We start from the raw sequence: 144179 nt of genomic DNA, 5'->3' as shown, positions 1-144179 counted from the left end.
TTTAAAAACTGGGAGAATTTCCGTGGTGTTTTGAATGACAATGCCCCCCACCCCCATTGGCTTCTGTGTTTGAATGCTTGGTCCCTGCTTGTTGGAAGTCTTTGGGAAGCATTAGGAAATGTGACCTTGTTGGAGCCATTGGGCACAGGTGCTGAGGGTTTCAAAAGCACACACCATTCCCATCTGCCTGTCTCATGCTTGTATGTGTCAGTGTGTGAAGCTACTGACTCAGCGTGCCTCCATGTTCCTTGCCACTGATGGCCACGGACCCTAGTCCTCTGGACCTGCCCGCCTCAGACTAAGAGTTTTCTTTTATAAATTGCCTTAGTCTTGTTATTTCATACTGTAGTAGAAAGGTAACTAAGAGAACAATACCGACCAATAGTTACTAAGTGTGGTTTGTGCTTAACGATTCGTTCTAACCTGTAACAAATCATCCATCCCTCCTGGATTTTACATTCTTTCCACTTCCTCTTCCCAGTGGGTCCCTGAGCCCTTGGGGGAGGGGTTTGAGGGAGACACTATGGAGAACTGAGTGTTCCGAAGTCTCTCCCTCTCTACATGTCGTCCACTTGTGGGTCCTGTGTGAGTTCCTATCTACTGAGGAGGAAGCTCTGATGATGGCTAATTGGACCGCTGATCTGAGTGTCAGCCTGGTGTAGCCACTGGGAGCCCCTGGTAGAAAGTCACACATGTTTTAAAACCTGAATGTAAACCGTGTGGTTTGGTTCCGTGTGGGGAATTAATTCATGGTGGCAGGAACTTGAAGCAATGGGTTACATCCATAGTCAAGAGCAGAGAGAAAGAGAGGATGCATGCACGCACACTCATTATTAAGTTCACTTTCTCCACTTTATCACATACCGAGATCCAAAGCTAGGGAATGGTGCTGCCCACGGTGGGCTGAGCTTTTCCTAATTACATAACGCTGTCAAGACAATTCTCTGTGATGTGTCCAGAGGCCAACCTGATTTAGATAGTCTCTCATTGAGAGGTTGAGAGGCTTTTCCCGACTACTTTAAATTGTGTCCACTTGACAATTAAAACTACCACAGTGACCTTTTGTGTCTCTCCTTTCCAGATTTTTCTTCTATTGGATTTAGGAGTTAGATTTTTTTTTTTTTTTAGAATTAGGACATAGGTTCCTTGTCTTCTCTAATTTTTTTTTAAAATGTTACCCCTGTGACCTTGTGTAAAATCTCTGTATCTGTGATTCTCAAGTTTCTATTTTTAGCCAGGTCTTCTTTGTATCAGTGTAGTTAGCGGTATCTTTGATGTCTCTTCTTTGCTACTTCACGGGTATTTCTGAGTTAACACAGCCAACGCTGGGATATTAATCTGCTTGCCCCCAGGTCTGCCGCACAACCTCATGATATTGGCTCCTTCTTCCGGCTGCTTTGCCTTAAGAAACTATCTGTGGTCTTTTACTCTTTCTTTAGGCTAGCCTTCAACTTTAAGTAGTTAACTCTTTTCTCTTACTTTTTGAATAGCATAGCAGGTTTGACTACAGACAGATCTGGAATGTTCTAGGTTCACCTTACCAATCTTAGCATTCCTCCCTTGGTTACATTGTATCCGTGTGGTCTTCTCACAGGGCCTTTAGCATTAGCGCTTCACACAGACCATTACTTTGGCGAGCGTGTCTGTGCATGTCTCATAATTTGCTCCTTTTCAACCTTCAAGCTTTAGCTCAAGTCCTCTGAAATTCCATCCTATACACAAACATTTGGTTATCCTGTATAAAACCATTTTATCACCAGTGTACTCAAACTTTCTATTATAGTCCCTTATTCAATTTAATTAGCAGACTTCTCTTGCTTTGTAATTACATTAAATTCTGCTTTCTGGCATGACTATCTATTGCCTAAAAGATAAACATTGAGCGTATGTAGTATATATATTCATACATGTAGCTGCCTCTGTCCTTGTGGGTGTGCGTGGTCGCCAGAGGTTCATCTAAGGATGTCTTCTCTTTTGCAAACACTCTGTTTTTGAGGCAGCGTCTCCCTAAATCCAGAGCTCCCAGTTTTGGGTAGGTTGTGGTCAGCAAGGCCCTCCCATCTGCTGTCTCTGCTTTCTCAGTGCTGAGGCAGCAGGCATATACTTCTACGCCTGCCTCTTTATGTAGGCGATGGTGACTTTATCTGAGGTTATTATTATAGGAAGTACTTTACCCTTCAGGTCATCAGTCTCTTAGACTGTGAGTATAGATATTACGATTTTATTCATTGTATAATAACAAATTAATGATCTGCACTAGGCATCCTATATTGAATAGATATATATTAATATCTGCAGAGATTCTGGAGATATCTAGAAAATCCATGGGAAGAAAGATATATACATTGGGCAGTATTTGTGCTGGATTTTGCCAAATATTCTTGATGGCCTGGGGCTTCTATTTTTACTAAATCACCATAGAGACCATAGTGGGGCTTTGGAGACGGTACCTCCAGTCTTCTGATATATCTCTGCTAATTCATTACCAGAGAATTGAGTTACACACTGCTCTGTTTACAATGTAGCTGCAGTTTGACAAGGCGAAGTCCATGCTAGCCATCTGGGTCTTAGGTCCTTCCCTGTCTCTGAACAGTGAGACAAAGCACGCCTGTCTTTCTCACCCTGATGAAGACCAGACCTCTTCCCTGGACTGGAGCCGAGTGGTAATGTGCCTCTAAGGACCGCACTGAGTAAACCTTTAGAGCAAGGTGCAGTCAAAACGGATTAAAATCACACCATTTCATAACATGACTTACAGGCAAAGACGTATACCAGGAAGCTATGAGGAGAGAGAGCTGGCCTGTGGCCCCACACGGAGCAGCAGCTGGGATGTGCTCGCTTACCCCTTGAGCTGTTTGTTTAGCAATGCACAGAAACAGATTTCCTGGTTTGTCTGTCATAATAAAGTTTCAGCTTCCTCTTGGTGTCTTAACTCGCTGATAAGTTAGCTGCAGATGTCACAGTTTTCCAGGCAAGGGGCTGAGAGTTAAGACAACATTCCTGTCTCTCTGCAGCTCTTTGAAATGAAAGGTTTAGTGATGTTTTAGGGAGAGGAAAAGTGGGGAGGAAGAGAGGGAAGGGGAGAAGTACATCTCTCGGACACTTTTAGTATGTTAGCATCGTATGGAGTTTCTATTTTCTGTCCCAGGATGCTGGCATTCAGGAGGCTGCCTATTGCTCTTTTGGGATTTAGATGTTTCCTTTTGAATGGGGATGAGGCTTTTAATGGGACTTACAAAAGCGTTCATATGATGACTGTGTTACTTAACAATTTGAGGACTTCAGGCAAACCACTTAACATCTCTGAGCCTCAGCTTCCTTAGGTAGAATAGAATTAACAGCTGCCACTTACCTCATAGGGTTGTTTTAAGAACCAAATAAAATAATAGAAATGAAAATATTTCGTATCCTGTGAAGTTGTTTCTTTCTTTGGTATCCTGTTTGTCTTTGGCGAGGCTCCTTTCTTTCCCCATTTCTATAAAGAAAATGTCAACATTTTCCAAGCACTGTGAGTTCATCATTCCTCCAGGGCCATCCTTGCTCCCAGACAGAACAGGTGTCAGTCTCCATGGTGATATGTGGAGGAAAGTGAAGGAACCCTCCGGTCTTTTAAGTACTTCTCAGTCTACCAACCTTCAATCAGAGTGAGGCTGAGAAGCGGCTGTCTCACCAGAACACTCCTCGCAAGCTTCCTGGGAGCAACAGGAGGACTCTCACTTTCTTCACCTGCTTTCTCCCTGGAGCAGGTCACAGATGCTCCTTTGTGAGGTGTTGGCCTCAAAAGCAGACGAAATGAACCGTCCTCAGTCCTGAAGATACAGGGATGCAGGAGAACCTGAAGAGGCCATGCTACGTTCTCCTCCGTTTCTTAACATTAGGCATTATCTCTCTGTCAAACCAACCATATTTCCCCACAGATGGCCATTTACCCTTTCTCAGATCTAAACACAGAGATAGACAAGTTCTCCTGCTTCTTTGGGTCTTCCTTTCTGAAGCCTGTGTCATTTAGAAACATTAAACACACTTGCAAACCTGAGTTTGTTTATCAGCACTGGTCAGTGATAGAGAAACAGAAGCTTCATTCTCTCCATATTTCCAAGAATGGTATCTGATCTATCCATGAATGGGGATGGCAATGCGCTAATAGACTTTACCATTGTGGTCAAGTGGTGTGGAAGTGTCTTCCACACCACACTCACATGACTTTAAAATAGCAACACAGCTCTTTGCATTGTATGCTATCTTAATATTGTTAAAAGGAAACTTTTTATTGGTTCTCTGTGAATTTCACATCATGCACCCCAATCCCACCCCTCCCCCCGTTCTGCTCTCTACCCTTTCAGCCTCTCCCCACAGCAGATGAAAGAAATCTCACTGTGGAAGCTGTAGTATGTCACGGTGTGTCCCACGGTACACCCTTGTGTCTACACGTCTTTGCTTGCAAATGTTTGTTGCAATGACTCCTTGGTCTGGTTCGAGGCCTCTGGCTTCTGCTACACTGTCAATGCCGGACCCTCACGGGGGCTCCTCTCACACGTCCTGCTGTTGCCCTGTGTCAGGAGATCCTGTAGTTCTGGGTCTGTTAAAGCAGCTCCTTCGTGTGCTCCGACTGTTCGTCGATGGGGTGGGTGTTGAGGTGGATCTGGGCCTGAGAGCTCTGTGAGCTGCCCAGCCTGACAGCCCTCCCGCTCTCACGCCTTCTGGGCTGGCTCACCAGCACACCAGGGCCAGCGCAACCCAGCTACCGCGGGGAGGTGCCATGTCTCCTCGCTCAAGTGCTGCAGCCAGTGAGGGGTGGGGCCAGCTCTCCCACTCTCAAGACCCCGGGGGCCAGCTCTCCTGCCTGCCATCGGTTGTGAGGAATGAGGGAAGGCACGCAGCAGACAGGTTGCTGAGCAAGCTTCGGGTGAGGGGTGGGGCCAGTTCCGAACAGCCCTCAGACATCAACATGAGGGACATCCGCCTGGACTTTGGTGGTAACAGACCCCTGCTGCTGCAGAACCAAGCATCCATATGTGGCCCTGGTGACAACACAGGCCAAGACCTCACCACAGTCCCCGGTGGTTTCAGTACCGACTCACTACCCTGGAGTCTCTGGTTCTACCTCTCTTCATGGTGCTCACAGCCTTCTGTTTCTCTTCCATTCCTTTACCACTTGGTTTTCATTGTGGCGCATGGGGTCTCTGAGTGTCTGGGGTCTTCTTAGGAATGGTCTCAGGAGTGCCCGTGCATTAAAGTACCTGGCATGGTTATCTTGGGTATAGTCTGCCTCCTGGAGTGTGTGAGTAGGACTTGTGGTCATCTTAGGCCTGCACCCTGTTCCTGCCCCATAGTGCGTGGCTGGTGGCTGTCTTAGTCTTGTTCCTTACACGCCCTAGTGGCCCCAGGAAAGGGTAGTCGTCTTGAGCTCACTCCCTCCTGTGAAGGCCATCTTCCAGCATCTTGCCAGAACAGTGAGTAATCTTTTCTTTCAGCCTAGCCGACTTGCAAGCTGTGTGAGTTTTTTGACAGTCCAGCACAGGGACATAACCAGCACATTTTGGATCATGGAGGAACAGTGAAGCCAAAGGCTTCCATTGTTGGGTTATTCTTGTGTCACCTGCAACGTTTACCATATCTGCTGTCTTGGATACAGACTTTCTTTACACTGAAGGCTCTGTTGTCTCAGGAAGAGCTTCATTCAGGGCCCCATTGTGCCTTTGAGCAGACTTCATCACTTCAGCTCTGGCACTGACTGGAACAAGGGCAACAACCGTGCTAAGTTTGAGAACACCAGCTTCTAGTCACCCACGCAGACGGCACCTACAGCAACAACCCTATGATATCTTGGAGGATCAGACATCAATGTTCCTTACAGGATGGATGAGTTTGGTGATAGGACACAGCTGAGACCCTTGTAATTTCACTAGCACCACCACATTTATAAATGACTTTCTACCCCTTAACCCAAAGCACATTAGCACTCGGCCCAGCCTTTCATCACCATTCTAACCAGAAGTTGGTGCAAATGCTATTGTGCAGGGTTGTAGGCAATTTAGTGAGATCTGGGTGCTAGCCCCCTCCTTACTTTCTTCCTATCTCTTCTGGGTGTAGCATGGCTTGGTGGAATCCATTTTGTTTTACTTCACTGTGCAAGCCGGACGAGCACACTCATGAGTCTGCCCATTCGTAGAGATAATGGCTTCACATTTACAACTACAGCACCAGTGACCAGGATAGGTCAGCTGTTACGTGCCTGTCATTGTTGTTGTCGACAATGTTGTCATCATCACCACCACCATCATCACTACCATCATCACCACCACCACCATCACCACCATCACCACCACCACCATCATCATCATCATCACCACCACCACCATCACCACCATCACCACCACCACCATCACCACCATCACCACCACCATCACCACCACCATCACCACCACCACCATCATCATCATCATCACCACCACCACCATCACCACCACCATCATCATCATCACTGTCATCACCACTATCACCATCATCACCATCATCACTACCACCACCATCACCACCATCACCACCATCACCACCACCACCACTATCACCATCATCATCACTATCACCACCACCACCACCATCATCATCATCATCACTATCACCACCATCACCACCACCACCATCACCACTACTACCATCATCACCACCACCACCATCACCACCACCACCATCATCACCACCATCATCACCACCACCACCATCACCACCACCACCATCATCATCACCATTATCACCACCACCACCATCACCACCATCACCACCACCATCACCACCACCATCACCATCATCATCCTCATCATGAATTCTCGTCTTTCAGCATCAGTGACATGGTATTTGCTGGTCTGAGGTTTCCCCAGGGAGATGTCAACAGTGTTACCATGGTCACTGTCAGCTATGTTGGTCTAAAACCTAGGCATACTTGAAGGCTTATGGCAGCCCCTGCTTCAGAATTTTGAATGTTTTGTTTGCACACCACATTTGTAGATCAGATGGCAGCCAGCCGTGGTGGACTTGCCTGAATCTGCTTGTCCAGTGCTGATGGTAGCTGTGTGAATCTTTTCCTGTCCTGCTTTGGTTTCAGTTTGGTGATGGCTTTCATGTTACCTGTGTTCTGAAGGAAACTTGTTTCTAAAAAAAGGGAAATCTTGTGATGGAATTGCAAGTCACTGAAATCTGCAATCTTTCAAGATATTATTAATGAGAAGGCTTAATATCAGCATTTTTGGAGTGGAGTAGGAGAAATATAGTTCTATACAGAGAATGCTGAGGAGCATGCATATGTGTAAAATGTAGGCATGTATATAAAATGTAGGCATATGTGTAAAATGTAGGCATGTATGTAAAATGTAGGCATGCATGTAAAATGTAGGCATGTATGTAAAATGTAGGCATATGTGTAAAATGTAGGCATGTATGTAAAATGTAGGCATGTATGTAAAATGTAGGCATGTATGTGAAATGTAGGTATATATGTAAAATGTAGGCATGCATGTAAAGCTATGTATTACAACTGTGAGATATGATTAAGAAAACACTAGAATAAAATAGACCATTTTCTGCATTTAGGAAAACAGCTGAACACTTGCTATTCCTTATCATCTGTTTTACTGGGTAGTCAGTTGCATAGTAGGTAGAAAATAATTGTAAGGTGATTTTGACATAAGAATTATTGTTTTTAGTATAGAATTTTGTGGTAATCCAAGCACAGGCTGTTTGCTTGTCCTTTTCTTATCACCATGTTTCCTAGCATTCTTCTGTTTTCAGGACCCAACCTTTCTTTTTTGGGGGTTTCCTTCTTCTCTCCTTATTTTGTCTTTCCTGCCCCCTCCTTATTTGGGCCTCCTTCTCCTCTGCCCTCATAATCTTACTGTGAACCTTTCTCACCAAAGCGCCTCTTATTGCTTCGGGGGTCAGATAAATGCAAGCAATAATCTGTGTGAGAGATCAGGGAGGCCTCTGTAGAGGTGAAGGGCTGCTGTCAGTCACAGTCCCTCACAGCCCCTCACAGTCCCTCACAGTCCCTCACAGTCCCTCACAGCCCCCACAGTCCCTCACAGCCCCCACAGTCCCTCACAGCCCCCCACAGTCCCCACAGCCCCCCACAGCCCCCCACAGTCCCTCACAGCCCCCCCACAGCCCCTCACAGCCCCCACAGTCCCTCACAACCCCCACAGCCCCTCACAGCCCTCCATAGTCCCCACAGCCCCTCACAGCCCCCACAGTCCCACAGTCCCTCACAGCCCCCGTAGTCCCTCACAGCCCTTCACAGCCCCACAGCCCCCCATAGTCCCTCACAGCCCCTCACAACCCCTCACAGCCCCACACAACCCCTCACAGCCCCACACAACCCCTCACAGCCCCCACAGTCCCTCACAGCCCCCACAGTCCCTCACAGCCCCCCACAGCCCCTCACAGCCCCCACAGTCCCCCACAGCCCCCACAGTCCCCCACAGCCCCCACAGTCCCTCACAGCCCCATACAACCCCTCACAGCCCCTCACAGCCTCCACAGTCCCAACAGCCCCCACAGCCCCCACAGCCCCCACAGTCCCCCACAGCCCCCACACTCCCAACAGCCCCCACAGCCCCTCACAGCCACTTAGCAGCTGTTTGCAGACTGAAGACCTACACATGAGCGCACTGAAGTGTAGCCTTCCTTCTCTCTGCTTTCTAGAAGGCTGATGTAGAGAACGTTAGCCATCACACCTAAGAAACAAAGGCAAGGGCAAAGACCAGCGGCTGATGACCATGTGTAACCACGTGAAGAAAGCGTACAGCCTTAGACCTTTAGTACACTAATTTAAATGAAGGCATGCACCGAGGGATGACTGAACGCTAGGGACTTGTCAGGGTCACTGTGCTAACTGTGGTTAATTGGGAAGTCAACGATGACGTCACCTAGACAGTCAATGATGACGTCACATAGACCATGATACCTCCTCCGTGCTGCCGAGTTCATTTTGACTCCGGATTTCTCCTTTGTTTGACTTCCGTTGGCCCTTCCTTGGAGGGCCGGCCTTTGCTTTGGGTTTACTGGGAGTTTTCTTTCTTCTGTTTGTGTTATGAGGTGAGCAATTAAGCGTAACCATAGCGCATCTCTGTCCCATTTCTCCACCAGCCGGTGGGCTCTGCACTGCGACTGAAGATCTCAGCTGCCTTGACGGCTTCCTCTCATCGCGACTTTACTGAGGAACCCGCTTAGATAACTTGCTGGTCTCTCTCTTTGAGTTCTGTTGTCTGGGAAGCTTATCTTAGAGTTTTCTGGGTTTAAGGCAGTACTTGTAACCCACACGATTCTCAGGATGCTCTGAAGGTCCCTTATCACAGGAAAATGATCTGATGTTTTGGCTGCAAGCACATTTTCCTTGAGGATTTAGTGGTTCTTTCTTCAGCCTTTGGAGATACCAAGGATTGTGTCTCCCAGGTTGTAGTCACGTCTGGGAATGTCATTGCTGGCATCTAGAATTTTAATAGATAAGCCATGGGGAAATCTATTAGACACCTGGGTACTTCAGAATCCTTTGAAAACCGATCATTCATGTGTGGGATCTCTGGACATGGTCAATTAACTGTCCGGCTTCCTTCCGCTCTCCCGGAGTCCTGCCACCAGCACACTAGAAACTGGAATGTGCTACTGAGAAACTTTAAAACAAATGCTCTTCCTCCAGAGTGGGTTTATTTGTTTAGTCATGGCATAGACATATGTATTTGTAGATGCATTATATTTATTTATGTTTATATAGAATATATGCACAATGTATTAGGAATGTAACATTTATGCAGTATATATTTATGTTACACATACTTATCTATATTTACATGTTTATATTGAGTAATATGTTTATATTGTGTTATAATGAGCAGTATATAAAAACTTTGTGTAATTAGTTTAAAATTAGGGTGCATATTGAAATAAACTATTTCTTAGTGAAAATTAGAGCCAGAGTCTTCAAAGCAGAGAAGATACACTGACTATCCTTATACTCTACTTCAGACTGTCTTTGAAAGGAGGGTTGGGTCAGTTGCCCAAGGTACCATACGGCTAATTTTCTGATACTGAACTTTAATTATGGCTTCAAAAGTTGTGACCAATTCTTAATATATCTTCCAAAATACGAATCACGGAAACTAGTAGGTGAAATGGTGCTTTGCTTACTTCCTAGAACTGGCAAAAGCAAACATTGACCTCCTTTGATTTGTCCAAGTTTTTTTTCACTGTTAAACATCATTCCTTATCCATTGATAGAATTAGATACACTTTTCTGTCTTTGGATGCAAGAAACCATAAACTAAAATAATGAAATGAAATACAATCCAGTACAACCAAATGACCTACATGGTGCCAGCTCTAAGCTATAAGAAATGCAAAGGCATGGGGATTTCCCGGCTAACCACACAGGCTTTCTCATACCGATTTCTGTTGTGTGAGAACTGTCGTAGCTTTCACGATAAACATTTAGGGCTTCCTACCGCCCAAAGATAAAGGACTTTTCCGTGATACAGTTATCAGTGCAAACCTTCAGGAAACACTGCGCTGTCCTGACCAGCAACCAGCGGGAATGGAGCTTAACCATATGGATGAGGCCACAGGGAGCATATTTAAAACATTCTAATTATGGCATTGGTGACTCCATTTTAGTGATGCATCCGCACCCTAACTTAAGTATGGCTTAAAAACAAAAATAATGCCTTCCAGTTTTTTTTTTAAGGCCCCTTTAAGAAAATGTTCTGCAAGTAAAACATTGCAGACTTCAAGGTATGCGATTGCAGTGTTAACGGTCTCCTCACTTTTAAAATTTGTTGGACATGAGAGCGATGCTAATCTGATTAGTAACTGTGATTGGGTAAATCTACTGTAAAAATGGACGGTGTTCTGGTTTTTAACATGATACGGTGGAGTCACTTGAGAACGAAGGCTGTGGAACATGAAAGTCTCTTTGATGGACTATTCTGTGATTAAAACGTATGTTTACACATATTTTTGTTTCTACACACTCATACACACACACACACACATCACACACTGTTTTGTTGTTTCTTTTCATAAATAGCTAAAAGGTTAGTTTCTAGAAAACCAAGAGGAACGGAAGGCCACTGCTTACCGTCATTCCACACGAGCTGTGACCGTGGTTAGGACCGCGCCTGTCTTGTGCCTTTGCCTTCCACTCTGCCCTCTTTCTGTGTCAGCTCACCGTGCACAAGAGGACGAGTATCTGGAAATTACGTTTTATGTGCGATGTATCACGTCACTGGAAGAATTAAGAGAATTTTGAAGGCTTCTTGGTATTGAAAAGCATCTCTCACTGTACTGTTTGACCTTGAGATGCCGCCCCCAGCCTCTGTCACCGGTCCTCCCTGCAAAGTTAGCAGCTTGTCCCTTGGAACCTGCACACACTGCAGTTTGTTTTTGCTGAATGCCAGAAATCTCTGTCAGCTCAAGCAATGTCCAAAGAAATGTCACTGCTGCTTGTGAATGTATTTATTAGGGAAGAAAGCAGTTCTTCTCCAAGCCATTAAAATGTATAAAAGCTCACTAAAGAGGAAGATTTTAACCAAGTAAAATGTCTTAGTTTAAACTTTATTTGGAATTTAAACAGAAATTTCCATTTTTATCCTAGTAGAGAGATTTCAAATTAAGTGAACCTGCTACGAACATTTTTAATAAATCCAGTGAACACCTTATTTATAAATAAAATGACTGCGTTTTTATAATGCCCTTCGCCTAAGAATTTCGTTATTAACAGTGTTGTAAAACATGAGTGTGGACATCACATAAAACACAGGATAACAATCAGATGGCAACAGTCGGACGTAGGGTTTTGTTTCAATTTGGCCACGTTCGTTTTGACTTATTTCCATGGCAAACTTTGAGAGAATCGAGCACATTTGGCCTTTTAGGGGCTTCTGTCTTCAGCGGCGAAGCCCCGGAAGAGTTTGTAGAAAGGTGTCTAACACAGCGCCCAGGCAGACGTGTTAGGATGTAGATTCACGACTTCACTGTGAGCTCATCGATTCCTCCATCCCTTGGTCATAGCGACAACGTGGCGGTCGTGAACACAACGGAGGAAGGCGTTAGTGCGGATGCTGTAGGAGGAAGGCGTTAGTGCGGATGCTGTAGGAGGAAGGCGTTAGTGCGGATGCTGTAGGAGGAAGGCTTTAGTGCGGATGCTGTAGGAGGAAGGCGTTAGTGCGGATGCTGTAGGAGGAAGGCGTTAGTGCGGATGCTGTAGGGGCAGCAGGACCCGGGCTTGTACGGTTTGGGCCCGTGTACGGAATCCATTTGGAGGCCATAAGAAGAGGGAGGAAAATGACGTCACAGCAGCAAAGGGCATCTTTTCCTAAACCTTGCTGTCAACAGAGTCCTTGGTAGTTCTGACGTTAAAGTCTAAGTTCCCAACCTAAAATCTTTACAGGCGGAGAAGCTGCTGTCTCTGTGTTACTGTTTTAGCGATTTTCAGAACCGTCTTTCCAGAAGAACCTAACTGCTTTAGTTAACAGCAGGCTTTGTGATGACTTTTGCCCATGGGGTTAAGTACACTTCTTTCGAACTAATTGTCACATGTGCTGTGCGTCATTTTTTTTTAAATAAAAAAAATTGGCTTTGTTGTCCAATGTGAACTTCTTATTTCCTCTGCCTACTAATGTGTTACCTCCTAAACTACTTAATCTTTCCGTCCCTTGGGTTGTTTATTTGTTTGTTTTGATTTGGGATAAGTAAAAATCATAGGAATCCTGTGTAAGCTAAACAGGAAATGATGTCATAAGGTACTTGACACATTGATCACTGTCCTGGTGTGGTGACATGGACCTTTATCTCAGCTGCTTAGGAACTGAGGCAGGAAAGAGCATTTGAGCTCAGAAGCCTGTCTCTAGTCTGGGCAACATCGGGAGACCCTATCTTAAAACAACCAAACCAAACCAAAAGTGGGCACTAAATAAATGCTAGTTATAACAACTTGTATTCCTTCTTTGGGAATTTCACACAGTCCATCGAGACAGATCTCTTTGATGACTTATGAGAGCCACACACAGCACCTTCCATTGCCGATGGACTTGATTTCTGCATGCTCTGTGGCCATGTGTGCATTACCTTCAGCAACTTGGTCAAACTCTGGTGGGCAACCAAGAGAAATAGCAACAGCCTGCATTGTTTTGGGTGTCTCTGAGGCATCTCTGACCAACAGCTTAGAAGGGGAATGTGACAACCTGTGACTTCTCAAGACCTAGTTAAAGTGCAGGTTATAAAGCCTAATTAAAAGTTTGAGTGTTTTTTGTACCGCTTGATACATATTAACGAATCATTTTGTAGATCGATGTCAAGGTGATACATGATTGGACAGTAGAAAGTGGGGCGGGGACAAGGATTTTTAGTAAGGTGGAAGAGAGGGAGAAAACAGGAGATTCAAGATAGAGGCGGCAGAGGATGGTTGAGATCAAGGTGAACTAGATCGATTTTATCTTGTCTAGGTGGGAGGTTTATATCTTTATTAACTGGTAGTGAATTTATTGTTCCTATGTATTGTGGATTGAGAGTTTAACATATAAATCTGTTTGATAAGTTATTGATTGTTGAGTCATGATTTTACTGGGCTGTGGAGGACAGTGCATGAAATCAATGGCTGAGAGGCAGCTGGAGCGTGCAGATCCAGTGCTAGGGCCCTGGGAATGAGATGTGTGTGTGCAAGACTTGGTCACTAATCACCTCAGGGACTGAGCTCAGCTCCACACTGGAGCACCTCCCGGAGTGAGACCTCCCTCTGAGTCAGACTCCGTGGGACCGGTAATAACAGAACCACTTTTATATTTACCGCAACACCCTTTCCCCAAATGATCTCACCAATTTATGTTTCCAACAACCCTATGAAAGTTTCCATTTTCCTTATATACTAACTCAGATATACAGATTTATAATTTTAAATCTTTATTAAGCAATATAGCTCACAATTACTTTAAGTCCCTTGATGAAAATTCGAGCTATTTTTAAATATATATATTTTTTACTGTAAACGTGCTCATGATCTTTTTCTCTAAGTTGTTTCTGTTTTGCTTTTCAGCTCTTATGAGGTCTTTACTTGCAAAGGAGGTTAGCTTCTATTGTTTGTAGTAACCATTCTTTATTTTAATTTTATATTTTCTGTGAATTACTTACATAATGAGAGCTATTGATCGTTTTCCTTGTGATTCTTTTCAGAATCATTGCAACTGGAGACCTGAAGTCAAATCCAAATTCTTGATGGTTTCCAGCTGAATGAACTACAGGAAGATACACCACACTTGAGATCTGAGTCTCTGTAAATAAAAGGGTCACAGCAATGGCCGCTTTATTCTACTTTCATTTTGGCCAGAGAATTTTCTACGTGATTCCTCGAGGACCTGCAATCCTTACGACTTACAGACAGTCTACTGTTTCTAACTCCTGACTAGTGTGATAGAGATTTGTTTCCTCAACTGGTTCAAGGATTTCGAGCCATATTTTTGTGAGGTTAAGAAGTCACTTATTTAATTTAATTATTCTAATTAAAATTGCCATGAAAGCATCGCAGACATTTCTCTTTGGATAGGAAGTAATAAATCAGGCACACAATCTGACGATGTCCCACATGACAGTTTACAAGACACTCTTAACTTACATTGTGTATTTTATTTTTGTCCAGGTCTCTTACACAGTAAGATGGGCATTGTTATGGTCTTATGTACAAAAACTCAGATCTCAGAAATGGTGTATCTTTTGGTAGTTCATACAACCAGGAAATGGCCAAGAATTTGAATTTGGTAGGCTCCTACTTACAAACGCACTCATTGTTCCTCCTACCCTCGTATCTTCTTGGATTTTGAGAAGTACACACGGTGGGCACATTGTTCTGCCGAGCTGGGGAAGAGCACCACCAGCCTTTCCATTCCCTGCCCCATCTCGATTGCCAGCAACTTTGACAGAACCTAACTTGTTTGAGCTTTATAACTCCACGTTTGCTGTTCCAGACATTTTCTCCAAGAGGCAAGGATATAATATAGCTTGAGCTAACACTTACATGTAAACTGTTTATGTTTGAGCCTCCCTCTTGTATGAAACATCATCTGATTCCTTTCTTTCCCCTTTTATAGTGACCATGCATGTACAGTCCATGTTGTAAACCGTACTTTATAGAGTCTTTCAGTAGACTTTGCATTGCCAAACGAGCCATTCTCCCCCTTTCCCACAGACGGCACCTGTGTCCATATCTCACACGTACTTAGACCAGAATGCATCGCCACAATCTTCTTAAATCGATGTGGGGTTGAGGAAAAATTAACAACAGTGAATCAACTCAGGGTCAAATCTGAGACGAATCTGAGATGTTTCTAGAAGCACCGGCCTGCGTTGTACCACGTGACTTCACTGCAGCCCTGGGTCTGAACATGTAGCATGTGCGTGTTAGCTGTGCAGACAACTGCATGCTGGGAACTTCCGTGCTGACTCTGCAGACAAGAGTTTCTGCTCCTAGGAGGAGAGGTTTAATTATGTAAGCAAAAGTCTTTAAGCATCACCCCACCATGATTCCTCAGCCTGTGTCAAATGACTATATCCTTGAGTTGGACTGATTGGATGCCTGATTTTAAAAATTGCTATTGTACTGTACCATATATTTATGCAAAGAACTGTTCTTACTATTGACAGGTGAAAAATACTGGTCAGTGTTGGAAAACACGAAAGAGGACATTTTGCGTAAACTGGCTTATGTCTCTAATAAATGACACAAATATGTGTCTATACTAAGTGATTATTTGAAAATAAAAGTCCTAGACACAATGGGGTCAGTACACATATAAACTTCCAGCGAATGAGGCAGCAGGCATGGGTCTGTCCCAGTTGGGAATCCTAGAGCTGAAAGGAGAACGGGACACATTTGTCTGTTCCTAAGCCACAAGAGGTCTCCAACTGACAACCACTTGCAAAGGAAAAATTAAGTTTTTTCCAAAGGAGTTTCACAGGGAAACAAATCACTCTTAGGGGGTAGGCCTCGTGACCAGCAGTAGATGGTCAATATAAAATGAGCTCAAGGCATCTTTGGGGTTCCCCTCCCCCACCGTACAGTCCCTTTGCATATTAATCATGGCTTCTGGTTTTATGGTATTCCTGTGTGTGTAAATGCCTCTACATCTATATGTGTTTCTTGATTATATTGTATGAGGGAAAAATCTATTTTTAATAAAAAAGAAAATAAAACCCTTTGTCAGCAAATATTCGGTCTGTAGCTCTATTTTCCACACACACAGACCTAGAATTGCATAAAAATTTCCTGCGGGAAGAGAGCTTACAAATGGAAAAGGTTTAAGGACCCTTCATGACACATTTATAGCTTCCTTTAATTCTGAGGGAATCCGAGGGAGACACTAGGATTATTTTCTCCATCTTGTGGGTGGGGTCAACCTTTGAGAAATCCCCCAACTGGCCCACGGCTGGTGAGTCCCGGACTGAGATGGGAACACACAGCTCCTGCTGCCAGGCCGCCCAGCCTCCCTTAGAGACCGACTGAGGTTCCTTTTCACCTGCTCTGGTCCCCGAAGCAGCTTTTCCCGTACGCACCCGAGCAGCTGTAAATGTAGTTCTTTATTCCTATCCCATAAACCCAATTCCATCCAGGGTCATTCTGCACAGCTTGGCTTACACATAAAAACGAACTTTTAAGAGGTTTACTTTAGCGTGATAGCCGTCTACTTACTGATCTAGGAAGCAGGTATCCTGAGCGCGACTTCCTTTTCCTCTGAACACATTCCCTCCGCTGGGAGCGCGGTCCTGGTGGAGTCAGACCCCAGACTGGATGAGGGCACGCTGGCCTACAGTTCCCAGGGCAGCTGCTCTCCAAATTTCTACAGACCACGGGGGGGGGGGGGGCTGGGAATTGGTAGGATTTAGATGTGCAACTACTTTTTCTGTTTTGGAGGACACTATGGGAAAAATAATAAAGACAGAGCAAGTATGTGGCAGAGATGGATGTGAATGGCAATTGGGGAGGAAGAAAAGATTTGTAGAAAGGATAAAGGAGTTGACATCTGTGGCATGAAGAAAGATGGAGGGAGGAAGACTGCGCGCAGGACTGATTGGGAAAGGGACGTCTACAGAGGAGAGAACGGGCTGAAAGGAAGGTTAATTGGAGCTGGGGGTGTTGGCACCCAGTAAGAGTGACTGCTCACGTCAGATGTACCCACTGGACTGTTACTGTTACTACGCAGTCCCTACTGAGCATTGTTGTGCCCTAGATAGTTAAGGCAAAGCCACCCTCGAAGTAATCTATGGGAAGCTTACCCTCATTTTGAAATCGAGGATTCGAGAAGCCAGTAACTTGTTCTAGGACACAGAACCGACAAGAGGAAATGACGGACCCGCTTTGGGAACCGTCTCCACAGAGGGTAAGACAGGAGGGAACAAACGCTCCAGCCGCGCTCGCCGTCAGGTCCCAGTGTCTGCCTCAGAGCCACACACTGGAGTTTGTTCGCGGGCACCTCTTTTAATTCATTAAAAGAATGAACGAGGGAACAAAATTCAGTCTAAACCCCAGGACTGTGCTATGATCCGTTTGCAATATGAATTTGTATCAGAACGAACCCCTTTCCATAATTTGTTACCTCTTCATTCAAACACTTTTATGTACAATCTTTCCCAAACTCTCACAGACCAAGGACACAGAAGCTTGTTAATTCCCCTCCCCCAAGCTAATAAAGTCATCTCATTCGGAAATGGTGAGAGAAAAGGTCACCTTTATCAATTAGATCTCGTCGTGGTTTCTCCGAGTACAGTTTGTAGTGATTGTCCTCTCAGATTCTTGTGCCATCTGGTGAAAGAAGAGGTGATGTTGTCATAGCAACAACAGGGCAGACTAAGGTCCCTTCCATACTGACTGATCATCTGTTCTCTAGACTGGCGGTTTCTGTCATGTCATCGTTAAATTATGAATTATCATTAAGCAGGGAACATTATCTCCCCCATGCGTTTTAAGTATCAAAAGAAAGAGCAAGAAAGAGTTGTGCAGATATTACTCTTCAGAGGTTTGAGATTCGTAAGATAGTGACAAAAAAAGTGCAAGAAACACAAGAGTTGGTCCTTGTGCTGTATGCTTGGTTTTCCCAGCCCCTGGGAAGCTGAGGCAGGAGGATTGGGCTATAGAGTGAGTCCATGTCTTAAAGTCCAAAAGCAAACAACCAAGTAAAAGTGTAGAAATGTGATGTATCTAAGAAGACAGGGTGACATTCACCTCAGTGGCTTTCAACGTTGGGAATACATTAGGGACAATGAGACTATAACATGATTATATGATTTCCCCTTCCTTTTCCTCTCTCCCAAACCTCTCATAAACCCAACTGCTACTTTTTAATCCAACCCTCCCTCCCTCCCACCCTCCCTCTCTCTCCCTCCCTCCCTCCCTCTCTCTCTCTCTCTCTCTCTCTCTCTCTCTCTCATACACTCTCTCTCTCTCTCTCTCTCTCTCTCTCTCTCTCTCTCTCTCTCTCACACACACACACACACACTGATCAGACTGTACATTAATACTGGTGGGTATACATTTCCAGGAATTGTGTTGCTGTGTTTTTCCCTGGGGAAGACTTTGTCAGTCCTCAGCATCCCTTAGCTGCCTGCACCTCTTTGTGTAGGGTTGCAGCCCCATGTTAGCCTGTCTGTTGGTGGGGTCCTTGTCCACTTACATCACTGAGACTATGGGTGTAGATTCTGACATTCTCACAGCATCACAGAAAACTCCCCATTCTTTCATTTCTTACCATCTTTCTCCTCTTCTGCGAGAACCCTTGAGCCTTAGGTATAGGAATTCAACAGAGAAGTCACTGAGGGGGTCTGGGGAGACGGACCCATCAATAAAATGCTTGTCCTATTAACTGTGACAACCAGATTAGATCTCAGCACTCACACAAAGTCTCGGGGAAATGTTGTGTGTCTGTAAGCAGACTGCTAGGATAGGGATCAGAGTGGATACAGTTGGGTCCCTGGAGTTCGGGTCAGCCAGTTGAGTTAAACAGGAAAGCGATGAATTCAACAAAGCACCCTATCTCAAATGTAAGGAGGAGGGTGATGGAGGAAGATGCCTGACGTCTACATGCATGTATACACACGTGCATGTATACACACGTGCATGTATACACACGTGCATGTATACACACGTGCATGTATACACACGTGCATGTATACACACGTGCATGTATACACACGTGCATGTATACACACGTGCATGTATACACACGTGCATGTATACACACGTGCATGTATACACACGTGCATGTATACACATGTCCATACACTCACAAAGCACAAGCACGGGTGTCGTGGTGTATACATGTATCAGAAGCTCCGGGTCTGGGCCTTGGCACCTATCAGATACTTTAAAATTTCCAACAATTTTCTTATTTTCTTTTCCACACAACATGCTGTGAATGCCTTCCCCGAGCTTCCCCGAGCCTCTTCTCAGTGTGTGTGCTCTCTCCTTTCCCTCTGTGATGCTGGCCACCCAGCCTAGAGCTGCATGTCTGCTGGTGTGGTGCCACCGGCCGAGCTCTGCCCACAGCCCTCAGCGCTTGTTCCTTTCTCTCTGTTGTGAGTGTGTAGACCTCCGTAAGTGATGCTGGCCAGCTGGAGCTAAGAAATTAGTGGCGATTAAGAAGAGACCAGCATCACTGAGGTGAAATCTTCTGGGAACTGTTTCCTGAGAGCACAAAGAGGATGTGTTCCAGAGATAGCCAAGGTTGTACCTCTTGCTGCGGTTGGACTTGGTGATGTGTAAGAGTCACCCAGGTGGTACTGGATTTGAAGGAATGAAGGGGTCATGGAGAGCAGCTGAGGCTCGGCACTGTGAGAGGCCATGGAAGGCCACTGGGAAAGGTGCAGCCTCAGTGGCAATTAGTGCCCCAGGACTGACAGTGGTGTTTTGGAGATGCCAGTACCATGAGATGACCACCAGGAACAGCAGTGGCAGTGGAGAACAGGCAGCTGGAGCCTAGAAGACAAGGTGTGTGCTACAAAGGGCAGAGCTGGAGAAGTGAACCAAGCCCTTAGAGGAGCCCAGAAGTTCGTGAGTGGATCCCAGACATTGGATGGTTAGAATTTGATTTTGCTTTGATTGTGACTGTGCCCTGATATCTTTTTCTCTTGAAGGAAGAAGTGGAGCCCACAGTTTAGAGACTTTGAATTATAAAAAGACTTTGATTTTAAAAAGAGGCTGAATATTTTAAAGGCATTGCAATTTTAAAATGTAAGAATTGGTAAAGACTGTGGGACTCTTAAAGTTATCTAGATCTTGGGGATGAATAAGAAAGTAAGGGTTGAGGCTTAATATTGATTTGTTTGCATGTTAAGTTGACAAGGGGTCAATTGTATTGGCTGGTTTTGTGTCAATGTGACACAAGCTGGAGCTATCACAGAGAAAGGAGCCTCAGTTGAGGAAATGCCTCCATGAGATCCAGCTATAGGGCATTTTCTCAACTAGTGATCAAGGTGGGGATGGCCCCGCCCATTGTGGGTGGGGCCATCCCTGGCCCAGCCTATTGTGGGTGGAGCCATCCCTGGGCTGGTAGACCTGGGTTCTATAAGAAAGCAGGCTGAGCAAGCCAGGGAAAGCAAGCCAGTAAGTAACATCCCTCCATGGCCTCTGCATCAGCTCCTGCTTCCTGACCTGCTTGAGTTCCAGTCCTGACTTCCTCTGGTGATGAACAGCAGTGTGGAAGTGTAAGCTGAATAAACCCTTTCCTCCCCAACTTGCTTCTTGGTCATGATATTTTGTGCAGGAATAGAAACCCTGACTAAGACAGTAAGGAACACAGAGACCCATGCTTAGACTCAGCAGTGTAAAACCGATGACTTCAACAACCTCCTTTCACCATCATAAACAATGGATTTCTATAATACAATCTAAAGTTTAGTATTTACATAACATTAACATTTCAGACAGACAGTATACCCAGACAGACCTGTGGGGATGTATAGATTCCCAGCAGAGTCCTGGGTTCCGAAAGGCACTGACTTCTGCAGTCCCAATATTCGCTTCCATGTATTTTTATTAGACAATATACTTGTGTTTTTCCAAGGAAACACGTGGCATCTCTTTACATTTAAAATTTCGCACATTTAAGGAAATGTGCGTGTGAATTTGCCTGTCGCTGTTGTTAGTTTAATGTGGATGTGGGAAGCGTTGGCTCGCTCACCCCACTGCTGCCAGCTATCCATCGGAGTGGCCACACTAACGGTCACAGTTTACCGCTGAGGGACATCTGATAACCATTTCAACGTGGCTTAATTTATATGAGCTTCGGAAAAGCAGCCTTCCTGCTGGTGTGGTCTCCATGTGAGCCAGTTTCACAGGCTGCTGAGAGCCCATGGCTTCCCTATAACGTTGCTGTAGATCTTCTGACAGATTTTAGTATGAGTCCTTTTTCTGGTATCAGATATATTGCATATTGTTTAATTTCCTAGGGGGTTATTTCATTTAAAAGGTCAATCTTTGTGTCATGTCAAAATGCCCATTTCTTAATTACAGTTTGCTCACCTTGGGTTTTTAACTACTTATAAGAAGAGTATATAAGACTGTTATCAACATTTAAACTATTGATTAAAATTATGTTGACTAGAAGACATGTTACTTAGTGAAGAGGAGTCCTTATCTTTCATAGTATGATTTAAACTTACTGTATATCGGAGAAAAATAGTGGCTTTATCGATTAGAGTTAAGTATGAATAAATAAAGCTTATGTGACAATTGACTTCAGATTCAGGAAAGAGTTTAAAAGTAGCATCTGGACCTTGGATTGTTCACCACCCAGGGTCAAATATAAGATCACCATCCTGGGTCAAATATAAGATCATTTCAATATTTGGTTGAGGACAGAAATTTAAGGCTCTCCCTCACATGAACCACAAGAGGGCGCTGTGGCACAGTGCAGAAGAGGCTCCTAGCTCGAGTTCACAGAGCTGGGTAGTTTTTCAGAAGAGCCTGGAAAATCACCTTACTCCCCAAACAGCATTTATAGAAGAGCTTTTAAATGTGCAAACTACAGGACACACATATAATTCAAATGCAGCTCTTTCCAATGGGCTGTTTGGAACAAGACAACTGGCTAATGATTTAATTCTTTACCCAGAATTGTGGGTCTATAAAATTCAGCATAAAAGCAAAGTTCAGTGTATTTTTAGTTAAAGTCTCACACAAAAATGCACAAGTCATAAAAGAACAGTGCGGAACTGTGGGATGTGCTCATGTAGAGCAGAACCTCCCCCAAGACACGGAATGTTCTGTTACCTTAGACGGCTGTGAAGGCGTTCTCAACTCCCTGGCCTTCTAGAGGTAACTACTATCATGGTTTTCTCTCACGTGAAGTTAAATTTCTCATTTTTGGTGTTCTTGTGTCTGGCTTCTTTTATTTCACATAGTTTTTTTAAAAAAAAGACTGTGTGTATGTATTCGTATGTGTATATTTGTATGTGTGTGTGTATGTGTGTGTGTTGTGTGTGTATGTGTGTGTGTATGTGTGTATGCATTGTGTGTGTGTATGTGTGTGTATGTGTGTGTGCATTGTGTGTGTGTATGTGTGTGTGTGTTGTGTGTGTGTATGTGTGTGCATTGTGTGTGTGTATGTGTGTGTTGTGTGTGTGTATGTGTGTATGTGTGTGTGTTGTGTGTGTGTGGTGTGTGTGTGTGTATGTGTGTGTTGTGTGTGTGTTCTGTGTGTATGTGTGTGTTGTGTGTGTGTATGTGTGTGTGTTGTGTGTGTGAGCACTTGTGAAAGCAGGTGACAGTGCATGGCTGAAGACAGCATTGGATTCCCTAGATCTGGAGCTATAGGCCTATGTGCAGACGGGTGTGGTGCTAGGAACTCAGTTTGGGTCCCCTGAGAAAACAGAGTGCAGTTTTAACGCTGAGCCATGTCTCCAGCCCCAGCAGGTTCTCGTTTAGGTTCTTCAGTGCCGTGCTCCTTCTGATTTGCCAACAGACCACATTTGTGTAGTATGAGTCTGCCATCCTGCAGCTGAATATCTGAGTTGTTTTCAGTTCTTAGTCATTGCAAACAGCACATTTAGTATCTTTGGTATGATGCACATTCGGTTTTATCACATTCCTTACGGTGAGCACGGCAGGAGCCAGGATGTTCCACTGTGCTGTAGGGCCACACAGGGAAGACAGTGAACTTCCAACACTTATTTCCATCCTGACATATTTTATAGACCCCACACTTATAAACTGCTCTCTGATTTTTGCTTCAAAATACTTGGGCTGACTGGGGACAACTGTATTCCTCTCTAGTGGTCAGCGTCACGATGTCACTGTACAATGTAGTGAGGTGAAGAAAGGGGCCACAGGCCAGTAAGCCTCCCCCTGGTAAAGGCTGAGAGAGCGAGAGGGGGTGAGGGAGAGACAGAAACTGGAGAAAGCGGAACCTAGTAGCTTCAGAACTTAGTCATGTCCTGGCTCCATTGGTCTCAGCGTTGTGGTCCAACTTGGGTTTCACTGGCGCCTGTGAACCGAGAAGGAAGCAACTCTTCACAGTCACTGGGTGGGCCAGAGATACGTGGCCCCTTTCTCTGTTTTCTCTGTTTCAGTCAGAGATAATTAGGAGGAGAACACGAAAGGCGAAAACAATTTCCAACCCACAGTGGTGTTAATGAACTATTTTGAGCTTTGTGAGCACACATAGCTCTTCACTTAGATGCACATGGTCTCTTCGTGTTCATGAGAGTCACCTTCACAGTCAGGGATTAACATTCTGAACCCCGAAAATAACTCAGCCTCTTGATGTTATTGTTAGAGGTAAAACAAACAGAACCCCTCCACCCCACAAAAACCCCCCAAAACCAAAAATTGTGTTCTTGTGGAGAGGAGCTAAAGATGCTGAGGGGCCAGCTCTCGGCCTCAGCCTGAGGCCTTAGGACTTTTTAGGAGGCGCTTGTTGAGTTTTTTGTTTTTGGATAGAAGTAATGGGAAGAGATGTGTCCGGTTCTTCCTGCCTGTCCCAGCTAGCAGACTAATTTTACATTCATTATCTGTCATTCTTACAGTTTCCTGGGTAATATCATTGAACCCTATCTATAGATGGTCAAGGCGAGGCTCAGAGAAGGCTGGGAAGACATGGGTTCGTCCTGCACGCTCGTGTGTTCCGCCATGTCCTTTACTTCGGGAGGTGCTCCTGCACGCTATTTTTACGGACAAGACCCACGAGCCGTTACTGAAGCCTTACGATGTGTCAGGCATTCCGTTAAGTGCATTCCTGGCATTGTTAGCCCCGTTCCCCAGCCTTGTAACAATCCTGTTAGATACACACCATCCATTATCCCTACATCATGAGGGAGAAAACGAGGGGCTCAGCCCTGGTAAGGAACTGGTCCAAATTCATGAATCCAGTGCACAAAAGGTAACCAGGACAAAACTGGGGGTCAAAAGTGGTCCCACATTACCTTTGATGTCCGAGGTCAGAGGGCGTCTTTCCGGTGTTCCCTGCCTGCTGCGCTTAGCTCCCCATCCCTGTGGCTTTAGTTATTGCCATTATGTCTTATGCAAAGGAGAGACAACTCATCAAGCTGGCTTTTCTGCGTCATTAAGCAATGCTCCTGACCCCTTGCTGTGATTCTTTAATCTTCCCTTGTAGCTTGAAACTTTTCAGCCCTCTGGTATTTTTGCCTTTTAAGTTTTAGACTTCCTGTTGTTGCTGGCCTGTGGTTTATTATTATTATTATTATTATTATTATTATTATTATTATTATTATTATTATTAATTATTATTAATTATTATAAGGGCCGTTTTCTGATACAAAGATTGCACGCTACTTCTAAGTTATAATTTTTTAAAGTTACATGTACATCTGAGTATGGGTTTCGTCACGTGCCTGCAGTGTCCATGAAGACCAGGAGAGGCCATCGCGTCCCTTGGAGTTAGAACTGAGTCACCCGACGTGGGTGCTGGGAATCGCATGTGGGTCCTCTGCAGGCTCGGTGCACACTTTCAACCTCGGGGCTGTCTGTCTGTACGGAGCCAACGCACTGTGCTCAAAAACACTGGTTTGATGCATGAAATCAAGATGAGAAAAATCTCACCCAGTTTTTAATTGGCATCAATTGCATTACCGGGAAAGGTATACCTTGATGAAAGAAAATGTCCTAAACTCTTTCTCTGTGTCCTGGAGGGCTGGGTTTTGCCAGGACAAGTATACATTATAAACCAAGAATGTTCCCAGTGATTTTCACTGAGGAGGGAAATTAGACTTCCCGAACCTCCGTCTTTGCACATGGAGACTGATATGCTTTCTGAATGCTACATGAAAACCATACTCTCTTCACGAGGCTGCGGCTCCCACAGAAGACTTTATGACTTGGCCCATTTCTGTGTATTTTTTTTTTTTTTTTTTGCCAAACACTAGAGTCACCATACCCTTTATAAAAATGTGTTAATATTGGCGTTAGCACAAAGACGATTTTATCTGCACGATTTTAGTTTGGACACACTTTGAAATTCTTGGGGGGAAAATGTGTTTTTCATCTGTTTTTCCTTTTTTTCCCACCCCCAGGATGCTCTTAAGATGCTTTGCCCAAATTCCTCAGCAAAATTTTCTATCTGCCAGTCTTCCCGGCAGAAGGTGACTGTGAGATTTTTCACAATGAAAAAGAAACCAGAGCCCTTTGAATGATATTATTACGTGCCCAGGGACAAGGGCCGCGCCTTGTCAGAGCCGCCAGCAGATGGCAGCACCCCTGCGTGCAAGCCGAAGGTAAAGCGAAACCCCAGTGAAGTCACAGGCCATTTCTGAGAAAGGGGAGCAGCCCATTTACCATTCCGCTTTTATCTCACCTCTCAGTTCCGGCCTACAGCTCTCCCACGCGGCTGGTGAGCCTGCGTTCAGAGCGTGGAGTTCACCCCTTCAGCCGTAACCCTCATCCTAACCCCAGCCCTCGCTGTCTTCATTTCTGCTGCCTCATGAACTTGCCTAAGTGATGTTTTTGAATGCTGCGTATGGAATGATAAGAACTTATAAATGGAGGCCTGACACATTAGTATTCTATTAAAATAAAAAAAAAGTGGGACTGGAGCGATGACTTGGGAGTTTAGGGTCCTTGTACTCTTGTGCGCATGCGTCCATTCTCTCCCTCCCTCCTTTCTCCCTCCTTCCCTCTGTCTCTTTCTCACACACACACTCCACCACCCACACCAATAAAGAATAAAAACATCCTGAAATACAAATTTGGAGCCCGTGCACACTAAGGAGCTTTTGCTTGTGAAGGTTGGCTGTCTGCTCTGTCCTTACCCCTTCCCTGGGCCCCGTGGGATACCCCTAGAGTAGGGCTGAACTCTTGCTTACAACACCCACTTGCGAAGTATGGTAGATTTCCTGAGACTGGCTAGATATGGAAACTTCCAAGTCCTTTGAGGCCTATTTTAAAATATTTATTTTTCCTTCGGCACGAAAGTCTTCTATGCCTAATTTTCATGGTTGTTTGTGTATTAGAATACTTTTGGCTAGAATAGAAGACTCAACCCAAATGGTCTTAAATAATAAGGAAACTTGTTATTTATTTATTTATTTATTTATTTAATGATAGGTTTGGAAATGGAAGCAATCTTCTGAATTAGTTAATTCAGAGACTAGACCACGACCATGGGCGTAGGTCCATGCGTAGGTTCACTGGGGTCTCTGTCAATTGCTCATCCTTTCTTTTCTGGTTCCCAGGACTGTTCCATGTCAGATCATCAGCATCCGAGAGCAAAGATACTCGGGTCTCTGACATGCCTGAGTAGGCTGTACTTGAACAGACCACCAGGGAGAGGACAGGATCCCACCTGCTTTACTCGAGTGGTCCTTTGGCTCAGGCAGAGAGCCGGGAGAAATTCAGTGTTTGCTGTGGAATCTCTGGGACTCATTTCTATCCCGAGCCTGCCTTTAGGTGGGACCCCATGTTCTGTTAGTCCCTTGGGAGTGTGAGGACAAAGTATCAAAAGAGTTGCTGTTTCTGACTGGACGATGTGTGTGAGTCAAAATTCGGACTCTGAATTCACCGTGCTTTTGGATGAATAGGGTCTCAAACAGTGTGTGATCATGACCACAGTTACATCATTTGACTAATTGTCTGAACCGAGTGAAGCAGGCTTTTGTTTTTTAATAATGTTGAAATTTAAGAGACACTGATTTATTATTACTTGTTACGTATTTTTGAGATAGGGTTTCTGGCTCAGGTTGGCATCAAATTCTCTTTGTAGCTGAGGACGACCCTGACTTGATATTCTTGCCCCCATGTCCTGAGAGCTAGGATTGCTACTGGGCCTGGTTTGTTTTGAGGACCAACCTCAAGCTTTGTACATGGTGGGTGGTGCCCTTCCAACTGACTGGACCCCATCCCCCTTGTTTTTATTTTTTGACACAGGGCCACCCTGACTGGCCTTTAACATGTTATGTAGCAGAGGACGATGCTGACCTCACAATCCTCCTGCCTCTACCTCCCTAATGCTGGACTGCAGGCAGAAGTCATGCACATAAAATAAATATGAAAATATTCACTTAGTGACCGAAGAGAGGTGACTTCACGGCGCGGAGTCACAGTGAGGAAATAGCTCAGCACACGTAGGTTAATCTCAGATATTCCACAGGAGAAATTCGTGTGCATAACTAGTGTAGTTGTTTATGCTACTCTAATAATACTTGTGGACCAACACCTCTGACCTCTGACACATAGACATACATGCACATCTATACGCATCCCCTCCACACATACAATTGTCCTACACCCCTAATCCAGGGGCTCCAACCTTCCTAATGCTGTGACCCTTTAATATAATTCCTCATGTTGTGGTAGCCCCCAACCATCAAATTATTTTATTACTACTTCATAACTGTGGTTTTGCTACTGTTATCAATTGTAGTGTAAGATATCTGGTATGTGACCTCATTAAAGAGTTGTTTGACCCCCCCATGGGGTTGTGATGCACCGGTTGAGGAACCGCTGTTCTAGATCTGAATTTTCATCTCTGAAAAGAAAGAAGTGATCCAGCTCCCACTGAGGACTTCTTTAAAAACAAGTCTTTTTGCTTCGGTGGAGTATCAGCATCAAGGTCCAGGTGTGGAGGGGCACACCTTTAATCCCAGGATTTAGATCACAGAGGCAGGTGGATCACTGTGAGTTCCAGGCCAGCTAGGTCTACATATGAAGTTCCAGGCTACGCAGAGCTACAGATTGGGACTGTTTCTCAACAGGTGAAAATGATCATTCACTTGATTTCCATGTTTTTCTTTTCCTCTTTGATCTATAAATCACAATAGTATTATATTCAACAATTTTTATAACCTACCTACTTGAGATTTTAAAAGAAATTTATTAGACAATGATTTCAAACATTAGACAAGGGTTTCAAGACAGGACAAAAATACCCTTGTGTAGTACTTAGTGGACGCATACTCTGCCCCATTGTCTAGCACAAGGTCCAGGGCTGGTGACACCTTTATGTCCTTTTAAGGTCTTTCAGTCTTTCTTTGGGTTACCAGTCTTTGCAGTTGTGTGGGTGTGTGTGTGTGTGTGTGTCTGTGTGTGTGTGTGTCTGTGTGTCTGTGTGTGTGTGTGTGTATGTGTGTGTGTGTGTGTATGTGGGGGTTGTATATGGATGTGTATGTGTGTGGTCAGAGGTCAGTATGGCTGTTGGTCCACATTCACTGTCCATCTTACTGTTTGTTTTGTTTGAAGCAGAGTCTCGGGCAGGCCAGCAAGACATAGACACTATCTTATCCTTTTTCCACCTCCGAGGTGCTGAGACATGCGCACACACCCAGCCTTCTCATGTGAGTACTGGGGTTTAAATCCATACTCTCAGGCTGTGTGGCATGCACTTTCCAACTGAGCTCTCTTCCCAGCCTAAGCCAAATTTTACCATCCCAGGTCAGCAGCTTTGTGGCAGTGTTTTCTTCAGGATGAGGTAATGTTGTGTGGGTTGAAAAAAATTTCACAGACAGGGTCCTATGTTCTCCTTGCACTTGTTTGAGTGGCGTGTGACGTTGCTTTTCTTCTTACTGGTGGTGTGAACTTGATCACTTTGTTAATGCCACATCCACCTGAACTCCTCGCCATAATGTTACCTCTATTTTGAGATTAAGTGAATATTTAATTAAATAAATTAAAAAAAAAGATTCACTTTATGTGTGATTGTTTTGCCTGCCTGTCTGTATGTATGCGTACCATGCCTGTGCCTGGAGCCCGCGTGGGCCAGAAGAGGGTGTCAGTTCTCTGTAACTGCTGTGATCACTGCCCGTTAAGTGGATACTTTGTGGATACTTTGTGTGAGAACACACTGACACAGTACAAGTACCTGTTCCACATCTGGCTTTCACTCAGTTTCGCATCCATTGATGTCTGTTGCTTGAAATAAGACAGTTTTGAGTTAATTTTCCAGTCCCAGGTTCCTTGGTGTATTGTTTGGGACCACACTGTACAGAAAACTTGTCTCTAGAAACTTACCCAATTATTCATTTAGACCCACACCGACTCATTGGTTATATTCGGTGTGCACCAGGTCATCTGTTACTGTCGTTTTGGGACTCAAAATTTCTAAGATCTGGGCACAGATGTCCTCTCGAAGTGGTTCTTACATTCTTTTAATGTATCTTTACCATGTGTTAAGCCAAAAATGTATTTTAATGTATCTTTACTGGTTAGTAAGCCAAAAATTATTTCAGGCTCATTTTATATTTTCTTTGTCCAGAGCTGGGTGTTGTTCTGTGAGAATTACTCATTCCCTTATTCACTGCATGTAGGAGTGCAAACTGGTTCGGCAGTTATGGAAATCCATGTGGAAGATTCCCAATAAACAAAAGCCAGAACTACCATATAGCCCGGCTGTACCAGGCCTGTGCGTATACTTGAGGAAGCTGATTTCCTACAGGTTTTCTGTGTATCTGTATTGTTGCATTCTTTACAATAGTATATGCATACAGTGTGCATACGTGACTACAATGGTATTTTACTTAGCTGTAAAGGGCACCGACGTGAAATGTGCTGGAGACAGGATGGGGCCGGAGAGTATCACATTAAGTGCAGTAGCATGGACCCAGAACATGGACCCAGAAAAACAAACACAGACAAATGCTGTTGCTTACATGTGGATCCTGACTTCCGATGTTCATATAGATATGTAGTTTGTGGTATGAAATCACATGTCAGTTTCACAGTAGCTTTACATGTGTGAAGCCTTCCATTATAAATACTTCAAAAATGAGCACAACATTCACGGTACTCGCTGGTACAGTTGGCCTTTGGTAGAGTTGTCTGTACACTGTAGTTATTCATTTCCTCATTTCTGCACTGAGTTATAATAGCATTTATCTTGCAGGACAGTTTTAAGGGTTAAATAAACTGATGAATATAGCATTATTAAACAGACTGTAATAACAAACCCCAGGACGCCAGCGGCTGTGATTTTTAATCGTCATTTGTGTTCCAGACCCCTTTCTTTTGTGTATTCATCACGTCTGCTTTTATTATGTCTTCAAAGTTGTCCTAACAAAACTACCATGGTCTGAGTGCTTGACTCACCTCAACTTCATAAGTTCCACAATGTAAAGGCGTTGTAGTGAGGTGGGATCTTGGGATGTAGTAGATCACAAGGTTGGAACTGTAATAGATGAGATTACTGTCTTTATTGAAGGTCACAGAGCTAACTCATCTTTTCTACTCTGAATACACCAAGAGAAACCGGAGGCTCTGACCTGAAGAGACCACACCAGAGGCTGAGCTCCTGCCTTGGGCTGTGGCACTGGCGAAGTGAGTTTTTCTGTTTATGCATCCAATCTATGCTTCCTTCTGTGGGCCACGAATCCCTTCCTGTGTAAACTATTGGTTAAATTTCTCTGCCTCAGTCTCTCCTCTTCTTCTCGAATAAATCATCACTTGACAGTATATAATCTAGCTACCCTACTCCAACATGTGTGTGTGTGTGTGTGTGTGTGTTTATAACACTATATGTTCCTAAAGGTCAGGAGACAACTTTTGGAATTCTGTTGTTGCCTTCCATCTTGTTGAGGAAGCATCTTTTTCACATGTTTGGGTACCAATTGGAGCTCAAGACCAGTTGGCCTTGAAACTTGTGAGTTTTCCTTTTGTCTGTCTCCGTCTCACTGTTGGAAAGCCAGGTTTTCAGAGTCGTCACACCCAGGTTTTACACCAGTTCTGAGCATTGAACTGGGGCAGCCCAGCATGGGCAGCAAGTACTTTTTGCTTCCTGAATCATCTCTGTTTTTACTCCATTCATAAATGTGTTAGCTGAGTTCTGGGGCCATGGGTGGCCTTTGGTAGGTAATAAACTCACAAGGAAGGAAGTAAAACACATGAGGTTGGTGTCTTTACTGGAGGCCGGAGAATAACTCCGTCTTTCTATCCATGAAGTTACCAAAGGAAGCTGCAGACCGTGAGCTCCAAGTACAGAACCTTGCTCCTCACTGGCTTCTGGCCGCCAAAGCACTCCCTTGTTGATGACAAACTCTCCAGATGGATGCAATGAAGTTGTGGCTGTGAGATCATGTGAAAGTGGGCAACAAGGCTGAACTTTATGTATTTTCAACGAGAAATGGAGCTGTGGTACCTTACAGGGGTTTTGGTACAGTTTAAACGAGACAGTTAACACAAGAGTGTAGACATAATCATGATATGAGTATGTATATGTTTATGTACATATACACATACATATGTGTACATATATGTTCTCTGCACACACACATGTATATACATATATATATATATATATATATATATATATATATATATATATATATATATATATATATATATACACACACACATGCATATGTCCCTTCAGTACTAGTGTGTAGAATCTGGTTGCTGATGGCTAGACTTAAATCCTGGCCTCTCCACTTTGAACACCTGGGCAGCTTCCTCAGTCATGGTGGACGTCAGTGTATTCACCTAAGAAATGAGGGCAGCTAAAACTATTTTCACAAGGCATTGCTAAAAGGTAAGCTAATATTTGCAAGGCACACCTGGTTCTTCAAATGCCAATCAGCAATGTCCCCTCACATACAAAGCAAGGTTCCCCATAAACACGACTAAATCGTCTGCCATGGTAAGTGTGTTCCCTTCTATTATACAAAAGGAGCTGCTTTTCCTGGGGTGTGTCTAAATTGTTGGGAAATGGGGATCTGCTGATGTCACCCCCTCTCCACTCACCTATGCAGAGGCTTCACATGTATGAAGAATCCTGCCAACGGAGTGTTCTGACCTACTGTGCGCACAGGTTAAACCCCAGGTCATCTCTGTCTCTTCTTTTAAAAAAGTAATCCCTTCATTTTGAGATTAGGATTTTCCACTTCAGACTTAAAGTCCCTAGCAAAAGCAATGCCTTTTCCCTTATATTTTGGTAGAATACTTAATTTTTGGATAATTATTTGGAGCTTGTTTTAGATAAATTGGGCCAGTAAAGAGTGGGCTTTGAATATAATTATTCTTTAAAACAGATTATAATTAACATCTGTTCAGCTATTTTATAAAACACATTGTGAAGTTTTTAAAAGGCAGCTATTCATTATATTATATATATATATATGTATTATTTATCTAATAAATGCCAGCCAACTGTGCAGTCAGAGGAAGTGTGTGTTTACACAAACACATGGACCCTCCCCCAGACCAAAAGCTATTTCTGTTCTTATGACATATGGAGGCAAGACGGATATTAAGTAAAGGGTTATTTACATATAATAATAATTGTAACAAACATAAAGGCACGGTATTGAGAGAGGGCGCTCAGGGCAGCAGGGTCACGGCCAAGGCAGGCTTTGCAGGGGACAGAGGTTCTGAGCTGAGAACCGAGGGACAAACACAAGGTGCCAAGGAGCCAGGGAGGCAAACAAGGAGACTACTCCAGAGAGACTGTAGTGTGTGTCTTGAAGCAGGAGGATTCAAGAATAGCAATAGCTTGACAGGGAAGTAGGTGGTCGCCGTGCTTTGGTGCCGAAGCGAGGAGTGAGCTAACAGTCGCTGGATTAGGCAGGAGCCCGAGTAAGCAGGGTCTTGTTGACGGTGTTAAGTAATGGAGGTCCACCAAAATGAGATTCCTCAGGTGTTGGAAGAATCTTAGGATGTGGGATCTGATGAAAGGAGAAAGCAGGGGGTGGTGGTGGCGGCGGGGGATGAAGGGGACGAAAGAAATAGATGTCCTCTGATGGTTACTGTAGGTTTATGTTAAGGCGATACATGATTGGACAGAGAGGTAGGCGGGGTAAGGTCTAGGAGCGGAAGAGGAGGCAGGAGGCGGAGATTGGGGGAGAGAGGATTCTGGGAGGAACGAAGATGGAGGCAGATGTGTATGTTTCTCTTGGCGCATGTCTTTATAAATAAGGTTGTTATGAATGTTTTATAAGGGATAGAACTGTACAAGATCATTTGACTTATAAAGGTCGGTAAATTATATTATAGCAATTGGATCAGAGTAGTTTGGTGTGTTCTTTGATGTGACTACTTAATTGAGTTCAAAGGGTGTAGTGACGGAGCACATAAAGCCCGCCACAGAGTTGGAATGTGTGTGTCTAAGGCTTGGCAACAACATGCCAAGGGGAAGTGAGTAAAAGTAACACACCAGAGCGGTTTTATCCACCCGGGACAGAAGCAGCAGGGCCGGTGGAATGAACCACATCTGAGTTCATAGAGGTGGTGTAGAGCGACAAGTTAAGAGATTCCCACAGTGCCAGATGGCCCCACGCAGGAGCTGGCAAAACGTGGGATAAAGGTTAAGCCTTCCAGTGAATATTTACTGCAACAGGTTACTAGACTTGTGATGTCATTACCCTCCATACAAGCACCGCAACTCACCATAGGTATACTTTTTGCAGGATAATACAGAATTTGCCCTAAGTATCTGTTTCCAGTACGCTAAGCGTTATTAACTCTTAGCAGGCACTGATTTAAATCTGTGTAGTTGATAATCTCCGAATCTGCCCGAGTCTCCGTGGCTGCATGCGTATCTATAGGAGGAGTACAGCTAAACCTTAGTTAGAATGCCAAAGCAAAAGTACAGAGAGATTCGGGCCAGGAAATGTATGATGCTGTCATCAGATGATGATACATATTGATGAAAATGGCTCTCGATCTACATTGATTTTATAGGACCAATGGGAATTAGAAAAGATCATGGAGGGGCTGAAGGGAAGTCAGGGGGTTTGAAAAGAAACAAAGTATCCCTGTCTCTGTCTAGGATGAAACACAGCCAACAACCATCACCTCCAAATTTATAGAACACTGCCCTGCATTGAATCTAGAATTAAGTAAGGAGCTGGGCAGAGAAACAGGATGGCTAGGGTGTAGTCACTTTTCTGCATATAACGGCCTTCCACATATATAAATGTATCCACTAGCGTTTCTTTATTTACAGTAAGATATTTTACTCATATTCATCCAAGCACACAACGAACTTCAACCAAACTCACTCCTCTCTTTCCCTCACATGGTTTTAAATTTTATTTACGTGTGATGTGTTGGTGTGTGTGCCTGTGCATGTTTGTGTATGTGCATGCTAAGGCGTGTGTGTGGAGATCAGAGGACACTCTGGTGCCAGTCCTTACCTTTCTTGTAGTTTGAGGCAGACTGTCTTCTTTTGTTTTCAACTGTGTCTGCCAGGCTAGCTGGCCTTTCAGCTTTGGGGGTTCTCCTGGCCCTGCCTCCTACCTCCTCATAGAAATGCAGATGGCTGCCTCTCCAGCTGAGGTCCTAGTGTGCTATTGCATCTGCCTCTCACATAGACTGTGGCCATTCAAAGTCACCTCCTCCTGTTTGCACAGGTCACACTCCTGCCCACTGACCACCTCTCCAGCTCCCTGAGGAACTGAATTTCTCATCTGCCAAAGAACTGTTTGTATAGCTCCCTTGGGCCTACAGACCACACAATTTTCATGTGTTAATACTTACATGTTGACTTCAAATATTTGTATGTGTGCAGTGCATGTACATGTTTATGTCTCTCTGTGTGTGTTAGTGTGTGTAGGCCTGTTCTAAGTGTGTTCTTCAATGTCTGTTACCCTTACTTGTTAAGGCAGGGTCTCTTGGTAGACCTAGAGCTGGCCAGTGAGATCTAGGAATCTTCCTATCTTTGCAACCCCTCTCCACACACAGCTACACCTGGCCTTTGCAGGCGTGCTGGAGAGGTAAATTCATATTCTAGTGCTCATAAATCAGGCACTGCACTGACTCAGTCAGGTCCCAGCCCTGGCTTTGTTTTCCATTTTCAAAGCATTTACTCATCCATCCGTCCATCCATCCTTCTGTCCATCCGTCTATCCGTGCGTTCGTTTGTTCATTCATTCATTCATTATTTAGTACGTATGTGTGTGTGTGTACCACTGACTATCTATAGTCAGAGGACAACTTGGGGGAAATAATCAGGGGACAACTTGGGGAGTTGGTTCTCTCCTTCAACCTTGTGGGTTCAGGGGTTGAACTCAAGTCACCAGACTTGGCAGCAAGCACTTTTACCTGCTGAGTAGTCTTGCTAACTCTAGCTTTGTGTTTTAATGTACTAATAGAAGAAAATTTGCTCACAAACATTTATTGGGCATTATACATCAGTAATAAAGTATTAGAGTTTATGAGTTTTAAATCTGAACCTCCCCGCCCCTTGAATCCTGTAACATGGAAAATTCAGAAAACAGTTCAGCGATTTCAGTTCAATGTTAATATCTTGGAGAGATATCTGGGAGCAGGAATATCCTGTCTCACAGGGCTATAGTGGCGCAGGCTCCGCTCTCCTGTCTTTTTCCCTCTCCCCCAAGTGCCCAGAATAATTGATTATCTATGTTTGATCCTTCTAGCATCGAAGCATGAAAGGCCGGGTGCTCGGGACGAAGATAATGAAATTTCACATTCTGCTCTGCCCACCCTTTTCTTTCCAGCTAACCCAGGTTAATAAAACTTTACTCCCAAAGCCTTTGAAATTTCATCACGGCTTTCCTGAAAAACGTGAAAATTGACCTAGGAGCTCTTGACCTCTAACTTGGCGGCTACTGAAAGTCTAGTCTCATAATTCATGACCCAGTGACAGCTCGGCCTATAAACGGGGTCTCCAAGCCCACTGGCCTTTTCAGGTTCCCTCTCCTTGAAATCCCAGCCACTGGGAAGCCCGTTGCGTCTCTGCTTGGGACTGCGGTCACTGTGTTTATGGAACCTCTGGCTGTCTCTAGGATAATCCCTAGAGAATTTGAATTAACCTCCAGTCCCTAGATCTAGCATTACCCAGGGCCTATGATCTCTCCACCCCCTTTTCCAGATCTCAAAACCTCAGCCCCATTCCCAAGCATTGCTGGAAAACCGCTACCATCCAGCAGAGCTCTTTCTCCAGGCAAGAAGAAGATCTGCAAATAATTCTGACAAGAAACCGAGGAGTCCTGACATCTTGTTTTGAGTTTTAGTATTTTTTTTTTTAAAGCGAGGCAGCTGCTGTATATCTCAGAGCCTCATATTCTGTCAGTTTTTGAAACTGATGACCAGCACGAGGGGGCGAGAGCTGCGCTTTTGTTTAGTAGAGTTTGCTTAAGAGAGTCTTTTCCCTGAGGAAGGATTTGTCTTTCTGACTGACAGGTGCAGGAATCTCTCATTTATATTGATCAAAGGTCCTTTTTTGGTGGGGGGCTTTCCCCCTTTCTCTTATAAAAATAAAACAGAACAGAACAAAGGAAGGGAGGGAGGGCTGTCAGAAGTTTGGGAAAGTGAGAATCAACATTAATGTTCTATACCAGCCAGGACCTCCTTATCTGAATAACGCTTACCCTCTCAAAAATGTATTTTTATGTTAAGAACTAACTCTTCCTTCATATTATTACATATTATATACATTTGGGCCCCTCTGTTTTTCTCCTGTTTCTATCATCACTGCAGGTTAAGAGGAAAGAGAAAGGTATAATGGCGAATGCTTGTGATTTCAGCCCTCAGGAGGCTAAGACAAGATGACATGAGTTTAGGACTATCTTGGGGTACAAAGTGGGAGTGTCTGTCTGTCTCTCTCTCTCTCTCTCTCTCTCTCTCTCTCTCTCTGTGTGTGTGTATGTGTGTGTGTGTGTGTGTGTGTGTGTGTTCCAACCCCACAGTGGTGCAGTGCCACCATCTCAGAGGTTGTTCTTTTCACTCCTACATTCATCCCTCATGTGAGCAGGAGTCACGGGCCCAGCCGGCAGTGTAAGCACAACTCCGTTATCTTTCCTTCATTTCTGCAGTGACACGGCTACTAATTCTTGCTGGGACCACAAAATTTCTTCAGTTTAAATAAAACCCATTCCTGGCAGAGAGGGCCAAGATCTGAGTTCACTCCAATGGTGTTTGCCAGCAGGAAAAAGTTCCTGAGCCCAGCAGCAGAAAGCAGAGCTGTTAAAAACAAACTTCTAGGTGCTGGAAGGATGGCTCTGCAGTCAATAGCACTTGATGTTCTTCAGAGAGTCATGGTTCAATTTCCAGCAGTGACCTACAGTTCCTGACCATCTGTAACTCCATGTACTGGCTGGTTTTGTGTCAACTTGATATAAGCTGGAGTTATCACAGAGAAAGGAGCCTCAGTTGAGGAAATGCCTCCATGAGATTCAGCTATAAGGCATTTTCTCAATTAGTGTTCAAGGGGAGGGCCCAGCCTATTGTGTGTGGTACAATCTCTGAGCTGATAGACCTGGGTTTTTACAAGAAAGCAGGCTGAGCAAGCCAGAGGAAGCAAGTCAATAAGTAACATCCCTCCTTGGCCTCTGCATCAGTTCCTGCTTCTTGACCTACTTGGGTTCTAGTCCTGAATTCCATTGGTGATGAACAGCAGTGTGGAAGTGTAAGCTGAATACACCTTTTCCTCTCCAACTTGCTTCTTGGTCATGATGTTTGTACAGAAATAGAAACCCTGACTAAGACACTCCAATTCCAGGGGAACAAGATAGCCTTCTAGCATCTCTGGACCACAGGCATATGGTGCAAATACATGTGAGCAGTCAGAACACCCATACAGAAATAATAATTATTGGAATGATAATAAAGCATTTTTAAAAGCTATTAATGTTAAAAGTTCCAAAGTCACAGGAAGTCAGAAGACAGGACAGCAGGCCAGCAGGGGACAGACACATCTTCACTTGCCTGTGGTTCCACCATTCAGTCTGACAGGCAGGACTGAGACAGCAGGGTCAAGCACCAGCTCCTCAGGTGATCAGGACCCCGCAGAGACTGCTTAGGGGAAAGTGCTTCTGCCACAACTCCAGGGACCTGCATTTAGATTCCCAGGACCCTTGTAACAAGCTGATTATGGTCACATAAATTTATTAACCCATTGCTGGTGGGTAATCCCAGAGACTTGCTGTACAACCAGATTATCTGAAATTTTTGTGAACTCTGGGTTCAATAAGAGTCCCTGTCTCAAAATATGTAAGTGGCTAAATAAATAAACAAACAAACAAACAAACAAATAAAATATATTAAGAGAGAAAACAACAGAGCACTCCACAGCCTCTGACCTCACATGTAACCTCGAGAGGACATGCACATGCATAGCACATGTGTGCACAGCTTCACTGCAGTGATAATCATCCCACACAAAGCAACCTGGAGGACAAAGGAGTTTGTCCTGCTTACAGCTCAGTCTCAGAGTTCACCAGGCAGGGAGGTAACAGTAGCAGGAGCTGTGAAGCAGCTGCTCCCATTCCCAGGCAAGAGCAGAGAGAAGGGGCTGGCGAGATGGTTCAGCAGTTAAGAGCACTGACTCATCTACCAGAGGTCCTGAGATCAATATCCAGGAACTACATGGTGGCTCACAACCATCTATAATGGGATATGATGCCATCTTTTGGTGTGTCTGAAGACAGCTAAAATGTTCTTATATGCATAAAATAAAGAAATGGGTTGCATTGGCTGGTTTTGTGTGTCAACATGACACAAATGGGAATTATCACAGAGAAAAGAGCCTCCTTTGAGGAAATGTCTCCATGAGATCTGGCTGCAAGGCATTTTTAAAACTATGATCAAAAAGGTAGGGCCCTGTCCATTGTGGGTGGTACTATCGATGTGCTGCTGGCCTGGGTTGTATAAGAAAGCAGGCTGAGCAGGGCAGGAGACACAAGCCTGTAAGTGACATTCCCTCCATGGCCTCAGCTTCAGTTCCTGCTTCCTGACCTGCTTGAGTTCCAGTCCTGACTTCCTTTGGTGATGAACAGCAATGTGGAAGTGTGAACTGAATAAACCCTTTAACAAAAAAGGAACAAGAAGAAACAAGGGAATAAAAACAGCAGAGAGAAAGAATTGCAGGTCTGAAGCATTCACAGGCTTGCTAGCTCCGTCTGTGTGGCAGGTTGCCTGAGCAGGTTTGAGGACAGTTCCCAGCTCAGGGATACCAAGCATCGCTGGTTACCACCAAAAGTCACTAAAGGATATGGCATGACTCTCCCAGAGCCTCTGACAGAAGCAACCAGGCCAAGCTCTTCATGTCACACCTCTGGCTCTCAGAACTGAGGAAGAACACCCTTTGATAAGGATTCTGTGGTGCTGAGGCCAGGCAACTCTGGGTCTTTGCAAATGCTGCCCTGTGGCTCCTGCTTTTGCATGGCACATTCCGTTTCTGCTCTTCTACATTTACTTCAGTGTTACTTCCTCAAAGAGAACAGGCCTGGCCTCTCTCATGATTCTAGATTGTGTCATGTTGACACAAGTCAAGGGACCCAGGAAAAGCTGCTGGTCTTAAACAGATTGTCACATCTTCCCACCGAGACCTTCTTAAAATGGCCTGGTTGTGCACACCTTTAATCCCAACATTCAAAAAGCAGAGGCAGGTGATCTCTGAGTTGAGACTAGCCTGGTGTACAGAGTGAGTTTCAGGATAGCTAGGGCTGTATGAAAAAAATCATGTCTTGAAAAACTTAAGGGGGGCAGAGGGAGGGTGGGGGGGAGTTATAATCCAGCAGAGACTTCAGAAGGGGCTTTTCTTTTTCTTTCACACGTGGGAAAACAGACCTGGTGGTATTTGGAACAAGAAGAAACTAGCAGGAGCCCTGGATCTCTGTCCTTCCTGCCGCTGTCCTCTCCCCCTATACAGGTATTGCAGGTCCTTCTTCCTTTGCTCCCTTAGCTCTCCTCTCTGTGTCTCCAACATCCTTGGGGAACTCCTAATAAGGATACCTAGTTCCCAGCTCAAGAGCTGCTCCTGGGTGCCAGCCAAGCTGGGAGTATCTGCACAAACTCTTGGAGGCAGATCTCATTCACATGTAACACCCCTCCCCCACCTTCCTACTTCTTCCCCCCACTGTCTTTTATCATTCATTCATGAGTTTGAGTTGCCCAATCTCCATAAAGGATGATATCTCAGCCATTGGGAAACAGCTCATCCAGCCCTCAGCCAATCAGCATGCAGCTGAGTTTCTGATTTGCTCTACCCAGAGCACATGGGTCTCAGAGGCTGAGAACATGGGCCACAATGTATTTATTTCCTTTTCTCCATAGATATCCAGGCTATTTCACAGACATTACGTAATTATTCCTCAGGATGGTACACATGCCATGTGTCACCTATCAGCCTTGTCTGTCTCTATGACAGGGATGAACACTACAGCAATTCTCATTGATGAAATTTCACTTAGTAAGTTTTTCCAGTGCTAATGTTTGCAGCTGGAGTGTAAACATGAAAAACAGACTAACAGAGAGCTGTACTTCAAAAACTACACCAAAAACTAATCATTTATAGAAACAAATTCTGTAAACACACCCACCAGATCTATAAAAGCAAGGTTTGTTCATTGGGGGAAAAAGCCTCAAGCTATCCCAAAGAATAAAATGTATAAACTTTGTGCTAGAGAGATGGCTTAGCATTTTGACCACTGGCTGCTTTTGCATAGGACTCAGGGTCAATCCCCTGCGCCTTCAATGTGGCTCTTAACTGTCTGGATCTCAAGTTCTAGGAGACTGGATGCCCACTCCAGCCTCCTAGGTTACTTCATGCACATTGGTATGCAGATACACATGCAGACAAAACACTAATATACATTAAAAATAAAATCTTAAATTGGTCAGTGGTGGCACAAACCTTCAATCTCAGCAATTAGGAGGCAGAGGCAGGAGGATCTGAGTGTGAAGCCGGCCTGGTCTACAGAGGAAGTCCAGGATATAAAGGGCTATACAAAGAAACCCTGTCTGAGAAGAGTTGGTTTATAACAAGACCTCTCAGCTAAGTACCTGCTCACTGCTCCCTGTAGCCCCATACCCATCCTGAATTGTTGGAAAAGCAACTAGGGACTTGATTTCCCGACTTTCACATGGTCATCAAAATTTCTACCACTGAGCTCTGTTTTGTTACCTTCTCTTGCGTGGCTTTACCTCATTTTACCTCAGGCTAGAATCAGATTCGTAATCCTCCTGCATCAGATTCCTGACTAAATTGGGACAATACCATAGCCTCTGGCTCTCTTATATCTTAGTAGACATGCAGACAAACACACACAAACATATACATTTGTGATAATGTAAAGGGTAAGTTTATTTTAGAAAGCTTGTCTTGTTTTCCCAATAAGACAGACACAATGTAGGTTGCCATGACAGATCCTCCATCCTTAGGGGAGGGGTGTTCAGTGTCTTCCAGAAGAAGCTCCCATTGGTCAATGGATGTGGACCTCATTTCACTCCCCACCCAGTCAAGTGCCCCAGAAGATGGGCGTCTGCATCTTTGTGAGCTTTGGAGTGAGGGCCTCTCTGCAGGCTTCTCCTTAGAAGTGGCACTGCACCTGGTCTCATCCTGGATGCCCAGAACAGGAATCAGACAGCTGTGACTTTATAAACATTGGTGGGAAGGACAGTGCAAGGTCACCTCTGAACATAGGACACATCTTCACTCTCACCCACAGTAGTGACTATGCGGAGTGGGTATAGACTCACTCAGGGGACTGGAGAGATGGATCAGTGGTTAAGAACATGGCTGATCTTCAGGACCAAGGTCCAATTCCCAACCCCCACATGGCAGCTCATGACTGTCTGGAACACCAGTTCTATTAGAACTGACAGTCTCACAAAACACCAACGGATGTACATTTTAAATATAATATTTCATCCACTGAACTTCAGAAATTCCTCTTTCTTCAGGGTATACAACTGAATTAAAAGCCCTAAACCATCTTCAATGTCAGTTGAATGAAAAAGCAGGCTGAGGTGACCTCTTCCTACAGGACAATGGCCAGTTCTAGGCCTTTTCTTTTGAAAGCCACCAACATCAACACAACCCCTGTGTTCTACCCTCCCTCCATCATGACTCCCTTTCCCTGCAGAGCACCATCTTGTCAGCATCCACTGCTCTCCCTCAGAGACCAAATGCAGTTCGAATCACAGTGCAGCCATGTTCTCTGGAGGCCCAGGGATGAGTATTATTGAGAATCCTGAATTTGAAGCTAGCCTGGTCTACAGAGGGAGTCCAGGATAGACAACCTGGCCTGTCTGTGCACCTAAGCAGTGAGTTTAGATAGTGTATTCTGTCTAAAGTAAATGTCTGACTTCAGTTCTCTGCAGCACACATAGTAAAGAAAGAAATAAGGAAGGTGTCAAGGCATTGGCCCCTGGAGTTGTCTTTACTTTCTCCCACCCTGACTGGACAGTTCAAGCTCCAAGATCAACTCAGTTCCTCAGCCACAGGACAAAACCATCTTTCTTTCAGGTGTTAACTTTGGGTGGGTTGAGCTATAATGTCTGGAACCCCAGGTTAGTTGGAAGATAAAGGTGAGGTCTACCTCTCCTCTCAGTCCAGGGGTTTTCTGTGGAGGAATGTAGAAGTGTTTAAGAGATCTTACTCCACACAGGTTTACTCATGCCTGCTCCTCCAGGCTTTCTCCCCACCTTACCTTCCCCCAAAAAAGTCTTTCTGACTTGTATCTGCCTAAGAGTTTCTGATCAATCAATCTAGAGGAAAGCAGGTCAGAAGACAAGAAGAGGATTGTAGAAACTTTCAAGTTTATTTCTTAGTGTCCCCAAGATCCCATGAAACAGAGTCTAAGCATTCATTCCCATCTTGGATGCTCAATCCTCCAAGGCAGGGGTCAGTGCAGATAGTCAGCATGGGAAGGAGCTGGAAGTGGTCCTTAGCATCTGAACTTGTCTCCATCACCACTCAGTAGCAGCCTTGAAACCCAGGACCTGTGTTTTCTGCATTGCTGTAGAGGTACAGTGAGGTCCTCTCTGCTATGGTTGGAAGATGGCTCAGAGTCTGAGCAGTTCCATCTTTCATTTCTTCCAGGTACACAAGTTCTTTGTAGGATGGCAGAGCCAACTGTCCGGTCAAGATTGGCAGTCCACTAGCAATGATCCTTTTACATCTACTCTGAAACCCCCAAATCTGAAAATCTCTACAGCCTTTAATGTGGGACAGAAATTATTGATCCAGCTTATCTTATGACAAAAGGGGAGGTGATGGTGGTATATAAAAATAATAAATTATATCAAAGATCATGAGACATGAAGGGATAGGCATTCTTTATAGAGTGATGAGCTTGATCCAAGATGTTTGTGTGTGAGGTAGATCAAATGGTTGCATAGACATTCCATCCCATCTGTCCAGTATGGCCCTGGGGCCTGAGGCTGTAGGGAGGAGGGGATTCTGTAGGACTTGGCTCCAGAACAACCTGTAGGCGAAGAGGGGTACTTGTTCTACCCAGGGTCTGGGTAAAGAATGAAAAATATGGTTGGCCAAGCTTTTCCCAATCCATTGTGCCCTCGCCTTCAATGTACTATTTCAACAGGTTGGATAGCCAGCTATAAAACAGATTAGGTATTGGGAATGAAAGACCCACCTGACTGTAGGGAGGAGGAGGATCCAAGGAGGTGACCCAAATGCTCTCCAGGGAAGCAATGGAGGCCTGTTCTGGAGGTGTCATGTGGTCTGCTGATCTGATGTCATGCTGTGGTTCTCTGTTTGTGTAACAGATGTACCACACTAAGGCACAGATCCACAAGACAGGAATTATAACCAATAAGATGCTGAATGGAATCCTAGGGAGATAAAAGGTGGTTTTGTCCTAAGTGTCTAGCTCTTGCTCCCTTGCCATACCTCCTCTGTCACCCACCCCACCCTGATTCTGAGGACCCAGCACTGAGTGAATGATGCTGAGAAATGGTGACCCTAGGCTTACCTTAAGGGGTCATTTTCAGAATTCCAGATCTTTCTTTCCAGGCAGCATCCATTTTCACAGCATCTAAATCCTTTGGAGCAGTTTCTAGTCAGGACAAACAGGCATGGGGAGACACTGGTGGCATCAGAGTGTCAACAAATAGGGTTCCTGCTTACCAAGACATTTAGTCTCTCAGGTGATAAGCCCCCCATCATGGATATGGGGTACAGACCCATCCTGGGGTTACTGGGAACAATTGGGGTCTGGATCTGAGACCTGAGTTCAGAGGTCTTTATGGCAGTAAGTATGCCATGTTCCTCAGGCAGAATGGTCTGCAGCTCACTAGGGAGGTCCCAGTGTGACACTTCACCTTTGACTCCTCCTCCCAAACACCCAGCTTTGAAACATTGGGGATTAGCATCCCTTATAGAACTGACTATAATGACATTGGGTAAGGTGAGAGAGGCTATAGTCTCAGCAAATGTGATGATTTAGGTGTCTTTCCTCTTATCCAGGGCAGGATATGAACACACACACCCCTCTGCCTTTACTGACAATCACTGACAGAGTCCCATACTTACAAGATGTCACATGTGGAGACAGTCTGTGGAAGGAAAAAGATAGAGGTCAGAGCTCACAACCTGAGAGTTGGAACTCCGGAGTTAGAGTTCTTGTCCTTCATGGCAATAAATTAGGTAGGTATCTGGAACCAGCAGCCCATATCCATCCTTACAGATCTCAAGAGAAGGCAGAGCTATTCAATTGTACACCCACATTGTGAGGACAGATTGGGAACAAGAAACTTTGTCTCACAACCTGGAGGCTAGTCTCTGCTCAGACCTTGTTCTACATATTGCGTCTCAGATTCTCCCTACCTCCAACTCCCATACCCAGGTGAACAGTGGATCATAACTGTGCCTCCCCAAGTCCTCTGATCGAAGGCACAAATTACCAAAAAATCTCTCCCTCCACCTTTTTATTGAGACAGGCAAGAGTCTTACTGTGTTGCTTTGACTAGCCTACAAATCAGGCATGAATGGGTCTCTGCCTCTAAACAGCTGGAAAAAAGATGTGACCACTACACTTGGTTCCCCCCCCCCATACAATCGGACAATGACATAGGAAACTACCTTTTGTGGATCCTTAGACTCAGAGGCCCCAGAAATTATCCTAAGCCCTCCACTGTCCCTGTTCCCATTATCCAGTGTCATAGGTAGAGACCACTCTGAAACTTCACTAAACAAACTCAGGTCCAGTCACCCTCAGGTCGTGCTGGAAGCCCCTGCCCTGTATCCTTCAGTGTTTTAAGGCACACAAGATCTCCATACAACATCCATACCGTTGGTAGAGTCCTGTCTGCGCTCTGAATTAGGACTCTCTTCCTCCAGGCATCAAAGCATTGCCCTCTCTGCTTCACTAAACCATTGCCGGGTGTGGTGCACGCCTCTCATCTCAGGCCTCCACAGTCTAGGGCAGCCAACCAAACACAAATTTTCTCTTCCTCTCTCTCCTTTCTATCTCTCTCCACACTTGCAAATATCAGACTATTGTCTTGGATTATATTGGTTTTTTAGGACATGGTTTCTCTGTGGTTTCTGGGATGTCCTAAAACTCACTCTGACGACCATGCTGTCATAGGATTCAGATCCACTCCCTTAGCCTCCAGAGTGCAGGGATTAAATGTTCGCACTGCTAACACAACTAGCCACCTATACTAATTACATTTAAAATACCATTAGGCCTGGCATGGTGAATACTACCCTTTAATTAAATTGCTGAGGTACCAATTTGATCTCTGTTGAATTCAAGGTCATACACACACACACACACACACACACACACACACACACACACATAGAGAGAGAGGGAGAGACAGAGAGACAGAGAGACAGAGAGAGAGTAAAAAAAAATAGCTGGCAGGTTTAATAAGTTGTACCAGGATTATTTCCCATCCCATCTTAACCAGGGGGTCTAATCAGGACAGTTGGGAGATTCAATTTTAGTACACATGGATTTTTTAGTTCTGATTGTGTAACTGGCAAGGCCTATACTTGGGGCTGCAGACAGGGTTCAAGGAAAGCCGCAGAGATCCACATGTGAAGTGTCTCTAACCTGGGTGCACTCATGTGTGGCCTCGGATGGAGAACTACATGATCCAAACAGCCAGTGGACACTGTTCTCAGGAACAGACTTGGGACTTCACTTATCTCCCACCGCAGCAGATTCTCAACCACAACCTCAATTTAATCCCAGTACTCAGGAGGAAGAGGCAATCTGGTCTCTACGTTCAGGCCACCCTGGACTACACAGTTCCTAAAATTCCAGAGCTAGAGAAACCCTGATTTGAAAAACAAAACAAACAATATTTTGTATGTTTAAAAGGCTTGTTCTGACCACTTCTCAGGAAAATCTGCCATCCCAGGACTCTTAGAGTTTCAATATGAACAAAAGCTCAAATCCTGCCTCCCTGAGATCACAGCCTGAGGCCTCCCAGCCCAGGCAGCCAGGTCTACCCTGAGGTCAAATTTACACCAATCAGAGAGATGAGTGAAACTGAACTTCTCTGATACACAAACAAATAAGTCCCCTAGAGAGCTACTAAACTACACGCCAAGGTCACCAGCCATGCTAGCATTTACAAGGACAGACACCTAACCCAGACAAACAAGACATCAGCTTGCTCAGACTGACTCGGAGTGGAATAGACAAGCCAAGAATAAAACGGTGGACCAAAGATCCTATTTAGGGTTGTAGTTGGGGCAAGTTCAAGTTAACAATACAACCAGCCAAGAGTAGGGAACCAGGTTTCCAGAGGGCCTCCCTGAGATCCCACCTCCACTTTCTCCAAACACAAAACAAAGTTACCACTTGTCTGAGGTTAAGGGAATTCCTGACCAGGTAAGGCAGGGACTGGGCTCTGAGCCAAGCCTCTGCCCCATATGGTCCTCAAAAGTCACAGAAGTCTTGCTTACCTTGTTGGCGTTTACTCCTTGGAGACTGGAAAGCAGGCCAAAGATCAGGCTGATGGTGCCCAGGACCCAGGTGTCCTGCATCCTGGTAAGGGGGCCTGTGAGCTTCTGCTGGTAAGGAGGGAGTGACAGGGCTAGACTTTTCCAACTTCTCTCCACTTATGGGGCCCAGCCTTAGTATAGGAGTGCAGAGAACACCCCAGAGTGAGGTTTGATCAGGACTTCAAGCCAAGCTGGAGCTCAGGAAATAGAGGTGGGGAGGAGCTGGCCTTGCTTGAGTTTGAGAAATTGGGAATTGGGAGGGTAGGAGAGATGGATTTACCAACATTGTAAATTGAATGTAGTGGAGCACTCTGGAAGTCCCTCTGCTTGGCTGTGCTTAAATAGAGGCTAGAGCAGGGCGTGGTGACACCACCTTTAATCCCATAAAGGTGGAGGCTCATCTCTGTGAGTTCAAAGCTAGTATCATGTAACTTGTGAGATCTGGGAGAGCCATATTCAATTAATAGAAAAGGCCTGGTGTTCATAGCACAAGCCTTTAAATCCCAGCACCCAGGAGACAGAGGCAGGTGGATCACTGAGGCTAGCCTGGACTAAAAAGGGAGTTCCAGACAGCTAAGACTACACAGAGAAATCCTTTTGAGTCATCAGAAGGAACAGTCTGGGGAGATGACTCAGATGCTAAGAGCAGATTTTTTTGGATCTGGATTCAGTTTCCATCATCTAAATTCAAGATGGCCCCTAAGCATTTGAATCTTATGTTCTAGACGATATTTTCTGCTGACCTCTGAGGACACCAGGCATGTATATGGTGCATGTACATCCATGCAATAAATGTTCATGCACATAAAATGAAATAAACATACCTTAAACCAAAGCAAACCTTAGAAATAACCATATAGGTGATTCGGTGTGTAAATGTGTTTACCACCACATTCAGGTCTAAAAAATCTGGATTTTGTTTTGTTTCATTGTTGATTTTGTTTTTGGAGGCAGGGTCTCCATACTTATCCCTGGCTATCCTGGAACTCACTACATAGACCAGGCTCTCCTCCAACTCCCAGAGATCCCTGTGTCTCTGCCTGCTGCCAGCAGTGATTAAAGGTGTGTGCCACCTCACCCGGCTTTGAAAACCTGAATTTGATCTCGGGACAACAGTGTGAAAGGAGATAGTCAACTCCATGCCCATGCCTGTAAACACACACACACACACACACACACACACACAGACACAGCCACACAAACACAGAAGAACAGAAAAAGAGATAGTATAGGAATAAATGTCATTAAAATCTATTATTATATCTTTTGTTATTGTTTTAGTTTTACAAGATAGGGTTTCTCACACTTTGGTTATGATATCTTCCACTAAAGAGATCCACCTCCCTCTGCAACCAGAGTACTGGGATTAAACATGTGGCCTTTCACCATTTCATAAAATATACTCTTTAAAATAAAAATTTAGTGAGGCTGGAGAGATGTCTCAGTGGTTAGAGCACTGACTGCTCTTCCAGAGGTCCTGAGTTCAATTCTCAGCAACCACATGGTGGCTCACAACCATCTGTAATGGGATCTGGTGCCCTTTTCTGGTGTGTCTCAGACATGGCACAGTGGTTTCATATACATAAGATGAAAAAAATAATTCTTTTAAAAAATAAATAGGAGGCTGTAGAAAGGCTCAGATTAAGAGGACTGACTGCTCTTCCAGAAGTCCTGAGTTCAAATCCCAACAACAACCTGGTAATAAGTTCTGATGCCCCCTTCAATGTATCTGAAGACAGCTACAGTGTACTTTAAATAAATAAATAAGTTAATTTTATAAAAATATAAAGAAATAAAAAAATAATTTCAAAGCATGTGGTTTGTAAATACAACATATTTACAAAATACTCACATAGTCCCGATTTCCATTTGCTTTGCTCCCACAGGTTATACTCTTGTGGTGACTGACATTTATATTTTATAGAAAATACCAAAATCAGGAACTTCATAAGTACAAACTATAATTCTAATTCACTTTATGTCATATTGCTCTCCCCTTACACAAGCCTTTCTCTTCATGTCTTTGTGTGAGTTGTGTTTGTTTATTCCTTTTTTGGAGGAAGGATCTTACTTTAGCCCAAGCTGACCTGGAACCTACTCTGTAGACCATGAAGACCTGGTTGGCCTTGAACCCACAGAGAGCCACTGCATCCCCTTCCTCAGTGCTGTAATTAAAGGCATGCACCACCATGCCACGTTCACTTTAAAAACATATGTAAGCACTGGAACAATTTACATAATTACAGCATGGTTCATGTTACAGATGGAGTCCCAGGATTGACAGGACTACACACACACACACACACACACATTGGTTCAAAGCTGATGAATTTCCTCAAAGCTCTCTCTAGGACACAACCAGCTCAGTAGCACCCACACCTGCCCCTCTTAGCAATGTTTGCATCTCTGTCGCTAGGAGGAGTCTGAAGCCAGTTCTCCCAGCTGTCATTGATAATGAGGCAAGGCCACATTCCACCCATGTCTTTGTGAATGAAGAGAAGTCAGCAGTCCCTAAGGAGGAGGGAGAGGAAGACTGGATTGTATGGTCCACTGACACAGGAAAGGGCTGTACTACAGAAGGATGAATGGTTTCCTTCTATTGTCGACCCATCAGTGCCTCGGGTGAGTCAGGGATTTTCAGTGTGAGCTGATCGCATTGGCCTTTTCCAGATTTCCTGTAATGAGGATTTTCCCACTAGCACTCTCTAGTAGTCAAAGTTCTCTAGAGGAACAGACATGATATGACTCTATCTGTATAAAAAGGTATTTATTGAATGCTTATAAAATGGATTTTAGCTAAGCTAAAAATGGCTGTCTACCAATAGGGACTTCAAGAATCTAGTAGTAGCCAGTCAATCCATATGGCTGAATGTCTCCACTAGAGTTCAGTTTGCATCAAAATCATTAAGAAGCAAAATCTAATGCCAATAAGGAATGAATTTACTCAGATTTAATGTGTATCTTTCTGGCTCAAAAGATATATATTAAGAGTGGGTCTTACTGCATCTATGATTTAAGAAAAATCCCACACATTTGTACCCAGCCAGTTGGATTTTAATTTTCCTCCTGGTTCTACTCTTCCTCTTGTTTTTCACATTCATTTATGTATGTGGTTTTAAGCACTGGACCATCTCTCCAGCCTCATTTTCTTACTTCTTTAGCTCCCTAAAGTGCTCCCTGGAAGATCAGGGTGAGGTCTTTATTGTGATCAGTTATCTGGTATGTGACACTGTATTTGGGCATCCATGAACAAACATCCTTTTTTGTCATAGAATCAAAGTAAGGACACAATCAAAGACCAGCTTGCTGAGCCAATTACTTTTATTGTGATTACTTACAGAAGTAATTTACTGATTTATATTTTGTAATTCATATGATTAGAAATGGTACAAGAGAATTACTGAAAGTTTACCCCAACACTCTAATGGCTCACAAAGGCACGCCTGTAGCCCAGTGCACATCCTGTGTGCAGCTCAATAGGTTAGAGATTCCCTCTGTCAGGGGCTCTCTAACACTAAGACCCTTTAGTGAAAACAACTTTCATATATTCTTAATCCTTATGTTTCTTTTGGAGAAAGAGAGAGTGAATTTCTTCAATTTTGGATTCTTTCTGAATTATTTGAGTTGTTTACTCTCCTGTATAGAATTTCTTCATCTTAAGGAGCTTCCAAAACAGTTAGCTAAAAGAAAATTGTCACAAACATTGTCCTTTTATTGAGTAATTAACTTAAGATCTGGTTGGGGTTGAGTCCTCAGAGCATGAAGAATGTCCTTATAAGACAGATGTTGGAAAGTCAAAGGTAAAGCTAAGATGTCAGTTCAAAGCTAAGGGACACCAAGGATTGCAGGCCACCACCAGAAGCCAGGACAGGATGTGGCATGAATTCTCCCAGAGTCTCTGTAAGGAGAAAACTGGCCAGTATCTTCATGCCACACCTCTGGTGCTCAGAACTGAGAAAGAATGCCCTCTGATTAGGATACTAAGGTTCTGAAGGCAGTATCTTCTGCCCTATAACCCCTGTGTTTGCATGGTACATTCTAGTCCTTCTCTTCCACAGTTAGCTCAAAGTTACTTCCTCAGTGAGAACAGGCCTGGTCTCCTTATCTAAGCCATCTTAGCTCCACTCCCTTCAGGGTGAACTCTCTAGTGCCACCTCTTCGTGATTTTTGTCCCAGATTTTGATATGCAGTTGAAGAAGACACAGTCCTTGTGTTCTGCATGGGGACAGGATTGGTTTCTACCTGAGGTAACTACTACCCTCCAACCACCGTGGCGATGTCTGGGATTTTCCAGGGACCCACAGAAAACTCAATGAAGAAAGGCAGGAGGAAGGAAGGAGAAGGAGAAAGTGTCCATGCACATAGAGTGAAAGGTGAAAGAGCTAAAGGAGCCCCAGGCTGACTAGAAACTCCTGACCCAGCATGAAGGATCCAAACACCTGCCAGACAAAAATATCTACAGTGATAAGAGCTGAGGAACTGAAGTGTGAGTGGGGATTTACTGAGAAGTTCAGTGTGTGATGAAAACCTTTTCTGCCATTTTACAACTCTTAGATCTACAGATTGAATTTTAACCAAAGTCCTTTTTTTTTTCTTCTCCCCCTATGTAACTGTCCAGCCACTTGTGCCAGGACAGTGAGGCTCCTCTTCCCCAAAGAATCTTCTGCCATTCAAGTTCTGATCATTGATATCTGCTTCTAATAAAGGACAGGGCCCCACCCTTTCTAATATTTCCATGTTGCTTCCCTCAATTTCCTTCTCACCCGTGGGGAGCAACGTTATAGATGGGACCAGGTGTCTTCAGAGACATTTCTCCTCAGACCTTTCTGTCATTTCTTTGAGCTGCCCGTGACTGCTGCGGGTGCCTGTCTTACAGAAGTTCCCATAGGTCAATGAATGTGGAGCTCATTCACTCCCCACCCAGTCCAGTGCCCCAGAAGATGGGCATCTGCATCTTCATGAGCTTTGGAGTGTGGGCCTCTCTGTAGGCTTCTCTTTAGAAGTTGCACTGCACCTGGTCTTGAGCTGGATGCCCAGGACAGGAATCATACAGCAGGGATTTCATAAACATTGGGCAAAACGACAGTGCAAGGTCACCTCTGAACACAGGACACATTGTCACTCCCACCCACAGTAGTGACTTTCTGAGTGGGTAAAGACTCACTCGGGGGACTGGAGAGATGGACACTGATGCGCACTGTAAATACGATATAACCATTTTCTGTTGTGGCCCACAAATGAGTGTTATTGAGGGATCATGACTGTAAAGCCAGCCTGGTCTACAAAGGGAGACCAGGATAGCCACATCTGCCTGTCTGCACACCTAAGCAACATTTTTAGGTAGTGTTGTCTATGTTTAAGGGAAATGTTGATCTTCAGCCCTCTGCAGCACACATGATAAAGACAAGGATAAGCTACGAAGGCATCAAAAACTGTCCCTACTTCCTCCCACTCTCTCTGGACAATACAAGGTCCAAGATGTCCTCAGCTGCTAAGCCATGGGATAAAACCTTCTGCCCTTCAGGAGTTAACTTCAGGTGGGGTTCGCCTGTAATGTCTGGAACCCAGGCTTAGGAGGAAGAGCAAGATAATGTCTGCCCCTTCCTCTCAGTCCAGGGGTTTTCTATGGGGGTGTCTCATAGACTTCACTCCACACAGGTCTACCCATGCCTGCTCCCCCAGGTTTTCTCCCCACCTTAGCTCCCCCCAGAAAGCTTTCTGGCTTGTATCTTCTTAAAAGTCCCATGCTCAGTCTAATTCTGATCTCCCAGGAAAGAAAATAACAGGACAAGAAGAAGACCATTGTAGTGTTCTGATTTATTTCTTTAGTGTCCCCAAGATCCCAGGAAACAGAGATCTATGCATTCATTCACATCTTGGATGCTCAATCCTCCAAGGCAGGGGTCAGTGCAGACAGTCAGCATGGGAAGAAGCTGGAAGTGGTCCTTAGCATCTGAACTTGTCTCCATCACCACTCAGCATTAGCCTTGAAACCCAAGACCTGTGTTTTCTGCATTGCTGTAGAGGTACAGTGAGGTCCATCTTCAATCTTGTCCAGACACACACGTTCTTCTGTAGGATGTCAGAGTGAGCTGTCCAGTCAAGATTGGGCAGTCCACTAGCAATGATCTTGCTACATCCACTCTGAAACCCCAATTCTTGAAAATCTCAATGGCCTTCATGGTCAGACAGAGAGTATTGACACAACATAACTCTCATATTAAAGGGAAAGGGAAGGCAAGATAGAAAAAATGGAATTGTATCCAAGAACAAGAGACATGATAGGTTAAGCAGTCTTTTAGGGTCATAGGCTTGACCCAAGGGGTTTGTATGTGAGGTAGCTCAAAGGGTTGCATAGCCATTCCATAGCAACTGGCCAGTAGGGCCCTTTGGCCTGAAGCTGTAGGGAGGACGTGGGTCGATGGAGATTTGCTCCAGAACATGCTGTAGGAAAAAAGGGAGAACTTGTTTAACTTAGAGTCCGGGTAACAGATGATAAATATTGCTGGCTGTAATCTTCCCAATCCATAATCTGCTGGCCTCCAACACCTTTTGACAACAGGTAGTAGAGCCAGCCAGAACACATTGGGTATTGAGACAAAAAAAAAAAAAAAAAAAAAAAAAAAAAACCCACCTGACTGTAGGGAGGAGGAGGATTTGAGGTGGTGACCCTAATGCTCTCCAGGGGGGGAATAGAATGAGGTTTTGGAGGTGTCTGGTGGCCTGCTGTGCTGCTGTCTTGCTCGACTGCTCTGCACTTGTGATAGATGTGCCTCACTAAGCCCCAGATGAAGAAGGGCAGCAGGAACAATAAGATGATGTACAGAATCCTAGGGAGGTGAAGAAAGTTTTGTCATAAGTGTCTAAGGCATATTCCCTTCCATACCTCTTCCTTCACCCACCCAACCCGGTTTTTGGGGGACCCAGCCCTCATTGAATGATGCCCAGAAGTGGTGACCCTGGGCTTACCTGAAGGACTTATTTTCAGAATTCCAGATCTTTCTTTCCAGGCAGCATCCATTGTCACAGCATCTGAATCCTTTGGGGCAGTTTCTAGTCAGGACAAACAGGCATGGGGAGACACTGATGACATCAGAGTGTCAACACGAAGGGTTCCTGCTTACCAAGACATTTAGTCTCTCAGAGTACAAGCCCCCCATCATGGATATGGGGTACAGACCCATCCTGGGGTTACTGGGAACAATTGGGGTCTGGATCTGAGACCTTAGTTCAGAGGTCTTTATGGCAGTAAGTATACCATGTTCCTCAGGCAGAATGGTCTCTTGTGAATCTTAAGAGGGAGGCCCGAGTGTGACTTTGCTCATTGACTTCTCCCCCTAACCACCCGGCTCTGAATCACTGGGTATTAGCATCAGTCACAGACCTGACTACCACAAGTTTGGGTAAGGTGAGATAGGCTATGCTTTCAGGAAGTGTGATATGATTTAGGTGTCTTTCCCCTTATCCAGGGCAGAATCTGAACACACACAAACAGCCTCCCTTTACTGACAATCACTGACAGAGTCCCATACTTACAAGACGTCACATGTGGATACAGTCTGTGGAAGAAAAAAGACAGAGGTCAGAGCTCACAGCCTGGGAGCTGGGTCTCAGGAAGTAGAGCACTTGTCCAGCATAGCAATAACCAGGTCAGTGAGAATAAACCAGTGGTCCATGTTCATCCTTACAGATCTCAAGAGAAGGCAGAGCTATTCAAGGGTACATGGGCAGTGTGAGTCCAGATTGGGAACAAGAAACTGTCTCACAAACAACTGGAGGCTAGTCTCTGCTCAGATCTTGTTCCAGAGAGTGGGTCTCAGATTCTTTTAAACTCCAACCACCATATCCAGGGTCAACACTGGAGCCTAACTGTGCCACCCACCCCAAGTCTTGGAATGAAAGGCAGAAATTACCAAACAATCTCCTTTTTCCCATTTAATTTATTGAGACATGCAAGAGTCTTACTGTGTTTCCCTCGCTAGCCTACAAATCAAGATAAACCTGTCTCTGCATCCGGAGAACAGGATTAAAGTTTTGGACCACTACCCTTGGGTACCCATACACACAACTGGTGAATGGTCTAGAAAGCCACCATTAGTGGATTTTTAGTTTCAGAGGTCCTCCAAAATCATTCTAAGCCCCTCATTGTCCCTACACCCATGATTCAGTGTCATAGCAAAAGACAACTCTGGGAGGTCACTAAACAGACTTTGGTCCTATTCATCCTCAGGTGAATGAATGGAAGCCCCTGCCCTGTATTCTTCATTGTTTTTAGGAAAAGAAGGTCTTCATACACAATCCATCCTGTTGATAGAGTCCTGTCTGAGCTCTGAATTTGGACTCTCCTGTTCTAAATATAAGACTCATGCTCTGAATTATATTGATTGTTTAAGACAAGGTTTCTCTGTGGTCCAGAACTGTGCTCGAACTGGCTCGGTAGACCAGGCTGCCCTAGAACTCAATTCTTCTGCCTCTGACTCAAGAGTGCAGGGATTAAAGGTGTGAACTGCTCACACACCACTGTGCTGCTATTCTAACTACAGTTAAGAAGCTTTTAGGCCAGGCATGGTGGATACCCACCTTGAATTCCAATGCTGAGGTACCAACCAGATCTCTGTGAATTCAAGATCAAATAAATCTACACAGAAAGACTCTTTGTCAGAAAATCTTGGCAGGTTTAGCAAATTGGACCATGATTATTCCCTTTCCTATATTTACCAGGGCGTCTAATCAGTACAGCCGGGAGCCTGGATTTTGGTAAACTTGAATTTTTTTAGTTCTGACTGTGTGTATTGGCAATGCCCACACTTGGAGCTGCAGACAAGGTTCAACAAAAAATGCAGACATCCCATATGTGAAGTGTTTGAACCTGGGTGCACTCACACGTGCCCTTGGATGGAGATCTACAAGTTCCAAAAAGACAGTGACACTGGTCTCAGGATCGAACTTGGGATTTCACATATCCTGCCCCTCCCCCTAGAAGATTCTCAACCACAACTTCAATTTAATCCCAGGACTAAGGAGGCAGAGACTATCTGATCTCTAAATTGAGCCCAGCTTGGACTACACAGTACAAATTTGCCAGAGTTAGAGACACTCTGATTTGAAGAAGAAAACAACCAAAAGTTTGTATGTTTAAAGGGCTTGTTCTGACCACTTCTCAGGAAAATCTGCCATCCCAGGACACTTAGATTTGAATATGAACATAAACTCAAATCCTGCCTCCCAGAGATCACAGCCTGAGGCCTCCCAGCCCAGGCAGCCAGGTCTAATCTGAGATTAAATTTGGACTAACCAGAGACCTGAGTGAAACTATACTCAAAACATACACAAATAGTACACAAACAACTAAGTCTCAGAGATAGAGTTAATAAAGTACTCTTTGGGGTTACCAGCCATGGAGGAACAGAGAAGGACAGACACCTAACCCAGACAAACAAGACATCAGCTTGCTCAGACTGACTCGGAGTGTAATAGACAAGCCAAGAATAAAAAGGAGGTCAAAAGATCCTGTTTAGGGTTGTGGGTGGGGAACGTTCAAATTAACAATACAATCTTCCAAAAGTAGGGACCAAGGTTTCCTGAGGGCCTCCCTGAGGTCCCAACCGTCACTTTCCCCAAAACACAACACAAGGAAAGTTAACAATTACCTGAGTTTAAGGGAATTCCTAACAAGGTGGCAGGGACTGGGCTCTGAGGCAAGCCCCTGAACCATAGGTTCCTCCAAAAGATATGGAAGTCTTGCTTACCTGGTTGGTGCTTACTCCTTGGAGACTGGAAAGCAGACCAAAGATCAGGGTGATGGTGCCCAGGAACCAGGAGTCCAGCATCCTGGCAAGGTGGTCAATGAACTACAGCTTGTAAGAAGGGAGTGACAGAGCGAGACCTTTCGAACTTCTCTCCACCTCTGGGGTCCGACCTTAGAATAGGGGTACAGCTAACACTAGGAGTTTGGGTGGACCAGTGCTTCAAGCCAAAGTGGAGATCAGGGAAGAGAAGTAGGGAGGAATTGGCCTTGCTTGAGTTTGAGGAACTGGGAATTGGGAGGGTTGGAGAACTGGATTCACCAATATTGTAAGTTGGATGTAGTGGAGCACTCTGGAAGTCCCTTTGCTGGGCTGGGCTTAAATAGAGGCTAGAGCAGGGTGTGGTGACACCACCTTTAATCCCATAAAGGAGGAGGCTCATCTCTGTGAGTTCAAAGCTAGTATGATTTAGGGAGATCTGGGAGAGCCATGGTTCAGTTTATCAACAAAACCAGGTAGTGTTATCACGAGCCTTTAAATCCCAACACTCAGGTGACAGAGTGTATCACTAAGGCTAGCCTGGTCTACATAATGAGTTCCCGAAGAGCAAGGCTATACATAGAAACCCTGTGGAGGACTCAGGGGGAACATTCTTGGGAGATGACTCAGATGTTAAGAGCAGATGTCCTTGGACCTGGATTTGGGTTTCTAGCATCTAAAAACAAGATGGCGCCTAAGCATCTGAATCTCATGCTTTAGTAGATACCTTCTGCTGAACTGTGAGGGCAGAAGGCATGCATATGGTGCACATACATCTATGTTATAAATGTTCATACACATAACAATGAAATGAATTTACCTTAAAAAAGCAAACCTTAGCAATAAGGCCATATAGGTGACTCGGTGTGTAAATGTGTTTATCACCACATTCAGGTCTGAAAATCTGAATTTTGTTTTGTTTTCTTAGTTGATTTTGATTTTGGAGGCAGGGTCTCTATACATATTCCTGGTTATCCTGGAACTCACTACATAGACCAGGCTCTCCTCCAACTCCCTGAGATCCCTGAGCCTCTGTCTGTTGTAAGTAGTGATTAAAGGCGTGTGTGAGCACACTTGGCCTTGAAAACCTGAATTTGATCTCGGGACACTCACAGTATCTCATTGGTGCATGTGTTTGAACACGTGGTCCCCAACTGGTGGCACATTTAAAGAGCCTATGGCACCTTTAGGAGGCATAGCCTTTCTGGAGGAAGTACAGTCCTGGGGTTGGGCTTTAAGGCTGTATAGCCTTCCACTCATTTCCTGTTATCTCGCTCTGCTTCCTGTTTGTAGATGAAATGTGATCTCTCTGCTTCCTGCCTGTGTAAGGCGAGCTTCAAACTCCTGCTCCACGTTAAGCCAAACGAAACCTTTTTCTCCTTTAAGTTGTCTTCTGTCCTGGCATTTATCACAGCAACTGAAAAGTAACTGACCCAATGGGGTCCTGAGCGTGTCCCCTTCCCATGCCCTCTCTTACCTCCCCCACAATCCATCTTCTCTTCCACGCTGGTGCTGTCTTTTGTACGTGTGACCTAGTGACTCTCATTAGGCTTGTTTGCAGGAATATGGGCACCCTAGCAGGGGTTGTAGAACTGAAGAGAAGTCTCTCTGCTGTCCGTCGACTGTTAACCATGATAAATCGTCGAAAGCCCAACTGATGGGTCAGTCTTGTGCGTATCTTATCACAGCCACTGTGAGGCAGAGAATCAGAGCCATGCCCACGAGTCAGCACTCCAGAGCTCTCCCTGACAATGCCAGTGTTTATTTTTAAAGGTCCAGGCTGGTCACACACAATCCTCTTGCCTAACCTTCCTGTCAGAATCCATGTTCCACTTGTACACCTACAGATACTATACATTAGAATTGTTAAACGAGGGTTTTTAGGCTAACCGAGCTTATTTGGTCCTCTCCCTCCCTCTCTCCCTCTCCCTCCCTCCCTCTCTCCCTCCTTCCCTCCCTCCCTCCCTCCCTCCCTCTCTCTGTCTCTGTCTCTGTCTCTCTCTCTCTCTCTCTCTCTCTCTCTCTGTGTGTGTGTGTGTGTGTGTGTGTGTGTTTTGAGACAGTCTTTCCTTGAATGTCCTATGTAGCTTGGACTTACCCTAACTTGAAATCCTTCTGTTTAGCTTCCCAAGTGCCAGCATTTCTTTTCTCTTGTACTTAGAGAATCGCTAGGATGACGAATGACTTTTTCTTTTCTTTTCTTTCTTTTCTTTCTTTCATTTTTTTTTTTTTTTTTTTTTTTTTTGAGATAGGCTCACTCCTTGAACTTGCTATACAGCTCGGGCTAGCCTTTAACTTGCCATCCTCCTGCCTGAGCCTCAGGAACACTGGAATTATCAGTGTGTGTGTGTGACACCTTTATGGCAAGAGATCTATGAAGATGTAGCGTTTGCATTTTCTCAATCGTATCTTGCCATCTTAAAAAGATGGGTGCCTTTCCTTGACCATCCAGCATAAACATAAGCACAGGATAAAGCCTTAGTAGGATGTGTAGTATGTGATCAGTTTAAGTGAGAGGCACAGGGAAGGGTGCTCAGCAGTGGGCTGGTCTGGAGCAGCTTTTATGCAAGAGAAACCCGCATCATTCTTTATGGTATCTTAGTCTGCCCTGGAAACAGGACCCTGGGTCCTAGGGGGAGATCTTTTCTCTCTGCTGATGTCTGAAGTCTTGCTGTGTCCCAATTTTCATGTCTGCTATGTTTCATTTCTACTCTCTAGTGTGGTGCCTAGCACACAGTAGGACAGAAAATAGTATATAATAATGAAGGAAGAACCTGGAGCTCTTCATTTTTAATTTCTTTCCATCCTAAAATTCCAATGGAGGCCTAGTTAGTAACTATAGCTTCTTTAATGCTGTGAGCTTTAATTTACAAGGTTGTCATTGAGAATTAGCCGGTGCGATGTCTGTCAAGATACAGAGATCTGGAAGCAATGGAAAGGCCACATCTGTTTTAAAACGATTGTGATAATTTTCATTGATCAAATTCCACAAATGTGTGGGGAGATCACACTGCCAGCTCAGGACTCAGGACCTGCTCACAGCTCCATGTTGCCAGTGTTGGTGACTAAGGTGAACAGTTTGATAACTTGCAAGATGCAGAGGTCCTCCAGAAATCATAATGAGACCACAGAACCGTGACAGTTTTACTAGTAGCTTGTGCTGATCAAAGGCCACAAAGGGTCAGGGGCTGCTGAGAAAATCGAAACCAGCCATGCAGTTCAGGATGTGGACACAGGTTTGTGGTGTAAGTCTTAGGGATCAGCCTGCCATTGCTTGAGCGTCTGATCACATTTGTTACACAAGGAAAAGAATCCCGTGACATCAGGAACGGTCGGAGATGAGAGTTGGTGCTGGAAAGTGTGGTTGCTTCTCGTCTTTGTGGTTTGGGAAGCTGGCTGCCCACGCGTGGTTTCTGACATGGAAGCCAAGTGCTTTTCCTTCCAGGCTTAGTAATTGACCACGTGAGGGTCAGCCACATAACTTGGTTCTTAGTTTTCTCCTCCTGGAAAAGTTGATAGTAGTATCAACACCATTGGTGCAGAGCGGTGATTCATAAAGAGTGACTGTAGACTAATCTAAGAAAATTCAGTCTCTATGACAACTGTGTACACATACTCCACATTTTCCAAGCCTGTTGAAAGAAAAAAAAGTAAAAACAAACCAGGAGTTCATCCTCACTGAAGAGGTTCAGTGGTGCTTGGACTTCCTCTCCTGTAGTCTTAGTAACAAGACAGGGAAGATGAGAATCAGTTTAGGTACAAGAAACCAGAACCTTGGCAGTTGTAAAACCCTCTGAACACAAAGTTGCTTCTTCAGTTACAAGTGGAGATTGTATTTGTGGAGCACCCGCATGTCCCCCATGTTCCCACTAATGCTCTATAGTGACTCCAACTCCAGTTTATCCTCTACACACACTCAATAAAACATTCCGTTATACGGAGAATACCAAGGTCAGTGCTTGGTACCCGCTGTCGGCTTCTTTTTCTTTATTCATCTCCTTATCCACCCTCAGCTTCATCATACATTCAGTCACAGAGTCATTATTGCTGGATTCCAGGTGCTGAGCTAGGTGTCAGTGAGGTACAGGTCACTGCTCCTGCATCTTTAGTTTGTCTCTTATTAATATGTATGACTGTTTAGCTTCAGTTAGTAATCTGTGATGGCTTGTAATGGACCATTTCAATATTTATATTAATATGTGAGATTATCTGTATCTGGGAAAAATATATTGCCTATCAGAGCAATTATAAAGGCTTTCAAATCCTCATATTTCTACACTAAGTACAAATATATGTTCAAATAAAAATAACTTAAGTTTTGAACATCTATCTATATGTCCAATATATGTGAAATATCAAGACAAAAGCATGGAGCTTGCTAGAGGCCCTGTTATATTGCTAACAAAAGACTTTTCCCCACTTAAACAAAGGCTGTGGAACGTAGTTCTATCCTCTCAAATATTTACATGTGTGAATCACAACTGTTTCTTAGGCTGATCATTTAGGACATCTCAGGGAGGATAGGCTTTCAGTTAATAACTGGATCCAGGAAATAAAAATAACAGAACGGGGCTGAGGGTGTAGCTCATTCGACGGAGTGCTTGCCTAGCATGTTCCAAGCCCTGGGTTTGACTCAGCACTGCAGAAACAGAGCACAGGGCTGTTCCCTGTGATCCCAGCACGGGGAAGAGGCAGGAGGACCAGAAGTTGATGGTGAGGTTGAAGCTCTGTAAGTCCTCACCTAACAGAGGGTGGTGACAGTGAAGCTTGCAGCTTCCTGTGTTCCGTGAGCTTGCCACTCACATACCGTCCCCGTGCAGAGGTCATTTGTGTTTCTTGGCTTGCACTGGCTTCCCTCTGAGCGTGTTCTTCCCTCACGGTGATGAAACAGCCCTCAGCGATTCCTCACTGGGTCCTGTTTGCCCAGCCATCTAAGTGGGGGGTTGCCTTTTATTAGCGTTGAGTAAAACATAAAAGCAATTTTTAGGAATGTTTGTTTGTGTGCTTCGGGTCATAGGCCCATCCTTTGGTCTGGTTTAGACTTAACCCGACCACATACTTGAGGAATGTGGAGAAGAAAACCAAACTGTTACTAGGGAGAGACGCTGGGTACTGGTGGGTGTCACATTACAGTGAGAAGTGTCTAAAGCTCGGCGAGACCCTCATATCACAGCTGAATAGTACACATTGGGTTATCTCTCCCTCACCCTGTGTACATTTTCTCGCAGCATATGTGTCTTGGTTTGCTTTTTAGTTTCCTTATAAGTTGAAGCTATGGTTTATGAACAGGATCTTTTTAGGACTGTGAAGTCCTGAAGTGGAGAATGCCCCCTATAAGAGCTGTTTGGACACCTGGCCTGGCATGGTGCAAAATCATCTATTTACCTCATCAAAATTCCCTGATGCTGATGCCAAGATAGATTCTTTGGAGCAGGACTCTGTCTCTTTTGTAAGGAATGTTTGTATAATGTGTGGGAACTGATGGGATATTCATTACTTGGAGTCTTCTTAAGGAACCTTGAGAAGCTGCCTATATCATGTTAAAGATCACCATACGTTTCAAAATTAGACTTTGTACCTGTATTAGTGCCTGCTTCTGTGGTAAAATACTTAACAAAGGCAACTTAAGTGAGAAAGACTTTATTTTTGACTTCCAGCTTGAGGAAACGACCCATCATTGCGGGGAAGGCAAGGCAGCCGGAACTTGAGATAGCTGGTCACACTTCGTCCACAGTCAGGAAGCAGAGAGGGGTGAACATTATATTCTCCATTTTATTCATCTGAGGACCCTAACCCACAGGGGCTGTCTTTCTATCTCAGGAAACCTAGCTCATCCCTCCCAGGCATTCCAGAGGCTGGTCTCCTAGGTGACTCTAGAGCCCGTCAAGTTGAGCATCAATATTGGTCATTATTACCCCCAACTGGTTAGTTAAACTTAACCTAATGGCTTTTTAAATGTTCAAAGATGTTTAGCTTCTGCCAATGGACTCATGAAGGACTTTAGGTCATAATAATCAGAACAGAAAGAACTTTATAAACATAATTTCGCATAAGGATGTGAGGTTGGCATATTTCATTTAAGAATTTACGTGGAGTTATTTAACACATTTTCAATACCTTTATGACAAACTTTCTGTATGAGTTCTTGTGTTTCTAAAAATTAATGCTTTTAACCCAGTCACAGCGTTATTCAAGACTTTTTAAAAAGTCCAGATCAAGGTTAATCTAACACCTTCTGCTGTCAGGGGCGGGGTTGGAAACTGAAACCCCATTCTCTCAGCGCACTGTAGAAGAGCTCAGGAAGAGTTGACTAGAACTGACAGGGTGCAAAAATACCCCAAATATTCAACGCAGAAATAGCTACACTCCCGTGAAAACACTGAAACTTCATATTTAACATATTACCTTCTCAGAGCTGCATTGTATTCCTTCTCTGGAACAAAGAATATGATATCAGCATTTAAAATACTTGAGTTTGTGCAGCAGTTAAGGAGTTCAGGGCCGAGATGGCTCCTAGTTAAGTGTATCATACACTTCCAGAAGAGCCAAGTCTGGAACCCAGCACCCACACTTTGTGACTTACAGCTGTCTGTAACCCTCTGCTGCTCTCCACAGGCACTGCTCACAAATGCATAAGTGCACGCGCGCATAGACACACACACACACACACACACACACACACACACACACAATTTAAAGATATTTTGGAAGTCTGATGATTTTTTTAATTCAAGTACAGGAACCTCAGAAAAATTCAAAAAGTGTCACTAAGAGAAGACTAATTTCATAGCAAATGAATGATCAATGGGCAAACACCCTTTGTCTCCTTGATTCTAATATAGAATCTAATTTTTTTTTTTTTGAAACAGTCTGGACAGCCTCATACAAAAAACTCCTTGAGAGAAAGAAGTCCACAATGGACACAATTCCCAATGAATATTGGGACTTTCTAGGTTAGAATTCTGATTGAATAAAAATATCAAAAATAACATCTTCCAGAAAGGTCTGAGTTTGAATTTCTGAGGCTTACTGTTGGACTCCCGCCAGACATGTATGATCAGGTTTCTGTTGCAGTCTCAGTAATTTCTTCAACAGGGCCACTCAAGGTATCACAAACAACGACTTCATGAATCTAAAACTATCCCGAGTGCGGTTACAAAGTCACAAAAGAACATGCATGATATGCACTCACTGATAAGTGGATATTAGGACAAAAGCTCGGAATACCCACGATACAACTCCTGGGCATATGAAGGTCAAGAGAAGGAGAGACCAAAGTGTGGGTGCCTCAGTCCTACTTAGAAGGGGGAACAAAATAATCATGGGAGGTTGAGAGTGAAGGAAGAGAGGAGAAGAGGGAAAAAAAGGGAGGCAGGATTAGGCATGGAAGGAGATGGGCAAGGTGTTCAGGAAACTGAATGGAGGTGTGTGGCAATGGGGGTGGGATGGGGGTAGCCACCAGAAAGTCCCAGATGCCATAAAAGCAAGAGCCTCCCAGGACTCAGTGGGAATGACATTAGCTGAAATGCCCAGCAAAGGGGAGAGAGAACCTGGTCATATCCAGAGGTTGGGTATGACCTCCGTGGAAGGTTGGGACCATCCACCCTTCACAAAATTTTAACCCAGAATTGCTCCTGTCTAAAGAAAATACAGGGACAAAGAATGGAGCAGAGACTTAAGGAAAGGTAATCCAAAGACTGCCCCACCTGGGGATCCATCCCATATGCAGCCACCAAACCCAGACACTTGCTGATGCCAAGAAGTGCTTTCTGTCCTGATATGGATGTCTCCTGAGAGGCTCTGTCAGAGCCATACTGATACAGATGATGGTTGCAGCCACCCATCAGACTGAGCACAGGGACCCCACTGAAGGAGTTGAGGGCAGGACAGAAAGAGTTAAAGGGGTTTGCAACCCCATAGGAAGAACAAGAATATCAACCAGCCAGACCCCCCAGAGCTCCCAGGGACTAAACCACTAACCAAAGAGCACACCTGAAGGGACCCAGCTGCATATGTAGCAGAGGATGGCCTTGTCTGGCATCAGTGGAAGGGGAGGCCCTTGGTCCTGTGAAGACTCGATGCCCCAGTGTAGGGTGGTGGGGTGGGGGTGGGTGGGGGAGCACCCTCGTGGAGGCAGGGGGAGGAGGTGGAATGGGGGGTTTTCGGAGGGGAAATCGGGAGGGGGATAACATTTGAAATATAAATAAACAAAATAACCAATAAAAAATTAAAAATCTTGCAATCGTATGCACCCGTTTTCTTGAATATATACCCAGAAATAGAATTTCCTCTTTATAGCATGGCCCTTAAATGAGGGTATAATCTGTCATCACCTTGAAATACACTTGGTGAATTCTAGTGCTTCCGGAATTTTTTTTATTCGGCCCCTACATTCCAAAGCATTTGATATTTGCTTATTTCCCTTCTAATTTAATCATGGTTTGTTGTCACAGATTAGGTAGGGAGTTTCAGGGATTGGAAGACGTCGGAGGAGGGGACGTGAGACCAGAGACCAGTATGGAGTGGGCGGCACAAGCAGCAGGAAGATTGGGTCAGGTCGGTCCGGAGAAGAGGAGCACACTGGTAAGGGGGCAATACAAGGGGAGCGTCCATTCTTGGAAGGACTTCGAGGATAGCAAGCCCTCATGTATAGATGGACTGGATTCTGGGACTCAAGACACTGATGTCCTGGTACCACCTGGCTTTCTTAGTGGAGTATCCGGTAATCTAACCAGGGAGCTGACTCGGCCTCAAGCATTCTTGCAGACTGTGGTCATGGGTTAGGATAAAACTGGGGGTTTCAAGGACGTCATAGAAACGGATAGCTGCATCTCTACATTGGTAGCTTAGCTGGTACAGAGACAAAGATTCAAGTTGGGTTAACATCTCTAGCTAGTTAAAATAGGCTCTACTTTTGTTGGTTATTTGGTTACTCTGAGCCTTGGCCTTTTTTTGTGGTGAGAAGAAACATGGTGAATGTTATAGAAGTCTTTTGGGGAGAGAGGTGAGTGAGTCAGCAAACATGGAAGCCCCCAACCTAGCAGATGAGAGACAACTGCTTTCCCTATTATTGGACCTGTTTAGACATAGGTTCTTTGGAGCAAATTCCATCTGCATTGTCAGGCACATGTCAGTGACAGCAGCTCAATCCTCTCTTGACCATTTCATGGACATAGCGGCAGGTGGCACAGCCAGGCAGGAGGGATTCAGACAAGTAGGAACAAGAGAAGTTCCTGGCTGTGCCTCTCTCAGTGAAGGGAAGATCAGAGAAGACAAGAGACCAACAAGGGTTGCACAGCCAGATAAGCAAGCCTAGCTCAGTCCCTACCACTGTGTGTTGAGTCCCTTCATATTCACTCCAAACATCACATGTCCTCTACATGGCTGGCCTTAGCACACGTCCTACCTCAGCAAGGGAGTCTGTCTCAGCTGACATCATTCTGTCAATCAGCCCGAGTCCACAAAAACAGCTAGATACTGCAACACGCCACCAGAAGTTTTTGGTGCATTTCTCTCTATAGAGTTAACAATAAGTGGATCTCTACCATGCAGTGCAAGACAGACCAATACATGCATGTTGTTAGCCAAGAATTCCTTCGTCATGTGCTTGCTTTAGTAGAATATTCATTCTCCTGGGAACAAAATGTCCTTTTTGTCTTCAGCAAAACGTTTCTTCACGGGTCTGCTTTAGTCTTTCACTTGTGTCTGCTTCAGCGAGACGCTGTTCAAAACAACTGACTTCCCAGAGAGCCCGCCAGTTTTCTCTTTGCTCCCGCTCTTCCGTGATCATGTCAGGGCACACAATTATGTCTTGATGGTTGACCGTCTTCCTTACTAGGTTATGTGCTCCTTGGGAACTCGCTGTCTTCAGTGCATTCACGGTGTGGACAGTGACTATGGTAGAAGCTTTGAGCTGTGAGCACCAGGATCAGAAAGGAGCAGGAGAAAAGGGAGCCGTTAGGATCATCCCTATCGATCCGTTTTTGTCTTGGGCTTGTGGAGGGATTCAAATGCTACCCAGTACATTAAGATTCACCTGAAAGACTTACAGACTTGTAAACTGTTTAGCACCCATGCCCCAGTTCCTTGAACACAACTCTCCACCCAGTCTAAGGTTGCATAGCTGCATGTAAAGGCTGCAAAAAGAATTTGGCGTCATGAGACTTCACTGAGCCTCGGTTCAGAAGACACCCATTTGCACATGGTACCATTCGAGCTAGGACCCGCTGCTGGGCTCTGCTGGAAACATCTTGGCTTAGGTCCAAGACTGTGGGCTGTTAAAACCTGCAGTGTTTTTTACTATACCTACAAAGCTTTTCCATGCATAGGAACGTGATTTGATTATGGAAATCAGAATTTTAGTGTTTTCCTATCATCATTCCTCAGCAAGTATGTACTAGATTAGTGTAAATCTACTTTTGTATTAAGTCAGAATGCTCTGAGTCCCATCTGAGTCAGTTATTTGAAGTTCAAAAGGAAACAAACAACCCACCCACGCCCATCCAGTAAAATTTTGTTTGAGGGCTAAATTCCAATATGGTTCCAATCATATCTCTACTAAATATTGATGTAAATTAGTGTTTACTTATTGATAATTTTTAAATCAAATTATGGTTGTGGGATATCTACCAGAGAAGACAGATGTAAGCCAATAGAAAATCTTTATTAGTTGGCTGGTGACTACTCTGGGTGTTTGGGATTTCAGTGCAACCTTGAGCTGTTCTCATGGTGAACTTTTGAGCACACACCCCATATACTGGGTCAACATATGTCAGTTTGCAAGATCAGCCAGAAGTGGAACCACAGAAGCCAAAAGGCAAGGTTAGTACATTTAAAGACTTTCCCAGAACTATGCCTTTGATGGATGAGGTCTTTGTTTTTGTTTTGGCAGGTGGTGCTAAGTGCTGAGTTTTACAGCCCACATGGTACATCCATCAGAGTCAGCTGTGTTAAGGTGGGCCTGTTATAATACAATCAACTCGGAACAGTACTGAAGGCTCTCTCCATGCCCTATAATATCAAATATTCTGGCAAGATTTAATCTTTATATAAAAGTCATGCACACTCTGGTGGTTTGAATAAGAATGTCCTGCATAGGCTGATCTATCTGAATGCTGTGTCATTAGGGTGTGGTGCCATCTGAGAGGGATTAGGTGCTGAGGTAGGTGTGGCCTTGTTGGAGGAAGTGTGTCACTGGGGGTGAGCTTTGGGGTTTCAAAAGTCCAAGTCAGTGCCAGTGTCTCTCTTTCTGCTACCTGCAGATCGACTCTCAGCCCCTTCTCCAGCACCATGTCTGTCTGTGTGACACCAGGCTTCCCACCATGATGACAGTGGACTAAACCTCTGGAACCGTAAGCCAGCCCTACTGGACTGCTTTCTTTTATAAGAGGAGAGTTCACAGAGATGGAGCACTGACTAAGACACCGCCATTGCAGTAGCACGAAAGCATGCTTTTGTGTTAAGTAAATGGCAACAGGGCACACATTCCAGAAAGTTCTTTTGAACTGGATTCTCTTCATAATTTATTTTCAGTGAATGCTTGGTTTGTGAGACTATTTTATGTAAGTATATACTTAAGGCACACATGTCTGGGGTGAAAAGAACTTGAGCAATGCAGCCTCGGAACCCCTGGTTTACACCAGGAGTTTAGTTTCCTTCTTCACGGTCTGAACATATAAAGTTCATCTGGTAGCAACAGACTTGATGTAACGTTTCTGAGGCAACACAAACTTTATAGCCCATAAGATTATCTCTACCTTCATAATTTTAGGAAGATAAAATATATTTTAAATTATGTATTTTCCTTTGCCACCTGCTTTTCCACATTTTTGAACCCATAAAATGTTTTCCTCAGAGGGGAATAATTACCCCGTGAACATTGGGTATTATAAAATTGAATTTAAAACTATTGTGAAGTATGCGACTTAATGGATCATAAAAATGTAAAACTTACCCTTGGGCTATATATCCATAGTAAATCAATATTTTTTTTTTTTTTACTAATTTTGTAAGGATTTATTGTTCAATCAATAAAAATTTTAAAGTTGAAAAAAATTCTTTGTTCATTCATGGGAAATGACTTTTAAAACCCTGGGTCAGGAGATTGCTCTGACCTTTACAGGTACACTATCATATGTGTTCATGCACACATGAACACACACACACATACCACACACACACATACACACACACACACACACACACACACACACACACACACACACTGAATAAAATGCAGCAAAACTCTATGTTATCACAGTGTGGGCTATGGAACTTGAATAGCTAGAAGACTTTTCTTGGAGTGTGGATCTGAACTATGATGTCTTTTCATCTTCTGTTTGTTTAGCAAGACACCAGAAGTGACAGATTAAATGGGGGTCACTGGTCTTCAAACAGAAACAGCAAACATTCGAGAATGTCTGAAAATGCAGAGCGGGGAGCCTTTGCATTCGTCCGTGTCATCTCTAGGGCGCTGCCACTGTTGTCCCGGTCACGTGCCTGTGTTTCTGAGTAATGTCTCGAAATGAAGCAAGCAAGACAGACGAGAAGGAAGGATTATTGAAGGCCACCGAGAAGTTCGTAGTGATTCTTTCCCATAACTTGCTGTTGCCCGCTGACCCTCGGCCGTGTGCCAGGAAGGATGGCTTCTTGCTGCCCTCGAAATGCTTACTGTCAGCATAACAGACTCACATGTTTTAAAATTAACTCAAGTCCGTTTTTTTATTCAGATTGTCCAGTTTCCCTAAATGCTCCTTATGCGTGTCCTGGAAACGTGTCTGCCTTTTGTTGAAGGCACCATGATCTTTGGTTACAGGACACCAGGAAAGAAAGATGAATTCAGCTGAAAATGTCCTCCGTGTGGGTTGGCATTCGTAGTCTCCAAGGTGCAGTACAGGCTGCTGGGGGAGAAAACTCAACAGTTTCATAGATTACGTGCTAATACCAACCTCCCAGGCACGATAACCTCACGAGTACAACTGTGGCATAGCTGTTTGCGGCCAACAAACTTCCTTTGATGGCATCTGAACCGTCCTCCATGGGAGTGGGTATACGGTATTATGGATTGGGTCAAAAACATACAGCTTGGTAGGGCACGAGGCCAAAGGGAGAACCCATGGCCATTGCTTTCCAAAATGAATGTGTTGTGAACCTGTCTCCCTAAATATTTATGTTTAGGGCCTGGAGACATGGCTCAGGTTAGGGGTCCTTACTGGTCTTGTCCAGGGTTCAATTCCCATTACCTAAACAATGGCTTACGCCGAGAACTCCAGGTCCAGGGCATCTGATGCTCACTTTAACCTCTGAAGATTCCTGCACACACATGATGCACCCATTCATGCACACACAAAATAAAATCCCTTAAAAATGAGGCGGCTCTCAGCCTGTGGCAGAGAAGCTCCCTTTACCGGAGGGTGAGGGTTAATGCAGAGACTCACATCTGGTCACAGCACAGAGGAAGTGACTGGTGGGCACTCAGCCTCAGAAGAGACACCTACATCTGTAGCACACCCCAGCAAGGACCAACAAACATCACAGAAGGAGGAGTAGAAAGAATTTAAAAGCTGGAAGACAGGAAAGAGTGCCATCGAGTGAAACACCGTCATTCAGATAAGGCGTGTTCACTGCAACCCTGAGCACACAGCAGATGTGGGGCCTGGACAGGACTCTAACTTCCCATCTCGGACAGAGGAGGTACCATGAGCTTCCCTTCTTGAAGAGCTAATAACGGTTAATAGTTCCTGGTGGAGGAAAAAGAGGAGGAGAAGGAAAGGAAGGGCAGAGGAGAGGGAGGAGGAGGAGGAGGAGGAGGAGGATGAGGAGGGAGCTGAGGAAAAGGAAGGGGAGGAAGAAGATGAGAAGGAAGAGGAGGAGGGGAGGAGGAAGAGGAGGAGGAGGAGGAAGAGGAGGAGGAGGAGGAGGCTGTGCCTATTTCTGTAATGGTGTAGTCAGTGGGGGTTAGGTAGGAAGAACAGGGTTTCAGAGGGACATGAGCGGATAATAGTGGAGGGAGTGTAATTATAGTGTATTGTGTATATGTATGACACTCTCACAAGAACTGTGTCTGTATGCATATGTGTTAGACAACCTTCATTAACCCTCTCTGTGGGACACGGGTGGCTACACGTCTGGTGTTGTGGACATCAGTGTGCTTTGTAGGTGTTTCTTTCAATTCTCAGCAGTAATTGAACAATCACATATGGGCCCACGGACGTCCACACTGAGTTTCTGTATTGTCTGGCTCCATCCTCCCTCTCTAGTTCTTGCCCATTAATGATGTAGCTGAAGAGCCACCTAGGACATTGGGGTGACTGTTCTGCTGGTTAGCGCTTGCTATATCAGCATGGTGACTGGAGTGTACTCTTCAGTGCCCATGGGAACACCAGCTGGGGGGATGCTTGTTATCTTAGCACTGGGGGAGACAAAGGTAGGTGATGCTTTGTTGGTCATTCTGGGAACCTGAAGCCTGGTTCGTCTGTGCAGGATCCTGAGAGTTCTGACCTCCAGGGCCCCTTCTCAGTGCAGAGGCTGAGAAAGCTGCAGCCCGTCTTTGTTCCTTGGATGTTGTTGTGAATATGTTCACTCTAGAATTGGCTGTTTATGCAGAAAACTCTGAGGTTGGTTTTTCAGTCAATCTAAGGATGGCTCTGCTCCCCACATCAGACTGAGGATGGTTCTGCTCTCAACTCTTTTGCACCCCCCCCTTCCGTCTTTGATTAAACCGAAGCCAAACTTATTTTTTCTTCCATAGTAGGTTTACTATTTTTTATTTAAATTTTTATTGTAGATACCTTCAGTTGTGCATGTGTTTTTTTAATTTGATAGTGGGGGAGGGGGCAGGAATCGGCTATTTGATGTCTTAAGAAAGTGTAAGGTAGACAGTGGACAGATTTTTGGAAGTGAACGTAGCCTGTCCCCGTTTTCGCTCATTTAACATTTTGTGAGGCAGTTCAACATAACCCTCACATTTGTACGAACAAGCAATATCCTTCCTCCAAATCCCCACGATTAGGGCCTTTTGCATTTATTTAGGAGCAGGAGAATTGAAGCCAGATTATTATGGTGAGTAATGTTAAGAAAAATACACAGTCATATCTAGAAAGCAAAAGCTTTGTAACTGCCGGTCTTGGGGAGAGGGGAGGAGGAGAAAGCATCAGGACAGAGTACAGATGGGGTCCCAGCGCTGATAAGAGACATGAGCTCCCCTCCCTAACTGAGAGGCTACCTCCAGTTGACAGCCATTGGCAAAGGAAAGATTAGTTTTTCCCAGTGAGATCTCACTGAGGATATAAATCACACTTAAGGGCAGACCCCATGCTAGTAATGCATGGCCAACACGAAACAAATTCATTGATATTTCTGGAGATTTTTTTTTTTTTTTTTTTGTCTTGTATTGCTTTGTTTTGGCTTAAAAAAAAAAACTTACTGGTCTTTTCCTTGTGTAGTGTGGCCTCTAATTTTGTGGATTTATCTAATTACTGTGTGTGTGGGGGGGTCTGTATGTGTGTCTGTGTATGTGTGTGCTCTCTTTGTGTGTCTGTGTATGTGTGTGCTCTCCTTGTGTGTCTGTGCTGTTTTTGTACATGTTTCTTGTGCTTCTTTCTTCCTTCCCTTTCTCCCTCCTTCCCCCTCCTTCCCTCCTTCCTTCTCTCTCTCCCTCCTTCCTTCTCTCTCTCTCCCTCCTTCCTTCTCTCTCTCTCCCTCCTTCCTTCCTTCCTTCTCTCTCTCCCTCCTTCCTTCCCTCTCTTCTTTCCTCCCTCCCTCCCTCCCTCCCTCCCTCTCTCTCTCTCTCTCTCTCTCTCTCTCTCTCTCTCTCTCTCTCTCTCCTTTCTTTCTGCCTTTGTATTCTAATCACAGGGAATAAGAGGGTGGAGAATAGATGGGGGGATGGGAAAATCTGTAGGGTGATGAAGGAGGGCAGACATCGATTAAAATACATTGTATAAAAACATTATTTTCAATAAGACTTAAAAACAAAATCCAGCCAAATAAAGAAGCAGTAGGTAGCGATGTCACACAAACAGTAGCAGAACCAGGGAATTCCTCTCCTGTCCCCTGGGGGTTCCTCTGCCTGATGCGCGTCCTGGATTCAGCAACAAAACAAGTTCCATCCCCTGCTCTCCCAGCCTTTGGGGCAGAGGCCATTCGGACTCATTTGTTCTTTTGTCTGTGTAGAATATATGGTCTGTTGACCTCTACAGGGTTATCAACCCAAATATCTCATATGGTGGGTCCCTGCTGATAAGGCCATTGATTCCCAGTCTTAATCTTAGGGATAATTACCTGTTATAGTAATTATGGTGGTGACATTTTCCTGACAGAGAAAATATAATGAAGACATTCATTCCCTGCCTTTTCCCAGAGATTATGGGGGTAGTATTACTGTGAATGAAGAGGCTGTGATAAACGCATTTAAAACAACAACAAATATAACAACAACCAGCAGCCAACTCATTTCCTACACTAGCTTCCAGGCAAAGAGTTTCTTTTTTTGCAATAGAGACATCACACATACACAGACACATCCTATGCAGTTCCCGGGAACCCCCCCCCCCCACAGGATTTCACAGCGACAGAGGAATCTCTCAGCTCTTGCCTTGTGTGGCACCTGACAATCAGTAGTGAAAAATGAGCGATTATTGGCATTTGTCAACCCTCAGGTTCTGTGGCAGGGAAGAGGAAGCAGCTGCAATCACGCTCCATTTGCATTTCTCCTGGTGTCAGTCTCTGTGAGGACTGACTCTGACATCAGAAGAGAATGGGAAAGGCTTGCAGATGTGCAGCGGGCCAGGACAGCAAGGCTGCCAACATGGCGCTCGGGTTGACTAGTGATTAAGATATCAAGAGTGATTCCCCCACAGCTTGCTGACAGCTGGTTCGATTGTTTGCACCTGTTTCCCCCGGTTACACATGTGTCTGGAATGGATTACTTTGGCCTGTGCCAGACACATTTCACCTTCCCTCAGTGCCAGCGTCCAGCAGCCTCACAGCAGGCACCAGACAACTCTTAGAGCCACAGAAGCAAGATAGTGTATTTTGAAGGTGGTTCTGGGGTGCCAGGCCCCACAAGCTATGGGTTTAACTGTTAACAGCCTACACTTCCTCGTGAGTCAGGGTGAAGTCTGTGGTCCCCCACCCCACTCAGGGCTTGCATACACCACAACATGGCGTCCTTCCAGGCGTTTTCGATCAGGATAGGACACATAAAGAAATTAATTGAGATTAAACCAAACTCCCAGAACCAGAGTGTTACCATAACAACCCTGTCCCATCAGAGGCAAGACTGCTACTTGGCTGCCCTGGCTTCAGAGTCCAACTTGGGGGTGTGGAGCCCTCCCAGGTTCTGACAGCTGCATTGCACAGGGGTTCCCATGGTTGTCTGTTCATGTAAAATGTGCAAATGTTTGGGATTTAACCACTGGGGCTGGGACTGCTCTTTCTACTTCTCTGACATGTTTCCCATCATGCAATGCAGAATTGGAATGCTTGTGGGCACTTTTAGTGTCTGGTAAAGGACAGGCTGAGTTGGGGGATGCGTTACTTTTGTTTAGTGGCTTGCTTTCATGTGGTTTACAGTCTCTTCTGTGTGTTCCTTCTGGCTTCCAGGACTATTTATGTCTAATTGGGAAGTAGCTATTTTGTAGTTTCCTTCCTCCTTTGTAAAAGGCCACCATCCCGACAGAACCTCTGACTCCTGCTTGCCTCCTGTCCTGTCAAGTCTGTGTTTGGTCTGCTTGTAGGCTGGCTCTCTGAAAAACAGAAAGCATGGTGCTTGCTAAGTCCTGTGTCTGATTCTCAACTGCCTGCGAGATAAGAACTGGTTCACAAACTTCCTGATATGTAGCGCTGGCTCCTGGGAGCTGGTAACAACCTCTAGCGTGTCACAGATGCTCCCATAAGAGGTCATGAACTGGCCTCTTTGTTTTGGCTTCATTTAGAACTACGAATTATATAATTAATAATTATAGTTCAGACCTTCATTTTCTCACCCCCATGAGCATGAACTCTTCGCCTGCTTGGTGGAGCACAGTATATCCAGAATGCCACCAGATTTGCTTTCAGAAATGCACATTTACGGTGTGTGAGCCTCCCTCTGTTTTTAATGCTCTACTGGCTTCTCATCCCTCCAGGAATAACGTGTCAATCCTTGAACTTGTTTTCTGGCTTCTTCACTTTTTAGAGCTCACCTTCCCTCTGGCCTTGTCTTCCTCCATAACACTGAGGCCTCCTGACAGACTTGGCACTTGTCAAACACATGGAAGGTATCTCTCTCCTGCATCTCTTTATCTCCTTCTCCACACAGGAATTTCCTACATTTGTCTAAACACGGTCTTGTTTTGTAGACTTTAGAAAGGTAGACTTTAGAAAGGGAAAGGGTAGGAAAATGGGAGAGAAGCAGAGATTGGGAGGAGAAATGAAGATGGAGCTGGAGAAGGGTGATCTGGATCCAGGTGAAGTTAATTGACACTAGGTAGATTGAATATTTTAAGGGATTCTATAGGTCTTTTATCTCATATAGAAGGGACGTTTGTATCTTTGTCCATTGGATGTAATCTTATTGTATAGAGGGTTTGTGGATTGGGAATTTAATATATAAACTTGCATGAAAAGCTGTCAGGCTTTGGAGTCATGTTTGTGCTGGGCGGTGGAGGAAAGAAAACACCGGGCGGGCATATCCACCCAGGACAGAAACAACAGGGAAGTCAGAGTGAACTGCCTGGGAAAGGAATCCCCAGGAGAGGGAGGCTTGTGGACCGAGTGACAGAGTCTGTGCGTTCTGCTCCATACTAGAGTGGCATCCGTCAGGGTGGGGGGGGGAGTGGGGGTGTGTGGAGTTGGGGTGTGGAGGGGTGGGGGATGGGGCATTAAAGGGATAATCCAATCATAATCCCTTGATTCTTTCTTCTCTTTATCATTCCTCCTCTCAATTTCTCTTCTTTTCATCTGTTTCATCATGCCTCTCATCTGATTTCCCAGTTTTCTATTTTTTGTTTAGCTGAGCAGCCTTAGCTCCTATAGACGACACAGTGTATGGGGATTAAAAACTCACAGTGAAGATGATAAATGACCTCAGAGAAGATACAAACAAGCAAAGGAATGCCGCCTTGGCCTTTCAGAGGAAAGTCAGTGACATGGAGGAAAAAATGCGAAAGAGGAGAGCAAGTCAGGGCTAGAAATGAAAACGTTACCAGCAAGTAAAGAAGGAAACTGCGGTTTTATTTTTAAGAGAAAATGTTGGAAACGTAAAATGTTACTGAATCAACGAGAAACATCATCAGTAGACTTGCCTGAGCACAAGAGGAACTGTCAGGGATATCAAGGTTTAGGGCATAAGACACTCAGGCACAAGCATGCAAAACCAGGCAGGTGTGAAGGCCACATCAGAGGACAAACGGAATGATCTGTGGGCTGGAAGAAAGATCCGAGGGAGAGAAATGAAATTCAGTGAAATGAAATTATAGCCAAAAGCAAAAATCCCCCGAATCTAGTGGAAAAGGCCATTCAAACAAAGCAGCAGTTAGATTCTCAGACAGGGGACTGGAGAGAAGGCTCAGCAGGTGAGAGGCACTGCTACTCTTACAGCATACCTGAGTTCAACTCCTAGAACTCACACAATTACTCACAACCATTTCCAACTCCAGTTCCAGGGGATCCAATTCCCTCCTCTCTCTCTCTCTCTCTCTCTCTCTCTCTCTCTCTATATATATATATATATATATATATATATATGTGTGTGTGTGTGTGTGTGTGTGTGTGTGTGTGTGTATCCATAAGTAGAATCTAAATACTCACAAATAAATTAAAGAAAAACTTAGATTCCTCAAATAGGCATAACCAAAGAAAATCCTGCTACAGTATATTGTAGGTAAAATGTTAAAAATCCCAATCAGTGGAACAGTATTGAATGCTATGAGGAAAAAGGGCTTCCTAAAAAAAGGAAAAAGTCACCTACAAAGTCAAATGCACCTAGACAACAAGAGCTCTGTCATTAGCAAATCTGAAAGCCCAGAAAACATATTTTAAGTCCTGGAGGTAAACAATTGTTAGCAGAGATTGGTATAGCCACCAAATCTGGCTTTTAAAGCTCGCAGAGAAATAAGGACACTTCAGCATAAGCAGAGACTAAGGACAACTGTATTAGTTATTTTTCTGTCACTGTGTTAAAGACCATGATCAAAGGAAACCTGGAGAGGAAAGGGTCAGAGAAGTCAGGACAGGAACTCACACAGGGCAGGATCCTGGATGCAAAGACTGATGCAGAGGATCATAAACAAGCCATGGAGGGGTGCTGCTTACTAGCTTGCTCCCCATGACATCTTTAACTTGCTTTCTTATAGAACCCTGGAGCTCCAGCCCAGGAGTGGCATTATCCATAGATAATTGAGCCTTCCCACATCTCAATGTCCTCACCCAAGTTCTTCTTTCCAGATAATGTTAGATGAAAACTAACCAGACATGAAGGAAGTCTTAATAAATATAAAAGGATCAAATTGTTTCTTATATGTTATCAAATTAGAGCAGTATAATTAATTTCAAGAGATACACAGAAATGACAAAAATAATTGAACCCTGGAATATAGATTCTTTAATGATCAGTGGGTCATTGAAGGAATTATGGAGGATTAAGCTGTGGCCTAGAATAATGTGAACCTTTGGGATACAGCTAAGGGAGTTCTGAGAAAAAAAGCTTACATTTTCGAGTACTGACACACACACACAGACAACCAGAAATATCTCATAAATAAGCTAACAATATAACTCAGGCAAGAAGTTAATAAGTTTATTAACAAAAGACCCTCAGATAACCAAATCAACCTTGAGGAGTGCTGGATGGTATCATAGTGCACTGTCTGGTACAATAGTGTGCCATCTTGGCACAAGCTGAAGTTATCACAGAGAAAGGAGCCTCAGCTGAGGAAATGCCTCCATGAGATCCAGCTGTAAGGCATTTTCTCAACTAGTGATCAAGGAGGGAAGGCCCCGCCCATTGTGGGTGGAGCCACCCCTGGCCCAGCCCATTGTGGGTGGTGCCATCACTGGGCTGGTAGACCTGGGTTCTATAAGAAAGCAGGCTGAGCAAGCCAGGGGAAGCAAGCCAGTAAGTAACATCCCTCCATGGCCTCTGCATCAGCTCCTGTTTCCGGACCTGCTTGAGTTCCAGTCCTGACTTCCTTTGGTGATGAACAGCAATGTGGAAGTGTAAGCTGAATAAACCCTTTCCTCCCCAACTTGCTTCTTGGTCATGATGTTTGTGTAGGAATAAAAACCCTGATAAGACAATATTTTTCCTTATTGTTATTCTCTAAATTCTAGCAATGATTTCATAGTGTTTACATTGCATTTGTGGGAGCAGATTAGCCTAGGCTGACTGCTCATGTGTGATCTACATACCTCTGTTTTTATAGTAATATATGACACACACACACACACACACACATAACTATAAGCCATTTGGGTATGGTTTAAACCATATGAGAGACCTGAGGAGGCTGTGTATGAACACTATACCACATTTTCTGAGAGATTTGCCAATCTGTGGATATTGATATATTTATCTCTGTCTCTCTAACACACACAATTGCATTGGAACATAAAACAGACTTTATTTTAGGAAGTTGTAAGGCCCTCAGGTGGGGGGCTACTTGACAGGACTTTTGTGGGGCAGGTAGGCTGTGTTGGCAACCCCGATTCTTGGTTGAGACGCTAGAAGCCCCCGGAACAATGGGTGAGACGGCAGGAAGAGGCCCAATCTCCGGAGGGTCAGGAATCTTCAAGATGCCATAAGTAGTGCACGGCCCCTCAGGGCATTGGGCACGCCCCAAGTCCCTCCTCTGCAGGTCATGTAACCTCCAGGCTTGGAAGCAGGACTGCCCCCAAATATGTATCACGGTCTTCCCAACCCCTCAGGTCAAGCCAATAGAAAGCACCGGTTATCAGTCTCTGAACCATTTCAACAGTGTATATATACCGGAGCTTGGGTGGAGAGTAAAAAACACAGTAAGAATCATTCCACCGCCTGAGATCCTTTGTTCTAAAGAGCTGATAACACCTCTGACTGGGAAAAGATTTCCTCTCCCAAAGCTGGCTCAGTGCCCCGTAACAGCGGCAGAGGCGTGGGCAAACGGAGCCCAGCAGCAGAGGCGGCCAAACCAGGTTCTCCCTGTGTTCTCTTGAGCTTGTGTGCCCCGCCGAGTCCAGCAGCAGAAACAGCGAAACCTGTCTCCGGGACCCGGCAGCGAAGCAGCGACCAAACCCGTTTTTCCCCTTCTAGTCCCTCGAGCTTGCGCATGCCAGCCGGACCCAGCAGCGGAGGTGTCAGAGGTCGCCCCTAACTAGCCAGAGAGCTGTGTGGGATTTCTGGCTCCAGAACAAAGTAGTACACAGAGTAGTAGCCCAGTCCAGGAGCAGGACACAGACAGTTGCAGGGGATGCTGAAAGCCACATAGAGGAAGTAGTGGAAGAGAGAGGGCACCTGCTGAGTGTCTCCGAGGAGACAAGTTTTTGGTTACCAGATAACAGAATGGGCTGTACAGGGCAGTGGGTAGCGTCTCCATTCCTGTCACTACTTGTCTTTGTCTCTTCCTGCTGCCATGAACCAAAACCCAAGACTATGCTGTCTAATGTCATATGAACTGAGTTCTCGAAGTGTGGGATGCTGGGAAATCCAGGAGTAAGACACTGGCAGACCGGGGGTTTGATGGGCACTCCTTGGTTTCCAAGAAGGTGTCTTCTGTGTTCATTTCCAGAAGTGAATCTTGTGCTTCACATAGCTGAGGAGCAACAGGCCACGTGGCTTCCTGAAGCCTGTCTCATGAGCAAAGTAAATCCTGAGCACTTCTATCTACCCTAGGAGAGGAATGGTCTGGCATCATATGCTATCCTGTATCTGCCTCCCTAAGGCTGAGCTGACCCTCACACTCCCTTGACAGCTGCAGCTTAGGCCCCAGACTGAATCCTGCCCATTGCCTTCTTGGCCCTGTATACAGACACGGAGGGTCCTTTGTGTATACAACACCATCTTCTTCATCTCCCCCAGGCTGCAGTCTACAGTTCTTCCCTCGAATCCCTGTGATGACCCAAGCTTTGATCTGCCCAGTAATTTCCTTTTCTGCTGCTCTCAAACAAAATCTGATTTCCAGGAGTTTGTTAGGACATTTTGCATTGACTTTGGGGGACATTCAAAGCATATCCCACACAATTAAAAAAAAAATCTGGTAAAAGGGAAAAGAAAGAGAAGAAAAGGTCAGAGTCCTTGGGGCAAAATAGGAGCATGTGACCAAGGTTTTGCTTAGACCTGAATCTGCTTTGCTAAGTTTCTAGGCTGAGTGACAACAGTAACTCCGTGGCTCTACCAGCTGTCCCCTCTCTGGTATCTGCAATTGTTGCCATTGGAAACCTTTGTTCTCCTTTGCTCTGGACCCCACATGGTTAGGCTGGGCCATTCTTTCCTGGTGTGTCCCTAGATGACCAGAGAATCCTCTGAATTGACCATTCCAAGCCCCTTAGTCTTTTCTAGAGGAAACAGGAAGTACAACAATCAGCTACAGGAGAGAGGGGCAGGGCCGGCATGAATGCAAATGGATTGCACATCTGAGTGCTAGCAGGAAATGGGGTGCGGGGGGGGGGGGGAGGGGGGAGGTTATTTCCCTTGATTGGTCCTAATGCCCCATTTGCTTCCCCTGATGTGATGATGTGAGCCCCTCACCAAGCCGGATGCAATGACAATGCCAAAGATGCCTGTGGCTCTTCCTACCTGGCCAGTCCCACAGTGACCGTGGTATTGCTTCTCTTTCACCGGAGAGACAGTCACTTGGGCCCGAGTTTCAGGGAAACTGTCTCCTATGGACTGCCCAGCGCTGGAAGCACAGTCAGAGCCACAGAGGAACTCTAACAACAGCGAAGTTGAACTGAATCACTCTGTGTCTGTGTACAGGACAGAACAGTGCTGGTCCAATGAACAGCCAGTGTGATGCCGTGTTCTCTACTTTTGGTCAAATAGGGACTCACAGCCGTCGCTGGTGAGTTCCCGCTGGCCCGGCTGAATTCTTCCCATAGGTCTTTGCCAGGCGGAGGCCGGTGTTGCTCAGGCTGAGCCGTTCTGAGACCATTTAGGTCCTCTTCTTGCTGGCTTTGCCCAGGGCTTGCTCTCAGCTGCTAAACCAGCGGCCGGTCTTTGTTCGTGGCCCTTTCCCTCTTCATGGAGGAACGGCTCACAGAACCTCGGCTCTGGCCTCTTGCTGCTGAACCCATAAAAGGCTTTCTTGGTTAGGTTTCCGGTTCGGATAAAGTCCAACTCTGAAAGCCATCTGTTTGGGGACTTTGCTCATTTGAGGCCTGATATGTTCTTGTTCTCACTCCTAAGAGGTGGAGAGGCCTGGGTGCGTTAGTGGGGGTTGCAGATGAGGGCTGTGGCTGAGCATGACCTGGTCCAGTTAGTCCAGCGTCCGCCTTTTATCCTCTAGCGAGGTTTAGCAATGTGTAGAAGAGGTGGCAGAGGAAGGGAGCCGTCTCGAGAAGAGCCGGGACGTGGGAGCCTGGGGGAGGGAGGGCTTTGGGGCGCTAAAGACAACTTCGCTGCTCTCAGGGTTATTTGGCATGTGCCTTAGCTTATTTGAAAGTTATTAAGGTCAATAAGCAGCATGTGTTTGGTAGAGAGAGAGAGAGAGAGAGAGAGAGAGAGAGAGAGAGAGAGAGAGAGAGAGAGCCCTTCAGATCCTGCAGAGGGACTGAATCATAAAGGAAAACAAAACTTATTTCAAACGACTCAGCTGAATGGACTTTAACTGCTTTCAGTTTGGGCTACCACATGCTGAAAAAGAGAAATCCTTGAAAGTTCAGACAGTGGCAACCAACACGTGGCTAGTGTAGCTGGGGGAGCAGGCGTGGAAGTGGAGTAGAAATCCCCCCCCCCCCCCGTTTTAACTATGTCTTATTCAGTGTCTGACCTCACTGTTCAGGTTCAGAGATTCCCAGCACGGGAAGAGCTGACAGCATGGCTGTGGTTCAAAATGCCATGCAACTTTACTGCCGGGCTTCAGGTACTTCCTGCTGGAAAAGTAAGGACTTTAGACACGGTGTCACTCTGGTCCTCCTCGGCAGATCCCAGGCACGTTGGTTCCACGTTTGGAGAGGGCGTGGGGAACAACATAACCGTAGATCCTGCTGTGAGGATTTGGGTGAGGAGAGAAGCTCTCCCTTGAGTTGGAATAACTGTTGGCAGCAGTCGAACTGCTGTTTTCAGGAAGCTTGAAATCTGCTCTGAACTTACGTTGCTGAAAAATTCAAATGGCCAGTTCATTTAACCAGAATGAGAAATGAAATGATAACAGAAACTGTGGTGCCCATTTTAATGACATCCGGGAGTTCTGTACTGATCCGGGTGTTCCTTCCAGCGGCCTGGGAATCACAGTCAAATTACTCCGTGGTTACTTAGTATGACATCATATTTCAAAATGGTGGATGTGGCGATTGCCAGTTCTTTCTCTGTTTTTTCTCTTCTTCCTCCTCCACTTCCTTTCTTCTTCTTTTGACACCTCTGCATGTGTGCACTGGTGCATGTGCACACGTGTGAGGGTCCAAGGCTGACAGCAGAAGTTTCCCTCTATGTCTTCCTACTTTGCTCAATCTCCTAGTTGAGCCAGAGCTCCACCAGACTTGAGTCTGGCTAGGCAGCCTGCTCTGGAGACCCGTCTCTACCTCCAGTGCGCTGGGATGGCAGACATGTTTGCTTTGCATTTACATGTGTTCTGGGGATCTGAGCTGTAATCCCTGTCTGTGTGGCCTCTGTTTTATCAGCTGGGCCATCTCTGCCGGTCTCTCTCTGACCCATTGGCTGTTTTCGCTCACGGAATCTCATCCTCTCTAGTTACTCGCTATTAATTAGTACTCGGTGTTTTTCTCTGTTGATGCCTTACACACATATACACCTTCGGCACCCTGCGTTAGGATGCGACTGAAGATACATTCAACACACTGTTGTTATTTTTTTAGCTCACTTCATGTAGCGATCCTGAGATCTTTGAAGTCTGAGTCTTGGTGCCATTAAACGTTTTTTTTTTTTTTTTTTTTTTTTTTTTTTCCTTTAAAGCCCCCAACTCCCAGCCCTGCTTCTGTTCTCCAGGGACCATCCTTACGGTGCCGGTCCACTGCTCATCCTGAGGCACCATTTTCCAGAAAATGTCTCCTGCTTCTCTGTTTCCCGCACTGTAGAACAGCTTTCCCCACGTTTTTGGACACAGGCAGGTAGCAAACATTTTAGTCATCAACGATTCCCTTCAGAAACAAGGGCAAGTCATATATGTTACTTTGCAATACAGAATTGGATGAATTACACTTCTCTGGGCCTTAGAAAAGGGACATATAATCTAGTGTCAAGAAAGTTACTTAGAATTAAGCACAGCTTAACTGTTCATATTTTAAAACTCAGGTTTCAGGTCCTATGACTTGCCAGGATGGCTAATTTATTCAAATGACAAGTTTAATTTTTTTTAACCACCTTTACAAGGGAATTAGATGAGAAGTGTTTATGTGCTTGCTTCAAACATTTAGGTTGTTTGTTTTTTAACCATCTCTGTTTTGTTGTTGAGAACAGCCTTTTCTATTATTCTATATCATAGATTACATTTTGAAACCTGAGATCTAGAATGAAAACCAACCCGACGGTAGGATTTTAAATCAGTGTCGGCTATTTTTGAGCTATGCCGTTATCAGCCCCATCAGTTAGTTCCATTTAATTTTCTGTAAAAGAAAGTACCGACTCTTTGCCGATTAGCAACTAAGGGGCTTGCTCTTGATTCTGTGGACTCGGAGCAGATGCCACCTTGGGCTCGGCCGTGAAAGCCCCACATGGGAATAATGCTGTTCCTAAAGCTCCTGTCGCAGTCTGGCAGGGAGGATAACTGAAACCTTGGAATCCTTCGGATAAGCTACCTGCGTAATCAGGGGAAGTCGCTGCAAGCTGAACAGAAGGCTTTGTGTTGAAGGACAGCGATTGAAGTTCAAAAGGCTTAGCAAAGGTCAAACTGGCAATGCCAGGCATTTCCCCAAGTTCACCTCATTCAATTAAGTTGAAACAATTCTGCTCCTGTAAGAGGGCTTTCCTTACCCGCAGGGGCCCCCGGCGAGGGGACGGCTTTCCTCTGCTACATCCGTGTTGGGGCTGCCTCCCCCACAAAAGATGGATTGGGTTGATTCTCAGGAACTCTGTAGGAGATTACAACCCATGAGGCTAAATCTTAGGGACAGTCTGGAAGTCACAGGCTTTTATCGGAATGGAGGAGCCACGTATCTGCAACTGAATTCCTCTGAGTTTGTTTTTTCTCAGTGATGTGGCCATTCCTGTGACTGTCCTGTTAATTGAGCAACTTTTCTTCCTGTTTAGTCTAAACTTCTGTGGATTGCTTTGACCCGAGCCTAACCCAGGAACAAAACTGCCGGGGCTGGGAGCGTGCTTAGAAGCTCTTGCCTTCTCAGCCCAAAGCGGCTTGACCAGACAAACTTCCAAGTGAATGGTGCTCATTGCTGTTCCACTGAAAAGCGCTTCTCCCCAGACCTTTGTCTTTGCCTGACTGTGCCAATCTCCTCTCCTAGACTGTCTTACTTCTGAGAGGGATCGTCTCACAAACATGAATGAACCCCGTGAAGCTGCCACAAGTGATCAGATTACTGAGATAAACTGATATTTGAGAGGTCCGGAATACTGAGTAATTACAGCACATACCTCCAGGAGATTTACACACACACACCTTACTTTAGCATCCTGCATATGTATGTGACTATAATTTTAAACTGGACACCTATGTGCCAGTATTCATGTTTAGTTCGGTTTAAGAGATATGTTTAAAATCCCACAATGCCAATACCGGCTTTTCAGTCAGCTGCAGGGCAGATATGGAAAACACTATCATCAGTAATATCAATTGAGATGCACCAACATTGTGTTAGTACTTCCGGTTAACTGTTCAATTCTGGGCTGATCTGAGCCCACCCATCAGAGTCTTTTGAAATTAAGGTCCAGCAATTCGTAGTTTTACAAGGTCTCCTGATAGATCTGATCTGCAGATTTTCAAAGCCTTAAAAAAAAAAAAAAAAAGGTAAGTCTAGAAAAGAAAGATGGCTTTTTGTTCTGTGAGTTTGACAGTGAGGAAAGCGGGAAAGTGTTCAGTTTACCAAGGAAACAATACGTGGGCTTTTCATGGGCCCAGACACGCGGTTATGATCAATCAGCCCAGTGGAGATTTCTGCTGACCACCTCCCCGAGGCTCCGTCTTACAGATAAGGAAATAGGTTCTGTTTAACTGACCGATATCAGAAAGTTAGGCCTCAAAGCAAAGCCACTTGGAGCCCTTTCGGTGGCTTCTCTGCTTAGTCTCCATGGCTCTCTCCACGATCCATTCCTCCTTAGGGCACATGGCTGAGCTGCTGGGCACTTGCCTCTGTGTGAGTGATGGGTTGGGTTGAGGAGGCTGGGTTCTGCCCCCTGCCCCCCCCCCCCCCCCGTCCTCTGTCCCCTGCCCTCCAAGAGGTGAGTGAGATTTGTTTTCTGGAAGGAACACTGAACTTTCCAGTGTTACAGCAATTAAAAAATTTGGGTCTGAATTTGTAGGGAAGACTCCAGGGGACAGACTTTGATTCATGTCCCAGGAGGGGTTGAGGGTGTGGGACAGGCACAGCAAGTATGAGAGGGACATGGGTGAGGGCCTGTGTTCATGTGGTCACCTGCTTCCATGTCTGCAGGCTGAGGAAGGAAACTGTGGGCCAGGGTGCGGAGGGAAGGGCCGCACACCGTCACCCTGGATGGCCAGAGCCCATAGGGCACTGCAGTCCTGAAGAGGTCTCTCTCAGGACCACGGCCTCTTGCTCCATGTACAGCTCATTAATTTCTTACACCCGTGTTCCCAGCCCCCGGAAAAATACTTGAACCTCACAGCCTAGAAGCTGGTGGCATCATCCAGAATCAGGGTAAGCATATCAGCATCGAGAGACTCCTGTGGGGTTCTGGACTTGGAGAGCGTACACAAAGCATCCATACAACAGACAGAAGCAGGAGCTCCCTCGGACTGAGGGGACCCTCTGTCTGAGTAGGAACAGGTGGTACTTATCGAAGCAGACATCGTGGGCAGCTGGTGGATGTGTCCTTCCAGCCCGGCATCATCTCCCCATTTAGTCTAACCACACCTGCTTCAGAAGGCAAACAGCCGTTCTCCTCTCCGGTGTCTCGATGTGAGACTGGGGTTCTGATCAACCATTCAGCTTCCAGCTGTACTGGCTCATAATGTCTGGGGACTCCATCTGGCCTCTTACTAGGCAAAGGGGGAAAAGAAACTGAGTTGGGTTTTAGGTTTAAAGGTGGGCTTTCCCCCGCCATAGGTTGTGTGTGGTTTTGACCTGTTCTGATGCTTTATTTGCTAAAGAGATTTCATCATCCCTGTTGTGTGATTAGAATTACCCTGCTTAAAGTTTCCTTTCTGCGAAGCGTGTGTGGACTTGTGAGCGCCTGTCCCCTCAAGCTTTCATTGTACTGAATTAAGAAACAGCGCAGTAATCTCATGAAAGATTAATCGTTTCCTGTAAGCATCTTGTACCTGTAGACAGGCAATTACTGAAGTATGTCTGAAGGGAAATGGGGATAGATGTAGAAATGTATTGGACAAGTGTTTTTTATTTTTATTTTTTTTTTGGTAATGTGACTGTAAAAGTTGTTTGGGTGCCAGCACTTCTGAGGCCAAACTGAACGTCAGTGCTGAGTTAATGGACTACAGTTTGTTTAGCACACGAGAAGCGCTGTTTTCTTTGTAATGATAGCCAAGACCTTAGAGTCGCTTAGGTATTTCTCTCCAGGCTGGGCAAGGACACGCATTCTTACCTATTTCCTTGTCTAACCTGAAAAAGTGACTCAGACATTTGCAGTGAGTTCCTGTGCTCTAATGGAGACACTCTGGGACTCTTGAGTGCAGAGACTGGCACTGCGCTTCCAATAATATCTTGACGCCTTGCAGCAGCATTGCTAATCCAGAGCCAGGCTGTGGGTGACGTCATAACCTAAGCCCCAGATGTCCTTGTTTCAGTGGCGATACTTAGGATTGTGAAGTCGCTTAATTTTGCATGTGTACCTTCCTGTACCACAGTATGTGTGTGAAGGGAGTTGATTCTGTTACCACATGGGTCCCAAGTCAGAACTAAGGCTATCGAAGTTGGCGGCAGGTACTTTGACCCACGGAGTCATCTTACGGCCTCTCTCGGGAAGTCTTTTTATTGTTTTTAAGTTCCACATTGTAGCATATTTAATTGCAGTTAATGCCGAGTAATATTCCATTGTAGGTACGTGTTATGTAAATATGCCAATCTAGTTATTGTTCCTACTTCAGAATGTCTTTGACGTTAAACCTAAAGGCAAACCCAGAGTCTAGAACATCTGTACCTTGAATGACTTCCGTGTCGGTGGCTCTGAACCCTTTGATTAAAGGACAAAGATCCTAAAGCTGATTCCTGCTACAGCTGCTTAATGCAGGTCTTCTAGAAGCAACAAAATTCTGTGCACGAGTCTGGCTGCGGGATGTCTAATAGGTGAAGAGCACAGAAGGGAAAACCCCATCAGTCTCCACTAGGTTTATCGTAGCCTTCCCCAAGGCCCCAGGCTGAGTCTCCCTGGATGGCTCCGAGTCTGCTGGCTCCTCAGGGCCTGTTTTTCTGTTGATGCTATTTCGCCTCTTCGGGTGGCTCGAGCCCCTGGGCAGCGCCGGGGACTGACGCTGCCACATGTCACTGTCCTTATACCCACTGCTGCAGCAACGTTCTCACGCGGGTGAACTCCTGACTGGTTCTCCCCTGAGTGACATCAGCACTTGTAATGGCATGGCTGACTCAGCTACCCTTCAGGGTTTCAATTTAATTTGTGGATGTAGTCCAGGCCAGTACATATCATGGCTCCTTACACACGGTGAACATAATGACTCTTATGTTCATCGAAGCGTAAGTAGAACCATCCAGAGAAGAAGAAGGCTATAAAACACTTTGTATTAAGCAGCAGTTTTTGTCTGATGGCTAGAAACTCCAAATAGTTTATCTGTGCCTCGGGGGCCAGGATCAGGAAGAGCAGTGACACAAACAAATTAAACCTTGCTGGACTATGGTCAGACATTTGTAGGACCTGCACGGCCAAAGGGCTTTTCTCTCTGTCTTAGTTACGGTTTCTGTTGCTGTGAAGAGACATCATGACCACAGTGTCTCTTCTAAGGAGAATGTTTGGTTGGGGCTGGCTTACAGTTCAGAGGTTCAGTCCAGTGTCATCAAGGCAGCACACAGGCAGACACGGTACTGGAGAGGCAGCTGAGCATCCAGCTTAGCAGGCAGCAGGAAGAGAGAATGACACCAGGTCTGCTTGAGCTTTTGAGACCTCAAAGCCCACCCCCCAGTGACACACTTCCTTCAACAAAGCTACACACACTGACTCCAAGAAGGCCACACCTCCTAATAGTGTCACTCCTGTGGACCTATAGGGGCCATTTTAATTCAAACCACCACAGACTCCGAACTAGAGTTTGGAGTGAATGAACATGAATCAAACCTTAGTGACTCGGTAAGATGGTCCCAGAGTATGGAGTCCTTTTCAATTTAATTCAGTTTAGCTCTGGAAGGCTTAGTGTGTCAGCAAACATATATCGAAACGTGTAGTAGCCTTCAGACTCCACCCCCCACCTCTGGAACCAGCTGGAGAGCATGCCTGAAGATTGCAGAGGAGGTATAAAAGAACCGGAACCTGGGCTGGAAATCTTTGCCAAGGTGGTTTGATGGTGGGGACTCGCGGTTGAGAGATAGCGTGAATCTCTTTGATGTAGGTCTCAGATCTTCAACCTTGCTATGCAATGGCTTTGGGGGTCGCCTTGAATTTTCCAAACTTGTATGTGCATGTGTATGTGTGTGTGCATGTATGTACTGATAAATGGCTCACTGCCTTAGTTTTTGAGATGGAGTCTTTCCCAGAATCTGGAGCTCAGCAGTTTGGTGAGACTTGTGACTTGCTGTCTGTCTGTCTGTGTCTCTGCAGAGGTGGGATTACAGGCAAATGCCTTCCTTTTTAAGATTTTTTTTTTAAACTTGCATTCTAGGAGTGGAACTCAGGTCCTTATGGGTAGACACTTTACCAACCGTGCCAGCCCCAGGCTCCAAATTCTTTTGCAGTAAATCATGAGGTCATTAAGCATATCCTTGCCGAAAGTTGCTGTGTTTCTATAAACTTCTCTTTGATGAATCGTCAGTCTAAACCACAAACCACCCTGCAGGTCTACCTTTTGAGTTATCTTTGGTTTCAGCATACCCACTGTTGCATGATTTGGCTTCTTTGAGCTCATAGTTTTCCGGTGTTTACTTTCTTCCAATCAGAAGTATAAGCACACCAGCGTTGGATGGGCAGGAGCAGACTATCAGCGTCTGCTGAGAAAGAAGGGTCCTTGTCTCCAACTTTCAGCTTCATAAAGAAAGGTGCCTCGAGCGCTCGGATCTTGATCTCTGACACAGGAAAGGAGTTACTGTTTTATTTATTTACATTTTGGGACTGGCTGATGTGTTTGTTTCACGGTTACACGTTCACTCTGGGCTCTATCTTGTCTGTGTGTAAGATAAGAAAGTGTCTGCAGCACATGCTTACTGTAGCCATGGGACTCAGCTCATCCTTAGGTGATGGAGAAAAAGATACATGATACTTTCTTGTGTCTTAGAAACACATTGCCTGATAGCTAAGAAGCAGTCAGAGTTGAGCCCCACCTCTAGCTTGCGTGGTTCCTCGGGCACACATCTGGGATGTGCTGGGGGAGTTTCTGGATTCAGTTGGAGGTTTCCTCACAGTGTGATGTTTTATAGGAAGCTGATGTTCATCTCATACCTGCTTTGGATATTTCCAAACAGCTCGTAGGCAAGCGGGCGCAGTAGTCCAAGGCAGAGTATGAACAGAAAGTCCTACCCAGGCGCAGGCTCAGTCACGGCTGCTCTGATTTTACTCAGCCCCCTGCAGTTCACACAGGAACATAGGTCTAGCTCTGGACACACATGATCTGGAGGTTTGAGCCACAGCTTGCTTGTTGACCATATATCCTGGGATGACTTAACGTGACCTTTTTAACCTTTGATGAGGATGAAATGATTAACAAATTTTGGGGGGCTTTGTCCTAGAATTTAGTGGAGGCGGCAGGCTCACAGAGTCTGGCACACGGTTGTAGCTTCGGCCACTGTGGCTGCTGCCCACCTTCCTAGATCACATTCTGAGGACAGTGCAGACTTTTTCTACAAGTTCGGAAGTCAGGTAGTAAGCTACATTGTACGAATTTTCCCAGGATTTCAGAAAGTGCGTACGTCATTTCAAAGTCCAGGGAGACTTAAATTTGAAAATACCATATATAGAGCAGGCTAAAACGTATAAAGCAGCCAAAATGTATTGGTAGGATATATAATTTGTTTTATTGTTATAAATTAGTGGAAGCAACGAGGAAGAGGCTTTCCTCAGGACAGAAAAGGCCCGTAGAGGTATTATCACTCCCTCCTCATTCATTCATTCACTCACCCATTCATTCATTCATTCATTTATGAAAGTACTCCTTCAGGATTCAAAGAAGCAAGGATTATAATGAGTGCTTGACTTTCCACAGTAATGAGTTCACAGTTGCCAAATTCAAGTTCAGACATAGATGACAGGGCCTGGAAGTGGAGTCATAAGCCTGTGGCCAGGTGACCTTCCTCAACAGCTGCTGAGGAAATCCGGGGAATGGAGTGAACGCACATGGCTTACATTATCCAGGGAGTAAAGTCTGACATGAAGATGGAAGGAAAACTGGGACAAAACCTTTTTTGAAGCCGGTTTTTCACGAAGACCTGTATTTGGCTAAGTGCAAAGTCATACCCAATTCAAATGTTTGTTTTACATGTTGTTGCCAAACATGGAGAGACAGTGAAAAGTAATGTTTGTCCTCACTCCAGAAATGAGCCTTTTCCAAGTCCCTCCCATGCGAACAGACCTGCAGAAGGCACTGTTAAATCCTGACGGGAGGCTGGGGTGGGGTTCTGTGTTCTAGATAAAGGTGTACAGAAACATTCAGAAATCGGGAGTTGTAGCCGGGACATTTTAAACAAAATTAAAACCTGATTTTTGTCACCATGTGAATACTATCTTTAGACTTATTCTCATTTCTTTCCCATACTTCTAAAAAAGATTTTAAGGGACAATATAGTCTGACCAAGATATTAAGTAGCTAATGGGAATGTTTCGAAGACTTTGGGCTTAGCCTATCAAGTATGCTCTGAATGGGAATAGTAGAAAGAGTTTGTGATTGCCTAAACTCATAATAATATCTGTTAGGTGGGTGAGGTTTCAGATGCCCTCCAAAGCTTCCATCAGACAATCTTGTGCCTCCCAGAGACCAACGGGACAATTTACCCCCAAATGGTCAGATTTCTTCTTAACAGAGCTGTACCCCAAACCAATTCTTCTGTTTGTTTGTTTTTGGAAGCAGGGGCTCACTGCATGATCAGGGTGGTCTTCAACCTGTGATCCTCCTGCCTCAGCCTTGTAAGAGCTGAGATTCAGGATAGGTTTGCGCTACCATAGCTGGCACAAACTGGGCTTTCCTCTGAAGCTTGAGCCCTTATTTAAGAGTTGAGCCAGAGCACACGGTCTTTACAAGCAGAGGAAGCGCTAGTTCAGTGTTTGCTCTCAGCAGACTATGAGAGACTCAATATGGCCATTTTGCAAAGTGAGTCATTTTATTGAGCACATAGAACCAAGGAGTCTTAAGTGAAAAATGCATCCTTTAAACCATTAATGGTATAAAGCTATTCAGGGCAACAATAGCAAGAAAGAGTTCAGGAGAATACAGCTCTGGTAGCATCTCTGCTCCCCTGCCCTCCATCCTGACTGCCTTATATCTTGGTGCAGCTAGAGTGAGACAAGCCTTTGCCCTGGTACCACATCTCCATGAAGGAGCCACCAATGAGCTTTAACAAGGAAAGGCAAGTTTAAGAAGAGAACATGCACTGAGCACCAGTTTCCTAGAGAGGCTATTTGCAAGGCAGTTTGATTAAGGGCAGGCAAGGCCACAGGGTCACTTTATTATGCCTACCTCTCTGGCATCCATTGTGTAACCCCCCTTCTGGGTCTCCATCAGGCACATTGGACCTGAACTTATTTCCTAATAAAAATATTCTCTTTAATGTGCAAAATGGTAATCACATGGGCACCAAAAATGCAGAAATGGGTAATTATATTCTGGTTTCAAGAGAGAGCTTCAGGTAAGATGAACAATGGGCGGGGGTGGGGGGGAGGAGGAGGAGGAGGAATGAGAGAGAGAGAAAGAGAGAGAGAGAGAGAGAGAGAGAGAGAGAGAGAGAGAGAGAGAGAGAGAGAGAGAGAGAGAAAGAAAGCCAACATAGTGTTAGGCTTCTCAAATACTTAACCGCGAGAAAGTTTAACAGTGATGCTTTGGATAGTTTATTAAGTTGTGACTATTGAATCTCTCTAATTAGCCATAGGTTTATTATGGGTCTTGAAGTAATCTACACTGTGTCAAGGGTATGATTTCTCTGGATGTAAAGTTTGCTGTGAGTGGTGCTTGGTTAAATGACTATCAGTGAGACCGTGGGCACCAGGCAGCGTGTGTTTAACGTGGAGAACACGTGGCACCGGTTGGTGCTGACGTGGTCTTTCCCGAGCTGGGTAAGGTCTCATAGAATTATATTAAATAGAAATGAAACCCGACACCTTTGGCTTCAGAATTTAATTTTGTAAAAGGCAATCGCGGCATCCTCCAAATGGCCCATGTCTGCTGACTAAGCGGGGCAAGCTGCTGTAACCGAATCCTGAAAGCCAAGGCTGCAAAGAGAAATAATTGGGGGAAAAGGAAAGAAAATTGTGTTAGTAAATCCGTCAGCCTCTAATAGCTGTTTTGTTGATCAAAGGCGTCTAGACACTACCTAACTCTAACCTAGCTTTTGTGACTTAGCTCAAGGCAGGCTGGGAAGATGTCTGTGTAAACAAACAACTCCCGACACTTCTCCACTTGCCGGCCTCGCCTGCTGTCTGGTTGACTCAGAAACCGGATTGTGTGTGAGCTGTTGCTCTTTTGGATGCTACAGCCCACAGCTGACCAGCTCCCATACCCACCACAGCTAAAAAGCCAGGGGCACATTCACGCTCCTGCTCCACACTGGCTGGGGGTCTCAGATTTAACAAGAATATTGCAAACATGTAACAGGCACCACGGCACTGTGGTTATACCTTCTCTGGACCCCAGATCTTTTCATTCATTCATTCATTCATTCATTCATTCATTCATTCATTTATTATGGTCAATCTCGACTTTCCATATTCTGTCTTTTTGTCCCTTGCCATTTATAATTGACATATTTTTTGAACAAACTATTTTTAAAAAATAAAAATAGAATCACGGCATACACACGTGTGTTCCCATCTTTCTGCTTAGAAACAATGACACATACGTATTGAGGACTTAGATTCCAGAAACTCCTTCTATGTATTTTCTATGAGATCTTTTCAGAGTCGATGTTTTTATTCTGATCTTTGCAAATGGCCAAACTGAGAATTGGGGTGGGGGTTGAGAAGCTTAGCCCAAGAGTCCTGTAAACACGAAGTCTGCTTTGAGAGGAGCCTGGTTATGGAGTCCCTGTTCTTTTTATTGTGGGACTGTTAGAAGCACCCCAGGTTCCAGCCATCCTTGAGGCCCTGGTGATGGGATTGTCCCCTATCTCAACATCTCTGCCCGGTCCAGCCAGGCACCAGCAGCTCATTGTGGGTTGATGGGACAATGCTTTTCAACTAAGGGGAGACTGATTTCCCAGACAGAGCAAGGGACAGCCAGATGGCAGGAGCCTCAGCAGGTTTATGATCTTTGCAACCGGGCACCAGGGAACAGGTGCTAGAAATGTAGGCAGGTGGCAGCAAAGGACCTTCAGCAGGTTAAGCCTCAAACGGGCACCTTCAGTCAGAAGTTGTGTATAACTAGGGATGTCTAAAGACCCGCAAATACATTCTGTCTACACTAAGGCCCCTAAAAGCTTGCAGATGGCAACACTCCTAAACAGATTAAATGTTCCATTCTTCACGGCACGTTACAGTAACGAGTCAAGGCTGATAGAGAAAAATCCAACAGAAAGAGTGGGAAGTATATTTTATTAACTGTCAGGATCTGGGTACTAAACACCACATTGCTTTAAGTAAAGCAAAGTTCCCTTCACTGTGCTATCTATAAAAGGGCATGCTGACCCTTTATCTCTTTGTTCTTTTAAGACAACCTATAGAGAAGGAGAAAAAATATCAAAGTGACCTCAAAACAAAGAAAAAGGCATATGCCAATAAAATGTCATTTTCTTTTTATTGTTTCCAAATGACCCCCTACTCTCCCCAGCTTCTTCCAGATTTGTTTTCTCCTCTTTGTGTCAGGACATTTGAAGTGAAATCTTGTATTCTTCTTCTCCAAGACATAGCTGTGTGGATGTTTCTCAACGCCAAACGCATTTGCTTATCTTCTGTTTCCCTAAAAACGCATCTGTCCTTCTAGCTGTCAGAACGCACTGGAAACGGTAGTCTGCATCCTGTAATGCAGGAGCGCGAATGTGTGAAGGAGTCTGGGGAGAGTCAATTGCTGACTCCTTGGAAAACTTGAGCAACAGATTTGGCCTCTGGCAAGACAATTTTACAAAAGTAAGAACAAATAATGAGCTGGGTTGTCTCTCAGCTGTTACTATGCCAGATGAAAAGCTCTGTCTCTCTGTCTCATGGATGCAGAAAAACACGTATACACGGAGACACAAACATACACAGTTGTGCATGCTTACACTCAAATACACTCTCACACACATACACAAATATACACCCCCCCACACGTGTTACCTATGCCACCAATGAAGTTTAAGTTCATTTTTTTCCCTACAACAACTCGACAGATGATCTTCTAGTTAAAAGCTCTGCCTGCACCAACTTCGGCTCTCTCCATGTCGCTCAGCAGTGGGGTTTAACATCCTGACCCAACATTTGACATATTAATCCTAATGTTAATCCGATACCAAGGTTTTCTGTTGTACTGAATCAACTCAGGTTAATTCAGAATGAGGTTGCTCCCACCCAGGATCAATAGCTCCACTGTTACCTTTCTCCAAAGCTGACCACCCAGTTTTGTGAGAATCTGCAGCGAGTTAGAAAATCTGACTTTACTGGAAGAGCCCGGAGCTCAGCCTGTCATTCTTCCGGTCCATACAATACCCGTTCTTTGTCTTCCCAGTAACCTGACAGAACCCGGCCTGCTGGGCAATGAGATCTTCATTCTCCTGGAAGGAATGCTTTGCACACCAACATTATTAAGAAATTTCTGGACAATGTTTAGTGGCTAAAGACTAATCCAAGGTTCTATTAAAAAGGCATCTGGGTAATTAAAAGCACATTTGCTCTCAGCCTCCTCCCAATTTGTCCATTAGTGGAATAAAAGCCCAGGACAAAGGGTCATGTGGTTCGGTTATATTTTACAAGAATTCTTCAGGAAGTTGAAAACACATGAGCGTTTTCCAAAGATACATATGTTTATGGTCTCCTGGAACAGCAAATACAGAGGTCCCTGGCTTTCCACAAGGCTGTCTGTGACCAGTTGCTATTGCAATCAAGAAACTCATGCTGAGTCTTGATGATGTGTCCCTGGAATTATCAAGTTTGCTGTGAGAATGCTCCCCAAACAGGGACATGCTGGCACATTGTCTCCTTTGGGTTGAGGTTAAGAAGAATTGCCTCCCTATATGTTTATCAATTTGAAAAGCAAAACAAACAAGCAAAAAAAAATTTAAATACTTTTATATGCTTTTTCCTTGGAGCTGGAGGCTCTTCTGAGCTCTCTCTAATGGATGTTTCATGTATTCAGAAGCCTCAGGCCCGTTTCTACTACACTACCAAGCAAACCTTGGTTTTCAAATCGATGTAGTCTCTGTCTTTCCTATTAGTCTGGCTTAAACACTGGATACATTGAGAAAATCATAGATAGCTACGTGTAGATAAGAGTTTAAAACACCTCTAAAAATACCTTAAAATTAAGTGAAGATTTAGTATGTTCCGTGTAGGTTTCTGTTAAGTCTTCAGCAGTGCAAGGATCTGGAATTCATCAGGATTACCATGCCGCAGTGTGTGTGTGTGTGTGTGTGTGTGTGTGTGCATGTTAGGGGACCTTGAGAAAGTGAAGTGCCGGCAACAAGAACACAATGTCTAGTAGCTAGGGAGGATGCCAGGCAGGTAGACAGACAGACAGACAGACACACACAGACATACACATAGACACACAGACACACACACACACACACACACACACACACACACGAGCACAGATTGGAGGAGAATGAGAAAGAAACTGAGACTCTCAATTAGGGGTCTAAACCTATTTTAGAGGTATCAAATCAAGATGCAAAACTGTAAGACATTAATTTTGCTTTTTATTATCAAGTGCTCCCTACAGATCAGGCTAGGTACTTCTATGACCATCATATCAAATTCTGACAGGGGTATACATCACGCTCATTTTCAGATAACGCTTATATGATGTGAGCAAGGCCCTGTGATCTCACAGCGCTCTGGCTTGCTGGCTCTATCCTGACACTTTATCTCAGCAGAAGAGCAGAGTAAACAGGCTACGAGGCAGGCACAGGCAGGAGGGTTGAGTCCTGAATTTCTTCATTCTTCTGTTCCTTTGCTCCTTCTGTTACTTACTTATAAACCACCTGTAATACACCAGCTAATGTTTAAGATATATCAGTAAGTGAACTGATTTCCAGCTCTTGCTCTTCACAAATATAGTAGGAAAGAGAGACTATCAGCTCTAAATTGTTAACAATTGGAAAACAGACAGGAGGGCTTGGGGGGGGGGGTCTGAGTCCCCTTCTAGGGGACTTGAAACTAAACAGGGTGATTTTGAAGCAGCCTCCCAAAGAGCCTCTCTGGCTGATCTTGGAATGTGACAAGTCATTACCTAGACAAAGAAGCAGGGAAAACAGGTCAAGGTGGGTGCGTTCGGTAGGGAATTTATGCGGGGCTGGACCATGTATACATTATACATGAACCTAGGCCAGGTGATCAGACAGAGGCAGGGATGTGCATAGATGCTACCCAGGATATAGAGTGTCTTCAAGGGTGTCAAAGGCTTCTGCCACTAGAGGTATTTTCCACTCTTCCTTTCTAATTTCCTTCTTCTCTGCACACCCCATACTCCAGCCAAACTAAGATCATTAGCATCTCCTCCCCTGACTCCTAGTCCTCAAAAATCTTTTAGCACCTGGGCTCAGGACAGTGGCCCTGGAGGTTGGGCAGATCTTGCTCATTCCTACACAGTCCTGACCCCATGAGAACGTGAAGGAAAGCGCCATTTTATTCCACAGTCTCCTTCTGACCCACAACTCGGAAATAAGCGAAAGAGGCGGGGCTGTTTAAGTGATGAGTGCTTTTTCATTTCTCTGAGGCAGGAGGTCAGTAGGGTTGTCTGCCAGAGAATGAGGAGATGCAGGCCGGGCCTCCCTGGGCTGTCTTGGCTGGGAGAGTCTGCTCTGGCTCGGCAGAACAAATACTCGTTAGCACTTTTCACAAGAGTCTCCCAGCTTCTCGTGTTTACATTGCAAATGCACTGGTGCTGCCAGAGCGGTTCTGTGTACCTGAAGTCTGTCATTTGTTTGAGGACACTATATTCATGGAGGATGAAGAAGGCAAGGCTTGGAAGAGAAGAGAGGGCCATTAAAAAGCCAGCCTATACAGGCAGACCTCTCTTTGCCAAGGTACTTAAAAGACTACCCCAAATGAGTCCCAAATGAGAGCCCCCGTGCCTCTTTGCTGGCAAGTGACATGGACCTCGAGCTATAAATGCCATCTGCCAGTACAAGCTGTCTTCAAGAGCAGTGCACGCCAGCCAAGCCCCGGCTTCAGGTAAAGATCCCTGGTTCACCCTGGGATTCTCACCATGGTTTTCCCAGGTCTCAGCTTATAAGGTTTTGAATTCATTAGCTACTTTGGGAAGTTGGTAAACTACGTATCTCAAACAGGTTCAGCAGCAGAGGCCCGCACGTGTGGGTGGGCTCAAATCATGTGCGGGAAAGACCCACCCAGGTTTTGAGAATTGTGTTTCATTATAGAATGAAAGGGCAAAATGTATGAATGCAGTCAGGCAGTTGTGAGTAAAAAAAAAATACATTCACAAAGCAAAGCCTAACTTCATATTAGAGCAGAAGCTATTCTATATTGGGTATACCTTCTGCATAAGGCAACATTTATCTATTTATATACGTTGAACCATTCCTGCATTTCTGAGATGAAGCCTACCTATTCATAGTGGATGACATTTTGTATGTGTTCTTGGATTCGGTTTGCAACTGTTTCTTTATTTTTAAGATTTATTTATTTATTATATATGGGTACACTGTCACTGTCCTCAGACACACCAGAAGAGGGCATCAGATCTCATTACAGATGGTTGTAAGCCACCATGTGGTTGCTGGGATTTGAACTCAGGACCTCTAGAAGAGCAGTCAGTGCTCTAACCACTGAGCCATCTCTCCAGTCCTGCAACTGTTTTATTTAAAATGTTCATTTCTGTTTTCATAAAGGAAGTTGGTCTGCAATTCCCTTTCTTTGTTGAATCTTTATTGGGATGAGCTCATTGTCTCGCAAGATAGACGCGTTTTCCAGGAGAGCTGGAACATGAAAGAACCTAGTGCAGTGGACTCTGCTGGAGGGCTTTTGCCTGCTACTTGATGTGGCCTGAGAATTCTATGGCTGGTATCCCAGCAAAGACATTTAAGCAATATGCTACTGTTGCGTCATTTCAATGTGTGGACCTTTGCTATGGTATGAGGGCTGATTAAGCCTTCTCAGTATCTTCCCATCTCTCACTACATTAGACTCTAAGGAGGGAGAGCAGGTGATAGGACAGTAACTGGACAAAGGCGCTTGTTAGGTGTGAGGCTCAGTGGTCACACTTAGTTGTATCAGACAATGTTTGCTAGGCTGCTGCCGTCCACCTGTTACACACCAGTCCTAAGAGTCACCGCAGGGTGAGGTATTTAGAGAGTTACAGCCTCAGGAAGGCTAAGAACCACTGTGCCGTACTCTTGTTTCTACAACAGGATACTCAGAAGTGGGAGTGTGGAGGTTTAAATAGGAATGGCCCCCATCCGCTCATATAGTTTAGTGTTTGGTCCAAAGTTTGCAGAACTGTTTGGGAAGGATTAGGAGGTGTGGCTGTTTTGGAGGAGGTGTGTCATTAGGTGTGGATTTTGAGGTTTCAGAAGCACATATCAGGCCCAGTCTTTCTCTCTCTCTCTGCCTCTGGCCTGTAGACAAGTATCTAAGCTCTTAGCTACTTCTCCAGTGCCATGCCTGCCTACTGCTGCCGTGTTCTCTATCATGGAGACCATAGATTAAGCCCCCAGAACTGTAAGTAAGCCCCTAATTAAATGGCCCCACCCCCTTTTTTTTTGTAAGTTGCCTTGGCCATGGAGTCTGTTCACAGCAGCTAACGACAAGGGGAGGTGAGTAGCACCTGTGGCTGCCCCCACCCTGATGAGATTCTGGATGAATTAGGCTAAACTTCAAGCCTTGCTGGCTTGTGGGAACTGGGCAGACATCACTGGATCACTAAGGATACTCGCCCCTCACTCTTGGTTGAGTTTCCTGTTTTGGCACGAGGCTCCATTGCTCTCTTGGCTGGTTGATGTCCAGAGTCACAGAGGGCTGGGAGGACTGTGGAGGTAGATCAGAAAGTATGAAGAAAGAGCCCAAACAGGAAGCTGCTGGCTGTCGCTTGCTCTTCTGGGGGAAGTGTAGACCTGCTGTAGAAGTGGGGGTCGGGGAGGGAGGAAAGCAGCAGATGTTTAAAGAACTGGAGTGAGCTAGTCACCTTCCCTGTCTCTTCACACCTGTGGAGAGAATTCATTGGCCCTTCCGTGTTTTTAGAGTGACATTAACAATTTGCGTTGGCACAACTTGGCCTTAGAGAGCAGACCAGGAAGCAGACCTCATGACGTGTTCCCAGCAAACATGTTTCCGGCAAAGGGAAAAGGCATTTTCTCTCCTCAGGTCTCTAGGAGGGCAGGGATAGGGTTAGGAGGTTGGCTGAAGTCTCCTGCCGTTGTCTTACCAAAAGAAACCATGTGGGATGTAAAACTGCCTGCCCAGTCCCCCTCACCCAGAGGCCCCCCATCTTTCTGGAGAAGCTGGTTTTTAGTCAGGTTGTTGTCATAGCTTAAAACAGCTTCAAAATGATTTTGCTTTCCTCCTTTGTAGTATTCATACTAAAACTGTTATGTCTTAGATATCTGATACCATTAAGTCTCAGGAAGGATTACTCCCCACTGCTGGCAATCCTCCTGTTGAGGTAAGGCTGTGCCCTGCCCTAAGTTACTCCATATTGCTTAAAGAATTGACTCACTGTTGAAGATGGAGGATATACCAAACCTGGGTGACTATGTGGGCGATGTCATCTGTCCAGCTCCACCCACACAGCATACACTGAGAAATGGCTTACTCTCGGGAGTAGAGATAAATAAATATATTTGGGTAAGTTGGGACCCCAGAGGTTCATGGGCATATCAAAATCATATCATGTAAACAAGACATAGAACTTATTAGACATAGCAGACTAAGGACAAGGTGAACCCTCACCAGGACTCCATAAAGAAGTGGGCGGTCCTTCAGGGTCATCGGGTCATCTCTGTAATTGCTGTGGATTCAGTCGGCTTAGCTGCCATGTGCTATTCTTCCTGTTTGTGTGCCTAAACCTGAGGTCTACTGATTCATCCAGACCCAGCCCTGCACCCTCCACAGCTTTGCTCTCAAATCTCTCACCAACAGTGGCCTCACTCAGCAATTTCAGAAATTGATGATCTTATGTTCCGCAAAAACATCATTTGAGTCTCTGTCAGTTTCCTGTCTCTCAGGCCTCTATGACCTCTTGAACTCTAATGTGTTCTATTAATACCTGGCAGCCATTCCATAATCCACATAGATAGGTAAGTAGGTAGACAGATAAGTAGGTTGGTAGATAGATGACATAGATTGATATAGATGTAGTTAGATTATATATAGATATGGATATGAATATATATATGAATATAGATATAGATATAGATACTGTTGGGATTCTGTAAACCCCACTCCTCAATTACCTAGCAGTAGCCAGGTGTGCTCAGGCCCAGTGAGCTGACACTACAGAAGGGGCTGCTTGCCCCCTCCTCTCTCTTTTGCTCTTGCTCTCTTGCAGCCTTGCTCTCTCATCCCTAACCCTCCTCTTCCCCTTCCCTTCCCCCCTCCCTCCACCTGCTCATGGCTGGCCTCTACTCTAATCTTCTCTCTCTCTCTCTCTCTCTCTCTCTCTCTCTCTCTCTCTCTGCCTCTACTGCCCTCTTAACTCTCTTATGACCTAAATAAATTCTATACTATACTGTTGTGTGGCTGGTCCCTCAGGGGGAAGGGATTCCCAGCATGGTTCCCCCAGAGGTATCCTCCTACCCCCAGGCCTCGCCGCACCTCCATGGGCCATATCCCCCACTCTCTTCATCCTTCCCCTAACAGATATAGATGATATGGAAATAGAGACAGAAATAGATGGAATTTATTCCATGGGAGTTTCATTTTGAGATCTCTGCCCATGGCTGGCAAGGAGGAAACTTCTGCTTCAATTCTAACTTACCAGTGATTGTGTTCTTAGGGAAATCGTTTAACCCCTTTGGCTTTTCCGTACCTAATAAACAATGCTTGGACTCTTACATTGTAGTTGTCTGTGAGGCTGTGTCTTGTCTATGGGGCCATGAATCTATGAGTTGTCTATGAGACCATGAGCTGTTGGCTTAGGGTACAGAGAAGCCACCAATCCAGATTTGTTCTTCAGTGTGGAAGGCCTCCACCCTGTCAGAAGGGCACAGTGGCCAATTCTATCAACCCGTGACTTATACTCACAATACTTTGGATTTGAGGAGTATCATGGTTTTAAGAGTTTATGTTCTATTTGAGTTTCTCCATCCTGTCAGAAGGTTTCAGTTATCCTTTAGAATCAGTTTGGGGTAGGAAACGTAAGAGATAATGCATTCACTCAGTACCTCATACCTAGTCTTCTGTAATTCAGCCCTATGGAGAGATGGTTTTCATATCAATAGTTATATTTTAGAATAAACTATGCCTTAGAATTATGCTGAATCGATGACAAGAATAACTGCCTATGAAAACCCCAGAATCTTCGCATGTTATTGGGGCAGAGGCTGAGGTAAGTCACCGGGCTTGTCAGAGTCTCACGCATCTCATTTATAAAGCAGAGAGAATAAAGTTTCTCCTATAACGTTGTTGTTTAGAATACAATGCAGAACCTTACATAGGAAATGCTTTACATATTGTCTGTTATGTACTAAGTTCTTGGTATTGTGTTTTATTATATTTTCCAGTATGTTGTACAAGTTTTACCAACTCTTAAGTAATGTCTTGTTTTTTCCAGAGTATATATCTAAAAATATAAAAAAGTTACCTTTATGATAAATCAGAAAAATACAAGAAACCAAACAAAAAGTGATTTTTAAGCTTCCCAACTCAACAACTCCTTTTGGAATTAAAAAGAAAACTGTCCTAGTTATGGTTGTACTGCTGTGAACAGACACCATGACCAAGGCAAGTCTTATAAGGAAAACATTTAATTGGAGCTGGATTGCAGGTTCAGAGGTTCAGTACATTATTATCAAAGTGGGAGCATGGCAGCGTCCAGACAGACATGGTGCAGAAGGACCTGAGAGCTCTACTTCTTCATCTGAAGGCTACTAGGGAAATACTGACTTCCAGGGGGGTAGGACAAAGCCCATGCCCACAGTGACACACTTCCTCGAACAAGGCTACATCTTCTAATAGTGCCACTCCCTGGGCCAAGCATATACAAACCATCACAAAAACCAACATATTACCATGGTTAGAAATGTTAGGTAATGGAGGAGAGTCTGTACTATAGGAAAGGAGAAAGAACTCTTTTAGCCCTGGCTGATCTGGGGCTGGCTATGTGGACCAGGCTAGCGCTGAACTTGTAGCAATGCCCCTGCTTCTGCAGCCTCAGCGCTTGAATGAGAGAAATGTGCCACCACACCTTGCACTTCTTGTTTTTCTTAAACGAAATAGTCATCACACAGAGGCATTTGCTTCTTTTTTTTCACATTAGGTATCCCTATCCAAGGTGCATGCCCATGTTTGATTTTCATCTACTTTTGTGTCTGGGAGGTTTTTACTCCCCAAATGGATCTGTTGGATTCTTCTTCGTATTCTATAATATAGACGAATTCTTCTTTGTCCTGTTGTTTGGTATAGTTTGTTTCTCTCCAGTTTAACTGCCGTGCCCTGAGCAGCCCTTACCCAGTGCTGGGAATTCTGCCGCTGTACTCATGAGACTAGCCCCGAGCAGTGGACGGGCTGGGTCACGGTTCCAGGTTGTAGTGGTTACAGCACAGAAATGTCTCTGCCAGTTCACACTTCCACAGGTTCGTTCCCATGTCCCGGGGAAATCCTCTAATTATAAGCACTTTCAAAATTAAGAAGTGACGTTCAGCTTTGCACGTTTTTTTGTTTCGGGTTTATTGTGTGTAAGAGCAAACATCGTTCCCTGTATTTGCACATTTTGTTCTGCTATAAACTGCATGTTTGTAAACTTTGCCCACATCCCATTATGTGGTTCATCCTTGACTTTATATGATTTAAAATATGTAATTTAAAGAAGGAACTAAATTGTATGTAATTTTCATTATATCTTGGAATTTTTTAAAGAGTTGTTTAGGATACAGAGCAAGCAAAAAAAAAAAAAAAAAGTTCTCTGCCCAGCCTATGTCCCCCTGCTGCAGATCTTCCTTCGGGGTAACATTTATTTTACTGCCTCCATTTGGGTATCTTTAGGCTTGGACACACAAAACATAACCTAAGCTCTACCACCGAAGTCCCACCCTCCTCTGGCCACAAGCACAGAACTCCAGGATCAAAGGAAACCACTATAACTTTGTATCAATTTGAAAAGAGATCAAGTTTTCCCTGAGGATCTACAGGCAGGACTCCTGGTAGACAGTGAGTTATAGTTTTCCCATGTAACATGCACACAGCCTTTCCTACACCCCATGTGGTTTTTAATTACCTATAAAATAGCTCATACAAGCGAATGTCATACTAACAATTGTTATACCGCATAGTTCTATTATGTAAGTATTATTTATTAACGTGTGGGTTTTTTTTCTCCTCTTTTACTTTTGATCCAGATTTAGTTGCTGCTACATTTACAAACCTACATCTGAGGTTGGAGACAGTCTGCTGAGGACGTGAAGGCAGGACTACCAATGTGGAGTCTGGTAGCATCCTCCCTAACACAGCAGTGGGCTCAGCCTGGAGCCTCATCAGGAAAGGGTGAGCTGCATGCATTGTACTCCTCACACCCTTGGAGAGGAAAGGTTTTATTTAGCTTACACTTGTACATCGTAGTCCGCCATCACGGGCAGCCTAGGCAGGAACTCAGGGCCGGAGCTTGAAGCTGAAACCATGGCTTGCAGGCATACTGGCTTGTTGGAAAGCTCAAGTTCAGCCGCCTTTCTTATAGAGCCTGTTTGGGGGTGCTATAGCTCTCGGTGGGGTGAGCCCTTTTACATCAATTAGCAACTGAGAAGCTGCATTGTGTGTCCATAGGTCAATCCGCTTACAGAGGCAATTCTTAGTTCCCAGGTATGCCAAGTTGACAGAAAAAGAAAAACAAACAAACAAACAACCCAAACAACCCTCCCATCTCACCGGGACACCTCTGCTTTGTGAAAGGGCCACATCCTTTGGAACTTTTCGGGTTACTGTTCAGCTACAGCCTGCGATAGCCCTGTGTAGGAAGGAAGTGCGACTTTCTTTTGAAGTCATACGTGCTGGTAGCTAAGAAAACCCTTAGGGTGTCTTTCTTACTTTCCATCCCCTCTTTCCCTTTTCCTGATTCCTTTAATAACTGAGCACGTGGGCTTGGCGCAGCGCATCTCCAGGCGCGCCTCATGTTTAAATAACTGGGCTTCGAGACTGGGAACAGGGAGGCGCAGGCTTTAGGAGCAGTTTCACGATGTCACTTGCTGTTGGCGTTGAGCACTGGTTTCTTATGTTCACATTTCCCTTGGCGTGCCAGCAGCTCAACGCTCGGTAAGAAGACTTAAGTGGTGAGAATGTGGAAGATAAACTCATAAAATTAGGCTTCTCAGACTGGAATCAGCTAAGTGAACAAAAGCATAAAGTCAACTCCTAGAAAGTTAGGCTGGTGGTTTATGTCCACTTAAAATGTTTTTAATTTTTTTACAGCGTGATAGTAGCCAGAGTGACAGACCAGAAGAATCCAAGCTGTGTAATAAAAGCAGCCAGGCTGATTAAAGGCGAAAGTTTACTAAGTGTAGATCAAAATGATTTTCTCTCTTCAGGATGAACTCATTAGAAGGCTAAGGCTGGAACCATGTGGGTTACATTCAGACCAGCCAAGTGCTGGGGACAGAATTAAAAAGGGAGCAGAGTGGTGTGTGTGCTTGTGTGTGTGTGTGTGTGTGTGAGTGTGTGTGTATGAGTGTGTGTGTGTGAGTGTGTGTGTGTGTGAGTATGTGTGTGTGAGAGTGTGTGTGTATGAGTGTGTGTGTAAGTGTGTAAGTGTGTGTGTTTTGTTTTCTCCCCATGGTGTAAGTGCTAAGACTAGGAGCACATAGCCATAGCCTGTGCAAGTCTTTAGTAGGACTGACTCTGCTCTCTGACATCAGTAGGAGTGACTCTGCTCTCTGACATCAGTAGGAGTGACTCTGCTCTCTGACATTAGTGACATTTAACTTTTTAGGCCACTGTGGCACCCAAGCTTTTATATGTTGGCTATTTTGAAAAGAATTGGCTTTGAAAAGTGTTTTTACACCATTGCCATTATTACGATTGTGTCCACATAGGATGCTGGCATTTCTTATCTGCCCCCCAGTGTCCTTCCATCTGGGCCACAGTGCATACTTGGATTAAATTCTTAAGCTTGGAGTTGAGAATATAACATGATGAATTAGACAGAAACACACACACACACATGTGCTCTAGCACACACACACATACAAACATTCATACACAAACACACACACATATACTGTACACACACACATACACACACCACACATGCATACACACACAACACATACACACCACACATACACACACACAGATACACACATACCACACATACTACACACATATTCTACACACAACTACACATACACACACACATACCACATACACTACGTACACACACAGCACACACACCACACACACAAACATATACACATACACTCTACACATACACCACACACATACACATACACCACACACACACCACACATACACCACACATACACGCACACACACATACACATACCACACACATATAACATATACACTACTTATGCAAGCACACATACATACAAACATCACACATACATACCACATACACTACACACACACACACACACACACACACACACACACACAGTGAAAATTAGATTACAGAGAGAAAAAGAGGGTGCCAACCCCGTGTAGGAAATTTAGTGCCTTGAACTTGGCTGACTCCCTTGGACTGGATACATTAGAACTCATTTCCTCCCCCTTTCTGGAGTAGTTGTCCTCCTTGGCTGCTATAATAGCTGATTTTTCTGCCACTCTAACCAAATATGTAACATGATGGATAATCAATAAGATAAAGTATTTTACTCATGGTTCTGGAAGCTGGAGGTCTCAGGATGGCTTCATGTGGGGAGGGTTTCGTGCTGTGTCAGAACAGCAGACAAGTAGAATAAATGGGAAAGGGGAGGAGACAAATATGAGGGAAGCCTTACACCACTGCATTGGCTGGTTCTGTGTCAATGTGACACAAGCTGGAGTTGTCACAGAGAAAGGAGCCTCAGCTGAGGAAATGCCTCCATGAGATCCAGCTGGAAGGCATTTTCTCAACTAGTGATCAAGGGGGGAGGGCCCAGCCCATTGTGGGTGGAGCCATCCCTGGCCCTGCCCATTGTGGGTGGAGCCATCCCTGGGCTGGTAGACCTGGGTTCTATAAGAAAGCAGGCTGAGCAAGTCAGGGGAAGCAAGCCAGTAAGTAACATCCCTCCATGGCCTCTGCATCAGCTCCTGCTTCCTGACCTGCTTGGGTTCCAGTCCTGACTTCCTCTGGTGATGAACAGTAATGTGGAAGTGTGAGCTGAATAAACCCTTTTCTCTCTAACTCCTGTCTTGGTTGTGATGTTTGTGCAGGAATAGAAACCCTGACTAAGACACACCATAATGACCTGATTTTCATTAACACATACAGTCTCATGAGAAAGGCATTGATCCCTGACAACCTAATACTCTAACGTTGTGCCAAGGACCAGCCTCAGCTTGGAGAGGGGTTCTGAGAAAGGGGTGTCTGGGAGGTTGAGAAGAACAACTTAAAGTCAGTTCATGGGTCAAGGCTGATGACCTGTGTCCTGCTCAATGCAGCTTTTTCCAGTCTGCTTTTCCCCATGTTCTGCTTTCTCTCTGTAGATCTTGTCTATATTCTGCTTGCTTGTGTGTGTATGTATGTGTGTGTGTGTGTGTGTGTGTCTGTCTGTCTGTCTGTCTGTGTGTCTGTCTTCAAGATGTTTTGTTTTTAATCCTAAAAATTTCTCTGGATCTCTCATCTCCTGCAGAACACGGGTCCAGTTTTTTATTTTACATATCAATCCAGTCATTCTTCCCAGCTTTACTTTTGATCATTTTATAAATCAGCATCCTGTAAACCTAGCCCTTTGAGTCTTAATAGATAGCAAGCGTATTATTTTTAACATTGCATTCCTTCAGCACAGACAATAAACTAGTTGGGTGGGACCCTGCCCTGAAACCATTTCCACCAAGCATGGGCCTAACTTTGCACTGTCCTAGGTTGGCCCCGAACTCAGGAATCTATCTGCCTTTGTCAACATAAACAACAAATTTAGCTGAATGGGATCTTCTGTGATCACCTCTCCCTAAATCTCTTTACCTCCTTCCTTAGTACATTTCTAACAAGTTGGCCTACAGTGAAGCTTTTTTTTCCCCTTTAGATTCTTCAAGCCCCTCATATAATTCACCATTGCATCCTTATTTTTGCATAATTGAGAAATTACATATTTTCACCCCAATGCATTTAGAGCTCTTTCCCACAGCCTTAAGGGCTGACCGGAAGGTCCCAGTGTTTACCGTTGTGCTAAGACAGTCACACTCTCAGTTCCTGATGTTTCTAATCATCATGGAGTCCTTAACATTAAGCAAGGACAGTCCTCGGAAGGAAGGAGTCCTCCGAGGCCAGCACTGCTTCCAGAAAATGTGAGCATTATCACACAAACAAGCCTAACGCCCACAGCAGCCATCAACACTCTTGGAGGCTCACAGGGGCAGGAGCCATGTCACTCTGTCCCCACCAAGGCCACAGCAGGCTCAGCAAAGTTGCTGCTACCTTTTACCATGGCTATACTGGGGACTGGGTCTCTCCAGTTCAGAGACTTAGCCCCTTAATGCCATGGAGGGAAGCACTGTGCTACACGGGGCACACAGGCAGACATGGTGCTGGAGTAGCAGAGAGTTCTACATCTGGATTGGCAGGCAGCAGGACATGAAACTGTGAGCCACCAGCAAGGCTCAAGGATCTGAGCCCCCCAAGCCTGCCCACTGCGACACGTTTTCTCCAACAAAGCAATACCTACTTTAGCAAGGTCACGCCTCCTAATAGTGCCACTCCCTGTGCACCTGGGGGGCAGTTTCCATTCAAACCACCACAGTGGTTGGTTCTATAAACAGTTCTTTGTTTAAATGGGGGAATGAAAAACAAGCAAAAGCCAACACGTAAGTTAATAACAGAGACTGTCTCATAGTCAGTGTTGACTTCTTGTCCTCAGCCTTGGTCACCTGGTCACCCCCCCCCCAGGGATGTCAGGCACCTCCTCTTAGACACAAGCAGTATAATGCACTAATGGACATAGAGCCTACACCACAGTTGATGGCCAACAACCACAAAGTATCACGAAAATGATAGAATTGCAAAGCTGCAACCATCAACAAATTCAGCGAAAGGTCTAGAAGATGAACATGCTGTCAATATCATTGATTGCTAAATTTATAACCCAGAACAGTTTCCTTTAAAAACGATTTTGTAGGTTAGATTTTTTTTTCCAGTTTCTCAAAAGAAGTAAATATCTTTCTCAAGCAGTCACATGGTTACTGAGAAGATACAATCTAAGGAATTGTCAAGGAAATGTCCAGTGATAAATTTCCAAGAAGAAAAAATTATGAGACCAAAGTTTGATATTTTTTCCCCAACTCAAAACCATATTTCAAATGGGGTCATACAAATTTTCAGTGTGTTTGAGATGATGTCCTAGGATTCTAGTTCCTTGGCTTGCTGTGTTTTCCCACACAGGTCAAGGAACCCCTTATTTTGAAAGAATAAATGCAGTTCTGGGCACAAAGAATGAGCTCGGGACTCAGAACTCTGTATGTCTGAGCCTTTCTTTTCCTTGGAGATGCCTGTGTTTGACGAAGCAAACAGGTCTGAAAATTGAGATGGGTGGGGGACAGTGACCGATTACGAACCAGAGGTAAGATTAGATTGTGGGAACTTCAAACATCAGCCTTAATCTTGGGCATTTCCAGGCTAGCCATATTTCTGTAAAACTTGATGATATACAACCGGGGCTTAGACCTTCCTATCACGTCTTATAATTTTTTGGAAAACTCACAGAACTCAGATTTTAGTGAACGTAGCTGCAGCCAGTCTATCTATATACACAGGCATGATCCAGGAGGGCTCTCTTTTAGTTTGGGTTTTTCTTGCTGCAATAAAGACACCATCACTAAATGCAAGGGAAAAAGGGTTTGCGAGGCTTAAATATTTGATCAGAGTCTATCATTGAGAAACGCTAAAACAGGAACTCTCAAGTCGGGAGAACTCGAGGCAGGAACTGAAGGAGAGACCGTGGAAATCCACTATTTACCGGCTTGCTCCTGATGGCTTTGCTCAGTCTACTTTCTACTTTCAGGGTCATTAGCCCAGGGATGGCTCCACCCACATAGTCTGGGCCCTCCTACACCAGTCATAATTAAGGAAACGTCCTACAAACTTGTTAACAGGCAATATGATGGGGGCATTTTCTCAGCTCAGTCTGAGTTCCTCATTTCTCTTCTCAGAGGACAAAGGACCTACCAACAACAGGGTCCACAGATGAAATCTTGGTTTTCCCAGGATTCATCTTTCCGGTGCACTGCCACCCAGGAAACTGGGTCATGTAAGAGTTTCTGTTAGGGTTCTGTCACGTAGATATAGCTGGTCTTTGTGGTGTGGCCAGGCCTACTTCTGAGTCATCTCATTGACCCAAACCTCAGGTACAGCTGAGAGCCCAGGCGTATAGAACATGCCTACCACGCAAGAAAGCCCAAGAGTCAGAGGTAACCTCCCAGAAACCAAGGACAAAAGCCAGTCTAAGTATTTATTACATACAACAAATGTATATAACTCAGCATATTATGTACATTATTATTATTATTATTATTATTATTATTATTATTATTATTATTATTATATAATACAATGGTGGAAAGGCTATATATTATATATAGTAAATAGATGTCCTAAAATGCATTTGGGGACTTCCTTATTTCTGCTATTGATACGAAAAACTATTAGAATCCCCAAAGAGTAAACAATTTTTAAAGATTTCTTACAGCCTTCTGTCTTGAGGAACTTGAGCTAATTTATTTCAAGCATGGGTCAAGGAACTTTGGAGGGATGCCATACAATATCAACAATAAAACTTCCTTTCTTCTTTAGGAAGAATTATTAGTGTACACCAGTCACAAAGTAATGTGCTTCATTGTGACATTTCTATACATGGACACAGTGTTCCTTGACTACAATCACCCTCACACACCCTTCTCTTGTCTTGACCCCTGCTACTTCCCGCCTCTTCACCGACAGTTTTCCCGCTACTTTTATCTAGTTTTAAAATAATTTGACTCGGGTTGTGAGAGAAAACAAGCAATATTTGTCTTTTATAAAATTTAATATGCAGGCCTCAGGTCCTCTCACCCTTCCCCCCCAGCTCAAAGGATTTCAGCTTTCATTCTTCACGACTGAATAGAACTCCCTTGTTCTGCTCCCAGGGGGCTTCTCTATTTTCACCTCATGTCTGTTAGACACATCTGTGAAAGGACAAAGTTCAGTTTCTTCACTATTTGGGGGGGGGGTTGTCAAGTCTCAAAGATGATTTCATAGGAAGTCTTCCCTAATTTGCTAGAGCTTCTAGTGCTTGTGAGGTGACCTGGTGACCCACCCTAGGAATAATACAATGAGGGGTTCACAGGGGTCTGAGTCACTGGACAGGTAAAATCTGGGGTTCCCACATGAGGTTTAGAACACATTAAATTCTCACTAGTGTAAATAAGGCTGAAATAGTCCTGTAGGTTGCTAGAGTAATGTTGAAGCCAGATCTGTCTTCAAGGAATGTCATATTTCTCTTTCCTCCACTATTCGCCGCTCTTCCCACTGTTTATTTCTGAAGAGTGTAGAGAACTGGAAAAAATACCAAGAATGAATCTTTGTATAATTTCAGTGTTTTAAAAAATAATACTGTTAGTTAGGTCTTTGCTGAAAACTCCATTAGACAGCATGAGCAAATATTATGGGAGAAAAGTGGTAATAATTGAAACTGTGTGCTAAATAATTATATAATTATATAATTTTATATATTATATAGAAATATAGAAGCCCAGGTCGACTAGAAATCAAATGATTAGAGCAGTAGTTCTCAACCTTCCTGATGTTGTGACCCTTTCTTCACACTGTGGTGATTACCAATCATAAGATTATTTCACTGCTACTTCATAACTGTAATTTTGCTCCGGTTCTGATATGTGGGTTCTCTGAATGAGACCCCCAGGGGTATCAACCCGGTGGTTGAGAACCACTGAATTGGAGGGTCATTAATCATCACCCATTCAGTCGTCAGGTGGGTCAAGGCCAAGTTCTTTTATCCTATGAGATTCACAGCAGGTAAACATGTTAAGCAATTGTTAGGAAGACTGTTTGAAGAATGTCGTTCACAGTGTGGGAATGGGACGGTACTTCTGCCACTTCTGTGGACTTGCCTCTTTGTTTTAGCCTTTTTATCTATTGAACAGGAGCACAGACCCTGGAGGGCACTGGAAAGTGGAATTACAAAAGTCCAGTTTTACTGCCATATGTTCCAGTGAACTCTGCTGAAAACCTTCCACCTTATTATAAAATATTGAAAATCACATATACCTGAGAGAGAGAGAGAGAAAAAGAAAAGCCACTCTTGTTGTTTTGACTGGTCCAGAACAAAAGGTACCTCGCCGGTGAACCTGGCTTGCGGTAATGAACTTCTCTGTGATGTCAGGGTCCAGAACTGAAGCCCAGTGGAGAGAGGGCAGATCTTACGGGTCAACTGAAGCTGATTACGAAGTGGAGGACCATGGACAACAGGTGAGATATAGAAAACTCGCAGCATGCTCTGCCCTGTGTTTCTAAACAATATTCACCTCATCAGCCCCCTTTCAGACAGTGAGCATAGAGCAAATGAATTAGTAACATTCTGTCTCCCATGACACTCTGCAGTGCTGAGCCCTGAATATGAGGCTGGGGCTCCAATACCCTAACCTTCTGTGTGTTCTTTCAGGAAGTTGCTCCAGACTAGAACATCTAGGATAAATTTTGTTTTGTTACCTCAACTGAGCAAGTTGGCTTTTCTTGAGATTTTGAAGGGCATCAGCACCACACATCCTGGCATAGCAGCACCTGCACTCATGGGCTGACTGCAGAAAAGATGCTTCAGGTGGGATGGTATGATTGCCACAGATGTGCAGTGTAGCTCCCAGAATCCAGTTTTTGTTTTTTGTTGTTTATTATCTGTTTTGCTCTCAAGTGAGCTTCTATGTCTGCTCTCTGGTCAGTCCTTCATCCAATGGCTATGACCCCACAACCTTAAAATAACCTAGTAAACAACAACAACAACAGCATTCCCCTGCCCCCAGACCATTTACCATCTTAGACTTGTGATGATGCATCCATTGAATATCAGCAGTCACTTTGGAAGTGTAGGCAGGTGGAGCTCTGAAAGTTGGAGGCCAGCCTGGTTTCACGGCAGTTTCCAGGATAGCCAAAGATACATAGATTGTCTCAAAAACCCAAGAGAAATATATAGATAGGCAGACAGACAGACAGACAGATACATACATACATACATATATACATACATACATACATATATACATACATGTATACATACATACACACATAGATAAATCAATAGATAGATACATAAATCAATACACAGATAAGTAGATAGATACATACATACATACATAAATTGATAACATAGGTAGATAGAAAGATACACAGATAGATACATACATATACATACATGCATACATAAATCAATAGATAGATGCATAGATAGGTAGATAAATAGATACATAGATAGATAGGTACGTAGATATATAGATAGATTGGTTGATACATACATACATAGATAAATTGATAGATGATAGATACATAGGTAGGTAGATAGATAGATACATACATAGATAGATACATACATAGATACATAGATAGATACATAGGTAGGTAGATAGATAGATAGATAGATACATAGATAGATACATACATAGATACATAGATAGATACATAGGTAGGTAGATAGATAGATAGATACATAGATAGATACATACATAGATACATAGATAGATACATAGGTAGGTAGATAGATAGATAGATACATAGGTAGATACATAGATAGTTACATAGGTAGGTAGATAGATAGATAGATACATAGGTAGATACATAGATACATACATAGATACTTAGTTAATACATAGGTAGGCAGGTAGATAGATAACCATTGTGACTGTTGTAAGTATGGAGTTCCATGCTACTGAACTGTACTTTCCATCTTGCAATGGAAGTGACACAAAGCCTGTATTCTTTCTTGCCTGGCTCCTCTGCCTTAGCAGCTGCCATTTGGTTCTGTTCCTGTGAGTTCCTGCACAAGTGGGTCATAAAGTGTTCTTTGTGTAGGGCTGAGGCCTCACAGGCTTTTTTCTCTTTACTTTGGTTCGCCCACCGGTGTTGTCCTTGTTTAGTTTGTGTTTGGGGGGTCATATTTGTAAGGTTCGATGGGTGTACCTTGTAATATTACTAGGAAACACAATCTCACAGTCCCTAATCTTCTGATCCTTACAATCTTTCTGCCTGCCCTTCCATATTGAACCATAGGTGAGGGCATATTTTATCAATTTATCCATTAGGGCTAGTCTTCACAGCTCTGCATCTAATTAGCGAAGCTAGTCCTTATGGAGGAATCATTCAGTCCGTTCCAGCTTGTGGTTCTCTTGGCTTGTTTCTGAAAAATGTGGTATCCATAGTACGGACGTCCCTTCTATCTCAGGGTGACTTAGGGTAGCGACAATATGCTATATATTTGAGGTTCTTTTGGAAGGTCCTGACCAACAACTCAAAAAAAGGTTTCCTATTTAAAAAAATATTTCATGATAAAATGTATTTCCATGGCTCTTTAAAAAAAGATTTATTTTTATATTATTCATGTGTATTCAAATGCTTTTGTGTGTTTGCCATGTGTGTTCAGTTGTCCTGAAATGCAGGTGGTGTTCTTGTGAAGGGTAGAGGACAACTTTCAGGACTTGGTTTTCTTCTTCTGCCACATGAATTCCAGGCATCAAACTCTGGTCATCAGTCTTGGTGGCAAGTGCCTTTACCCACTGAGGTGTCTCATTTGCCTAATGTCAAACTTCTTAAGCCTTCAAAGCAAAACACTAACTCCTTTTCCAAATGTTGACTCAAACTTCTCTCGCTAAAAGAGTGATGATCCTCAGGTGAGATATAGAGTGAGTAGGAAAACACATAGTCTCTCAAATTAGAGGCTGGTTTTGTGTCCACTCGACACAAGCTGGAGTTATCACAGAGAAAGGAGCCTCAGCTGAGGAAATGCCTCCATGAGGTCCAGCTGTAAGGCATTTTCTCAACTAGTGATCAAGGGGGGAGGGCCCCGCCCATTGTGGGTGGAACTATCCCTGGCCCAGCCCATTGTGGGTGGAGCCATCCCTGGCCCAGCCCATTGTGGGTGGTGCCATCCCTGGCCCCACCCATTGTGGGTGGAGCCATCCCTGGGCTGGTAGACCTGGGTTCTAGAAGAAAGCAGGCTGAGCAAGCCAGGGGAAGCAAGCCAGTAAGTAACATCCCTCCATGGCCTCTGCATCAGCTCCTGCCTGCAAGTTCCTGCCTTGTGTGAGTTCCTGTCCTGACTTCCTTTGTTGATGAAGAGCAATATTTAAGTATAAGCAGAATAAACCCGTCTTTTCCTAACTTGCTTCTTGGTCATGATGTTTGTGCGGGAATAGGAACCCTGACTAAGACAAATTGGTACCAGCATAGTGGGGTATTTCTGTGACAACCTAACCATGTTTTGGGGAGGACTGTGGAAGGACTTTGGAACTTTGAGCTAGAAGAGCCACTGGGATATTAAGAGCTCTGTGGGATGTTCTGTAGGAGCTTGGAAGATAATGTTGAGAACAGTGCAGAAGATGGAGGCCTGGCTTGTGAAATTTCAGATGGAAGATTAAAGACTCTTATCAGGGCTGTTGCTGTTTGAATTGTGAAGAGTCTGTGGTTTTAGTTAGCTGGGGCTGATGGATCAACTGTGATTAACAAGATACCAGAACTACTAAAGCAAAACCTTTGCATTACTGGGACTATTGATGCTGGTCAGCTGGAGCTAAGAAATTAGTGGTGATTAGGAAGAGACCAGCATCACTGAGGTGAAATCTTCTGTGAACTGTTTTCTGAAAGCACAAAGAGGCTGTGTTTCAGAGATAGCCAAGGTTGTACCTCGTGCTGTGGCTGGACTTGATAATGTGTAAGAGTCACCCAGCTAGTAAAGGTTTTGAAGGAATGAAGGGGTCATGGAGAGAGGTTGAGGCTCGGCACTATGAGAGGCCAGGGAAGGCCATTGGTGAAGGTGCAGCCTCAGTTGCAATTAGTGCCCCAGGACTGACAGTAGTGTTTTGGAGATGTCAGTACCATGAGATGACCACCAAGAACAGCAGCAACAGTGGAAAACAGGCATCTGGAACCTAGAAGACAAGGTGTGTGCTACAAAGGGCAGAGCTAGAGAAGTGACCTTGGAGGAGCCCAGAAATGTGTAAGTTGATTCTCAGACATTGGATGGTTAGAGATTGATTTTACTTTTGATTGTGACTGTGCCATGATATTTTTCCCCCTTGAAGGAAGAAGTGGAGCCCACAATTAAGAGACTTTGAACTGTAAAAAGACTTAAATTTTTTAAAAAAGACTGAATATTTTCAAGGTATTGCAATTTTAATATGTAAGAATTTGTAAAGACTGTGGGACTCTTATGGTTATTTAGATCTTGGGGATGATCAAGAAAGTAAGGGTTGAGGCTTAATAGTGATGTGTTTGTGTCAAGCTGACAATGGGTCAATTTTACAGGCTGGTTTTGTGTCAACTTGACACAAGCTGGAGTTATCACAGAGAAAGGAGCCTCAGTTGAGGAAATGCCTCCATGAGATCCAGCTGGAAGGCATTTTCTCAACTAGTGATCAAGGGGGGAGGGCCCAGTCCATTATGGGTGGAGCCATCCCTGGCCCAGCCCATTGTGGGTGGAGCCATCCCTGGACTGGTAGACCTGGGTTCTATAAGAAAGCAGGCTGAGCAAGCCAGGGGAAGCAAGCCAGTAAGGAACATCCCTCCATGGCCTCTGCATCAGCTCCTGCTTCCTGACCTGCTTGTGTTCCAGTCCTGACTTCCTTTGGTGATGAACAGCAGTGTGGAAGTGTAAGCTGAATAAACCATTTTCTCTCCAACTTGCTTCTTGGTCAGGTTTTGTGCAGGAATAGAAGAAACCCTGCTAAGACATAGCTCTCAGCTACTTTGTCAGTGCCAAGTAGTGGTAAATATAAAATAAGGCTCTGTTATTGGCACTGTGGTTTTACTTTGAGGACAACCTTTATAGTGAAGAGCCTAGCGCACCTGGATGCTATCACGTGATCTGCAATCTGCCCTTTCCATTTGGCTCTCTTTCCAGGCGATCCACTTTGCCCTCTCTTTCTTCTGTCCTGGGTGGCCCACGACCCCAGTGTTTTGCTTTCACACACTGTCCTCAACTGCACGGTAAAAACGTGACTCCAGAATCATTAAATTATCAAACAGGTATATATGTTAAATTTTCAGTCTACAATACATCTAAACAACAAATTCACTGCCAATTAATAAAAATATAAACCACCAAAAAAGAAAACTGATCTGATTCACCTAGATCTGAGCCATCTTCCTCTGCGGCCTCTGTCATGTATCTCCTGCCTCTCTCCTCCTTTTCTGCGCTACCAACTTTGCTCCCGCCCCACTCTCTACTGTCCAATCATGTATCACCTTGACATCAACATACAGTACCACATATTTCATCCTTGCTACCATGTTTCTTCCCATAATGATGATAGATAAAACTCTGAAACTGTAAGCAAGCACCTAATTAAATGCTCTTATTTATGAGTTGCTGTGATCATGGTGTCTCTTCACGATAGAACAATGACTGAAACAGTGCCCATGTGCCCTTCTACTCCGGTCTCTGGACTGGAGCTTGGGTCATACCCTCAAACTTCCGGGCAGTTGTGTAGAAATGAAGGAAAAATAACAAGAACCCAGACCCAGAATTAAAGGCCCCAGTCACTTCTTGTTGTTCGGTCTCCAGCCTGGATAGAAACAAGGACAAATGTTGTGCCAAGAATAAATATCAAGGTCCTTCTTCGCAAAGCTGCCTGTTCTCTTCTCATCACCAGCCTCTGAAAATATCTTGTCAACTGTAAATGTTTGACAATGAATGCTAGCTATGTCTGACAGTTCTTTTACAAGTCCTCATAATAGAGTTCATGTCATCTTGGGCACAAACCCACTCACCGTGGAAAGCCACTCACTGTGGTAGCCACTGGCCTCTCACATAGTGCCTATTCTAGCTTCCTCTAAGCAGTAAAAAGTACAAACAGCTTACTTTATCAACTTTAAAGCAGGATAAAACGACTTAAGACAGATTTTATGTGAGACAAAGGGAATCAATAGGATGCCAGCTTAGAGACATTTCTGAAGAGTGTTACTGAGGGACCCTAAGGAATTTTACAGTCCCACACCCTACTTATGGCTTCCCCCTCCACCTGGGGATAAGTCTAGGCCAAGTTCCATTCTCCACTCACAGGAATATTCTTGAGTAAAGAAATCCTCAGAATGTACTGATTGACCCTCTGAAAACCCCCAGGTAGAGTTCAAATGTGTCATGCTTGCTAGCCAATAGATTTAAAGGTCAATATGCTTAGCCAATAAGTTTAAACTGTAACCTTGCTGATATAACCTGTGCCCCTAAAATATATAAAAACTGCTTATTATAGCTATTTGGGTTCACTCTCTAGTCACTTGCCATGAGGGGCTGATTGAAGGTTGACCTTGGCGCGCTGGAAAATAAAACTCTTGCATTTGCATTGGTCTCTGATCTCTTATGCCATTCAGGGGAGTCTCCAGGTAGTTAAGGCTCAATTCCAGTCTTACATTAAAACTCTGGGGGTCATTTTATCTCAGAAGCTTTCAGAGGACTTTGGATGCCAGCTGAGAAAAGTTCCTCTCAGAGGAGCCTGCAGGTCATCAACAGGAGGAGCAGGTGTGTCTTCAACAGGTCTCCAACTTTAATTAAGGCTGTGTAGCAAAACTGCCAAGACCAGGCATAAGAAGTGCCTTTTGGGTTCTTGGTCATGGTTGTCAGAGACTCTCCAAACATTATAGACTATTCCTGTTGCTCTTGCTTGCCTCTCAGAGGTGAAAGGATAGTTCCTACTGCTGAAGACACCATGCACTTCAGATATGGGGTCCCAATGACCTGAGCTGAATCTGACCTGATAGCCTTGCCTCTGAGGAAGCAGGTGTTGTCATGGAAATGTCCGGGAGGGAAGCAGCCGACAATCCTGCTCAGCCATGATGCCTGTGAACCACAGTGACCAACATGGCAGGATAACCAAGGGTACAGTAGTGGCATGCATTGGCAGTAACCAACAACTCTCCAATTAGACATTATCCTTTTAAGGAAAGAGCTCCCCAATTGGTTATCCAGTGTCAAGTGGCTATCCCTGACACCCTATATGCACACGAAGCATTTAGACAGAACATGCTGTGTTTATAGATTTAGGAATATGCATATACTTATATATGAAATATACATATATATGTAAATATGCATGAAATAACTAAAGGAAAAGAGGTCATGAAATTGAGAGCAAGGAGGTACATGGGAGATTCTGGGAGGAACCAAAAGGGGAGAAATAATGTGATTATACTTATGAAATAATTATAATAAAAATTGTATTGAGGTGTTTACGGAGCTCCTTACTCCAAACATTTGTATTTGAGAATACAGAAGCCCCCTTCCAGTGTTGTCTGAAGTTTGAGTGACAACTGAAGTTTGTTTATTTTTATATAGGCCTGCAAGCATAAAAGGGCTTTTGTCTTTGCAATGAAATTAGTCTTGCCTGTGATCCACAAAAGTAGAGCACATATTTGGCATCCTTCACTAGTCTGAGAAAAATCCAGAGACTGATAAGCTAAGAAGGGATTTTAGACCAGGGAGGAGATGGGTGAGTGTTTGTTATGTGTTTGGGCCTTTTGTTTGTTCGATTGCTTGTGTGTGTGTGTGTGTGTGTGTGTGTGTGTGCGTGCACGCATGTGTTTTTGTTTTGTTTCCAGGGCAGGTAACTTCTTCCCGGACTATTCAGCTGAAGTAAAATTACTTTGGGGTATTAAACTTGTCTTTGGTGTGTGTAATTTCACTCCATAGGAGGTCTTTCAACCTTCTCTAAGTCCACACTGATTTCTGGTTTATAGAGGACGCTAGGGGCCTAGAGGCAAGAGGAGGAAGAGAGGACTTTCTGCTTGCCGTCCATTGATGAGTGGTTGGTCCCATCATCAGAGCGTGTCCCCAGCTGTTAGTCAGAGACTGCACAGCCCTTTTAATGTTAAAATCCTGGCCTTGGCCATCTCCCACCTAGAAATTGTGTTGTTTCATCTCAACAGTCAACTTGATAAGATCTAAAATCATTTTAGAGAGAGGCCTCATTGAATACCTGTGGGAAATTGTCTTGATTAGACAAATCCAGGTTGGGAGTCCCCTTGCTGTGAATGGCATCATCTCTTGGGGTGAGACCCTGCACTGAACAGAGAGGACATGAACTGAGGGCAAGCACTCTCTTCTTTTGTTGCTTCCTGACTGGATGTCATGCGACTAGTTTTATATCCTGGAGACTGTGACTTCTCCACTGTTACGTAATGCTGGGCCGTGAGCCAAAGTAAACCCTCTTTCTTGGAAGCTGTTTCCTTCTTAGCAACAGGAAAAGTAATTAAGAGGTGGAGGGGAATGTGTGACCAGTAAGCAGTCCTGGGCAAAGTGTGGTCCTGACCCTTATCATTGTTTTCGTTCTAGTTCTTACTGGGCAGCGGTCTAACAAGTCCTCAGAAATACAGGGCATCTCAGTCTCAGAGACCAGCTCCTTGTGGGGCTGCCACTGGACTCCCCAGCCTTTTGCTTTTCCCTGAATATGATTCTTGAGAAAATTCCAGTACCACGGGATCTGTTGTCTCTATAGCCTGATACCAAAGGGAGGAGCAGAAGTGTCAGATTCTTTACTGCAGAAACGACTCCAAGAGGCCTGGCAATGGTGCCTCTCCCTGGTAGCACAGGGTCAGCGGCCTCTGGAACTACTAGAAGTTGGACTCAAAGGTGTGTAGGCAGCCGCTGGCAGAGGCCACTGTCCAGACTGGAAGGTGCTCCTTTGTCTTAAGCCAGCATCAGCTGGACACAGTCCTAGATATTTTAGGGAACAATGTTTCTCCTAGTTTCTAGAAGGTTATGGCAGGTCTCAAGTAGCCAGTGTTCCATACAGTTATTTCCTCTATATATCTTCAGTTTGGTGCTTGATTTTCTTTTAGTCCCCCAGTGGTCTATATTAACACTTTCTTTGGCAACTTGGTCTGGATACAGGCAGAGGCAGAGAAAATCGTTGCACCTGCCTCCCACAAGGTCTCCAGACCCAGCATGGTTCACAGTTGATGCAGCCTGATCTAATGCTCTACTGGAACTTCAAATCTGAAGATGAATGAGTAATTAGCAAAGCTGGAACGTGTCTGTCACAGCAGAGGTTATGGAGTTGGTGATGGTGGAGGTGGTGATGGGGAAGGTGGAGGCAGAGGTTGTGGTGGTGGAGGGTGTTGGAGGTGGTAATGGTGAAAATTGTGCTGGGGGTGGTAGTGTTGATGGAGGTGGTGGGTGGTGGTGGAGGTGATAACAGTAGTGGTTGGGTTGGTAGTGGTGGTTGGGTTGGTAGTGGTGGTTGGGTTGGTAGTGGTGGTTGGGTTGGTAGTGGTGGTTGGGTTGGTAGTGGTGGTTGGGTTGGTAGTGGTGGTTGGGTTGGTAGTGGTGGTTGGGTTGGTAGTGGTGGTTGGGTTGGTAGTGGTGGTTGGGTTGGTAGTGGTGGTTGGGTTGGTAGTGGTGGTTGGGTTGGTAGTGGTGGTTGGGTTGGTAGTGGTGGTTGGGTTGGTAGTGGTGGTTGGGTTGGTAGTAGTGGTTGGGTTGGTAGTGGTGGTTGGGTTGGTAGTGGTGGTTGGGTTGGTAGTGGTGGTTGGGTTGACTTTACATTCCTTGTTAGGTTTTCTTTCTACGTCTCTTACTGCCCAGCCAGGTTCTCTAGATGCCATTCAAGTCTGACTTCCAAAATGGTATCCCCATAATATCTGGTACTATTTATTTACCTGCTGCCTAAGAACCTAAATTCCAAATATATTGAGCTCTATGGCAGGCTGAGAGGTGGCAAGATGAGGAACATGCTTTGTCGAAAGTGCAGGGGCTTGAGTTTGGACCCGCAGAGTCAGTGGACACAGACACAGCACAGGAGGCGCTGACCGGCAGGACTCGGAAGCTGAGACAGCAGGTTCCAGACTCAGTGAGAGACCCGTGGTCAACACCTAAGGTGGCAACAGTTAGAGGAAGACACCTGACATTATACTCTGTCCTGCACACGCATGTGCACACACACACACACACACACACACACACACACACACACACCTCAATTTACATCTCGATTCCTCATGTAAAAGAAATTGTTTGTATTTTGTGTTTCTATTCTATAAGTAAAAATTCAAATGACAAAGAAAAAACAAAACCAACTTTGTAAAACACTCCCCACTCCCTTGACTCACAGAGCCAGGGATGGCAAAGAGCATGGGAGACAACTTATCCCGTATCAGCCCTCAGGGTCAACGGAAGTCCCGACGGGATCTTCTGGGGGAACGTAAAACGATGGTAAAAGAATGGCTGCTGGGAGCAGAAAGAAATGTGGAGACATGGACGGACCAGAGACATGAAATAATGGGTGCCAAGCCTGTGATGCTCCCTCTAACGCCCAGGCACCGAGAGTTACTCAAACTTCAAAAGAGTTCATTTCTTAGTTAGCATTAATGAACATTGCTGCCCACAGCCTTTTAGCACCCTGTATATTTCTTAGTACTTTGTAGATTCAATCAAGAGGCAAACTTGATTGAATACTTGCTCTTTAATTATCCAATTTCCCCATGAAGCATGTCTCAATTAGGGCATTCCCTGGGACCCGGGGCACTGGCACTCCTTGGGGAATGTGCTTCCTGGGTTGGTTCTGAGTTCAGCTGTCCCAGCAAGCTTAGGGTAGGGGCGCCTTACTTGGGTATTCTTTGGCACTGACTAGTCATGCATTTCTGTCTTATGTAGAATCTAAACACTTTTTCATAGGGCTTAAGATGGTCACCAGTGTTTAGGTCCCAAGAGGCAAAGTCAGCCAGCCGCCAGTCCCAAGTGTCCTGGAAAGGACGGGAGAGGTAACTTGGAGAACTCTGAGTTCATTTTTGGTTCAGTGGTTTCCAAATGTTGCAAAAATGAATTGCCTAAGGGTCTGGCTAAGTGCTGACCTACAGGGTCCACAGCAGTGGGCTTCCTTTGGAGAGAAGAAAAGCCAGAAACTGGCAAGTTGGAGAGGCATGGGAGATCTAGCACGTGGGGGCTGAGTCAGGAGTTTAAGGTCAGCCTGGATGTATCGGGCCTTGTCTCAAAAATACAAACAAACAAACAAACAAACAAAACAATGTTAGCCACCATCTCCCCCCAATCTAACCTACCCAACCAAATAATGTAATAAAAGATAATCCAGGCACCCTAGTGGTGCCCCATGCAGCCATTTTGAGCAACAGGTAAGTTATCTCCGGGACTCTCACGTGTGGCCTGTAAGATGACCATCGGTGTGCATGGGAACTGCTGTTCTGAACAGTTGTTGGCCAAGCTTTTTCTTCACTGTTTATGATTATCTGCTTTTACTATGTTGTGTGCACAGCTCCTAAAGATTACTGAGTGTGTACGGCAATGAGGAGTACCAGCATGAGGAATACCGGTGTGAGGAGTGCCGGTGTGAGGAGTACCATTGTGAGGAGTACCGGTGTGAGAAGTACCGGTGTGAGGAGTACCGGTGTGAGGAGTACCGGTGTATCCGGTGAGCTCCGAGACAGCTGGTTGTGGAAGAAGTAGGCATCAGAGAGAGAGGACAATCTTATTTTACCTTTGCTCTTGTTACATAGAGACGCTGTATAGGGAAGTCATTTGTAGCTTCTTCCGGCTCATACGTAGCCGGAACCCACGCTTCCGAGTGTGGGTTTGCATTCACTGCACTGAGTCCTGTATGACACTCTGAATTCATAGTTTTTATCATGACCAAAGCAGCTGATTTCATCGAGCCTTACTGCTGGGATTTTGGACGGTTTTCGTTTTTTTTAAAAAGTAATAGAGTCATGAGCCTGGATCAATAAGTACAGTAGCAGAAATAAGGGCAGCCATGATGACAGGACATCCGTCTGATCTCTTCATGGTTGACCCCCTTCCAGAAAACTCCCTACCACAAAAAAAAGGCCCCTAATGTGCCCACTGGACTTGCCGTCACTTTTGCAGTGGTTCTTGTCACAGAATCACGGAGACCGCGAAGTGACAGGGATCAGGTACTCCTGAGTTTGTGTCATTTACAAACTCAGACCATCGAAACTGTCAAATTAACTTAGGGAAGAGTCCCCAGTCTCCAACTCCAGCTTTTCTCCCTTTTAGGAAGCAGTAACTGTAACCCTACAAACCACGGTTTCAATAGCCACCCGTGTCATTTGCTGCGCAGCAACGGAAGAAGCCTCACTGTGAAGGCTGGTGTCGGTAACCAATAAGTGTGTGAGTTGCCTTCAGAGGATTGGATGCTTTCTAACAGAAGATAAATGCACAAAGATAAATGTACAACACCTTCAATCCCAACACCTGGTAGGCAGAGGCAGGAGGATTGCTGTAATGTTAGGTCCAGCCTGGGTTAATATCATCCAAACAAAAATAATAATTACTTGTTACCGTGAACCAGTCTCAGAGTGTCTCCTTGTAGGCACTTGCTTGTGGCAGCCAGATGACTACTTTAGCATCAGTGCTAAGAAGCATCCTGCCTGCCTGCCCGCCCTCCTCCCTCCCTCCCTTCCTTCATTTCTTTCTTCCTTCTTCTCTCCCTCCCTCTTGTCCATTCTTTCCTTCCTTCCTCCCTTCCCCCATGTACTTATTTTGGAATAACTACATGCATCTAAATAATGAGATCTTATAGATGAGATCTTATCTATATTTCATGTATATATATATATATATATATATATATATATATATATATATAGTCATCTTATGCAATATTTTAAGATACATTTTGTATATAAAATAGGATTTCAATATATGTTTGGAATTTTCTACCTAGATTTGTGAGAGTTTACTATTTTTATATTAGCAATAGTCAGCCGGTGCTCTGCTCAGGGCTGTGCAGTCACGTGAGCACATTTAATACTTTTCAGGTTAGTGAACTTATGTTCAAGATCATTACGGTCTTGGAAAGTGTTGGTACATTTTCATGGAGGGAGTTGGTCTTCAGAAACTCCATAAAGCTCCCAATGCTTAGGAGTCACGTAGAACAGAAATATTCTCATCCTGGGAGGCTGTGAAGACAGATGCTCATAAAGATTGAAGAAGGACGTGTCACACAATTGTGAGCAGCTTCTCATCGAGTCTTCCTAGAACTAGGGCTGTGATACAAACTAAAGTCAGTGCAGTTAGAGATAGAGGCAAGTGTAGAGCATAAATCTTGTTAAAATTAACACCAGATTTTTGCAACTCCAGTCTTTTTCTTTTTCTTTTTATGTTTCCACTAATTTTCTTTTTGTTTTTTGTTTTTATTTTTTATTTTTATTTTTGAGAATTTTTTATTACTCTGTATTTACATTTGAGATGTTATCCCTTTACCCTGCCCTGCACCCATCCCCTCTCTCCCTCTAGTTGCCTTCACAAAGCTGCACTCCCTTCTGATCGCCCTTTCCACCCCATTGCTTTAGCATACCCCTACATTGGGACAATGTGCCCTCTCTGGAACAAGTCTCTTCTTACATAGATGCCAGACACTGCTACATGTGCAACTGGATCAACAGGTCTCTCAAAGTGTGCACAAAGGTTGGTGTTTTACTCCATGGGAGTTTTGGAGGGTTCGGTTGGTTGATAGATAATGTTATCGTCTCATGAGGTTAACCCCTTTCAGCTCCTTAGGCCCTTTTTTTAGCAACCTCATTGGGATCCTCATGTTCAGACCAATGGTTAGCTGCAAGCATGTTCAGCTGTATCTATATGACTCTAGCATAGTCCCTGAGGGGGCATCTCTGTCTGGTTCCTGCCAGTAAGTGATTTTTGGGACCAACTATAGTGCTTGGATTAGGTGACCTCATATGTGGTGGATCCCCAAGTGAGGTGGCTTCTGAGTGATCTTTTCTTCAATCCCTGTTCCTCTGTTTGATCTTGCATTTAGAGTATACGCCCAGGAGTGGAATAGCTGGGTTTTCAGGTAGTACTATGTCTAATTTTCTGAGGAACTGCCAGACTGATTTCCAGAGTGGTTGTACCAGCTTCCAACCCCACCAACAGTGGAGGAGTGTTTCTATTTCTCTGCATCCTTACCAGCATCTGCTGTCACCTGAGTTTTTCATCTTAGCCATTCTAACTGGTTTGAGGTGGAATCTCAGGGTTGTTTTGCATTTCCCTGATGATTAGGGATGTTGAGTGTTTATATAGGTGCTTCTCAGCCATTCGATATTCCTCAGCTGAAAATTCTTTGTTTAGCTCTGTACCCTATTTCTTAATAGGATTATTTGATTCTCTATAGTTTAGCTTTCTGAGTTCTTTGTATATATTGGATACTGGCCCTCTATCAGATGTAGAATTGATAAAGATCCTTTCCCAATCTGTAGGCTGCCTTTTCGTCTTGGTAACAGTGTCCTTAGCCTTACAGAAGCTTTGCAATCTCATGAGGTCCTATTTGTGGATTCTTGATCTTAGAGCATAAGCCATTGGTGTTCTGTTCAGGAATTTCCCCCCTATGCCTATATGTTCTTAGTTCTTTTCCACTTTTTCTTCTAATAGTTTTAGTATACCTGGTTTTATGTGGAGATCTTTGATCCATTTGAACTTGAGCTAGTTGTGAAGCAAAGGAGGACTAATCTTGGCTGTCATTTGACACACTTGGGAAGTGGGAACATCGTCTGAGGATGCTTCTACCAGACAGGCCTATGGGCTTGTCTAGGAGCTACTTTCTTAATTACCAATTGTTGTAGGAGGACCTAACGGACCATGGGTGGTACCAAGTTTCAGGAGGTGGGGCTGGGCTATATAAGAAAGGTAACTAGGCAAAGCCAGGTAGAAGCAAATCAGTACATGAGGTTCTTCCATGGTCTCTGTCTCAGTTCCTGCCCCAAAGTTCCTGCCATGGCTTTCCTTATGATAAATTCTGACATATAAGCCAAATAAACTCTATCCTCCCCAAGGTATTTTTGGTCAGTGATTTATTGTAGCAACAGAAAGCGAAGTAGAATGAGACTTAAGGCCTAACTTGCTCTGAGCTATGGTTCAGTCAAGGATGTGGCCATAAAAGCTCTACATCCTTTTCTGTGTTGGGCTTTGGACATTAATTCATCACTATATCTCCAATGCCTAGGTAGTAAGTAGCATATATTAAGTACTGGATAAATACTGGTTTACTGAATAAACACATATGTCTTTTCTATAAAAAATGAACAGCTATAGTTGAGAGGACAAGAGTATCCACTTTATATAAAGGTGGTAGTTAGCATATGATGACCAAGTAGCCTTGATATGATAACTAGCTCACTGAGTCTCTGGTTTTTGCAAGAATAATGACCTCAGAAGTATTTCATCAGAAATGAAACTTATAAGCAAATAATGGCATTATAAAGTCATATGGAGACTTTGTGAGCGTGCTCTCTGTGAGGAAGAGGAGTGGAAATATGGCTGGCTCACAGGTGCAGTTCACAGGTAAGAAGAAGGAAGTCTCTTAGGGATGTATGCAAAGCAAACGAGGCAGAGATGATCAGGGCCTCGCGGGAGGATGAACAGGGGGAAGGTGCATGACAGAAACGGGACCATCAGTGTTTGATTTGGGGACCATAAAGATGACTATAACAGGCCAATAACTGCAAGATTGGTAAACAAAGACAGAGCATTGATATCACAGGGCTCATAGTTTTAGCTGGGAGACAGACCTGTGTGGAGCTCCGTGTGGCAGTGTAGAACAGTCATGCTCCTGTGTTTTCTTGTGTCTGCAACAGGACTGTGTCTAACTCTGCTCCTGGCCTCACTTTTGAAGCTTGGTCCAAGTTAGACCAGAAACTCGTGGTTGGCAGGGAACAAATGGTCGCTAAAAGCAGGAAGAATAACGTCTCTGTGTTAGGTGAGCTCTGACTTGGGATTACTATGATGTGGATTTTTACTTCCCTCTGAATGCTATGGTGTTATAAAACATACTTAGCATTTCTGGGCCAAGCAAATACAAGCCATCACAGGGCCTCAATTTCTGTATTTGTGAAGTAAAATGATGGAATGATATACGTCACAGCGTACAGCCTTATCAGCTGCGCAGTCTCATCTACGTCTAGATAAGGGAAATCTTGGAAGTGTCAGGTAAACAAGCAATGTTCCTTGGCTTCTGACTGGGAATAAACATCAAAGCATATGGTGGACCTTTGACTAGAGATAAAAACGAACATGGCGAGGGAAACCTGGCTCTATGAGAGTCAGAGCTTGGTCTCACCCACTTGCAAGAGCCTAGCATGGGGCCTCCTTCTGCTCTTAGACTCTGATATGTTTTCTCTTAGAGCTGCCAAGATGACATTGTTATTTATGTCCAGAAAGATTGAATCACTACCTATAGGACTTTATTCACCTCTCACAAAGAAATGGTATTACACATTCTTGGAGCATTTAATGACTTTGGGATGCTAGGTATGTGGCTTGACATGAAATGGGCAGTCTAGGATAATCAAAAGTATGAAATGGCTATGTGGCTTTGTTTGTTGTATTTTTCTTAAAAAAACAAATCTTCAGACCTTCTAATAATACAACGATTAAGCAAAAATTCCTAAGGAAGAATTAATGACAGAATAGTTTACTCAAACTAGAGAGCTGGAACGTACGAGATCCCAGGTACTCAGGTGTTCAGCATGAGTCTAGAGAGATGCTGTGGTGCTCACTGGTGAAACAGACAATTCCACCCAGACAAAAGAATAAATTTTCCTAACAGGCTTCCACCTGGACTGCAGGTGACCTATGGAAAGTATGATCTCTGAATTCTTTTTGGAGGCCTGAAGAAAATCTTGCTTTACAGCCAGAAAATGTTCAGTTCTCTGTGAACCAAAGACATCAGGGTGAACAGAAATGTATGAGAAGTAGCTAGCCATTGTTGTGAGCTCTAAAACCTATGGAAAACATTTGCTCTGTGCAAACTTTTCTCTGATTTCTTGGTAAAGGGGATGCTCAGACACTTGGAATCTTTGGGAATCCTGTGTAGAGAAATTGACTCATATGGATAACTATAGTTTCAGTGATCCAGGGATGCAGGATTCCAAAGTGTAGGTTATGGGGTCCATAATGGTGGATTCTTTCCACAGGAATGTTCAGTTCTCTCAGATGATTTTTGTAGAACGCAAAGGCTTACCCTAGAGAATCCTTCCAGAATGGAACATCTGCCTCCCGCTAGCTTCCTATTTCTAGCAACCAGTTCTTTCTATATGTTGGTGACTATAGCTTTCATAGTTCTTGGGTTATACCACACCTATTATATAGGATGGGTATGAATTCAGTGGAAGAAAGCCACACTGTCCCAGTGGCCTGTTGGCTGAATTTCCTGAGATTCGGGGGAGGATGCGGGTTTTCACACTTGCCCCAGATAAACTTCAGATGATTGGAGAGGGACCGTTTTAAAAACTGAAGCAACCATGTTGCTATTCTTCTGCAAAGGTAAACATAAGTGTATCCCACAGACCACACAAAAGATAGTTTCCTCGACTGGATCAGTTTTGTGTGTGATGGAGAAGACAATGCCACAGCCCCAGTGAGAGGGACATAGGGTGTGGAACAGCCTGAGATCAGCAGGCATTGGACCGTAAAGACCTGGCCTATGACTGCTGGCTGAGTAGCTGTCACGACATCTTCCTCTTTCCGAAATAGAGGCGCATTTCTAAGAACGTGAGATAAGCCCACATCTTCTAGGACAGAGGATCAAAAAGAAATGTAGTCGACATTAATTTTGAGAGTACCAGGTACGGACTCCAGTCTGTTTCTCAAGTTTTGCTTCTATCCCCATTCCTCACCTGAGATATGGCTGAGGGAATCTAATCCACTGGGGTAAATGGTGACCCCGCGTCTGTGCTGTTTGTCCACATTGAGGACGCTGCATTTGTTGTGGTCCCTTACATGTTTCTCTGACACTTGTCATTTGTGTTTCAAATATCTCAGTCCTGTAAGCTTTCCTAGACTTAGGAGGAAGAGTTGCTAGGAGGCTCCCTCAGGTTCCCCACGGATGTGGGATCTTTTAGGGTCTTGTTTCTTTCCCAGGTCAGCATCCTGGTCCAGGCAGGTCCTTTCCTTTCTTACTGTCTCCTGTCTGGAAGCTTTGGAGATGGCAGTGAGGATCTCTTTAAAGGCCGAAGTGAATAGAATTATGGGAGAAGCGACTGGGAAGCAATGTCAATGCAAGGCCAAGGGGACTTCGAGGTTGGGAGGTGTTTTTAGAGTCCACACTGCTCCAGGGAAATGGTGAGAGAAAGGAAAAAAAAAATCAATCAGCTCCTGCCTGGGGTTCCATAATTTGCCTTTTACTTTCTGTATTTTCCTACGTGAGTCTGGAAAGCAGAGGACCAAAACGATCCGGCAACAGCTGTCCTGACGAATCTGCTCCATCCATGAATTCAGTCAGCATGCAAATTGCCAGCCCAGGGTGGTTCCAGAAGGCTGCTGAAAAACAAAACAAACCAGCAGCAGGCCTGCTCTGCAACAGAGATAGAGGAGGATTAGAATGTCTGGACCCAATCATATGTTTAATTACAACCCCCTTTTAAGAAATCTCAGCGACAGTGGCTGGTAACTATTATGACACAGCACTGCAAACTTGGGTGAGGCATGGTGGCAGTTTGGAGGGCTGATAGGTGGTCTGTGTTTGATCAGAATGATCAAAGCTCCTCGCCATAGAGAGCCCCCTTTCCCTTCTCTCCTGTCTGATCTACTTAGACGGGCAAAAATGTGATTTATAGGAGACACTTTATGTGAATCTCATTCCCCCGAGGGCAGGGGCGCAATCGTTGTACCATTTTCCCCTGGAAGCAGGAACGCCCAACAGTGCTTATAAAGACACAGTGACTGGCTTGACTCGGCAGCTGGGGTGAGATGCTGGCCAGCTTCTGCCTTCATTTCATCTCATAAGTTCAAACACTTTCCAATTTTATTATTGGTCTAATAATAAAAAGGTAAAACACTCAGTGCATGCAAAGAAACTTATTCCACTCTTATTTCCAAGATGGCTCCTGGGAAACAGGTGAGGCAGCCCAAAGGAACTGAGGCTCTAAGTCCTAACGAGTGGTGAGGACCCTCCTCTCTTAAGTCACCTCATCAGGCAGGGCTTTCACTGGGGCATGGTTATGGTGTGGCTAGAAATTAATGGCTGAGGATTTAGGGGCTTGGGATTGGCTCCAACGCTGTCTATAAGCACCATGATGTTCATCTCCGAAGTCTGATTCCCGGGATTCATCACGTGTCTGTCATTTCTCTCCTCATCCTTGGTCCTGTTCCCACCGTTAAGCAGGTTTTTCTTTTTTTTTTTTTTTTGTTTTGTTTTTTTGTTTGTTTTTAAGACACGGCCTCACTCTGACACACCTGCCTCTGTGTCCTGAGTTCTGAGATTGCACACAAGCATTATTATACTCCGTCTAGAGAGAGGTGATCTTTAGTGGTACGTAGGGAGCAAGGTTTAGGCAGTGCTGGTGCAGTGTGCAAGTCTACACTCTTTCTCTTCTCTGGTACTTGCAGCCTTTCCTTTCAGGATGCCTGTAGAAATGCAGTAAGGAGATGAGAGAAAATTGCTGAACTAATGTTTCTCATCAGTGCCTCTTATTTCAATGTGGAAGGCTTTGAGAGTTGATGTTTAATACCTCTCATGTTTTCAACAAGATTTACCTTGAAAGTTGGGTAGACTCTTCTAAATTGAATAGTAGTAAAGAGCTGAAAAATGACATTATTTACAACCTTCAGGAATTTTACCATGACTTTGGTGCACACAGGCATTGGTGTGACCAAAGGTGACCTAAATCTCTTGAGAACAATCATCAAAGCTTCTATCAGAGCACTGTGGAGATTGTTCAGGCTGGTTCTGACAGTGTCAAGATTGACCTCAGTGTTAGCGTTTATTCTGGCACCCAATGGCAGGGAAGTGCCTCCTCTAGGGACTGTGATGATGATGGTGAACAGATTTCCTATGACTCTTCCTCTGGAGTTCTACTAAATACAGTGAAGTACCCAAGTGACCTTTGGCCTTCACAGTGAGAGAAGAAGCAGGGCAAAGTGTGAAGAGCCACTTGGAATTTATAACTTAACCCATTACTCTAAGTGGTGGTTTGAACAAGCAGTGGCCCTCATGGTCTTAGATACCCGACCATTGCTTTTCCAGTTAGTGGTGCTGTTTGGGGAGGTTTAGGTAGTGCAGCTTTAGTGGAGAAAAGACGACATTGCAGGAGTAGGCTCTAAGATAAAAGCCTCCATCATCTCCAGCCCCCTCTCTCTTACATGCTTACAGTTTAAGGCGTGCACTGTCACCTTCCTGCTTCAACCATTAGGCCTGACATCTGCCGTGTCACTTTGCCAGGAATATGACCAACTTTTATAAGGTGTTGGAACCACAAACCCAAATAAAGCTTTTTTTAAAGGGACCCTTTTATCACAGCAATGGAAAAGTAACTAGTACACTCTGTACTGGGGGAAGAAAGAAATTAGTGCTGGTGACACAAAGGAGAAGGTGAAGGAGAGAAGTAAGAGAAACAGGATTGGGAAGAACGAAGATGTCTACAGGTATGGGAAACAACAGACATAAAGAGAAATCAAGAAATTTAAGGAGAAACAAATGGATTGGGAAGAAGTAAAGAGTATCCATGAAACATGAACTAGACATTCCGATGACTTTACCAAGGAGGGACGCAGGTGGTTCTTTTACCAAGGATGGCAAGACACCAGTCGTCAGACATTGAACTCTAAATGCTGTTTGAAATTAAAGAAACTCCTCAGTGGGGGTTTTTCTAACCTTTTGAGTAACAGGGAAAATAATATTACAGTCCATGTTTATGGCATCATTTTGTCATGGGCAACAGTTCTGAACTAACACCAGGATACCCCAGCTTTATCTATAGTATAGTTGTTTCTGAGAACCTGTTCTTGAATCTCTTCTGAGAAATACTCCAGCAGAAGCTGAGCCTTGAAAGGCATTTGTAAGAACACTGACAAAAATCTAACAGAAAAAAAGAAGAAAAAAAGAAAACAAAGCAAAAACTAACCAACAATCAAAAAGACACTATGGCAAATTCTGTGGAGTGTTCTTTGCACATTTACCTCTTGGATTCTGTTGTGACTATACTGATTTATGACATGAAGCTGCTATACCATCATACTCCTTGTCAGGAGATGGGGTGATTCTTTTATCAGAATGTTTTTCTTGCGAAGGGACCTCAGAAGACCATCTATATCACTGTATCACTAATAAGAGCAAAGGGCAGGGAGCCAACTCTGCCTTTGTGAAGCCAGAAAGTTCTAAAATAGGATACGACGGGGGCTGTTGATGAGCACTATATACCAAGCTTGAAGAATCTGGTAGAAATATCTGGTCTCGGTTGTTGAGGAAGGATGGAAGGCGGAAGAGAACAAGGTAGATTTTGAAAATGTTTGTATAAATGGTCATCAGTTGGCTTAGTCTTCCTCTACAACTTACAGTGTATCATTACGGTAATATTGAGTGCTCCATGTCATATATCTCAGAGCCCCACGTGCTCCACAACTTACAGTGTATCCTTACTCTACAGTAATACTGAGTGCCCCTTTCCCATTTGGTTTCTCCTGCAGTTTTCTATTGCCTTTAGTTTAGTTTTCTTTCCCTCCCTTCTTCATATCCTTAAGGCTAGTAACATAAGCACTCAAGTCTTATCTGTTCCTAATTTGACACGCCCAGATATTGCATATTGTGGGCCTTGTCATTATTTATTTTGTTCTGAAGTTAAAGTATATAAAGTAAAGAGAAAATTAGGTCATGGGTTTGTTATAGAGGTGGTTGCCTTGACTGTTTTTCATTCTTCACTCTGATTTGCCCATTTCACTGAGAATGTGCTTTCTAACCTCAGCAATCTTATGACTAAGGAGATAGGACTTAAATGATTTTTATACTTTGTAGAAACTCAATGTCTATACGGAGTATGATGCAAGGTAATTAATTATCTTGTCACTACTAGGACCCAGTTGTTCATTGGTTTCCAAGGCTGGAAATGGATCTCTATTCCATGCCTGCACATAATTTCTTCTTCAGTAATAAATTTTTAGGAATGAATTTGGGTTAAGACTCATTCTGTAACTCTATTTGTACTACAATATACACCAAGCATCCAGGGATGATAAGAGAAGAATATGTATTTGTGTATGTGTATGTATATGTATAATCTTGAGGTCCATCTAGAATGTTCCATAAAGTCTAATGAATTAACTTACAAATCATTCATTGCCTTTCACTTCATGTGGTCTGATCTATCTGAATTTACCTCTACATTTCTTGTAAGGACATTTCTCATTTGATTTCTGCTAAACACGTTTCATAACCCAGGATGGTCTCATCCTACTGTCTTTAATTGAATTGTATGCCTCAAGAAACACTTTGTAAGTTAAGTTGCATTTTGAGGTGTTAGTTAGGTGTGAGAAAATGGGCATCTGAGGGACCTCAGTAAATATACTATACTCACACTTCCTAAATAGGGTACATTTAAAAGTTATTATACTCAGACTAGAGAGATGGCTCAGTGGTTAAGAGCACTGACTGTTCTTCCAGAGGTCCTGAGTTCAATTCCCAGCAACCACATGGTGGCTCACAACCATCTGTAATGGGATCTGATGTTTTCTTCTGGTGTGTCTGAAGACAGCGATGATGTACTCATATACATAAAATAAATAATTTTTAAAAAGTGATTATACTCTTCAATTGTAAGATATATCAAGTGTTCAAAAACGTCTGTTGTAATCCTTAGCCATCAGGGAAAAGCAAATCAAAGTGACTCAGATTCCATTTTACATCTATCAGGAAGGCTAAGATTAAAACCACAAGTGATAGCTCATGCTGGCCAGGATGTGGCGTACCATTACAGGTGGGACTGCAAACTTGTACAGCCACTTTGGAAATCAATATCGCAGTTCCTCATATGGGAACCAATCAACCTCGGAACCCAGATATACCACTCCTGGGTATATTCCCAAAGGATGCTCTACATCCCACAAAGACCATTGCTAGGCTATACTCATAGCAGCTCTATTTGAAACAGCCAGAAACAAAATAACTTAGATATTCTTAAGAAGAGATAAAGAAAATATGGCAATTTGTACAATAAAGCATTACTCAGCTATTAAAAATAATGACATCATGCGATTTGCAGGTAAATGGATAGAACTAGAAATGAAGATCTGGAGTAAGGAGACTGAAGATCAGAAAGACAAACACAGGATGTATTACTCTTACAGCTGTAAAGAATAACCATGCTACAATCCATAGACCCGCAGAAGCTAAGTAACAGGGAAGATTCAAGGCCAGACATATGAATCTCATTGCAAAGAGATAGAATAGACATCTTGGCTAGATGGGGGAAAGGACAGGGTAGGGGAGTGTGGGGGAGGGTATGGGTAAAGGGGTGGGAAGGGGACCAGGTATGGGGAGGATGAAGGGAGAGGGTATATATAGAGAATTAGAATGGGAGGTACATTTCAGGGAAGATCTAGAAACATAGTGGAGTGGAAACTTCCAGGGATCTGAGGGTAACCTCAGCTAAGACTTCTAGTAATAGAAGGTGGGATACGGAGCCTGAACTAGCCATCGACGGGAACCATGTAAGATTTCTCATGAAGGGATTCGACGCCGGCTCCACCACACCTTCAACCTACAGTTTGTCCTGCCTACAAGACGTGCTGCAGTAAAGGTGGCACGGAAATTGTGGGAGTGGCCAACCAATGGCTGATCCAGCTTGAGTCTCATGCCATGGGAGGGGGCCCTCCCCTGACACTGATGAGGGGGCTAGGACCCAGAAGCTTCATAGCCCAGAGTCCTAGGATAGAACCACACAAACTGTCAGAAGGGGTGGGAGTGTCAATGAGATGATTCCTAATGATCTTTTGCTATAGTCATGGATGGGTGCCTAGGTCAACTGTCACCAGAGATGCTTCACCCAGCAACTGATGGAAACAGATGCAGAGACCCCCCAGCCAAACATTAGGCAGAGCTCAGGGGAAATTCTACAGAAGATGAGGAGGAAGGATTGTAAGAGACAGAGGGGTAACCTACAGGAAATGAACTAACCTGGGCTTCCAGGGGTTCATGGAGACTGAGCCTCTGACCAGGGCACCTACATGGGACTGACCTTAGGCCTTCTGCACATATGTTACGGTTGTATAGTTCGGTCTTCTTGTGGGACTCCTAACAGTGGGAGCGGAGGCTGCCTCTGACTCGGTTGCCTGCTTTAAGACCTTTTCCTCCTCCCTTTTCCAGCCTCAACAGGAGAGGAGGTGCCTAGTCTTGCCACAGCTTGATATTCCACGGCTAGCTGATACCCACGGGAGGCCTGTCCTTTTCTGAAGAGAAATGGAGGATTGGGGGTGGTGATTTGGGGAGGGGAATTCGGGGGAAGTTGGAGGAAGGGACTGATAGGAGGGAGGGGAAACTGCAATCGGAATATAAAAATAAGTAAACCAAACAACATCCAACAGCATGTTTGTTGTGGACGCTGACCTCTGGGCACACCGGCCATCATCATCTTCATCAGAACGGTCGTGAATGTTTGAGGAGTGGAAAGACAGAGTGGGGGAGGGTCATAAACCTGTACCTGGGATCCCAACAGCTCCTTCCATACCTCCTCCTCAGCTCTAGGTCATTATGGTCTTGTGAGGTGCTAGAGAGGGCACGAGTGTGAAGGAGAACATTTCATCTGCGGAACTCCAGGGAAGTCGTGAAGCTGTCTGGTGATGTGGCTACGTTGGGATCATCCAAATAGTAAACGCACCGACTCACCAAGTTGGACTCTGGTGGAATCTTTGCTTTAGTCTGGTTTTGGGGAGGGGAGCGTTTTTTTTTTTTTTTTTTTTTTTTTTTTTTTTGTTTTTTTTTTTTGGTTCATTTCTCCCAAAAATGCGTTTGTGCGCCATATTCTACTTGCACTTTCTAAGATACAGAATGGCTTAACTCCAACTTCATTACATTTTAAAATTCTGAGCTTGAGAGTCAGGTCCAATGTTTGCCAGCTAACTGAAGGCCTTTCCTCCGGCCCTGATAGAGAATCCATCACTTACGGCAATAGGAAGATGCGTTTCCCACACAACTACATTGACTAAAGGCTGCTATAGAAACAAGGCAGAAACAGTTACTGTTGTTGGCAGGGCATGAGAGGGCTGAGGATGGAGCGCAGGTAGGACTCTCGAATATCATCATAAAGTAGCCCCGGGTTTAGTCCCCAGCGTGGTATAAGCCAAGCGTGGTGGCACACACCTGTAGTCTCAACATTGCAAGCAGGAGTTCAAAGGCAGCCTTGGATGGGAGACACTAAATAATTGAGTAATTAGGGAGCTATGCAACAGGACTATGTGGGTCAGTGAAAGAACGTGGTATTTGGTCTTGTATCGCAGCTCTTTGTCAGAGATGTTCTGAAGATAGCTTCTGATTCTTAATAGGATTTCTTCCTAGACATGCGCTCTATCAAGAACCATTTGAAGATCAGATTTTAGGACACAAAAGAACTATTCCTTTGCAGTCCTTGGCATATTCTTTTGGCCACAGGAAATCAGATTTCCCTGAAGAAACCATCTTGGTTTGGTCCTCCATATCGCTGTGGTTTCCATCACTCAACACTTCTGGCCTGCAGCTGCAGCAAGAGCTCAGTGGACCGAGAAAGCACAACAGAGTCTCTGGGTGGGTGTCCACGCTGGGTAAACACATTTAACTTCAGAGTTTTTATCATTGCTAAATCATTCCTCGGAGAAAATTTAATCATTCCTCGGAGAAAATTTAAGGTATAGAGATCATCTTTAATTTAAAGTGCTAAGGCTAGGCTTTCAAAGCCATTTATTTTAATGGTGCCTCATTAGCTGTTTAAGTTCAGAAGGAAAAGAAAAAAAAAAAAAAAACCAAACCCTCAAAACCTTTGAGTCACTATTTCATCTCACAAATGTGAAGTATTCTTTGTAGACAGGAACTGTCTGTTAAAGTCATATTTGACATCTACTGAATCAAAAGTACTTTACAACAAAAGGCTGACATCTGTTTACTATATCAGAAGGGGTCCTGCGTATTTTTACTGGAAGAATTTCCCTTTAATAAGGCACCAAAAGTCATCTACACACACACCAAACCGGTTTATAGCCAAAGCCTGTAGCTAACCCATGAACCATCATGGATAACACCACAGAATCACAGAACCAGCTATGTTTAGTTTAGTACTTCAGTTCTTGATTTTGGTTTCAGTATTGAACTGGTATAAGAACACACACACACTCACATGCACACACATATATGTTGTGAGAGTGAGATATATCTATATCTATCTCTATCTCTATCTCTATCTCTATCTCTATCTATATCTAATATATATATATATATATATATATAATCAAACTCTGACTAGGTTAATTTGGCAAGTCCCAAGAACTTTAGTGTTATTTACTTTGATTTAATTATATTGGTGAATAATATTTCTCAATTAAAAAAGATCAAATCACACCTTGGGCTTCTGTGTACCTTTTCAGTCAGTCCAGGCAGCAGCTGATGGAGTCTGTAGTTTGGCCAGTTCCACGTAAGATCTGTTTAAGCCTCTGAATTCAGAGGAGATTAGACTAAAGGCCACAGGCTTGCTGGAGGTTTTAGATCTGCATATAATCTTACACAGGTGCTCCTTCCTGCATGCCGGGAGAGTCCTCAGCCTGAAAGAGGCCAACGGACACACCTGGGTTTAAGCTGAACATCTGGACCTACTCTTTCTTACTTGCCTGTGTTCTTCAAATCGGTCCTAAACAAACGGTGCTTTCGCACAGGGCTGACACCAGAGATTTGTAAAGCCTCTGTGCGCTGCCAAATCCAGTTTGACAGGAAACACAGCTACTCTCCTTGACTCAAATACATTACAGATATGATACCCCAGTCACGTATTTCAATTAGTCAGAACTCAAGTGATTTATGGAGGTCATTTCCAACAGTCTTCATAAATTTCTTAATGGCATTAACAACAAAATGGAATTTAAGAGGAGTTGTGGTACAGTACCCATAAAGCTCACTTGCATGCATGGCTTACCAGCTCTGTGTTCTTAGCCATGTAACCTCGGCTTAGAGAGCTGCAAACATCAAATGTAGGCATGGGTGTAATGAATATGGAATTCCAGTCTGAACGGGTGTTTTTGGGTGGGTAACTCCGGGAGAGCAACTATTTATCGCTGTGTTTGCTGGTGTCCTCTGGGACTTGTGCACTGGCAAAATAACGTCGTCCACAAACATTAGAGCAAACGGTCAGTGTGACATGTGCAACTTCATGTCTGGACTTTGGATCGGTGTTGGTGCTGTGTTTTGGCATCGCTTGTGAGGTAAAGGCCAGAGAGTGAGAACGATGAGCAAGAAGGATGGCTGTTAGGGGGTAGGCATGCCATTTATGATTGCCACACATATGCCCGAAAAAGAAGTGGCATGCGGAAGGGAATCGTCAACAAATATGCACATCTTAGGCAATTATGTGATGTATCTCTAACACTAACATGTGGAATTGCTGATCAGTTCAAAGTAGTTACGATACTTGTGGGGCTATTATGTCTGATGTTGTAATTCCTTTTGGGATTAGTTATGCCATTCCTGGTTTTTTTTTTTTTTTTTTTTTGGCCAAAGGAAGTAGGCCAGGATTGGAGCCTGAGAGCCCAGGGGAGTGGAAGGTGAGGTGGGCACTGAAGAAGGCAGGCCCAGTTCTAAGAGTGTTGCTAATTTACCAGATAACTCTGAAACACTAAGGATGCCTTCAAAAGAACAGGCTCAAGTGGTAGTCTCCAGGGAAATTGGGGTCCCCAAGATGATGTTAGTGAGTGGCCCACCCAGATGAGCAAGCATCTGTCTTGACTTGATAGGGATGTTACTTGGAACTGAGTCAAATTTATTGTCTTTTGTGAATGGCTTTGATTATTTCGTTACTAGAACCACTAAATTTTATTTTTTCATATTTATTTTGTGTTTATTTATTTATTTTTTTGAGGTGGAACTTGGACTTGATTCATTTGTACCAACCTCCCATGTTACAGGCATGTGTCCCCACAGTCGGCTTGATTTTATTTATAAAAAGTCTCTGTAGTGTCTTACTTATGGTTTCTATTGGGGTGACCAAACACCATGACCAAAAGCAACTTGTGGGTTTATTTCATCTTATAACTTGTGGTGCATCATCTAGGGAAGTCGGTTCAGGGACACAGAAGCAGAAACTCATGCAGAGGCCAAGCAAGAGTGTGGCTTACTGGCTTTCTCTCCATGGCTTGCTGAGCTTGTTTTCTTATAGAACCCAAGACCAGCAGCTCATGGATGACACTACCCATCCTCAGATGACTCTAGCTTGTGTCAAGTTGACACAAGATTATCTATCACATAGAGAATAGCTTCATTTTTGTTGAACATATATGTGGCTCTTCCACAGGTTTATGAATTAAGGAAGATTTCAGTTTGAAAATTCTCACATGTAGCTTTTGGTTTTAAAAATGGAGATTAAGATCCTATTCTGCTTTCTGGTACTCCTTTGTGTTGCGAATGGACAACTTACACATAACAATGTCTTCTTGTCCCACTCCCTGTATCCAGAAAGGAAAGGTTAGGCATAAGACTACCAAGAAAGGAAAAGTACTGGAAAAAGGCTGATGCTCAAATCTGACCACTTATGGAGAAACACCTTTCAAGAAGACAATGTGTGATAAAGTGGGCTTAGGATCCTTTCACGATGTGTGTGTGGTAGAACTTTTTGGTAGTCTTAGTAAGTTCTGAAATAGATGCCCAATGGAGAACCTGTGGACTCTCTAGAGACCCAAAGAAAGCTGAGTGGAATAAGGCCAACCATAAATAACGAGGGGAACCCAATCAAGGCATAACAGGGAGTGATCTCCATGTTGGTAGCACCGACGCATAGGTAAGTTGACTTCCCAGCTCCTGCATGTATTAGGTACACACGGCGGTTGAAGAACGAGTAATCTGTAATGGCTCAGCATTAGCCTCAATCAGCAAGGATGCGGAAGTGTTTGCTAGACCCTAGGAGAGGAACAGAGAAGAGAGCAGACTTTCTAGAAAGGTTGGAAAAGACATAAATTAACTTTTATAAAGAACATCTAGATTGAGAAAGTTAACCCTAACAGTTAACTCTCAACAGTTTGGATCGTGTTCTCTAACACATGCCCACTTGAGAATGGAGTGAAGACTTAGGAACAAGATGGCGGTCATTCAGACCTGTGATTGGCAGTTCCATCCCACCTGGGGTTTCCCATGGGGTTACACAACACTTGTCCCTTGCATTTTTAATTTTTAATTAAAAAACATTTAATATGATTTTTCTTCATATGAGCCAAATGAGAAGTTTTCCTTCTCTCTTTTCCGTCCTTCCTCTTGTGGTCTTCTTCTGTTTTTCCCTCTGTCTTTTGTTTTTTCTTCTGGGTATTATAGAGAGAGGCAGATAAGGGGAGATTAAGAGACCTACGTTCTGTAGAGTTTTCATGAAGTCCTTGGAAACATTTCACCACCAGGAGACAAGCAAGAGAAGTACAGATGGCATTCTAAATAAATGTGTTTCCACTGATTCTTGGAAGAATTGATCTCTAGGAAATAAGAAGACCCAAATTTTCTACTTCTACAGCCGGAGAACTTTCTTCCTGGTGTGCTAGCACAGGCTTGCACCGTCTGCTCAGAGGAATAGCTGCCTGTCTGTGCTGGATTCAATAAAGAGATCAACCCTTTTCCTTTCCCTGAGAGTCTTTAGGGAAACACAGGTTGATCTCAGAGCTATTCCTCTATGTTTTTGTTAAATCCTCTAAGTTGAGATTGATTAACTTTTAGATTAAGCACGCTCTGAAATGAAGTTGAAAATGACTTAACCTTTCAAATAGAAGTGGAATTCTCAGCAGTCATTATTTGAATTCACTGATGTTACAAATTTGTGGACGGATGTTATCCATTAAGGTGAAAGCAGAAAGGGGCTATAAAGTTGACTCAAAGCTGAGCACTTTACCTTCAGGGAAGCACATATAAAAGTCTGTCTTGAATCGTATATATAGTAACAGTTAAAGCTTTGAACACCTGGTTCTTAACTGGCCAGGCAGAGCCATATAAAATGCTGACATATCTTCTACTTGCTGTTATTTTGATGGCTAGGCAGGCTACTATTTTTATTGAATGTGCTTAGGAATTTAGCTTCAGCAATCAGTCAGCTCGGAGAGAATTTGTTTATTGAATGCCAACCATGTGCTGGGGTAAACTTAGAGTCTGGACTAGATTTCTTATTTACTCCTGTCAAATTCTTGGAGTAATTAAATGATGGTTACATTTAGTAGCTATTTACAGTCTTACCCAGGGAAGGGAGAGAAATAGATAAAAGTTCCAGACTTCAAAATTAAGATGCAGCTTTGCATCTTTTGTAGTTAAGTTTGGAGACCTGACTGTTTTATTTTATTTATTTATTTATTTATTTTGGTACTGTAAGATGTATCTCTCACAGGGTCCCTGCTTCTTAACTTGCCATCCATGTAACAAAAGGAAGATTGTTCTGGTTCATTCTTCTAATCCCAATGCTACAGGTCACTGGGCGTGATGGCCAACCAATCTAGCCAAATTTGTAAATTCCATATCAGTGAGAGACCCTGTCTCCAAAGTGTGTGTGTGTGGGGGGGGGACAGAGGTACCTACAAGATTGACCCCTTGTTCTTCAGGAACCCCCAAGTATGTGCACCTGCACACACTTAACCCCTTCTACCACCACATGGACAGTTCACACACACGAACACACACACACAATTTAGGGTCCTCATGCTGTGTGATAATTCTATAACATCATTTTCAGTCCAGTGATTATCATTAAACATTGTTTTCCGACTCTGAGTCATTTTGGCTATGACATTTGCTACCTCAGGTATCAGATTGATTGGGCTGATATGGCTGACTGGACAGTGGCCCCTTCCTCCCCCACTGCTCTATGTGCACCCCTCCCCAAGACGTGTGCTGCTTTGAAGAGGGCGACCTTTCTCCCAAAGAGGAGGACCGTCTTCTGGTCTGCTGTCAAGGGTATATAAGCTGTCGTTTCTTCGCATGAACCTCTAAACAAGCTCTTGGAATGCCTGGAGGTGTAGCTCCATCTTCATTGAGAACTTGCATCCAAAATGATAGAGCTTCTTTCTTATCAAATATTAGCCTAGGGATACAGTGATAAGTTAGGTTTTTTTTCTTTTTCCTTTTTCAGGGGTTTTTCAGTTCAAGAGAGAGGCAGTACAAAAGACATTGCTAGTGTGACTAGTGTCAGGAAGTATGCGTGGTCTATCCTGGGGGCACAGAAATACGAGGATAATGTACTGCTGGCATTCGGAATAAACCTGGGTAGCCAAATACTCTGGAGGGGTTTGCTCGCACACAACAAATCTGCCGTTTTCTGGGAACTAAATAAACAAGTGTCTGAGCAGCATCCCAACCAACCGAGGAGCTGAGGCTTAAAGGATTTCATATTTATTTATTTTAAGTTTGATTTGCCTCTCCTCTAGGCACTGCTAAGTTAATAATTATAAAACTGCTTCTTCTGCACTGTGCTGCTCTGTAAAATTTGGAGGCACTCTGTGATTTCAGAGCACTAAAATATATATACAAAAGCTGGACAGAAGAACCACTCAAAACCGTGATTTTTAGATCTTGCTAGAACAAGTTCTTGTTAGAACAACATCAGAATATTTAAGAGTAATGCATTGTTTTTTAATGAGGGCTGTTAGTTCTTTAAATCTGAATTTACTCATTGGCAGAAATATAGTTTATTGTCTTAAGATAATCCAAATAGTCTTATATTCAGGGCTTAAGGGTATTATGTTATTATTGTATGTCAGATTTTGCTAAAAACTAAAAAAACAACAAACAAAAACAAACCAGTAACTATTTCTAAGCTATAAATCCAGTAGAACTGAGAATACATTATGATTTTAAGGTAATCAAGGAAGGTTATACCTGTGGTTCATCTGTCCGAGTTCTCCACCTTTGTCTTACTTGTTTTATTTTTCTAATCCAGTAAAAATCTTGAATGATTGATATTTTACTTAATCTAAAAGATGTTCTCAAATTTGGGTGGCTGGCCTACACTTGTAATCCCAGCACTCAGGGGTTTGAGGCAGAGGATTCCTACAAGCTGAGTCTAAG

The 144179-nt window shown here is 44.3% G+C and overlaps 1 protein-coding gene across 1 annotated transcript; it reads right to left on the bottom strand.

The window, feature by feature from the left end:
* Positions 1–53468: 53468 nt before the first annotated feature.
* Positions 53469–56956, bottom strand: TMEM92 (transmembrane protein 92; the record flags this gene model as incomplete). The annotated part of the gene is made up of 4 exons (XM_080938494.1): positions 53469–53570; positions 53761–53956; positions 54663–54685; positions 56876–56956. 4 exons carry the CDS (start codon positions 56954–56956, stop codon positions 53469–53471), a joined length of 402 nt encoding a protein of 133 aa, XP_080794620.1.
* Positions 56957–144179: the final 87223 nt, after the last annotated feature.

This window comes from Micromys minutus (assembly GCF_963924665.1).
Source record: "Micromys minutus genome assembly, chromosome: 26".
Lineage (NCBI taxonomy): Eukaryota > Metazoa > Chordata > Mammalia > Rodentia > Muridae > Micromys > Micromys minutus.
This window is presented reverse-complemented; position numbering and strand designations above follow the sequence as displayed.